Below are 142,479 nucleotides of genomic sequence, written 5' to 3'. Positions count from 1 at the left end.
AGCAGCTATTGCAAATTTAAATAATGACCAAGCTAAACAAAGCCAGCAAGAGGGGGGAGGGCTAGTGGCAGTGTGAAAACCTCTATTAAAAAGTAATAAAAAAGGTTAAGCATTTGAAGAGCTAAGAAGAAAAACGAAGACTGATCTAAACCAGAAAAAGTACAAGCAGTTTTTCAGATGTAAAGTTTTAAAAGAGTTGCAAGTCTGTAAATGTTAAGATAGAGGTTCAGGGTTGTTCTATATGAATCTCTAGAGAGACCCCCATGTCTGGAAGAGCTATTAAAACTCTTCTGACTTTCACCTTTTTTAACATTTCCTGAATACTTTCTCCTCTTCGCAGTCCAGTTAGAGGATCAAGTGTGTCTCGCTGCATTTTTTCAGCATTTACGTAGCCACTTTCCCTTCAAAGTTTTAGCATGAAACATAATTTTACTGGGATAAATCTGTCACTTACGTGAAAGAATAGAGTTGAATATGTTAAGCTTTTTTTTTTTTTTTTTAAAAAAAGTCAACCCCAACAACTGTTATTTAAAAATCCCCTTTAAGAAAAATTTAAAAATGAAAAGCATTTGGATTATATTTTTCGGATGGGAATAAAAGGGTTGATTTATTTCCACAACTGACCGCTTTCCCCGCTGTGACGTTTTTACTGCTGACTTAATGTCGTGTACTGTTCACGGTTATTTGTCTTAATTGTCAATATTTGACCGACTTTTTAATTATGGGCAAAGTGGGATGGATCATAAAGCCCTCCTCATCCTTCCTGAGCTGCATCTTTGGCAAAAAACAACCCCGAGCGGCTTTAATCCGGATTACAATGTCCGCAGGCCAAGTGACTCAGAAATGGTGCTGGATCCCCCAGCAACGATCCCAAAGTGCTCTGATTTCTGTATGATTTATTCCAGGCTGCATCTTTTGGGGCTGGGGAATTTGGTTCTGGAAGGGCGCAGGTTGCCCGAATCCAGCGTACAGCCCTGGGATCTGCGTGTCCCTGGGACGGGCTGGGATTCGTCTTTTCTTTTGCACCCCTATTGTTTCTATCGAGCTGCTCTCTGGAGCTGAGTGCTTACAGGGCCCTCGGCGTGAGCAGCTGCCCGGCATCAGAGCGGCTCCCCGGCCAGGCTGGTGCGGGGAAGCAAAAGCAACCAACAGGGCTATAAATCAGGGGAGGAGGCGGAGAGGAAAGAGATGTGCATCTTTAAAGCTGTGGGTTTGTGCCGCTTTTCCTCAGGCTTTCCTCCACTCCCTCCTCTCCCCCCCCCCCCCGATCTGTCGATCGATTAGCAAAGGGAAAGAAAATCAATGCTCTTTAAACCTTTTACTGCCTCTCCGATCAATTTCGCTCCCCTGGCCCCCTCCAGAGGCAGATCACTAAGGGGTCCCCGCTGCAGGGACTCTGTTCCAGGGAGCCTTGGCTCAAGTTGTATTTTTGGAGATGTTTGGATGGTGCTGGTGCATTCTGGGAGGTGCCGATCCAAGGAGAGGAGGTGGAGGGGGTGTGACGGGGGCGAGGGGAGGAGGATAGGCATCATAGCTCATCAATTCAAAGTTCAGCTTGCCCATGTGGGAGAGACCCAGTCCAAGCGGGTTTGGTACCAGTGGGCTTTGAAGGCCAGATCCACAGCAGGGCATCAGGCTCAGTCTGGACCGTTTTGGGGTGGGAGGCTGTGCTGGCATTGTGAGGCTGGGGGTCTTGGACAAGTGTTCCCGCTTGTTCAGTGGACCTTGCTTCGCTGAAGCCTTCCCATCTGTCTAGCTGACCTGCAGGAACGGAGGAGTTGGCCCCCTGGCTGAGGCTTCCCTCTGTGTCGAAGTCCCTCTTTTAGCGGGGGTCTGGCTCCTGGTGATGATTTGCAACGGGCTTTCTTAACTGCGGCTGCAGGGTGAGCTGGTGTGCCAGGCTGGCAGCTCAGACTCTGACTTGTCCTGTCGTGACTGAATAGCGTAGGATTCTGAGGGCAGGGCCTGGCTGGCGGGCAGCATGCGGGTGCTAGCTAGCCTGGAGAGGTTAAAGGGCAGGACCTGCCCAGAGACCCATCACTTCCCTTTGCTTCAGTGACCTCGGGGGCAGTGGTGGCATTCTGGTAGTGCCCAGGGACTCCAATGCCCTGTGCAAGGCGCTGTACAGATTAATCACAAGGAAGGCAGTCCCTGTCCCAGACTGGTCCCAGTCTGGCTGCCATTCCAGGGGGGTGTTAATAATAGCGTGGACTCTTTGTGCAATTCTTCCCTGGGGTTTTCAAAGGTAGTTTTGTATCCTCTCTAAAAAGCCCCAGCCCCTCGCATCAATCCAGTGCCTGCAACCCCAAGGATCCCAGAGCACCACCAGAACCGGTCCAAACCACAGAGCTGATCGCTTCGCTCGCCCCCTGAAGTGGAGCTGCCTCTGGGGCAGAACACAGGAGCTGTCGGACTGCAAGCAACGCAAGGCCAAAACAAAAGAGAGAGCAGTTCTTGCATGGGAGGCGTCTGCAAAAGGACAGAGTCCTGTGGAGGGGAGAGAGGCTCTTCTAGTGATTGGAGCCCAGGTGTTCCTGGCTTCAACTCCTGGCCACACCAATGACTTGGGCACGTCATTACGTCCCTCTGTGCGTTGTAAGACGGGGGTGATTGTTGCTGATTCAGCTAATTAATGTAGCTCAATGAAGCAATATTTGCAAGGGGCTTTGAGAGCCTTGGTTTGAAGGTGTGGCGGGAGATCCATTGCGCTGAGCTGACAATGCCAGATCGTGGCAACTGGTCCGCCTGTCCCGGGCCAATACAAGCCTGCCCGTTCGCTTGTCGCAGGTGAGCGTAGGTTGCGTGACACCTAGCGCTCGCTCAGTGATCCCAGAGGCCCTTGTGGGTGCTCAAACCTCAAGGCCATGAAGTGCAAACGTCAGCAACAGCTCTTGTGGGAAGCGCTAGTCACCAGCTCCCCAGATTACTACAGTGTCACGAGGGCCCGATCCTGCCAGCCTCACCCGGGGGCTGTGACGGGGGCAGCTGCTCAGCTGATTCAGGAGAGTAGACCTGCTCCTGTTTCATGTCAGTTGCATCCTATAGTTATAGGCTTAACTCCTCCCATTCACCCCGGGCAGCGTCATTGACCTTGAGAGACTTACTCCCCCTTTGCAGGAGGGTGAGATCGGATCAGGCCAGTGGATATTTAAGAGCAGGTCCCTGCTGGGCTTTCCTGTAGCTCCCACTGCAAGAAGCTTTCTCTGCTGGCAGCATCAACAAGACTGAAGTACTGGGGGGAGCTCCCTGCTCTGGGCGGCTGGGCTCCGGCCCTCGCGCTCCCAGGGAGGAGGCAGGGACGAGATGGTGACAGGTCTATTTATAGGCGTGCCATCGATCGGCGATTTGCATCGCTCCTTCGGCCGCCGATCGATGGCTCCATTAAAACATGGAGCCCGAATCAATATGCCCCCTCAACTCGCGCAAAGGTGAAACACATTAGCAGGGTGGCCGTGCCCGTTGGTGTCTCCCCTGCCAGCCACAAAGTCACCGCAGAGAGAGGCCCCCTCCGCCCACTCGGGCCTGCCGCGCTGAGTGACGGAGCGAGGGCCTGAACCGCAAGGGGAGGAGATGCAAGGAGGGTTAAGCAGCTCCCCCTTCCTTCCCCTTGGCTTGGATTCAGTTCCCAGATCTGCCTCCCTGCCTGTCCTTTTGGTGCTGAGTTAGCATCCAGGGTGACTTTGCTCTCTCCAGCTATCTAGATTGCAGCTCCCAACTAAAGTCTAGATGCCTGGGGTACTGACACGGCCCCTGTGCTCTCAGTATCACAGCATCACGATCTTATTGATCTTCCCAGCCTCCCTGTGAGGCAGGGAAGTGCCATCATCTCCTTCTCACAGAGGGGAAACTGAGGCATGGAATCACTAAGGGATTGTACCATGGTCAGCCAGGGAATCTGTGGTCTTCTTAGTCCCAGGCAGTGCCCTTCCTGTGAGATTGACAGTGAGGCACCTCTCTCTGTCCAATACGGGCCCTTCGGCATAGCCTGGCCTAGCAAGAGGTGCATTCTGGGGCTTGTGCAGCGTCCTCCAAAGCATCTAGTGTTGGCCAGAGGTGGGACGCCTGGCTAGCTGGGCCGTCGCTCTGTGCTGGTTCTGGTGCGGCTGGATTGCTGATCTAGCCCGGGCGTAACAGGAAGCCGACGGTGGTCCTGGTGTGCTCAGAGTCAGGTGCGGGTACCGGCGGTGTGGGGGCCGTGGATCGGTGCATTCCCTCCATGTGGGGAGCGGTGTGGAGGGTGCCTGCTGGAGCCCGTCGCTATGACCTGGCCTTTCTCCTTCCTGCCAGCCAAGCTCATCGTTGAGACGGACACCTTCGGGAGCCGCGTGCGCATCAAAGGGGCTGAGACCGGGTTCTACATCTGCATGAACAAGAAGGGGAAGCTGATTGGCAAGGTAAGGGGTGGCAGGCCTGGGAACTCAGTGCCCCACAGGGAAGAGGGGGATGGACAGAGGGAGGTGTTGATCCAGAGGCCCCTGAGGGGTAGGGGAAGGGGAGAACCTGGCTGTGGGGATCAAGGAGGCGATGGGGCTGTCAAGCTGGGCGTCACGGGGGCGAATTCCATGATTCTCCTCACAAATAGCTGGCCTGCTCTGATGATCTGGGACCAGCACCCAGAGCGTTCAGCTGCTCCGTGGGGCTGGCCCATCCTGTGCATGGCCCCTGAACCCCCAACGCTTCCTTCCCCATGGGGGAGCTGCTCTTCGGGGCAGCGGGAGGGTAAACTCCACTTTCGGGCCAGGATCGGTGGGAAGGTTTTGTGTTACTCTCCTTCCCTGGCACTCATCTGGGGGGGACCGAGGGGGATCAGGCAATGCACAGACCTGCACCGGTAGCTGCTTCCTGCACTCTCGTCCCCAGGCCCTCTGAACAGCTGCTGGCAGGAGCGAGTGATGCCAGCTCAACCAGCTACCCCCTGTTCTGCCCCTGCCCCCACTTGCATGTACCTAGACTGGCATTTCTTGGGCTCTCATCCCTGTGGGCCCATTATCTCCTCTTCCCTCTCTCCATAGCTTCACACACGTTTATTTCACTGCTCTTCGGGCAGACCCTGGTTTAGGAGCCTAGTTTAGACACAAGAAACCCGGCGGCTGGTGCAAATCGGTGGCGTGCCGTTGCGATCTGTAGACTCTGATTTGCACCAGCAGAGGATCTGGCTCGTGAGGAATTCCTGCGCCGGCCCCTGATTGCAGCGCTCTGGGGCACCAGAGTTGGTTCTGCACATGCAGGAATCCCAGCGCTGGGGAACCCTGGCCTGGCGTGAAGAAGTTCCTGTGGGAGGAGGTAACGCTGGGCCTAGAGCTACTGCGGCAGTTCCTCCTCTCAACTCGCCAGCGCAGCCATGGGGTAGCCAGGAGGGGACGGTGTCCTGTTATATATTCCCATGGCTCACGTCAGCTAGCCAGGGAGAGTGGCAGTTCTGCAGAGATTTGCGCCTGCCTGGCTTAGCCCTGCAGGTGTGCGCCAGGTGTCTCGCTCGCAGGCTTACTCCGCCAGGGGCTTGGCTGGCCACAGGCTCGTTAGCTGCCTGCGTGAATGGCGAGTACACGCGCGATCGCATGCGCCAAACTGCGCCTCCTGGCCCACATTCCCAGCCCCGTCCATCCTTCCCCAGATCCTGGTCTGGAGCAGGAAGGCTTAGTGCAACTGCTTAAATCTGATTTCTCTCTCCACCTTGCAGTGATGCCGCCCTGTCCCCTTTCCCCTCCTCCCTGACTCTGAGCTGGCCTGGCTCTGCTGCCGGACATTATGAGCTGGCCTGGCTCTGCTGCCGGACATTAAGTGCCTGCCCTGCCCACCCGCTTCTCTTCCCCGCGGCCATTTCTTTCCGGATGTTGCAAGTGTGATCTGGCTGTGAGGGATGATGAGCTCCCTGCGCTGTCCAGATCCTGCCACCAGCTTGGGTGCCTGATCTCACTGCTCACATGCGGCTGCCGTCAGCAACACAGCGCAGGGGCGCAGATCAGGGTGTGGGGCCCCTGAAAGGAGCCAAACGTTGTCTAACCAGCTAGTGCGCCGGGAGCTCAAGCAGTGCCCAGCCCCCCAGGGAGCCCAGGGGTTTGGAGAGGGAGGCTTCACCTCGAGTCTGAGGACTCTCCCCGTTTCTGGCACATGGCGTCAGGTGTATATATGATGCTGCCTGCCCCTTGCTGCAAGAGCTCGGACTGGCCAACAGCTTGCTCAGGCCGCTCCTGCTCACTGGGGATCCCAGGGCATTCGTCTCAGGACCCAGACTATAAACGCTGGGGTCCAGCTTGGGAAATGACACTCTGCCTTCCGAGAGCTCTGGTGCCATCTGGGCCCCGCACTCTGTGCATCCTGTCCTAACTTGTTATGTAGTGTTGCTGTGTGTGGCTAACCAGCTCCATGCTTCACCCCAGAGCCAGTTTCCCTTCTGCAGTTGGTGAAGCGATCCCCGCATGTCCTCCAGCACTGTCCATGAGCATCTTAGTGGCTGCTCCAGAAATGCCAGGCGCTGCTGTTGTCAGGCCAGATGCTGGCTCCTTACTCCCCTTTTACTCTGTCCTTACTCCAGCGGGAAGGATTCAGCCTATTACAATAAAACCTGTGGGTGAACCCCTCCCCCGCTTTGGGGGCAAAACTCCCCCGGACTTCACTTGGGCCAGGATTTCGCCCTCTTTCTAATGCCTCTTTTGCCGCTTTCCAGCCTCCGATTTGCAGCCCTTTTAATCTGGGCTTCAGAATCAGAGCAGCTCCAGCGCGGGAGATCTGGACTGGTCGCCGGTTTACGCCAGGGCTGCCCCAGATCCCATTCAGCTCCATGTCTCAGGAGCCTGTTTCATCCCAGCCAGGAGGGCTAGAGACTCCAGCTCGTTTCTAGTCCTGGCGGGTTGAGTTTTACACCTCTATCAGTTCCGGTCTCTTTCTCTCCCTCTGCCTGCCCAGCTGGCCCGCGGTCACGACGCCTCTGTCTACACGACACAGCCGCGTCGCTAAACGTCGGGCAGTGTAGCCGCTCTTTGTCGGCAAATCCTTCCACCCCAAGGAGCAGCGTTTGCATTGTACAACGCGCTGTTCACATTGGCACTTGCCACGGCAAAACTTTTGTCTTTCAGGGTGTGTGTGGGGGGGGGGTTTAACACCTCTGAACCACAAATGTTTTGTTGCTCAATTGCCAGTGTAGACCTAGCCTAAGGCTCACGCCGGGAGGGATATGGAAGACAGTACAGACCCTTGTGATGGAGTATGTTGCACCAGCACCTACAGAGCCCTCTCCAGGATCAGGGCCCCACTGGCCTAGGAGCTGTACGGACAAGTGAGGACAGCTCCTACCCCATGGGGCTGTTTGTGTGGGTATCACTGTGCATGAGTGTAACTGTTTGTACTGTCAGGGCAGTTGAGTCTAGGTCTGGATTGGTAGCCAAACTCCCCTCCAGGTTCGAGGGGTTTGTAGCTGGAGCCCAACCCCTAGGGCCCACTGGAAATCTGGGATCAGGATGCTGTGTTTGGAGCTGTTTGGGTGCAGCCCCATCTCCCGTGACGACGCTCCTTCCATGCTCCAGGCGATGACACACGCTAGGGGCTGGAGGGTGCCTGGCAGGACGTGTGTATATGGGTGTGTCACACGGGCATGAGCTTTCACAGGCGCTGAGCTCCCAGCCTACCAGCTGCAGTCAGGGGAAGCTGCAGATGCTCAGCCCCTGGGAGCTGCCGAGAGTTGCATTTCAGAGCGAGAGAGACTATTCCCTGCTCATTGGAAATGTGCTGCCATGCCCTGGCCTTGGCCTCAGGCACTAGGCGTTACAGCAGGGCCAGAGGAATCACCCTAGCCTGGGGCCAGGGTTGTCCCATCTGCAGCGCAGCATCCGGTCCTGTCCGTCACACTCCTCCCGAGTGTGTTTTAAATAGCGGAAGTGAGACCTTCCTCCTAACCGGGACTGCGGCCACCCGGGGACTGGGAAGTGCGCCGTGCGGGCCTCCTCAGCGTGCGCTGTACTTCTCGGTTGCAAATTAAGTGGTCATGTGATGCTATTTGAGCCAATCAAAGGAGAGGATAGAGGACTAAAGCACCAGTTAGAACAGAGGTAGCCAATAGGCGGACCGCCAGCCAAATCTGGACCGCTAGCCAAATCCGGACCGCCAGCTTTTGGATGGACCCCAAAATCTTTTACTTCCTATTGTTATTATTATTTTTTTATTATTTTCTCTGAAGTCTGGACCTTGACTATAACTTGACCAAGAAATTTGGATCTTGACAAAAACCAGTTGACTACCCCTGAGTTAGAGCATTAAAATACAGACCTGAGTGATGGGGGGGTGTTTCCAAGGGCGAGAGCAACAAGGAGATGGGACTCGTGAGTTCTAGTTCCATCTCTGCCAGGGGTGGTGTTGGGCAAGTCAGCTAATCTCTTCATGCCTCAGTTTCTCACTTGGTGAAACAGTTATAAAAATGCTTTTTTGCAACACAAATTACAATTACATCAATTCAGATTTGTGAAGCACGTAGGGAACCTGAAATAAAGACATCAGGCCAGCGTTACTTGCTATTGTTTGTTCTGCTTCCCAGAGCAGAGAGCTGTAGGAACCATGAGGGAGGGAAAATGACGAAGGTAGCAGAACTAGGAACCTGGCTCCCAGTGTCCTGGGATGTGTCTGGCCTAGGTGGAAGCAGGAAATACCACCAACTCCTGCAAAGAGGTTCTGGTTGACTTCTGAGCGGACGGCCACGTCCTTTGGTTCCGGGCAGCACAAACCGCAGCACTGCCAAATCGTGTGACTCGACTGTGAGTTTCCTGATACTGGCTGTTTTGCTTAAAGCCCAGCTCCTGGGGCTGGGGGATCACAGGAGAATCCCAGCTTTCATTTTTAAACAGGGAAGTTTTTAGTCTCTCTCTCCCTGGTGGTTGTAGAGACGAGACAAGCTTGGGAACGTGACCCCTCTAGGCTCAGAAGGAGACTCCCGCATTTATTATTTTTAAAGTTCTTTTTTGAAGCCAGTCTCATGATTTTGGGGGCCTGGTTCCTGCTTTGTGAGCAGCTGGGGCTGGCCACAGTGAAGTCCAACCATTGCTGACTGTATCTGTGTCCCCGTTCTTCCCCTCCACAGAGCAACGGCAAAGGCAAAGACTGCGTCTTCACGGAGATCGTCCTGGAGAACAACTACACGGCGCTGCAGAACGCCAAGTACGAGGGCTGGTACATGGCCTTCACCCGCAAGGGCCGGCCCCGCAAGGGCTCCAAGACACGGCAGCACCAGCGCGAGGTACACTTCATGAAGAGGCTCCCCAAGGGCCACCAGACCACTGAGCCCCACAGACGCTTTGAGTTCCTCAATTACCCCTTCAACCGGAGAAGTAAAAGGACTCGAAACTCCAGCCCTCGGCTGGGCCCCTGACTTGCCCCGCCCCCTGCCTCCTGAGCCCCGCCCCCTTTTCCTCTGCCTAGGGATGTGCTGGACTGTGACTAGAGACTTTTTTTTATATGGTTATTAAAAAAAGGAAAAAAAAGGAGGAAAAAAATGACCGGGTCTAGTTGTTTTGTTTTGTTTTTCACAAGAAGAGAAAAGAAAGAGGCTCTATTTTTGTATTCCAACGTTAAAAAAGCAATGACATGTTCAAGGACTCATGATCGGGGAAAGCCCCTTCCTGTAGACTCACTCTAGCCGGTTGGAGGTTGTGTTTTATTTCTGTAGCTCTAGGGGAAAGGGGGCGAAAAAATCGGTTTAAAACAAACAAGCCACAACAAAACCCCACCCCAGTCTGGGACCAAAGTACGACTTAACATAAAGAACTGGAGGCTGATTTGAAAAGAAAAAAGATGGGAAATAAAAGAGGTGGGGGAGGGATTTGAAGACTAGGAACCAGGACTCCTGGGTTCTTTCCCCAGCTCTACTCAGGTGCCTGTTGGGTTTCTGGTGGTAACTGGGCTGCCTGTGGCTTCCCACTATTGATATAGCTATTTCTTTAGCTGGACAAGGGGTGGTTTGATACTATTCTGATCCCACAACGCTGCTGCTTTCCCAGCTCCCCATCTTTCCGCAAGAGGCTGGAGCGGATGCGGGGATAGAGATGCCCCCAGGCAAAATCCTGGGTGGAGATGGCACCTCTGTTAACAAAAGGAACCTGGGAATTTTCTAAAGCTGCGATGGCAGGGCAGGGGGCGGTGACTGAACGAGAGAGGTTTGTCCCCACGAACTATTGTGACTCTTCATTGAAAACTGCCCTTTTTTTTTTGTGGCTAAAACAAAAATTCCAAAAACCAAAACACTTTCAGCAGTTTTTGGCTGAATTTAAAAAAAATGGTTTTTTCCATTCTGAGGCCAAATTTCCCAGCCACCACAGACGGGTTTGCTCTGAGGAGAGTAGCCATTTTTAACGGCAAACTTCAGTTTGTCAAATGCCCAGTTTCCCTGTGGGGGGAAAATATTGATGGGAAATTTTCCAGCCATCCTGGCTCTGAACCAAGCCCTGGGAGGACTCTGCAAAGGGTTAAAAATAATATTAAAAAGATTATTAATGGGGAGAAAGAACAGAGACACCGTATCAAAGCCGGAACCCGGGTGGCTTCTTATCCGGTCTTTGTGATTGCTTGTTTTTGTTTCCTTGAGGATTTTTTTTTTTTGTCGTGTACAAATTTAATATGAAATGATTGAAATATTTATTTAATATGTGCATTAAAATTTGTATTAGTACGAACGAGCTTGTCTGCTTTCCGGGCTCAAGGGCAGGGTAGGGGGAGGACGTCTTTTAGAGAGGAACAGGGTGAGGCCTGAAAATGCGGGACCTGGTTGGAACTGGTGGGACCAGGGGGGTTTAGTGATCTGCCGCTGAGTTCAGCCTTTTAGGGCCAGAGTCCCAAGGGCTCAGCATACGCGATTGGGAGCAGATTTTCTGAAGAATTCAGCCCCCACTTAAAGTCGTAGATTTTAAGGCCAGAAGGAACCAGCCGATCATAATCTGACCTCCTGTGTAGCACAGGTTTCATCCTGGCTCAAGCGTCTTCCAGAGAGGCAGCCAGTCTTGATTAGAAGGTTCAAGAGAGGGAGAACCCATCGCTACCCTTGACAGGTTGTTTCAGTGGTTAATCACCCTCCCTGTTCAGGATCTGCGCCTCGTTTCTAATTGGAATTTGTTGGGCTTTAGCTTCCAGCCACTGATCCTTGTTGTACTTGGCTCTGCTAGATTAAAGAGTCCTTTAGCACCTGGTGTTTTCTCCCCTGTGAAGATACTTTTCCACTGTGATCAAGTCACCAAAGTAAGCGAGCCCTGTACTGAGGTCAGCAAGGACTTGAGAGTTTGTCGGGAGAAAAGGGGCTTTTTCGCTTTCGGAGCAGGCTGAGTCCTGGCCGAGATCACAGTTGGTCTGGGGCGGAGGAGGAGATTTGGCCAAGTGGGATGTGGCGTTGGCTTCCTGGCTATGGAGACCAAGGAATTCATGTATATACAAAAGAGCTGCAAGCTTCCCACCCCCACCTGGCTTCGGGGGTGTGCGTGCGTGTGTGTGACTGCCTTTGGGGGGATATTCGGACTCAGTGGCCCATGTGATCTATGGTGTGTTTGCTGGGGGAAGGGGGGAGAATGGGGGCTAGCTAAGGCAGTGAGGGCAGAGGCTTGCTGGCCAGGACCTGGCACGAGGCCGCCCCTGCTCACTGAGGTCATGGGCCAGGCTCTCCACGGTAGAGCCTGCTGGTTCTAATGGCAGCCGGTTGGTGATTTGGTGGGTGAAATCCATTCCTGTGGGGCAGGCCCCAGGCATCTCGCAGCAGGCAGGCCTGGCTTCCGTCCCGCTGGGCCTCAGGATGGGCAAAGATCCCGCGCCCTAGACAAGGCAACACTTTGCTCTCCAGACTCATGCCCGGCAGGTTTCTTCCCACCTTCATATTTTGACAGTGATTTTAGAGGAGGGGCTGGTCCCCTGTGCAGGGCAGTGGGGTGAGAGGAGTCTGGCTGGTCGACCCCGGAGGCGTTCTCGTGGGGTCCCCTCAGCGGGGCGCTACCCAGGCACTTCAGGGCGAGGTTTGTCCCCCATCCGCTAATGATCCGCAGCCCCGGCCTGAGCAGGGCTCCGTGGGGCTGAGCCCATAGCTTGCGTTCCTTGCCTCGGTCATTCCTCTGTGGCAGTGGCCGAGGAGGGGCTGACAAGAGCCAAAGCTGGGGGTGTTTGGGGGGCGCTGCTGGGTTTGGAGCGAGAGACACAAAGGCCAGATGGGACCGACGCGCGGCTGGTCTGACCGGCCACAGAACGTCGGCCACACATGGGCCTCACCGTTCCTGGCCCCGGTCGCCTGTCAGCCCCCCTGACTCCCCCCCCGCAGCAAGTACCTGCTGCGAAATGGGGAGGAGACGGAGACGGGGCTGCTTGGTTGTTTCTCTGGGGCTCTTTTGGCTCTAATCTGGGAATCGCTTCCTGCCCCATACTCAGCGCTTGGCATCTGCCGCACGTGGGCTGGCCCTGGGTCGCCTGAGGCCAACCGGGACCATTCGGCTCCCCCCAGCTGACCTCCTGCAGAGCACAGGCCTCTCCCAGGGGTGCCTGCAGCCTGATTGTCACGTCTGGGGGAGCTGGAGCGGCTGGGTTACAAGACACTCGAGCCTGACGCCAGGCGATGGAGAAACCGCCACAGTTCTAGGTAAGTTGTTCCCATGGTTAATGAGCCCAACATCCCTCCCCCAGATTCTGCATTTACTTCCTGTCTAGTTTGAATGGATCCAGCTTCCACTTCCAGCCACTGAATGTTGTTCTGCCTTCCTCGGGTAAAGGAAGGAGTCCTCTACTACTGCCTGCCTGAATAAATTAACGAATGACTCCGCCTTACCCCCTCCCATTGAGCCCATTTTGCAGATGGGGAAGCTGAGGCACAGAGCTCGGCGTCACTAGCCATGAAAACCCAGGCCCAGATTAAAAAAGCCAAACCTACACTGAATAAGAAGCAGCTCAGGGCCCTTCCTCATGCAATCTTCATTCATTGACTTTGGGGGCATTAGCTGGGTGAGCCAGGCTCCTGAGGGGAAGGCGCCGAAGGCTCACCCCTTTGGTGGACCCTGCAGGCCAGCTTGGGCCCAAGCTGCCATTGCCTTGTGGAGTCATTTGCACTGGTGCAAAGTGGGGCTGAGCTGGTAGCGTTTTGCACCCGTGGTGCACGGGCGTGAAGCACAGCCCAGGGGAGACTGGCTCCTGGTTACTACCTGCTGGTCTCTACATCCTCCGGTTTCAAAGGGAAGGATCGGGGGAAAATCCTCATGGCTGATCAAAGCAGAGCTGCACTGGCAAAGGAAACTAATGAGGTTTCCCCCTTCTGGTTTCAAGGATATGGCATTGAAGTGTCTCAAATATACTTACAGATAATAATTAACCAGAGGCCATGAAGCCCGTGAGACAGGGGAGGGCTGAGACATTGGGGTCTGGGTACTAGAAAGCATAGGGCCCTTTGAAGGTTGGTTCATGCAGGAGACGATCCTGCTTCAAGCACTGAAGTTTCTGGGCTCACGCGCCGCTGGGGGCTGGTGGGAGCTTTTTGATGCAGCCTGGGTTTGGGTGGGTTTTTCTAAGGTTCATTTAACAGGGAATTTCTTCTAGGGCCACCTGGATTCCAGGTGCTCCGAAGTGGGCGCCCCTCACGTCCGTGCTGCAGCACAAGAGGGACGCTGTTGCAGGGATGGCTCAGTGCAACGGCAGCGCCTGGCCCGTGAGACGCCAACCCCGTTCGCTGAGCACGAGGGGTGAGTGCTACCTCTGACTCCAACAGGGAGAAGACTCCTGGGGTTCTTGTCCCCGAGAGAATAGTGCGCTCGGCCGTTTTAGCGAGGACACAGCGTGAGCCCCCTCTGCGCCTTGCTAGGGCTTGCTAACCACAGCATTTGCAAACATTAATGAAGCCTGGGGGGATTATTGTTCCCTTCCAGATGCGGAAACTGAGGCACGGGGAAGTGATTTAAGCACCACAGAGAGACGGTGGCCGACCTGGGACTAGAGTGCTATGTGTGACAGGAAGCAGAGGAGTGTAGCCAGAGGGTGTGTTTACACCAGTGTAATGTTCACCTCCATTACAGTTGTGCCCTAATAGTCCGAGCGCCAGGCTACGAGGCAGGTGCTTCTGAGAGCTAAACCCTGCTCTGACAACGCCTCACTAGGGGAATCTCTTCCCCTCCCTGTGCCTCGGTTTCCCCATCTGTGAAATGGGGATGGTTCCAGAGAGGCACGTGAGGCGAGGTGAAGATGGGTGAAGTGCCGCGTGTGATTATTAAGCAGTAGGCAGCGAGAGAGCGAAGAGGAGGGACTGTGTGAACGGCACTGCTGATGGGCTGGAGGAGACGAGCGTCCCCTCCCTGTGATCGGGTTAGTACCTTCTAACCTGGAAGGGCTGAAGCAGCCTGGTGGGAAATTGCCACCCGACAGCCACTGTGCTCCTGACCCGTGGGCCTCCCCTTTCCCCGACAAAAAGGAGTGAAAATTGGGCAAATAGGGCCTCTAAGAATGCCAGGGGCTGGGCTGGGCCGAGATCCAGCAGCTGACCCGTCCCCTGGCACGCCTGGGAGGTTGTTGCCTGATGCTTAGCGTGTGCACAATGGGCTGGAGGTGGCATATGGCCAGGAGTCATCACTGAATTTGCTCCCCGGGTTGGATCATTCGCTTCCCTGGCCCAGGCTGGGGACTGCCGGGGAACGCGACGTGAGCGCTGAGCCATGCCCCTCGCTGCAGGGAGGGAGCAGACGTCTCCTGCTCAGGGCGGGACGCTCCACAGGAGAGATTTGTCGCCAGGTTGGTCCTTGGTACTACGGTGACGGGGCCACATCGGACCCGAGCTAGGTCGGATGAGCCAGGTGACAGTGATGTCATTTCGCTGAGCTGGCCAATCAGACTTCACCAGACAAATTCACCCCTGCTTTAACCAGGTGCAGCGTTCACTGGTATCCCACCCAGGGAGACACTCTGGGAGCTCTTCGCCGCTCAGCAAAGGTAGCCGTCCCGGGGCGAGTCGCACCGGGTGGTTCCTGGCTCTCACGGTGCTGGCTGGATGCTGAGGCCACCCTGAGCAATCTCCCCGCTTGGCTCCATGCTGTGGTCATGCCACATGGAGATGTTGTTTGTGAGGCCTAATTAATGGCCGTTTGCAAGGTGCTCCGTGCACTCATTCCTGTCATTATTCACCCCTAGCGTATTCTGCACCTGAAATCCTGGCTGCAAAGCTCACCTGTGACAAAGGCCTGCTTGGGGTCCCATTATGTCCCTGGTCCTCAGGACAGCTTGTAGCTTCCACCCCGAATGGCTCTTCTCCTTAGCCGGCCCTGGCGTAAGTGGCTCCCACGTCCTGTTGCGCCCGTTTTCTCCAGGGTTTCATCCGCCCAGGGGTCTTTCGAGCCCATGGCAGAGACTCCTCTCTGAACTCCCCAGAGCTTGGGACCCAGACTTCGTGGCTGGCCCCGATCTCTGGGGGAATTTGTGGCCCAGCTCCCAGCACTGCAGCTGGAAGCTCGTCTCTGATTGTTACCCAACTTCTCACTGGTCTCTGCCAAGCAGCTAACTGGTAAAATATTTGTGCTCCTGCCCCGGCCCCCGGAGAGCGGGGCTGGCTCCAGGGCACTGTACCCCGCAGACGGGAGCCTGTTTGGGCCATCTTGGCTCAGGAAGGAGAGGCCGGAGTGTTTTGTTTATTGCATTGGGCTCAGCTTTCAAGCATCTCTCTTGCCATTCCCCCTCCCCCTCCTTTAATTAATTCTGGTTAAGAACTCCAGGCTTTATTGTGCCAAGGAGCTGAGGGCTCCCTGTGGGAAAAGTCACACCTTCTGAACAGCTTCTGATGCCATGCAAATGAAGGACAAGTCCAGGAAATGCTTTCATCTAAGACCTGTCCAGCCCCCTAGCCCATTAATTACACACATTTCATTTGTTGGAGAGCAATTCCTCTCCGGGGTTTGCTGATCGCACCCGCTGCACTTTCTAAACCCCCCTCCTTTTAAAGGGGGTTTATAGCCAGAAAAGGGACTCTCAAAACATCTCAGCAGGGGTGTCCCATATTGATTCACTCTCTGTTATTCTAGATCAACCTGGCTTGGTTCACAAGGCAACAGGGGCTGGGGACGCTCAGCGCACAGCAGGATCAAGCTCCCAAACTCAACCTGCTAGGACAACACATTCCCCGCGGGTGCTGGTTCTGAAACCCCAGCAAGCTGCTTTGTGCCTCTGACACCCCTGCAGGTCGCGAAGATCCTGCAGTCTGAGCCAACGGGTGACCTGCGTGTCCAAAGAGAATCCAGCTCACCCTCCCAGGGCGGTTTCCACTCCAACGGGGCTAACAGGAGTAACGCTGGGGAGGGGTCTGTGATTTAGGGAACCTCATGAAGCTATTTTCAAGAGGGGCTCACAAATGAGTCTGAGTTTTTTAAACATTTCTTGTTCCCTGTAATTAGGAACATAAGAACGGCCAGACTAGGTCAGACCAAAGGTCCATCGAGCCCAGTATCCTGTCTGCCGACAGTGACCAGTGCCAGGTGCCCCAGAGGGAATGAACAGAATAGGGAATCATCAAGTGATCCATCCCCTGTCATCCAGTCCCTGTTTTGGCAATCAGAGGCTTAGTTAGAGACACTCAGAGCATTGGGTTGTGGCCCTGACCATCTTGGCTAACAGTCATTGACAGACCTAGCTTCCATTAACTTATTTAGTTGTTTTTTGAACCCAGTTATATTTTTGGCCTTCACAACATCCCCTGGCAATGAGTTCCACAGGTTAACTGTGTGTTTTGAGTGAAGAAGGACTTCCTTGTGTTTGTTTTAAACCTGCTGCCTATTAATGTAATTGGGTGACCCCTGGTACTTGTGTTATGGGAAGGGGTAAATAACACTTTCCTATTCACTTGCTCCACACCAGTCACGATTTTATAGCCCTCCCTCATCTCCCCCCGGAGTCGTCTCCAGTCTAATCTGAAAAGTCCAAGTCTTTTTAATCTCCCCTCATAGCCCTCATGAGGTCCATCCCCCTCATCATTTTTGTTGTCCTTCTCTGTGCCTTTCCCAATTCCAATGTATCTTTTTTGAGATGGGGCGACCACATCTGCACCCCGTGTTCAAGGTGTGGACGTACCAGGGATCTCTATAGTGGCACGGGCAGCCGGTTTTGAAGGCCGGGGAAGGCTGGCCCTCCCCAACCGCCTTGCATGGCCCTTTCCTGCTTCCTGGTGCTGTGCTGTGTGGGGGCTCTTCCCTGCGTGGCCGGGGCTCCAGGCTGGGAGTAATGGGGACTGGCCTGTGCTCTGGGGCTGGGGGGATGTTTTCTGCCCACCTGCCTGGCGCTCTGAGGTTGTGGGGGGAGACTGGTGGCCATATGGGGGGGCTTTGGTAGGACGGGGGGGCCTCGGGCAGAAGGGATGGGACAGGGACTAGCCTCCCCAAGCCCGGGCTTCACCAGCTGCCCGTGTATAGTGGCATCATGATATCGTCTGTCTCATTATCTAACCCTTTCCTAATGGTTTCTGGTCGCTTTTTTGACGGCCGCTGCACATTGAGTGGATGTTTTCAGAGAACTACCCACAATGACTCCCACTTTTTTGGGTGGGAATGGCTAATCGAGACCCCATCATTTTGTACGTAGAGTTGGGATTATTTTTTCCAGTGTACCATACTCTGCGCTTATCAGCCTTGAATTTCATTCGCCCCGTTGCTGCTCAGTCACCGGGTTCTGTGAGGCTACTGGTGTGCGAGAGCGTTTACAGGGGCGGCAGCTGCCCGGCTGGACCGTCTCTCATGCCCACGGACGGGTGAGAGCTCTCCTGCTGGCTCAGCTACCCCAGAGCTGTGCGTGGCAGTAGCTATGGCTCCTGCCGACAGTGCAGTCCACACCCACGCTTAGCTCGGTGGGATTTACATCGCTCAGGAGGGGGGCTTTTTCACACCCCTGCGCGACATCAATGACATCGCAGTCAGTGCCAGTGTGGACGTAGCCTAGATCTTTGCAGGCTGCTTTGGATTTAACTAGCGTAGGTCATTTAGGATTGTCAGCAAACTTTGAAACTTGTGATTTTTTTCGTGAGTGATTCTTGTGTTTGTGTGAGAGAGACAGACAGTGTTTAAGTGGGTAAGGGGAAGGCAGCCTGTTCTCTGGGTTCCAGATCAACTGCCCCCACCTCCTTACCAGTTCTTGGAGTGCAGGGCCCTATACAGTCTGTATCTAATTCTCCACTGGACCCTTTCTCTCCCTTGTGGGTTTGTTCATCGCCCTGCTAGCTTTCTTCTTCATTTTTTCTCTTTCCTCCATCACATTTCTTTTCTCCCCCTGCCCCCACCGTCCTTTATTCACAGTCCCCCCCTCTGCCCCCACACAGTCCAACCTGCCCCGTAGGACATTCCAGCCGGAGGTGAATTTCCGAACTGGCAGGGTTTGCCCAGCCCTGGTGAAAGGGTGGCTGTCACTGGGGCCAGCGGAAGGCGCGGGGTGTGGGGATGTGGAATAAGCTGGCATTTTCACAGCCACTTTCCTGGCCATAATAATAACACTTAGCACTTCTGTAGCACTTTGCATATTCAAAACACCTACATGGGTAGCTAATTAATGACCCTGCATCCCACTTACAATATCCATCTTGCACCTCTCCCAGATACACACGGCCTGCATTCCCCCCTGGGGGTGAAGGATAGTGGGAGCAATAGCTCACCAGATCTAAGGTGTGATCCCTCCCCAAATACACTTAAACTAGGGGCGGGAAAGGGCCTGTTCTGGGGAACACAGGGTAGACTGTGGATCATCTGACCTCATGGTTCTGCAGCAGCTGCCCCCATCTCTAGGGCACCGGGGTAACCTGTGGAGATGCCAGCTCTATCCCGAGCCTGGTCATGTCACGTGCTGGGACCCACAGTCTGCAGGGGATGTCATCCCTGCGGAGTTAACTCCAGTGATCAGCACCCAGGTCTGAGCCCCAGGTCAGCCTACCCTGGGTGCGAGCAGCCCACGGCCCAGCCCCGCCCGAGTTATTGCATCCTCACCGGTGCAGCGCTCCTGGGCGTGTTGCTGGAACTCCTGGGGGCACCGCCCGGGGCTCTTGGTGCTGCAGTGAGCTGAGCCGCTCTACGATTCTTTCCCAGTGAATCGCGGGAGAACGTGTCTGTCCCGGGCACAGGGGGATGGTGGGAAGGCCTTGGAGGACTAGTAGCACTCGTGTGGTTTTTGCCTGCATCTGCACTGCAAAGCAGGAGGTTACCAGCCCGAGGGAAAGTGGAACCCGGACTCTAAGCCATCTCCAGCCAGGCCAGCTAGCTCAGGGTGAAAGAACCAAACTCAGGTGAGAGGGTTTGTGTGGGATGGGGATGCAGAAAAACGGTCACTGTCCCCTGCCCTCGCTGCCTGACCCTTCTCAGGTGCCACCCCTCCTACCATCCTGCCTGCTCCCCACCCATGAGCCCCCAAACTCACCCCTCCCAGGAGGCTCCTGCTTCAACCACCCTGGTCCCCTCTCTGCTGGCGAGACTCAGATTCACCCATCCCATGTCTTGTAGAGAAGGAGCCTGAGCTGCCACAGTCTTGGCACTTTGAGGGCCTGCCCCACAGAGTGGGACCCAAGCACCATGCTGGCAGCGCTCCCAGCCCTGGGACCTGCGCCTGGTACTTACAAGATTGATGCACGGCAGCTTCCCAGGGGAAGAAACCCTGGCCCGTTTTCACTGGCAACGGACACTGGGGAAGGCAGTAGAAAAACTGGCCAGGTGGCAGGCCTGGCAGCACCTGGCAACGGACACTGGGGAAGGCAGTAGAAAAACTGGCCAGGTGGCAGGCCTGGCAGCACCTGGGTAAGGGCCCAAGCTAACACTGCAGTGCAGACAGACACACCCTGGGAGCTGTATTGGGGTGCAGTCATAGATTATAAAGCCAGATGGGATGATGATTCCCTGCTCACAATGACATTTGAAAACCCATCAGTTAGCCAGTTTTTAATCCATGTAATGTGTTGCCATGTTGTATTTGTATAATGCTAGTTTCTTAATCAAAATGTCACATGGTACCTCGGTGAATGCCTTACAAAAGTCTAAGTATGTTGCATCAACCCAATTACCTTTATCAAATTTGTAATCACATCAAAAAAAGGTATTTTAGTTTGACGAGCTCTATTTTCAATAAATCCATATTTATTGAATTATATTACCCTAATTTCATTCTTTATTAATCCAGTTCTGTATCAACTGTTCCATTATTTTGCCTAGGATCGAAGTCAGGCTAACAGGTCAATAATTACCCAGGTCATTCTGTTTACTCTTCTTAAATGTTGGCACAACATTTGGTTTCTTCCAGTTCTCTGAAACTTCGTCAGTGTTCCAAGACTTAATGAAAAAATCAAAATTATTGGTCCAGAGAGCTCCTTGGCCAGCTCTTTAAAAACTCTTGGATGCAAATTTTCTGGACTTGCTGATTTAAAAAGTCTGACCTTAGTAGCTGATGTTTAACATCCTCCTGAGATACTGTTGGAATTAAAAGTATTTCACCGTCGTCATAAACCATGCCTACATCATCGGACTTTTCCCCAAACACAGAACAGAAATATTTATTGAACACTTCTGACTTTTCTGCATTATTTATTCACAATTCTACCATTTCCAGCTAGTAATGGAATAATACCATTGCTATGATTTTTGCCCCTCCCTCCCTCCCTCCCAGAAGAGCTTGCTTTGTACAGGACCAGATGGAACAGGTGGCTGAAACAAACAAGTGGCTGAAGGTCAGGAAGCAGGCTGACAGGCTGCGTAGCACAGACTAGCTGGATGTACGTTTCATAGCCATTCAGCAGCAGCACTCACAATGATCATAACTCGGGGTCCAGGGGTGGCAGTTAGGAAACACCACATATTTCTCCTGTAAAACATGTTTGAGCCGAAAGACCCAGAGAGACAGCAAACTGGGACGCCATCCTGCCATTTCTACATCCACTTTTCAGGGTGCAGCCTACATCGTTGTAATAAGATAGGCTCGTCTCTAATTAAAACCTATAAACAATTCAGCTGCAAGCCCCCATGACACTGGGTTTTAAGGCTTGTCAACAGGCAGGGCTGAGCTGATGTAACTGAAGGGTGCTTTTAAATTGATTTAGTTAAACTGGTACAACAGGCTGGGCGGGAGTGCTGATTTCCATTGCAGCCAGGCAGGGCTATTTGAACTCAAGCTGGTTAGGAAGCAGTTGAAGAAGGCCTTGTCCTACCCGCACAAGTTGTGCTGGTTTAAATTAAAACTAGGCTTGGCAGAGTTTGATTTTTTTAAAAAAATAATTTTGGCGGATAATATTGAGGTTTATATTCAAACCTTTAAAAAATCATTGATCCGTATGTAACTTTTCACAGTGGTGGGACATGATGGGAGTGCCAGGCAATGGGGAGAGGGGTCCAACAATAATTAATGGCAGTAGCCCCGGAGATTCAAAAAGCGAAAGCTTCATAAACCACAAACTGTCAACCTCACCCGGCAAAATGTACAAAGTGATGAGCCTTAAATCAGACTTGAGTGCTTCCTGAAGCAGCATGTTTCTCACTGTGCCTGCCTGTATGTTTGGATGATTAGCACTGGAAACATTTTTGGTTGGTTTGTGTGTGGGTGAGACAGCGAAATCAATGTTTACCAACATTCATGCATAAAAACTGAATCTTTCCAACCTCTTTAAAAGCTGATCTAGTTAAACTGTTGCACCCCTGTATTGACACACACCTGGTGATTTAGATTGGGTCAGCTTGTGACAGGTGGCGAAGGAAGGCTGGTCCAGTGGTTAGGGTGTTATCATGGGACTCAACTCAACACACCATGGCTTCCCAGTGTGACCTGGGGCAAATGGGTTTTAGCCCGCGAAAGTTTATGCCAAATACATTTGTTAGTCTCTAAAGTGCCACAAGGCTTCCTTCTTGTTTTTGCTGATACTGACTAACATGGCTACCACTCTGAAATTAGTCTCTTTGTGTCTTAGTTCCACTTCTGTAAAATGGGAGTAGCTTGAGTTGCTCAGATACTATGGGGATGGCGGCTATCGTCATGTGCTTATGGTATCTAGGTTCACGTTGCTAACCTGATATCAGCCAGGTTTCCATGAACTGACGAGCGTCCATGCATGAAGTTGCACCAGTTTAAAATCACCCCGTTAGTTAAAGTGGTGCAGTTTTGTGGGCAGAGCCGGCTGATGCTGCTCTTCCACTGAAAGCAGCGTGTGCACAGAAAGATTTGCTACGGGTTAACAGAACCAGTGCAGAGCTGCGTTTAGACAGCTCCTTAGAAACAAAACTCAAAGGCTTTACAGCAATGGAACCATCTCTGTCCCTGGGAAGGGGGAGGGTTGTTCTGTGTGCGCCTTCGTCATGTGCTGGACTGATCAGGAGTGATACCCACCAGGACCAAGAGATCTGTGGGAGCCACAGGTCACTGCAACTCTGAGGCCATCCTGGAGTTCTGCAAAGAGCAATGTCTGCCATGGAGCAGCTCAGGACAGATTCCCCAGCTTGCTGAAGGGAAGGGCCCTCTTTGGCTTCTCTGGCAGAACCTCTGCCTACGGGGCCCTTGAGTTTTGGCTGTGGTGACTTGCAGGATGTGTTCACGCACTGGGCCACATTCATCCTGGTGAGCTCTGTGGAATTACACAAGGAGATATTTGGCCAAAGGAGTCTGGCCATTGGATGGGAGACCCAGTTAGCTGGATAAGACCATCTTTACTGCCTGGTGGTTGATGGTTCTGTGCAATACATAAGATGTGACCTAGAGATCCAGTTTCATTGGTGTGCTATGGTTCAGCAAGCTGGCTGCAGTCCACTTTCCGCAGAATGAGAAACTGATGTCCAGCCGGGGGAGAGAGCCCTTTGCTAATGGCTTGTGAACTTCTCTTGATTTTCCTTATTGCTTGCTAATATCAACTCAAAGTAAAGTGCTGAGCGTGTTGGTTGCAGGGAAACAACCCCTTGAAATCAGTTGTTATTGCAATTAACAACCAGTTTGGCTTCAGTTCAGGCTGTTAACCATCTAACAGCTAAGTGCTGGTAATGATTGATTCCTCAGCTATTGTGGCTGGGCTGGAGGAGCCAACCTGTGCTGTAAAATCCCATCAGCCAGGGCTTTGTGAAGGCAGCTAGCTCAAAAATAAACACTGCAGCCTGGATCTCATGCACTAACATCATAGTAGGACCCTGAGAGGTCAAGAAGGTCACCCCCCACCCACGTAAAGAAAAATCAGCTGGGTGCTAGGGAAGGTTTTTACTCTTCCACTGAATCAGCAGCCACTGGTTGGGCCCTTTCACTGTATTGGGTATCAGGCACTGCAGGAGGACTACGCATTCTGTGCCCGTATGGCCCTTTCTTTGTACCAGTGGGACATCACTGCATTCCATCTGGGAGAGGTTGATGGAGATAGCTCCGACCTGGGGCTTTCACTCATGGCAGGAGAACCTGCAAGGTTTCATTTGTCCAATTCGGGTGGGTGTCCAGAAGTTCAGATGCTTCTCCAAGAACATCTGCCCCACTTGGATCTGCAAGGCTGGCTGGGAACTCTTATGAGAAGAGGTTCTCTCGTGAGATTCCATCACTTCCCACAGGCCTGGAAATGCTGCAACAACAGCCTTGATGCTGGTATCGTGGTATTTCCACTTCGGGTCTTGTCTGGATCAAGGCAGTGCAGAAGCATCAGCAGAAATGAAAACAAAACGCTGTCTAAACCTAACGAAATGTTCGTCAAATCTCAGACAAGGTTCAGGGTTTGGGGCTCAGGTGGAGTTTAGTTTAGTTTGAGGCTTATGGTCAGTTCTTACTTTTGTTCAGACTTGTTTGCCGGCCCCCCTCGCCCTCCCACACTCAGTGGCTGTCGTGTCTGGTGCTGCATCGTGCACTGCAGACTGGCTGGTCGGGTCTAACACCACAGTGCTGCTACTTCAAGGGCTTTGCTTGGATGTTTTTCTTACGATCAAAGTCACCGATTCAAGCTGTAGCATGTCCAGGGTCTGGGAGGAGGAAGACAGCCACCTGTTTGGAAATACTTTGTAAATACAGAGGACACATGCTCTAGAGGCAGAATAGTCTTGACCTTGTGAAATACATGCCCAGAAATGCTCAGTGACCACACGGGAGCACAGCCATGGCTAAGGGACTCGTGGAAACCGTTCAAAATGCCCAACTGACTTAGGCCCAGGTCATTCCAAGAACTAGATCTATTTTTTTATTGACAAGGTGCCCTCGTGTCATCACCCTCTCGTGGACGTTGTGGTCCTCTCAGATTCATGGCAGTAACAGCCTTGTAGCAGTCCAGCCCCCACGCCTTCGCTGCGGGTTAGACATTCCCTACAGACAATATAAATAAGGAAGGGGGTTTTATTATACGTATCTAATAAAAATAACACTGTCCTCTTCCATCCAAGGATCTCCAAACATTAAGCTTCCCCATCCCCATGTGCCGGTGTTAGGTAGGTCAGTATTATTCACCCCGTTTTATAGATCGGGAAACTGAAGCACAGCTAGGGGAAGTGACTTTAGCCAAGGTCACCGGACGAGCCAAGAATTAGAACCCAGCTATACAGACTTCCAGTCCTAGGAGCAAAGCTGTTGTATACCCAGCTCAGGAATTTAGCTACTTGCATTAAATGCCCGAGATGTGATAATGTTGCGCTGGAAATGGCCCAACTTGATTATCATACACATGGTAAGGAGAGTGATCACTTTAGATCAGCTGTTACCAGCAGGAGGGTGGGGTGGGAGGAGGTATCGGTTCATGGTCTCTGTGTATATAATGTCTTCTGCAGTTTCCACAGTATGCATCCGATGAAGTGAGCTGTAGCTCATGAAAGCTCATGCTCAGATAAATGGGTTAGTCTCTAAGATGCCACAAGTCCTCCTGTTCTTTTTGCACATTTTCAGTGTCGCTCTTCCTCTTTCCAGCTGTCAGTCAAACGCATCCAGGCAGGAGGTGGCGAGGGATACTTTTTGCTTGCTGTAGTTGGCTCCTAGCTGGATGGTATTGGCCTGCTCAGACTCTGTCTGGAAGAATGGAAAAGGTCAGTTATAAACAGACCAGGTTGATTTTGCTGTTGGTTTCAGGGTTGTTGTTTTTTAAAAGACATTTAAAACGTTCCCTCACTAGGCGCCTGGCTTTCAGCAGCCATGACAACTGAGCAAAAACCTTAGCAGGGAGTTCAGCACAAGAAACAGATACAAACTTTCCAGAGTATTTTCCCTGGATCCTTCACATGATTACGAGTACTTATTATTTGTATTACGGTAATAACCAGGACTCTGCTGTGCACGGCACGAGCTCACAGTCTAAATGGACATGTGAGGGAAAAGAAAGTAGTATTACCTCCCATTTTCCATATGGGGAAACTGAGGCACAGAATGATTAAGTGACTTGCCCAAGGTCACCCAGGGAGTCTTGGAAGGGCTGGGAATTTGAACCCAGATCTTTTGAGTCCTATTTCAGTGCCCTTACCACAATGCCATCCTTATTTCTGCATCCTCCAAGCCCACATGTGGTGCGAACTCAAGACAGCTGGACATGGCTTCTCCGGCGCGCTCTCAATTCTGTGGGCCGGCCAGGGCGGGCATTTGAAAGCTGTTTGAGATGCTCTTCCCTGCTCCCCATAGGGCTTGAGTAGGCTGCCAGCAGGTGGTGAGAGGGGCTGAGTTCATGGGTGTGATATAAGCACTGACGTAGGCGAATGGAGGGATTTTTTTAACGTGCATTTCTGCCACTCACAGTCTTTGTGCCACTTGGCAGTTGCCCACTGGTCTTAGGTGTGACACGGTCAAGAAGTAGGGGGTGGGGGGGGGGGAAATGACAGGGCCTGCCCCCACGGGACAATTATATCCGTGTAAGGGAAGATGGGAATTTAAACTGCTGTAGTTATGCAGGTGTAACTCGCCACGTGAATACTCTTCTTCTGGCAGGTTAAGCTAAGCTTAAAAAAAGGCCCTCTTACACCTAAGTGTCCTCCCAGGAAGTTGTAGCAGTATAATGACCGCAGTCTAACGACTGGTGTAATCATACTGGTCTAACTCCAAACAGTAGCCTGTGTAGACAAGCCCCAGCTGGAGGCACAAAGGGGGCAGGAGCAGGAGGGTGCAAATGCGCATTTTATTTCGTGTCAAAATTAAAACAAACAACAAGAAACTTGCTTGGAGTCAGTTAAAAAAATTGGCTGGTACTGAAGTGCTGAAATCTGATTTAAAAACCAGGTGGCCTCAACGGTGAGCCGGGCCTTTCTGGTGGGCTTAGCAAAAACTCTCCTCCGAGCTATACAGGCGGCAAAGAGCAGAACTTTCAACCCTGACCCCCTTCGAATGTTGAGGGAAGCCCTAGACCTGAACCCATCCTTCTAGTTTTGATTCTGGCTCAGACCCCAAACCAAAAGGAACCCGTTTTCATAGACTCTTGGATGTTAAGGTCAGATAAGTCGCAGGGGGTAGCTGTGTTAGCCTGTACCCACAAAAACAACAAGGAGTCCGGTGGCACCTTAAAGACTAACAGATTTATTTGGACATAAGCTTAGGTCAGAGAAGATCATCAGATCATCTAGTCTCATCTTCAGCAAAACACAAGCTAGATAATCTCACCCAATAATTTCTCCATTGAGCCGATAACTTCTGTTTGAGCTACAGCATCTTTGTTAGCAAGACATCTAGTCTGGATTTAAAGTCTTATGATGGGGACTCCACCATGCAGCTGTTGTTCCAATGGTTAATTACCCGCACTGTTAAAAATCTGCATCTTTTTTTGGTCTGAATTTGTCCAGCTATTGGATCTTGTTATGCCTTTTTCTGCTAGATTAAAGAGCCATCTAAATAGACTGAGCTTCCGCGTCTCTCACTCTGCGGCAGGGTTTCCAGAACTCCAATTGCTCTTGTAGCTCTTTTCTAAACCCTTTGTAATTTGTCTACATTGGTTTTGAAGTGAGGACACCAGAACTGGACCCAGCATCCGGTACTGGACGCCGGGGCTGGTTCAGGGAGTGGGTCACAAGTCTGAATGCGAGGCTGTAGTTCTAAGTCAGCAGGGCTTGTTGCAAAAGATTAATTCTGAGGGACAAAGGCATGGTTGAGGCCCAGGGGATCTGCATCTGAGACAGAGCTTCCTCCTGTTTCTTTGCCTGTTGAGACTATTACCTGGAAAATCTGAAACATGACTGTAAAACAAAGGGAAATTACCTGTCTAATGACATTGGACCTCACTGTGAAACGCACACGGGTCTAGATTCTAGAAGGAGCTGATATCTGGCCATTAAAATATTTGGTTTATAAAGACTGGGGCCAGGTTTTGCTCTCAGTTACAGTGGTGTAAATCCATAGAAACTTCTTTGGCTTCAACGGAATCAGTCTGAATTTACACCAGTTTAAGTGAGAGCAGAATGTGGCCCGGTGTATAAAAGACCAGCTTAAATTGAGTTGCAAGCAATATTTGCAAGGTTCCCCCATCCAAAATAATCACAGTAAGAGCAGGACTCATCCATGCCGTAGAGTCAAAGGATTCAGCAGCATCGGTCCTCTGTAGAGCTGAACTCGATCTTCTACGGCATGCTGAGCTAGCAGGGACCGGGAGTGCCGTGGAGAAGGCGGGGAGAGAGGGGAAGCTTTCTGAGGCAGTGCCTCAGAAATGTATATGTTTGTACAGCACCCGGCACACTGTGGACTGACCTGATTCCAGGTTTTTGGTGCCACCAGGATAGAAATGTTAAATAATAAAAGAATCCCTTTCATGGTAACCCCTACTGCCTGATGCAGAGAAACACTGACTAGGCCCAAAGTGGGCGGCCCCTGGAGGAAGCTGGTAGCTGACACACCATGAGGCACAGAGAAGTGTCCTCACTTCACTCCCACTCAGACAGATCATTACTGGGCGCTGACAAATTCACCACCTCTCTCCCCCAACAGAGCCACGATTTCACCTTGCACTTGACACCAGCGCAGAGGGATTACTTACTGGTGCTTGATGACTGTATCCGGAAGGATGGCCTCTTGTGTTCCAGCCAAGTTCCTCTCAGCCAACGGTAAGAACAGAGAGTTTTACCTTCCGAAGCCTGAAGGCCAACCAATGTAGATGGCTCCTTCATGGTCATGGTAGGAACATGGGATGCCTTGGGTTCTCGAACACCAGCAGCAGGTACAGTGGCATTAATATAATACCATTTACAGTACTGCCAATCCTCCCATTCAAAAGTCATGAGTCAGGCCCCCCCCACCCCCCGCCACTCCGAATCACAAGGTTGGCTCAAAAATCATGAGATTTTAGAAATAATGAATCCTGGGATTATTTGATTTGATTTCTGGTTTTTAACTCCTCAGTTTTCACATCTATAAGCTTTTCTCAGCAACTATGAAGGTGAGAAACTTACTAAAAAAAAACCACCTGGGATTTTCAGCTAATCACATGACTCCAGGAGCTGAAGTTTTCAGAAAAACACCAGCGATCATGAAACTCTCAATGAAATTGCGATATTTGGCACCACTGCATTTCTTTTGCATGTGCCATGGTAATGGTTGATTTGAAAGCATCCTGGAAGTCTCCTGTTTTGATGACAGGTGAGCAAACACAGGCAATCAGGGAAGGTGACAGAGCTACCAATGGGCAAACGGCGAACTTCATTGGGTTCTAGCTGGAATCAGATAAGCAGCCGAAAGATTCCTTACCTGCTATCGCAGCTTACTTGGGCTGGGAGGGGAAAGGTCTGACCATAAGGGTCTTTGGTAGAGCACATTCCACTTAGAATGAGCAGCTGTGGGGGGAGAGAGAAAACCTAGCACTAAAAATTCACAGGGAAGCACATGGGGGATTTAAAATCTCCTGACACCTCAGGTTTCTAGAGGTGACAAACTGCAGCCTTTGCTGTTGACTCTTCAGAGGAGTCTCACTCAGGTAAATGACTGGTGAAGCCAAAACGCTTTGACATGGGCAAGCTATTAGATAAGCTATTACCAGCAGGACAGTGGGGTGGGAGGAGGTATTTTTTCATATTCTCTGTGTATATATAAAGTCTGCTACAGTTTCCACGGCATGCATCCGATGAAGTGAGCTGTAGCTCACGAAAGCTCATGCTCAAATAAATGGGTTAGTCTCTAAGGTGCCACAAGTACTCCTTTTCTTTTTGCGAATACAGACTAACACGGCTGTTACTCTGAAACCAGCTATTCCAGGGTTATTCTGTTGTGTAGTGCTGGCTGCCTCCTGCCTGTTAACTGCCAACCCATTCCATCTCAGAGATGCTGAGTGAAGGGATCTCTGTATAGATCCAGATCCAGCTATTCTGGCATAAATACAGAGTTGCTTTGCTGAGTAGAGAGGAGTTACTCTGGGTTACACTGATGTGATTGAGATCAGAATCTGTCCCATGGTCTGTAAGGAGCTCTGGGGGCCTTCAAGCTGGGAGATGCTAAATACCTCTAAGGCGTTATCATCATTACTTGTCTTTCACTGTGAAAATCTCTGCTTGCAGTAGTTTATTCTGGAGGAGTCAGTCCTCAGGAACTGTCACTTTGCAACAGTAAAACCAGTTGGCTAATATCAAAGAAGGGAGGGCCCAATCCATTGAAGTCAATGGTAATTGGTGTGGATCCTAACTGAACACGCTATTCGAAAGGACTAGCCAGAGTGGGACTCTTTAATATAGCTGAGCCTTAGTCTACAAGATTGGAGCTGGCAGGGAAGAAGCTTGGAAAAGAGACGACTAAGGGGGGATATGATAGAGGTCTATAAAATCATGACAGGCATGGAGAAAGTAAATAAGGAAGTGTTATTTACTCCTTCTCATAACACAAGAACTAGGAGTCACCCAATGAAATTAACAGGCAGCAGGTTTAAAACAAACAAAAGGAAGTATTTCTTCACACAACACACAGTCAACCTGTGGAACAACTTGCCAGAAGATGTTGTGAAGGCCAAGACTATAACAGGGTTCAGAGAAGAACTAGATACGTTCCTAGAGGATAGGTCCATTAATGGCTATGAGCCAGGATGGGAAGGGATGGTGTCCCTAGCCTTTGTTTGCCAGAAGCTGGGAATGGGCAATGGGATGGATCACTTGATGATTCCCTGTTCTGTTCATTCCCTCTGGGGCACCTGGCATTGGCCACTGTCGGAAGATAGGATACTGGGCTAGGTGGATCTTTGGTGTGACCCAGTATGGCCGTTCTGATATTCTTAATGGGCTGATATTACAGGATCAGAACGCTGGGCTCTGCTGGAATCCAGAATTAGAGGTGAACCACATTCCCATCACAGAAGAGAAGAGGTCTCCTTCCTGAGCTACTTGAGTGCAGGTCCGAATTCCAAATGCTGCTGAGAAAGAGTATGACCTTCCCAGAAACCAACTCACCCTGTTTAAACCCCAGATTGCTCACTGCTGCAGGAAACACTGAAATGACCAATAACAACAGTAAATCTGCTGAGGAAATGCTTTTAATTTACTCTTCACCATGGTCTTTTGTTTGAGAAACCATTGGTGCAATAACATCTCCACATGCGTGGATTAAATGTCAGGAAGAAGTTGCAGCATGATAAAATCACAGAAAGTTGACATAGGAAGTCCCTAGTCAGTACATGATTATTCCTTGAAGTATCTTCTCCTGGGCTTTGTCTGGTCTACTCAAGTATTAGATCTTGCAGCTGTTCTCTAGTAGTCACTAACTGCTCCCTAATATTTAGCCTACATTTTCCTTTGCTCAGTTTCATCTGATCATTTCTAGTTATATACACCCTTCTACACCCTCATCAATTCTGCTCCTTCCTTGAGGCTGACACATCTGAAATGTATATTGACCTCCTCTCTCCCCACCAGAATCAGCACTTGTCAGCGTTCATGTTTGGGTCTTCCCATCTTTCCTCGTAAGTCAGCTGATCATAGGCTAGTCTGGTCGTTGGGTGGCAGGATTGTCTCTCGGTGCTAGGAGAGGTTGTGAAGAAATTGCGACGTGGCAACTTACTTCCAACCCAAGCAACTTTCTTTGGGGTCTCTTATCTATGCAAGCGGGTGACTCTCATCGAGGGGTACATGCCTGCATGAAGAGAAAAATGGACTTCTTCATGTTGCTGAGTTCTTTGAGGATTTATACTCCTCATTCATAAAGACACCAGGGAGGGAGAACTAGCATTTTAAAGGGACGTTGCTATATAGCTTAGGCTCAACATGGAATTTAAACCTTAAAATGGTGAGGACCAATGGGAGTGGTGTATTCTAGGGAATTGGAGCAGAGGATTTGGGAATAATTCTCTGGCTCTGGCACTGGTTTGCAGCGTGACCATGGGCAAATCCACGACCATGTCTGTGCCTCCGGTTTCCCGTCTGTAAGATTAGGATAATGATGCTGAACCCACTACTCAGGGAGGCATTATGAGGCTTAATTAACATACATTTCCAATGACCTTTGAAAACTTCAGTTGAAAAGGTGCTATCAAACAAAGTATTCTTATTCTTATTTCTCACCCGGTGGAGAACAACCTTGGGGTTATAAATATTTTTTAAAAAATTCCGTCAATGCCTCTGAGAAAACGAGAAAACCAAAAAAGGAAATAGCCGCAGTTTGCTGACGGACTCACCAGTATTTTGTGCTCTGCACCAGCAGAGGGAGCACAAGCTCATTAGCAATCCCTAACCCCAGAGATGTGCTGATATCAAGCTGGTGACAAACCAAGAAGCAAAGGATCCAGAGCCAAGCTGAGGCCACCTTAGAAGCTGGGAACCTTGTTACTGAGCCGCCCACTCACAAGTGATGGGGTAAGTCCAATCATGATATTGAAACTATGACTGTACTGCAAACCAGAGAGCGCTCAGGAATGAAATCTGATACATCACTAGGAGGTCCTACATGTAACTGAAGTGACCAGCTGCCTCGAGACTCTGAGAAGCCATGAAATCTAAAGAACAATGGCTGGAGAGAGTGGCGATCCACCAGAGGATGTATTTATCTCTTAGTGAATGAGTTCTGCAATGAAAAATGTAGCAAAGTCATGACATACCAGATAAAATGAAACTTCATGTACTTTCTTCAAGCAGCAATTGGTCACCTGTGCACCTGCATTCATGGAACATTTGTCATTTTCATCCTCCCTTTGGGAATGTTTACACAATACTCAACATCAAAAAATTACCTGAATACCAAGTCTTTGTCCTTTTCCCTTTTGCACTAGCCCTTCACTTTGAAGCATAAGTGACAGTTGAAATTGGACTAAGCCCCCGATCTCACCTCACATGGACCACAGGACAGTGGTCAGGTGGCAATGCTTTGTAGTTGCTACGGATGGAGCACTGTGGGTCTGATCCAAAGCCCCTAAAGCCAATGGGGATCTTCCTCTGATTTCAATGGGCTTTAGATCAGGTCCCATCAGGTCCCATCTGAATGTCAGCTAGAATGGAGGAGCAGGAATTTCACTAAATAGACTATCTCAGAGGTCACTGTCATTAAGCTTTTCTTGCTAAGAACAAGACAGGAAGCATGGCAGAAACTTCTCCAAAGGCCAAACTGGAGGCTCAGCCCTGCAGCTTTCACCTTGCAAGTAGTCCCATTGCAACCAAGGGCTACTCACATGAATAAGGACTACTTGTGCAAGCCAGGGTTGTAGGATCGGGTGATTGGGTGTTTAACTGTTTACTTAGGGCCTGATCCAAAGACCAGTGAAGTCAACGGAAAGGCACCCAGTGACTCGTATGGGCGTCAACTCAGGCCCATACAGAGCCTACTCATTTAAAAATGTGCATAACAAAATGGGCAGCTAGGAATCAAGGACATGAAACTCGGGCCATGCTCTGTGCAAAGCAGCAGACGGGTAATTTCCAAACCTACTTTTGAAGGGAAGGTTAAATTTCTCCAAGATAAGGAGAGCTAGAGTGAGCTGGAATGCATCACTGACCCCCCCGCCCACCTCCCAAGCTCATCCCCATGATAACAGCTGCTGTGCTGGAAACCTAATGCTGATGAAAGAGTTAAAGGCTAGCTGATGGGCGATATCGGTGACATACCTCTGAATTGAGCATGCTCCTGGAGTGAGACCGCGGACTGGTGTTACTCAATGAATAGAGGCCACTCCAAGGGAGTTTTTCCTTGAATAGAATGGGGTCAGGGAGCCGCTTTGGGGAACAATGGTTGCCACCGGCTAGCTGAATTTCTTACAATCACACACCATACCCCCTGATCAAATAGCTCCTTTGTCAGCCTGATATAAAAACATGTCATACAATGATGATCTGGAAGAATGACATGAGCTTGCCTTTCAAAGAGATCAGAAGGGCTTGTTGTGCACAAAAAGAGCCCCCATCAGAGTCAAGAAAGGGAAAAATGGAGAATGCAGGGGGTGAATGGAAACAAACAGCAATAACAACAACAACAGAAAAGGCGGCGAGTCGGAAACCCGGGTCTGGTTTGTTTCACAGCGTCCCATGGACGCAGCAGCACAGCACGATCTCATTGAATCTCGTTCGGTATTAACGGGGATGTCATATTGTGCTGCCATTGGGATTCCATTGTCAATCTGCACTGGGACAGAAGAAATTGCTGGATGGGAAAAGGTCACTTGGCCCAACGAACCTGCCCCCTCCCCAAAGTGTCTCAACGCCATCTCCCTGCTTTCTCACTGTATCCCTCTCTCCTCTGTCTTCCTAACAATGTCTAGCTGCTGCCTTTATGTTATGTTCATAGTTCTGTGCGCTGGTGTGGTCATTCTTGCCTATCTGCTTGTTATGACTTTGAGAACAAATCCTTCCTGCCCAAATCCCTTTTTATCTTTCATGTTTTATTTCTTAGATTGTCTCCTGGTTTCAACCTTCTCTCACCAGCATTTGTAGGGCATTATCTAGATTTTTTGCAGGAGAAGGGGCTTAGAATCATAGAATTATAGAAGATTAGACCTCCCTCAGGAGGTCATCTAGTCCAACCCCCTGCTCAAAGTAGGACCAACACCAACTAAAATTGTCGGTCTTCTCCCCAGACAATCTCCCAAGATGTACAGGAAAGGAGCTCCTTCTCACAGACCTCGTAAGGCAGAGCATTCCAGTAGTGTCTAGCCCAACAGTCCCACACTATGGCATTTACACACATTATGGACAATATTTTGCAAGCTAGCAGAGCTCTGAAGGCCTGAAGAGAGAGGTTGGAATTTCCAGCTGGGCTCAGCACCCTCAGTCAGGGTCAGACTTTCAGACCAGCTCCAGCTGCCAAGTTCTTGGGAAAATCTGCTGCACACTTGAAAAATTGGCCCCAGGTCAGTTTAAACCTTAGTCCCGTCTCTCTTTTTATGATTTTTCTATTTTCTGCCATTTTAAAAAACAACCTAGGAAATTCCACACAAATGCTGTGTTAAAAGATCATTAAGTATGTTCGGGTAAGCCCTGCAGTCAGGAAATGCACTCTGCTCTCTTGTGTGTATGCATTAGGTTAGATTTCTATGATCACATGCTATTTCTCCTTCTATACTATATAGTCTCAGACCATTTTTCTACAACCTTAGATAACATCTTGCAGTATTCTGCACTACTCTGTATACACACAGTACAGCCTCATGAACTCATTTATCAGAAAAGTACACAGCAAACTGTGTTGACAGACTATACTGTATATCAAATACAAACAACAAGAACAAATACTTGCTGGCATATATAAGCCATCTAAAATTGCTGCTAAATTATCTTAGTAGTTCAAGGCCTCAGCCTTTTCCTTCCACCTGGAAGTCTGCACTGCTGTGCTGTCATAGGGCAATTGTCCCTTTAAGGGGAGTCAGGACCTTGCCTGCCCATGACAGCTCTCTGAAGACCCACCTGGCAGTAACAGGTTGCCCCAGGTGCTTGTTCTGTAGAAGAGCAACTGCACCCTATAAAACGGGTGCCTAAGCTCGGTGAGGGGCGGTACTGCCAACAGGAGGGTGTCTCTGAGGAGAAGATGCTTGGAGGGGGACGGCAACCCCAGAGGGAGAGTGTTCCACGGGAAGGAACTGGGAGGGCTCCCGAGAGAGAGAGAGACTGTTCCCACGGTGGAGAGAGCAGAAGTTTCCTGAAGAGAAGGAACTGGAGGCTGTTCTCCAATGGAAGGGAGCAGGAGCAGCCTAGAAGCCCTGGCTTCAGACGAGGGTCTTGGGATGGGTGCCCCAAGGACCAAGCAGTTAGTTGGACTGACCCTGAGAGACTGGATTTCCCAAGAGGGGCCTGAACAATTGGTTTTGCTTATGCGTATGTTACTCTTCGTTGTTAATAAATGAGCCCCTCTGAGGGGGATGCTTGTTAATGCCCAGAAGGTCTGTTCTGGACTTGTCTATACCGGGGTGAGGGAACGCCCAAGGCAGGGCTTGCCCACAGCGCCATGCCTGAGTGCAAGGAGGGCCACAGCCAGAGGTGGAGTGGCCAGATGTGCAAAACTAGCTTCATAATTAACCACCTCCACTCCTGAAATGTCTCAGCAAGCCTGTGCTGCTGGTTGGGAACAAACAGCTAATGTCCAGGGCACTGGCAGAATTAGTCAAACATGCAAGAGAACTTAGTTAAAATGTGTAAGTGGTTAAAGTTTTGACAAGAAAACTGTTGTCAGTAAGAAAGAGTGTGTTTGAAGTGGTATAAAAAACTGGGTTCTGTCTTATTTGTGAAATCCAATGGGACGATATAGCCAGAGAGTCTATCACAGTGAATAAGCACAAGGGGCCGAGTTACAGTTGCACGTGCAACCTGAAGGGCCGAAAGTTAGACTGCAATCCAGGCCCAGTTTCCAGAAGTGCTCCGTACTCACTAGCACTCCCCATCTTCAGCGGGGTGCTCAGCGATTTAAAACATCAGACTGTCTCTTTGAATAGAAATGATACTTCAACATTAGACAATGTGCTGTATTTGGGGCTGTACTTAACATGCACCTGGACACCAAAGCTGGAGCAGCGGGTGGCTAGCCCCTCGGTAAGCAGTGTAGCCCTCTGTGACCATGTGACACTAGTCCGTGATTTGCACTTGCGTCCTTTTCAGCTCTAGGAGGGTTTCTTGGTGGTGGGTTTTGGCCTATCAAGCTCTAAAAGGCTTGGGACCTGCTTGCCTGGGAGACACCTTTCTCCCTGGGCCGTACTGCCACAGCTGTGGTCAGTGGAGGAGCTGGAGCTACCGGGATTTACAAAAGAGGAAGCTGTTGGAATGACATCAGCTGGGAGGGCCTGAACGTTGCAACTCTGCCCACACCTTGGTTGGAGAAGCTGCTTTCATCTTGGGACCAGGGCTTTTTTTGTGGGGGGATGGGAACTATCTGGGGACGGTGCAGCATTTTCATCTTTCAAGCTGTAAGTGTTCTGTGAGTTTAGCTGGTCATTTATGTTACATGGTTAGGCATGGCTGCTGGATTTATCTTCTTAAAGAAGCGGTAGAGATACGCAAGGCTGGGGTTAAGCACTTTTAATATTTTCTTCTAAATTAAAAGAAATAATTATATATAAAACAAAATCCACTATTATTATTATTGTTAAAATCCACTGTTATTAGGGCTAGAACAGCATTTCAGTGCTGCGGGCGTCGCACACATCTCATCTCTGGCTCAGATCCTCAGCGGGTGTCAAGTGGCTTGGTTCTGTTAACTGCAATGGAGTTGTGCCAATTGACACCCGCTGAGGATCTCTGCCTGTAAATCTATATTCCATTGTAAAAGAAAAAAGAAAATCTACGCTGAGAAACCACAAAGTTTGCCCAGTTAAGCACTCAAAAGAATCCGGAGACGACAAAGTTAAGGTTGCACATGCCCTTAATGCTGTTCCATTGTGAGTATGCAATATGATATAACCCTTAATTCTATGATCACATATAATTATTTCCACAGGACCGTGCCTCATTTAGTGCAGCAGGTGGACTGTGCTTAACCTTGCTTGTTCAAACTTCCAAAAACCTTATTTTATGCTATTCTTGTTCTTATATTGCACGCATAACTGTGGTACTGGATCAAGACTGGAAAAATTCATATTGAAAACTTTAGGAAGTTAGAAGGAATTGCAAAAAGGATCTTAGAATGGAAACATTTGGACTTCAACAATAATAAGTGTATTTCTCAGGATATATAGCTACACAGATCAGACACAGATGTTTGCATGTACTTCTGTTCAGTCTGGCCTCAGTGACAGTAATATAATGGGTGGTTGATACAATGTTTTAATATTAGTCCAAAAGCACATATTTCTCTGGGTGATGTGACCATTAGAAATATTTAAAATGAATACATGAGAATTGATCAAAGATTCTGCAGATTGTTGCCCTTGCTCAATGCGGGTTTCAAACTGAGGAGGAACCTGAATCCCATGAAAAGGACACTGTGTTTTTACAAAAAACAGAAACTACTGGTCACTTGATTGCTATGGGGATGTAACTAAACTGGGCTTTCTTAAGGCAAAGGGCACAATCTAAGAGAAACAAAAAAAAGACATGAGGGAGGGAGAGCGCGAGAGAGCTGAATTGATTTCAGTCTGTTCAGGTCTAGCTGGAAAACACAATGCAACGAAATGGCCCCTTAGTCAGCAAGCTGCTTTTCCTAGGTTTTTCCCATGGTTTGAAGTGGAGAGGGAGGGATAGTGTTAGAAAAAGCAAGAGAGACAAGGCAGTAGGAATGGCGGGGAGATGAGAAACATAGCTTGGAAGGGTGCAGAATAGCCTGTTTCTTCTGGTGAGTGGAAAACTTTGATGTCAGTGTCTCTGATTTTAAAGGGGGAGTGTCAGGTTAAGGCTCAAAGGCCCTGCTGTTTGAATCCTGGCTCTGCTTGTGCTCATGCAACTCTGCCTGTGTACACACCTGCATGTACACTTTACATGCGCAAACACCCGGGGGCAAGTCCATTGGACAAATGGGTCTAGCACATTCGGGTTCTATAACTTGCTTGCTCAGGTATTTGAATAAACCAAGTACAGGTGCTGGTGTTCGTACTGGAAAGTCCTGGTTACAATCACATGTGCACCAGCAGAGGCTGGGTTGTGGCCCTATTGAAAAGCAGGGTTATTTTTTCCTTTTAAAAGTACTTTCATCCCTATGGTACTAAAACAACCTCAAGACTCTCAACCTCTCTGTGAAGTGGTAAATCTTGTTATATTCGATAGCTGGGGAAAGTGAGACAGTGAAAGGCAATGTGACTTGCCCAAGGGCATGCAATACTCACACCAGTATCAGGGTTCAGAACAGAACCTGGGAGACTAGACTCCCGTTCTCCTGCAGTAACCATTAGGCAATGTGTGCTCTGGATTATGAGGCATTCTGCACTGGATGTTTGTTTTGAATTTCTAACTGCATTTTTATGTAACTCAAATAATTCAGAGAAACTATCAACAGTGAGTCCATCGCAATCACAGAGCAAAGCTAAAAACACAGGGCCAAATTTATCACTGATGTCACCCGACTGATTTCATTAGAGTTGTTCCAGGGGGAAATTGGTCTAAAGTTTTTTCCTCTAGTTCCACATTCCAAAGACCAGAAAGACTTTTGCACTCAAGGTGGAGCTCTGAGAGCTCTAGCGCTGCTGGGTGGCACAGCTGATCTCGCTGGAGTTCTCATCCAAATATTGCATCAAGCACTCTAACGTGCAGGCAAAAGAGAAAACATATCTAAGGGTTATGTGGGGCTTAAGATCAACTTAGTGACAGATACAAATGTTACTTGAACGATTCCTGAGCCATATAACCTTATGTTTTGGCTGAACCACAAGCATTCTCACACAGGGTAGTGCACACATCCTGGAGAAAGATAGACAGTGAATCAGTTTGCTTGCAGCGGACAGAACTTCTTTATCAGATGGAGAGGTTTTGACTTGAGACTTTGGGATGTTGGCGTTTTCCTTCCCAGTTCTTGTTTCTATTTAAATAGATCAATTCAAAGTGAAAGGCCTTTTTTCGTGGCAGGTGGGCTGGAAAAGGGGGTTTAATTGCTCTTTATTCCTGGATTTATAATCCGACACGCTGTACACACGTTTGTCACAGAACTGTGTGAGCTGCCTGCCTCTCATCCATACATTGTCCAGCAGATGTTAAAGCTATCAAGGATGTTTGCAGTTCCAAAGGAAAACATTCTTTATTTTGGGATGTGGGATTTTTTTACTGATCTAAACAAATAAACCAAAAGTAGTCCTTCTACAGGAGAGGTGGGACTTGCATGATCCTAAGAAACCTGTGTAAGTGGGGATCTAAGTCCCCTCCTCTGGCCCATAAACTATGTTTGCAATTATTTGTTCCTGCAGTTTATTGTTATCACAAAATTAGAGGCTAGGTTAGTCCCATTTAAAAATCAAGTGCATTGGCTTTATATTTTCATCTACATATATTTATTGTAAGGATTAAGCACTAGTTAGTATTTATTTGCATTACAGTAACACCGAAGGGCCCTGAAGAGAATAGGGGTCCCATTGTACTAGATACTGCAGAGACACATCGAAAGACGCTGTCCCTGCCCCAAGACGTTTACAGTCTAAGGCTCCAATCTTGCAACTAGATCTGCTAGCATGGACCAATGCACTCATGCAGGATTGGGGCCTAACAAAACAATTGGCACGGGAAGGGATACAATTCATTCTATACTATTTTTATATATGCATTATTATTAGATATTTTTGTTTACTTAGAAATACAAGACAACACAGTTCTCCCTAGCTGCCTCTCAAACAATCCTTTTGAATGGTTTTCATGGAAGAGGTTGGTCTTTCGGAGAGTTTTGGAGGAGAGGATAGTGCCTTTAGGAATCAGCATGGGATAAATTGAGAATTGCATCAAAATGTTGGTTTCCAGGCCTGAATAAGCTCCTATTGCTTTATATAGGAATCTGTGTCACATTCAACCTACAAACCAAATCGCTGCTGAGTGTATGGCCGAATAATAAGAACTAGCCAAAATAAGAACTAGCAGCAGAAGAGCTGCAGCCTCCTGGTGAAAAAGGTCCAGTCTACAAGAAAGGAATGTCTCTGAAGTGTTCCTTTGACTCTTACCATCTTCTACAATAAGGAGAAGCAAGCCTAGAAACTCTAGCAACCCTGGTTCTGTGAATTTCTAATTGCTGAAGACTAAAGCTTTGGACTCCCTGTGAAATAAGTGAAGAGTGGGGTGACAACCCCTAGAAAGAACATCTCACTGAACTCAGCCCTGTATATGCTCCCAAAGAAGCCAATGGGAGTTTTATCATTGACTCCAACAGGCTCCAAGTGGGAAAGAAAAAACCCTAAAATATGTTTGTAGATAGCCCCTAGAAGACACAAGACTCAAAACCATTCCTTCTGGACACCAAGGGTGACCAGCCTTTGAAGCCTGGAGGGTTGGGGAGTTTCTCAGTCTGTGTGCAGCAATCATACTGCCCCAGCAGAAATCTAGCATTTGGAATTGAAAAGCATTTTAAATTGAATCATTCAGAATCCCACAGCTGTACGGTGAGTGACAATCTTATGTGGCCGAGGGGGGTAGCGGGAGGGAGTTACTGCTGGGAAAACTGTTAAAATGACCTTTTTTCTAAATAGATACTTCAGATAATTCTTTGAAAAACAAGGTTAATAAATAAATAAAATCTGCTGATTGACTTCAAGAAGGTAGCAAATTAACAAAACAAACCAATAACAAAATCAGAATCCAAAGTAAAGGAATGACTGCAGTTTTAGCACTTAATGAATAATAATCATTCAAAATAAATTAGTAATAAATGAACTGTCAAGGCCAAATCTGAAAAAAAGGAGACGATGCAGTTTTATGACTGTAGCTGAAGATATACTTTTATTACACTGCAGCTTTGCCAAGACAGAGCTTTTGGAAGCTTTGCTGTTAGGTTTCATTGACCTATATATATATATATATGTCTTTTTTAAACTATTCAACCAGCTCTGTTGCTGAGGCCAATATATAAGTATTGCCCTTGTATGGCAAGTGGAAAATGAAATTGACCATCCGCCTAATATCACTACAAGCTGAGTGTAGCGCAAAAAGTAACCAAACAACATCCAGAATGACAGAAAAGTTAGATTTATAAAATTATTTCTCTTTTGATAATCTTAGTTATTAGTCATAAAGGGCCCCATCCTGGAAATGTGTAATAGCTTGTGAGATGTGATAATTCCCCTCAGTTCCCACTGAGGGCTCTCAGTTCCTTGCAGAAGATGTTGAGTACCTCACAGGATAGGGAACAATAGATGTATATAGTTTTATATGAGATTTTTGCCCCTTTAATGGCACCTTGTACAAAGCAGCTTTTAATTCTGATTTGTTCTGGTTTATTTTTATGGAGACTAAACCAAATCCATGAAGCATGATTTGGAGAAAACCAGCAGAAGATTTCACCTCTTATTCAACATAACCTTCTTTTTATCCTCTTTAATCCCTCAATAATTTTTTGTGCTCCTCTTGCAGAAAAGCAATTTTGCTAATCACCTTTGCGCCAATCCCTGCATTCCTGACAATAGTGTGAACAGCTTCCATCAAAGTCTTTGATGTGGGAAAGACACACACACACACATGTAATCTGAAAACAATTCAGCTCCTTGCTGCTCAATGGAGAGCACTCTGCTTTAATAGAGTGCAAGTTCTGTGGAGGTTTCTAATCCTTTCTGCCAAAGAAGAGGAGACTCAGTCAGGTAGCACACCTTATTCAGAAGTTAAAATAACATGTTACCGCTCTCAGAGAAAATCAAAACAACTCAAGATCAAAAACAGATTCCGCCATCCCTAACAGGGTAGACTCTCTACTCAGATAACGCTTGATCTAAGTGTGTAACAAGTAACCTGCTTTAATCCCTCAAAGCGATGGTGTTACAGATAAGTACTGTGGTAGTATATGCAGTGTCTTAAGTTTCAGAAATATACAAAAGCGTTGGGTGAAAAGAAAAACAAAACAAAAACCTGTCCACTTGACTGTGTCTTTAGCTGGAAAGGTATATTGGAGGGCAGTACAGAGATGAATAAAAGCCCGTGAGAAGGAGATAGCAAGCAAATGATGGGCAGGTATTGACATGGTATTTCTTACATGCTGCAGTTGATTGACTTTTACCATTACGTTAGAAGCTTTCAGATTGTAACTGCTCATTTAGGCCCTGCTCCTGCTCTGCCAACCCAGAGCCCTGCTAACTTCAATGAGGCTCTTTGCAGTCATTGCCCATGACAGGATTGGGGCCTTAGCTTGTTAGCTTTTTGAAGCAGGAAATGTAATTTGCTATATGTTTATCCAGTGCCTAGCACAATGGGGCCTCAGGTGAGTGCAATATAAACAATAAAACAAAAGTGATAATGATAGATGTATGTTTATTAGTCACAGGCAAGATCCTCAAGTGCCTCCTTACATCTTGATCCTGCAAACACTTTTACATGCTTGCTTTTACACACAAGTAGAGTAGTTCCAGTGGGTTCTTAGGGTCTGATGCTGCAAACACTCACTACCTCTAGTCCCTACTATTATGAGCAGTCTGTAGGTAATAAATGTTTAGATACTTTGTGGTTGTATGTCATATGGGTAGATAACTCTAATATAGACAGTCCCACTGAAGTCATAGTAGTATGACCTATGCCTGGGAATACATGCTTCCAGCACTGGACCCATTCAGCTTCTTTCTTTCTTTCTTTCTTTCTTTCTTTCTTTCTTTCTTTCTTTCTTTCTTTCTTTCTTTCTTTCTTTCTTAAAATAATAGAATGGTGATAGCATCTTTCTGACAAGATTTAGGCTATGCCTACACTACGGCTTATGTCAGCATAATTTATGTCACTCAGGGGGGTGAATGCCACTCAGGGGTTGCTTACACCAACATAAGCACTGGTCTGGACAGCGCTATGTCCCGCTGACAGAGCTACCGCCTCTCATGGAGGTGGTTTTATTAAGTCAATGGGAGAGCTCTCTCTCATGGGCATAGAGCGTCTTCACCAGACACAATGTAGCTACTCTGCTGAAGCACTGTATGTGTAGACGAGCCCTTAGTCTTTGCGATTATGTTGAAGGGTAAAAATCTATAATAGTACACAAAGCTTATTTTTAGGGCTGTCGATTAATCGCAGTTAACTCATGCGATTAACTCAAAAAAATTAATCACGATTAAAAAAATTAATCACGATTAATCACAGTTTAATCACACTGTTAAACAATAGAATACCAGTTGAAATTTATTAAATATTTTGGATGTTTTTCTACACTTTCATATATATTGTATTCTGCACTGTAATTGAAATCAAAGTGTGTACTATTTTTTATTACAAATATTTGCACTGTAAAAATGATAAAATAAATAGTATTTTTCAATTCACCTCATACAAGTACTGTAGTACAATCTCTTTGTTGTGAAAGTGCAATTTACAAATGTAGTTTTTTTTGTTACATAACTGCACTCCAAAACAAAACAATGTAAAACTTCAGAGCCTACAAGTCCACTCAGTCCTACTTCTTATTCAGGCAATTGCTAAGTTTGTTTACATTTACAGGAGATAATGCTGCCCCTTTCTTATTTACAATGTCATCAGAAAGTGAGAACAGGCATTTGCATGGCTCTTTTGCAGCTAGCACTGCAAGGTATTTACGTGCCAGATATGCTAAACATTTGTATGCCCCTTCATGCTTCATGTTTCAACCACCATTCCAGAGGACATGCTTCCATGCTGATGATGCTCATTTAAAACAAAAAATGCATTAACTAAATTCGTGACTGAACTCCTTGGGGGAGCATTGTATGTCCCCTGTTCTGTTTTACCCGCATTCTGCCATATATTTCATGTTCATAGCAGTCTCGAATGATGACCCAGCACATGTTGTTTGTTTTAAGAACACTTTCACTGCAGATTTGACAAAATGCAAAGAAGGTACCAATGTGAGATTTCGAAAGATAGTTACAGCACTCAACCCAAGGTTTAAGAATCTGAAGTGCCTTCCAAAATCTGAGAGGGACGAGGTGTGGAGCATGCTTTCAGAAGTCTTAAAAGAGCAACATTCCGATGTGGAAATTACAGAACCCGAACCACCAAAAAAGAAAATCAACCTTCTGCTGGTGGCATCTGACTCAGTTAATGAAAATGAACATGCATTGGTCTGCACTGCTTTGGATTGTTATTGAGCAGAACCTGTGATCAGTATGGACACCTGTCCCCTGGAATGTGGTTGAAACATGAAGGGACACATGAATCTTTAGCACATCTGGCATGTAAATATTTTGCGACGCCAGCTACAACAGTGCCATGTGAAAGCCTGTTCTCACTTTCAGGTAACATTGTAAACAAGAAGCGGGCAGCATAATCTCCTGAAAACGTAAACAAACTTGTTTGTCTGAGCAATTGGCTGAACAAGAAGTAGGACTGAATGGACTTGCAGGCTCTAAAATTTTACATTGTTTTATTTTTGAATGCAGGTTTTTTCGTACATAATTCTACATTTGTAAGTTCAACTTTCATGAAAAAGAGATTGCACTACAGTACTTGTATTAGGTGAATTGAAAAATACTATTTCTTTTGTTTTTTTACAGTGCAATGTGTTGTAATGGAAATCAATACATTTGAAAATGTAGCAAACATCAAAAATATTTAAATAATGGTATTCTATTATTGTTTAACAGTGCAATTAATCACGATTAATTTTTTTAATCGCGTGATTAACTGTGATTAATTTTTTTAATAGCTTGACAGCCCTACTTATTTTTAAGGTGCATACCCCACAATGTTTTATTCAGAGTACTGTGTTCGTCCTATATCTGATCCTTTGCATAATTACTGCTTGCAAACAGACCTTTAGCTGATGCAAATATTTCTTAGTTCTGTACCTCTTTATTGGACTGCAAGTCACAGGACATTAAGGCCCCAGAGTTGCAAACACCTACACATACATGTTTAACTTCATAGATTCCAAAGCTGGAAGGGACCATTGTGATCATCTGGTCTGACCTCCTGCATACACAGGCCCTAGGCCTTTCTTGAATTAATTCTTGCTTCATGTCCAATAGCTAGAGCATATCTTTTAGAAAAACATCCAATTTTGATTTAAAACAGTGATGGTGAATCTCGTGCAGCCCTTGGTAAATTGTTCCAATGGCTAATTACTATCATTGTTAAAAAATTGTGCCTTATATCTAGTCTGAATTTGTCTAGCTTCAACTTCCAGCCACTTGACTATGTTAAACCTTTGTCTGCTAAACAGAAAAGCCTTCCATTAGCAAATTTCTGTTTCCTATGTAGATACTGATAGACTATTTAACCTTCTCTTTGATAAGCTAAATAAATTTAGCTCCTTGAGTCTGTCATGAAAGGCAGGTTTTCCAATCCTTTAATCATTCTCAAGGCTCTTCTCTGAACCCTCTCCAATTTATCAAGATCCCTCTTGAAGTGTGGACACCAGAACTGGACAAGTGTTCCAGCAGCAGTCACACCAGTGCCAAATACAGAGGTCATATAACCTCATTACTCCTATTCAATATCCCCCTGTTTATGCATCCAAGGATCGCATTAGCCCGGTTAGCTACAGTACTGCACTGTGAACCCATGTTCAGCTGATTTGCAACTAAGACCCCGTAGTCTTTTTCAGTGTTACTGCCTCCCAGGAAAGTCTACCATGCTGTAAATATGGCCTAGATTCTTTGTTCCTACATGTAGGTCTTTACCTTTGGCTGTATTGAAACACATATTGTTTGCTTGTGCCCAGTGTACAGAGAGATCCAGATCGCTCTGTATCAGTGACGTGTCCTCTTCGTTACCTACCACTCTACCAATTTTTGTGTCATCTGCAAACTTTATCAGTAATGATTTTATGTTTTGTGGCAGGTCATTGATAAGAATCAAACACCATAGGGCCAAGAATCAACCCCTCTGAGATCCTACTAGAAATACACCTGCTCTATGATGAGTCCTCATTTATACTTATATTTTGAAACATATCAGTTAGCTAGTTTTTAATCCATTTAATATGTCACGTTGATTTTGCATCATTCTAATTTCTTAATCAAAATGTCATGCAAATTTTACCAAGTCAAATTCCTTATGGAAGTCTAAGAATATTACATCAGCCTTATTTCTTTTATCAATCAAACTTGTAACCTCATTAAAAAATCAAGTTAGTTTGATAAGATCTATTTTCCATAAAAACCATGTTGCTAGGCATTAATTATATTACTTTATTTTAATTCTTTATTGAGTCCTGTAGCAGTCACTCTATTATTTTGCTTGGGATCAAAGGTAGGCTGACAGGCCTATATTAATGGGGCTATCCTGTTTACCCTTTTAAATTTTTGGCACAATATTTGCTTTCTTCCATTCTTCTGGAACTTTCTCAGTGTTTCAAGACCTATGAAGAAGCAACATCCATGCTCCAAAGAGCTCCTTGGCCAGCTCTTTTAAAACTATTGAATGCAAGTTATCCAGACATGCTAATTTAGTCAATAAGACTACTTGAGTGCTTAAGGTTAAGCACGTACTTCACTGCTTTTCTGGATCAAGACCTAAGTATTGAATAAAGGCCTTCTCTTGCGGTCATCCTATTATATTCTGAGGTGATCATATGATACTAGTTAATAACTATTTGCCTTTCTAACTGTGGGGCATGTCTGGAGTTCTGTGATTGGTAAGCAATCTCTGTATATGGCACTCTGGGCAGGTGGAAAGTGCTATGGGCTTGTATGATATTGTTAAGAGTATTATTTGCCTATCCCAGTGGGGCGAGTGGGGCTGCATGTCTGTTTTGGGTTAGGAGCCTTCCCTGTATGAAACGCTCCAGACTGGGTGGAAGACGCTATGAAAACGTATCACACTAGTAAATTAATAATAATAAATAATATAACGTGTGCCTGCCCCAGTGCGTGCGGGGCTGCGTTTCCGCATTGGGTCAGGAGCGATCCACGTCTCTCTCCATCAGTCCAGGCTCCTGCAGGATGGCACTAATCACACAGTTATTCATTACCATTCATTATTCTTTTCCCGGCCCAGTAAGCGCGTGCCACGTTGGCGTTCGGGGCCCCGCATGAGAGTGTTAAAAGTATTGTTAATTCACGTGAATGAGTCTTTCCTTGCCCGGGCATACGGGGTGGGGGGGAGGCCCCGCATTTCCTCCGGGGGCGGGAGGCGACCCCTCGCCCTCTGCGCCCTGGCGGCGTTGGCCAGCCACTGAGGCGCACGAGTCCGTTATTGGCGACCATGGGGCTGGCCCGTGGGCGGCCGCCTTGCCCCGGTGGGTGGCGAGCCCGGGCCGGGGCCCCCCGGATGTTCTGAGCCCCCGGGGCCCAAGGAGTGGGGCAAGGAGCCAGGGGGCCAGGCCCTGCCTGCCCGGGCAGTGACAGGCCGCTGCTCCTGCCCCATGTGACTGGGGAGGGGCTGCCCCCGGCCATGGCTCGGCCTCCCCCCGGCGGCGGCGGCGGCTCCGGCGGAGGAGGGGCAGGGGCTGCTCCATGGGGCGGAAGGGCAGCCCGCGGGCCCCCCAGGCGGAGGGGGGATGCGGGGCCGCCCGCCCCTCCCTCCTGTGGGCCCTGCCCGAGGAGCTGCTGCTGCTCATCTGCTCCTACCTGGACGCGCGGGCCCTGGGCCGGCTGGGCCAGGTCTGCCGGCGGCTGCGCGCCTTCGCCGGCCGGGACCCGCTCTGGCGGCGCATAGCCCGCGGCTGCCTCAACGCCGGCTTCACGCGGCTCGGCGCCGACCTGTAAGCGCTCCCCGGGCCCGCCTCGCGGGGCGCCCCGGGCCGGCCGCGGCGGGGGGGAGAGGCCGGGGCGGCCGCGGCCTAGCTGGTTGCCAGGGGCCGGCGCGGTCGCTAGGGCGCAGCGGGGGGGGAGGGGGGGCTCTTCCCGCAGCGCGGCGGCGCCTGCCCGCGCCCGAGGGCCCGATCCGGCCCCAGGGGGCTCCAGGCCCCTCATCTCCTGCCCAGTCGGAGGGGATGGAGCCGCTTACCCCCGCCTGTGCAGGCTGAGCGTGGCCCGACGGGGGGGGGCCTGGCCAAGCTGGGACAGCGGCCCCCCCCCCCCGCCGCCGTGGCTAACTGGGGTTAAAGAGCCATGGTGGGGGGGAGGGGCGATGTCAGTGCAGCCCCACCCGGTGCTAGGCGCTGTACAGTAGGGAGACCCCATCCCTGCCCTGAAATATCTATGTGTGCCCGTGCATATATATACATACCCCCCCCCCCGCCCGAGTCATCAAATCCCTGTCCGCTCCCCCGAAACACGGTGATCATGAAAACCAGACCCTTCCTTTGCCGCTCCAAAAGGGGGCGGGACAGAGAGAAAGAAAAAGCAGCATGTAGGCCAGGTAAGTAGGTTATCACGCTTGACACAGAGGTGAGCGCACACCTGCACACAAAACATCCACGCTGTTCTCAGGCAGATATTAGCCTCGCTCCCTGTGTGTAACGGCCGGTGACGCCCCATGCTGCCAGTGTTTTTGATTTTACACTCCCCTTTGCCTCATAACAGAACAAACAATTCTCTTTTCCTTGGTGCTCTGTGGAAGGTCCGTTCGGCAGTGAGATTGACCATGCAGAATGCTGTCCAGGTAAACTTGCTCCGCACTGTTGTGGAAACAAGCTTTGTCCAAACGGAAGGCCGCATTAAAATAATCGGTTCAGAGTAGCAGCCGTGTTAGTCTGTATCCACAAAAAGAACAGGAGGACTTGTGGCACCTTAGAGACTAACCAATTTATTAGAGCATAAACTTTTGTGGGCTACAGCCCACTTCATCTATGCCTCCGATGAAGTGGGCTGTAGCCCACGAAAGCTTATGCTGTAATAAATTTGTTAGTCTCTAAGGTGCCACAAGTCCTCCTTTTTATTAAAATAATAATGCAGATAGCTCTTGGGGGTTGTTTATAAGCTCTTTGAGGTATGGCCTGTCTTTTTTTTTTTTTCTCTGTCTTTGTACAGTGCCTTGCACAGTGGGGCTTGTGTCTTGGTTGGAGCCTCTAGCACTACTGTAATACAAATAGATAATGATAAAACAAAATATTCCACAGAAATGTTTGAAACCCCAGCATTACAGCACATCATTATATGTGAGCAAAAATTAAACTGACTATATATGAAGCAGAAAATAATTTTTTTTGTCTCAACTGAAAGAAATGCAAAAAGTAAACAAAGTGCATTCATAGTAAATTGGGCTTTTTTGAATTCTCTTGCTTTTAATAACCCAGGTGTAATTAGTAGCCAGTAAAGGCTGTTGTTTGTTTACAACATACAAATCTTTGTGTCTCACATGCTGCTCATTTAATCTCCTCTCCTATTCTCTGCCCACAAATTGTCCGTAAAGGCTCAATCGAGCTAACCTTTTACTTGTGCAAATGTTCCTTTGTAGTAAATGGGATTACTCATGTGCGTGAAGTTACTTACGTGTATTTTTGGCTGGATAAGGCATGTAAGGATACGGAAGACAGGATCTACTGAGAAACCCACAAGAGAGATCTGAGTTTTTGTTTTTATTATTAACTAGCCACTTGTGGCCATCACAGAAGAAATGACTCTTCAGGACTCATGTATTGTAGGACCCATTGCGGTTTATGGGTTATAAACTCTTCAGGGCAGGAACCTCATTTTCTTTCTTGGATGTAAAGCTTGTAGCATATTTTAGGATTTGTCAACCTTTTCTGCGTGGAGCCCTATTCAGTGTGGCATTGCGTGGACACAGATATCTGCCTACATGAAACCGCTTGCAGGATTGGGGCTTGGGGTGCTGCGTGCTTCTCTTTAAAATCTATTACGCTCCTTATACAATGTATGAAATGCTGTCTTAAGCAGCCACATGACATTTATTTTCTTGTATGCAGTGTTGTTGTAGCCATGTCAGTCCCAGGATATTAGAGAAACAAGGTTGGGGAGGTAATATTTTTTTATCAGACTAGTGTCTGTTGGTGAGAGAAAAGGAGTACTTGTGGCACCATAGAGACTAACCAATTTATTTGAGCATGAGCTTTCATGAGCTACAGCATCCGATGAAGTGAGCTGTAGCTCACGAAAGCTTATGCTCAAATAAATTGGTTAGTCGCTAAGGTGCCACAAGTCCTCCTTTTCTTTTTGCGAATACAGACTAACACGGCTGTTACTCTGAAACCTGTTGGTGAGAGAGAGACAAGCTTTCGAGTGTACACACACCTGAAGAAGAGCTCTGTGTAAGCTCGAAAGCTTGTCTCTCTCTCGCCAACAGAAGCTGGTCCAATAAAATATGTTACCTCTCTCACCTCGTCCCTCTAATTTACTTTCCTTATTACTTTTGGGACAACAAGAGGTAGATAATAAACTTCTTTAAAAATTAGCATGCTTCTTTAAAAAACATTTCCTACTGATCTGTATAAAAATGTTCCTGAACAAAAATATATCCAAGCACCAACAGCTCAAACAAGAGCTTAGATTGTGGGAGGGGGCTAATGGGGGATGTGGGAAGTTCCCACATCTAGATTTTAAGATCAGAAGATATGGTTGGGTCATCTAGCCTGACCTCCTGTATAATTCTATGGTCTGTGTTAAAGTCTCAGCCACTCTGAGTGCGATACAAACCTATGTAGGAAAACCCAATTGGTGTTCAAGTTTAATACCTAAACCACTTAGCCATCACAGCCCAGGACTACACTCTTTGCTCAGGCAATGCTCCCTTTGAAGTCAGCGGGAGTAAGGGCTGTGGGACAGCTGTGCGTTGTGGCTTCTGGAGTCTGTCTGCTCTGATATATTATTTTGTCTTCTGAGGAAATGAAGTTCTGTATTTTTTCATTAAGAATAAGGTGGTGCAGTGCCGCTCCGGCTGCAGGAGGGATCAGGTATACAGCAGAGCAGGTGCAGCACAGCGGAATGTAGGCCAATAAACAGCTACAAAAAGATTCAGTAAGTTTGGGGGGCAGGGGCGGGATGTGAGTGGAGGATGTTTGTAAGTAGGGGCAAGGGCGCTTGAACCTATGTAAACTTCCAGGGTTTTGGTGTTCTCTTAGGTGCATTTTGGACAATTTATTTGATATTCTGGGGCATCCTTTTAAAAAGTCTCTTTAAATACCTCTGCATGATGAGTACTATTTGAATGCTGACAGTATGGTCAGTGCTGTATAAATGGATGCATAGTCCTGGGCCCAGGGAATTTACAGTCAGACACGGACAATACACCAGATCAGTGGTTTTCAACCTGTGGTCCCTGGACCCAGGGCGGTCTGCAGACTATGTCTAAGATTTCCAAAAGGTCTTCCCCTGCATTTGAAATTTTTTAGGGGTCTACAAATGAAGAAAGGTTGGAACCACTGCACCAGATGACACTAGAAGCTGCTTATGCAGCAACCTCAAGGAGTATCAGATAGCTAACCAGCAGGCTTGAAAAACATGGAACCTCAAGGAGGGCGATAGGGGATGGGTCACTTGATGATTCCCTGTTCTGTTCATTCCCTCTGGGGCATCTGGCATTGGCCACTGTCAGAAGACAGGATACTGGGCTAGATGGACCTTTGGTGTGACCCAGTATGGCTGCTCTTATGTTCTTTACTCTTTGTTGAGGTAGATAAACTGAAAAAGGAAAAGGAGTACTTTTGGCACCTTAGAGACTAACACATTTCTTTGAGCATAAGCTTTCGTGAGCTACACTCACTTCATCGGATGCAAACTGAGTATCACGGCATCTGCTGTGTGCTGATCTTCTGGATGAGAGCTAAAAGCCAGGATCCTGCTGGCTCTGCATGGAGATTAAAGATCTCATAACACATCTTGGGTGAGGATTATCCCAGTGTTCTTTGTCAAAATCTCCACACCTCTGTACACCAGCTTGTTGCCTCCCTTCTCCCCAGTGATGGTGTGTCAGTGCAGATCTATCTCTTGAAGAGCTGTGGAACGAAAGGGGTGATATATATCTTCCGTATAGCACTGCGGCACACAGTTGCCAAACTTGCACCCATACTTTACTGATATTGGATTAACAGACCTTCCATGCTTTAAGTTTACTAGCTTTTTCCTCACTGTCTATCCCCTGGTCTTTGTGTGTGTCTGGAAGCCAGAGACTTGGGATGTAGGGATAAGTGTCTATAAATAAGGAGTGGTGGTGGTGGTTTGGTAATTCTAGCCAGAAGTCTGGTAGGTGGCTCACTGGTTGCAAACTTAACTATTAGAGTAGGTGCTTAAACTAAACCATTACAGGGTGAATGGAGTGGTGATAGAGACCAAAGATAGTTGGGCCATCTTGTCTACTCCTCCCACTCTGGCTAATGCAAGATTACTCTCTGGAGATTTGCCAGTTTTGTTTTATATTACCTAAGTAATGGGGCTTCCGTCACTTTCTTTAGAGAAGTAATGGAAACATTGCCTAAAATTAAGGTTTTTGTTTTCAAGGAGTTTGCACAACTACGTTCACTAGGGAAAAAGAAAATGAGGACTTGTGGCACCTTAGAGACTAACAAATTTATTTGAGCATAAGCTTTCGTGAGTTACAGCTCACTTAATCGGACGCATTCAGTGGGGAAAGAGAGCAAAGGATGGTGGTGCCCTTTCCAATAAATGTGTTGAACTGCACAGTTCTAGCAGAGATCTCAAACTGTTGCCCCCTGAAAGGTTAGCACAAGATAAATGCTAGTGTGGAAGGTGTACAATTCTGTGCAATTTTTCTTTTTATGGTACAGAAGTTCCATTTTCTATAGCTTTATGAGTTATTACTTCTGCTGTTAAATAACTTGTTCATAACAGACATTTGATAACACTGTGTGTGGAATAGAGATAAATTTGGGTCTGAAATATGGGATGTCCTCAGTAATTTACTGGTTGTTTTTTCTCTTCATTTTCTTAAAGGAACACAAATTTGAAAATGACACGTCTCTCAAAATTGTGTACCTTTACGTATAACTGAAGATTACTATAACTGAAATATCAGAGAAACAAAGCTATTTTTGTGTTAGTTTGTATGTTTGACTGTGTTGACAGTTTCACTATTGTATGAACCTTTCATAGAGCAATGGGAAAGAGAGACCCTGCCCCCCTCCCCTTTTTTAAATGTGATTGTAAAACCATAAACATTGGCAGCAGGGTGAGGCAGTAACTGAAACGCCTTTGAATTCATTCTTTGAAACTGCCTAGATTTCAGGTTGACTGTGCCCATCATATTTGTGTCTGGACACATATTCAGGCCAATAAAATAAAATAAAATAAATAAAAAAACCCTGCTAAAGTGGTTGTCACATAGATTAAAAGAAATTGACTCAATTTCAGACTTTAGTTGTTTCACACGATCAGCTGCAGGTGCTGAGTGGTGGTGTTAAAATGTAACGCAACATTAACAACCCCGCACCCACGCCACCTCGGGTAAACACAGCTAATTAGGAGATGTGTGTTTAAGTGATGTTTCATATTCAGTGTGTTGATTCAAACAAACACACACACACACACACACACACACACAAAAATAAATTAGTTTCTCTTGAACAATGTTCTTAATAAAATTATCCCTGGGAAAAATAGGAAAGAACTTCACGAATTCACACCCATTGTGTATTAAGGACTCTGGGGCCTGATTCAGGAAAACACTTAAGAATGTGCATGAGTGCTTTGCTGGATCAGGCCCTTGGTCAATCAGCATGCAAACAAACATTTTAAAATTTTTGCATCACAGTGTATTTTGTTTTTTGACCTGTGTGGTTCTGGAATGTGACCCTGCAAACTCCGTAGGCAAAATTCCCATTGACCCACCGGGCAGGTTCTTTGTGGAGCAGCTGCGGGATGAGACCCCAAATTTAGGATTGTATTTATATGTATTTATATTACAGAAGTACCTAGAGATCTCAGGCTCAAGTGAAAATAGCAGCCCCATTGTGGTAGCTGCTGTACAAACCCAGTAAAAATACAGTCTAAAGAGCTTGCACCCTAAGGGTCCAGGCTCCATGCACATACCAGGGTCTGCCCTGGCACAATGCGTTGCAGGATCGGGGCCTAGGTTAATGACAAGATGCAATAGCTGGATGCAGGACACTTCCTGGTTAAAAGTGTACGGTAGTGTGTCATGTAAAAGTCCTGTCTTAATAACTGTCTGCAGCTGAACCTTAACTGAGAAGTGGTATGAAACCATTGTTTTGGATGAGAACAATTACTGTGTATTATGGCAGGTTTCAGAGTAGCAGCCGTGTTAGTCTGTATCCGCAAAAAGAACAGGAGGACTTGTGGCACCTTAGAGACTAGCAAATTTATTTGAGCATAAGCTTTCGTGAGCTACGTCCGATGAAGTGAGCTGTAGCTCACGAAAGCTTATGCTCAAATAAATTTGTTAGTCTTGAAGGTGCCATAAGTACTCCCGTTCTTTTTATCTATTATGGCAGTGCCTAGAGATCCCAACCTCAGTTGTGCCTGGTGCTGCACAGCACACAGAGACCCTGCCCTGAAGCGCTTACAGTCTAAATAGATAAGGTTTGTTTGCGTCCTCTGTTTAGGCTGCAAGCTCTTCAGGGTAGTAAGGGCAATGGAGTTGAAGCCACTTGCCCTCGGTACCACAGCTGGTCAGTGTCAAAGCCTGGTCTAGAACCCGGGTCTCCACACCCCCATCCAGTGCCTCGCTACTGGACCTTATTTTCCCTCAGACTTGTTTATACGCAAAGAACCAATTCTGAGGACCTACTATTATATTTAAAGAAAGGAAAAAAAAAAAGCAAAGTAACCAGTGGCATAAACTTCTTTCCTCCTTGTTATGAAGGAATTTTAAAAGGAAAGTGAAAGATGGCCTACACAACTTCACAGTGTGTACTTCGTGATGTATAATTGTCAAAAATACTAGAAATGTTCTGCTACATATTTACCTCTTCCCCGCTCCTCATTCCTGCATTACCCATTAAGAGACTTCACTTTTTCTCCAGTTTAGCATAATAGATTCTTTCATGGACATATTTATTGTCTTCAGCCATTTGCAAATATTGTGTTTAATAGTTTCTGTGAGTTAATAAAAAGTAGAGTTCACTTTACATGTTTTTTTTTTAAAAGCAAACACCTGCAAGAGCAGGAAATGGCTGATCTGCGCAAGTGTAGAAATGCAAACTGCATTAATGACAGGAGGCGTCTTCCTGAGGCATTGGGGGGTGGAGGTGCAAAGCTGCTTTATCTCCCTTCAGACCCTGTAAAGTAGAAGTTTTAGAGTTCTTCTGGCTTTTAAGTCCAGTAAGGAAGCAGGCAGTGAAGTGAGACAGAAGCTACAGAGAGGCTTACTCCAGGGAGCGTACAGCAGAGTCTCTGCCACTCCTGTGAAGCCCAGAGGCATGGCATGCAGTTACCGTGCCATGGTGGGCAGACAATGCTTCTTGTCATCTTCTCCCCCCTCCCTCTCAACACCTTTTAAGCTTAGTAATGAACGATACACGGATCAGTCAGGATAGCTCTCAGGTCTGTAAATTACTCCCACTAGTCTGGGCACATACTGAGATTGTTTCTTGTAAGATCTTGAGGCTGAAGCGGAAGAGGAGCTTTTGCATAGATCAGGGCTTAAAAAATGTATCCAGCATCTACTGTGCTAGCCCAGGACTAAGCCTGTTGAGCAGAGTGAAAAGACTTGTCGCTATGCCCCGGCAGTTTAAAGACCCTGTTTGTTCACTCTATCTAACTGTAACATATTGCAACTCAACTTTTTAAAATAAATTTTTAAGAGAATGTACTTTACTACTAGGGCTGGTTGACTAGTGGAAAATACCTTCACACGCTCACAGTAATACTGTTACGGCAGCTTCTCAAGAGGTTTTAAGCTCCTGTCAAAAGCAAAATCCTGCTGCAGCTTTAACTGTGAAGCCACGCTTTATGCCTCCATAATAGGGAACAGTTCTGCACGTGAAGGGCGATGGATCAGAGGAATGGACATGTCTCTCCATATCCAGATTCAGTGATGCTTATTAAATAGCTGGCAGCTTTGAGTGAGGGTCTGTGTCAACCTTTAGGTATGTACGGAACCTAGCACAAGGCCCTGATCCTGATCAAGGCCTCTGGATACTACCCTAATACCCATTTAATAATAATGATAATAAATGATGGACATGGACATAGATGCAGGAACTAGGGTGCTGGGGGGCTGCTGCACCCCTTGGGCTTTAAGTGGTTTCCATTATATACGGGGTTTACAGGTTGGTTCAATGGCTCTCAGCATCCTCACTATAAAAATTGTTCCAGCCCCCTCGGACATGCAGTGTAGTGATGATAATATAATATATGGTGGCATCTGTCATCATGTGCCCTCTGTTCTGTTGCTCTTTGCTTGCCTTTTCTGCTGTGTTCAAGTTATCTCTAGGGCTTTCTTCCATTTCAGAATTGTCACCTTTCTTAGCTATTTGAACCCATGTCAAATAGAAAAAAAGAAAACATTGTCCCAACCATAAGCTAAATGTGGGTCACGCACTAAAGGGGAATTTCTCTACTGCAGCAGTTCTCAAACTGTGGGTCGGGACCCCAACGTGGGTTGCGCCCATTTTTAATGGGGTCACCAGGGCTGGCTTAGACTTGCTAGGGCCTGGGGCCGAAGCCCGAGCCCCACCGTCTGGAGCCGAAACGTGAGGGCTTTAGCCCTAGGCAGCAGGGTGCAGGTTACAGGCCCCCAAGCCCTTGGGCTTTGGCCTTGGCCTCCACACGTGGGGCAGTGGAGCTCAGGTGGGTCAGGTTTTGGTCCCCCCTCCTGGGATTGTGTAGTAATTTTTGTTCTCGGAAAGGGATCGCAGAGCAATGAAGTTTGAGAATCCCTGCTCTGCGGGAAGAGCTGTTTATATAGCAAGTCAGTTTGTTGAGGATAGCAATAGGGGCATCTAGGATAAATAGTTCTCCTCTCTTGGCTGTTTGTGACCTATGAGTTGGTGGGTCTCAGTTCAGTTCCTAGTGGACTGGAGTTCAGATCTCACAAGCAACAAACACAGTTGGCCCCCTTGTTAGCAGTCTGAGCTGAGAGGTGAAGGACTGACTGGGTCATAAAAAGTAAACCTCCCTCTCCTTCCTATATGTGGTTCCTCCAAATTAGGTTTGAGGCTGATTGGTGATGGCCAGTGTAGGGAAACCTTCTGTTTATCCTCAGAATAGATACAGCATAGACAGGATTTCCCTCAGTTGTGGCACCTTTTGTCAGCGCTAAAAGAAAGAGAAATGTAGTGAACCTGTGTGTGCATATTTGCATATGGCACAAATGCAGAGTGAAGTTGGTGATTAAAAATGGCCAGCGCCTTTGGGAGTGTGCATTGTTATTGGGAGGGATAGTCCATGCTCCTGGAAAAATAAAGCAAGAGGCCATCACATCTTATGTATGACAGTATCTGTTCTTACACGCACCATTGTTTCAGCTCATGCTGAAATTACACAAAGCAAGTATCAGAGTAGCAGCTGTGTTAGTCTGTATCCACAAAAAGAAAAGGAGGACTTGTGGCACCTCAGAGACTAACACATTTATTTGAGCATAAGCTTTCGTGAGCTACAGCCCACTTCTGAATGCATCTGATGAAGTGCGCTGTAGCTCACGAAAGCTTATGCTCAAATAAATTTGTTAGTCTCTGAGGTGCCACAAGTCCTCCTTTTCTTTTTACAAAGCAAGTAGGAATCTCCCAATAAAAGGCTGGAAGAACTTGCAGTTGCAGAAATATCTTTCATGACTGCGGGAGACTGTGGTTATTGGGGATCACCAAACACTGCTAGAGGGGAAGCATTCGGAGGAAACTTATTCACTCTTGGCTGAGTGATATTTTTTTTTTTTGAGGGGGCCCAGGGCAGTCACTGCAGAGGAGTGGCCTGGGATCACCTGGGGCAGTGGTACTGAAGGGACTGACCCACTCCTTCACTTCAGCAGCTGGGAAGTATGGCCCGTAAGGAATATTATATTTCTTCTGGTAACTCTGCCAAGAAAGAGAGGAAATCCATAACTTGAGCAGAATATTTAAACTTTTTGTGGGGTGGGGGGTGAGGTCAGAAGGGGGAAATTAAAATCTTTTATAGTGGGTTTGTCGAGATTGTTTTATCCTGGAAAGCTAGTGGATGATAAGAAATTTTCTTTTTCTTACAACCCAGCAACAAGCTCTTCTCTTTACACGGGACTTCCAGTTCTGTGCACACCTGATAGAGGAAAGATCCTGCTGTGGTCAAATACTATAGAGCAAACTTCAGGATTTTGAGAGTGGGTTTGTTAGTCTAGGTAGCTGCTGGTAAAGACACCCAGGTATCTTTTGATGTGCGGTGTTTTATAAGTTGTAGTTGGTTCCCATGGTTATAAAGCATTGTAGCCATTGCATCTTGGGCTGTAATTTCTTTAGAATTTACAAGTTAAAGTCTTGATTCTGCTCGTCTGATTTCACTGGCCCAGTCTTGTGTACCCTTTTTATGTGTGTAGTCCCATTGTTGCAGCTGGAAGTACTTGTGCAGTCGAAGGACACAGGATCGGGCACGTAATTAATCTGACAATACAGTGTAGGTGCATGAGACTTGGTGAAGGTCCAAAGTCGTCACAGAACAAATCTTTCTGAAATCATTGCCCTATGGAGGGTTGGTTGATTATTCTTGAAGGGCTTCATAGCAGAAGGATGCTCTTAGAAAGTGTGCTAAATAAGGTATCTTAATTTTTTTAAATTATGAAGAAATATCATCCTTCAAACTTGTGTGTTTTTAAAAAGAATTGAGAACTTTGTTTAGGGAATTGTCCTGCTGCTCGCCTTAAACTATCCTTTGATTTATAGACTCATGCCTGCCAGCATTTGAAAGCTATCACTATCTAATCTTTGTTGTACAGGTGTTTGCAAAGATGATAGGTATATAAGAATGGCCAGACTGGATCAGACCAACGGTTCTTTTAGACCAGTATCCTGTCTTCTGACAGTGGCCAATGCCAGGTGCCCCAGAGGAAAGGAACAGAACAGGGAATCATTGAGTGATTCATCCCCTGTGGTTCACTTCCAGCTTCTGGCTGTCAAAGGCTTAAGGATACCCAGAGCATAGGGTTGCATCCCTGACCATCTTGGCTAATAACCATTGATGGACCTATCCTCCATGAACATATCTAAATCTTTTTTGAACCCAGTTATAGTCTTGGCCTTCACAACATCCCCTAGCAACAGGTTGACTGTGTGTTGTGTGAAGTAGTACTTCCTTTTGTTTATTGTCAACCAGATGCCTATTAATGTCTTGGATGACCCTGGTTCTGGTGTTCTGGGAAGGAGTAAATAACAGGAGTACCTTGGTATCTAAGTGATGGCCTCCAATTCTGCCTCCCCCTTCTAATTCTGCCCCTGCCTTCGGCCCTCTGTGCTGCCTCTGTGCTTTGTGTAAATACAAATGTTTCAGAAGTCAAATAGATGGTCACTTTCCAGCTCCATTGATATGCACTGGATCGAGGAGAGCTGTCTGGAGGGACAGTGGGACTAAATGGCAGATATTTTACTGTTTAAAAAACAAAGTACGCTGTCCTTTCTCCATAGGGAATGTTGGCAAGCATGACAGGAGCAGAGGACGGCTTGCTAGCAGGAATCACTGAAGTAGCTAGCACGTAGCGTGGGTTAAGCAGAGGCCAGCTGTGGCAGGCACTAATTGCACCTGACTCTTTCTTGCACAATCCCCTTCCCATCTCAAGGTGATCTGGACTGATGTCCCTCTGCTAAGTGGGTGACCAGCCACATAAAGCGGAAGATCCTTTTTGAGCCGTAATTGACCTTTTTGGAACCTTGCAAGCTATATTTAGTTGGGGATTGGTCCTGCTCTGGGCAGGGGGTTGGACTAGATGGCCTCCAGAGGTCCCTTCCCACCCTGATATTCTATGATTCTATGATTTGGGCTTAGTGCGTGCCAGTGTGTCAGGCTGGGGCCCTCTGCGTGTGCGGGAGGTGTCTGCTGGAGGCAGCACATGGGGGAAGTGTGGGTGTTAAATCGTTGGCTGAGCGAGTGATTTGGGATCAGTATCTGGGAGCAATTTTACCTGTGTGGAAGGAGGCGTTTCAGAATCGTGAATGGAAATGAATCTGGGCACGGAGCCCAAAATCTGTCTGGGAGAGTCTGAAGTGATGATGTGGCTATTGTGCCGGACCTGACTTCTCAGCCTCTTAGATCAGAATGCAGAGCGCTATCTGGCCCTGCAAGCTCTGGTGAGAGCTCTTTTAAAAATGGAATTCCTCCTTGCACAGGCTGGTTTTACTTTTTTGGCGCTGGGAAAATGAAAGGGGAACTGGGGAAGCTCTACATTTCTTCTCTGGCCTGGTTTTACTGATCATAAACTTACTCGCTGCAGAAGGTTTCCTGGGGACAAAAAGCTGCATGTGGGTGGTGGTGGGGGTGTTTAAAATGGGTCACATGCCCAGGAATGCATCGAATTTTAGTGGTGGCTAAGTGCCGGAAAGCAAAGACAAGGGGAGGGGGAGAGAGGAGAGAAAAATGAGCCCCAGGCTATGGAAGGAAGGCTGGGAAAAAGAGAATCTGGCCAGGCCCCAGGGCCAGGTTAGAGATTCCTACACGCATTAACAGCCACAGGAGATGTTTATTTACAGGGGGCTAATCTTTTCTGGGTGCTCTGTCATTTTAAAAACAATATCAGTTCTTGGGAACAGGACTGGAGGGCACCTTGGAGATAGGTGAGAGGGGTTACAGAAATCTGGGGGCACCTATTCTTGTCTGTTAAGATTCCTTCCTTCCTCTTGCATCCCATGTTGCTGGTAACTGTCCGCCACTGAGAAATGCAAATGCCATTTTACTTAAAAGGAAAACTCCACCGTGTTCTGATCGCTACCTGCAGAGAGGCTTTAAAAGTTTTGTCTTCATTCTTCCATTTTCTTAATGCTTCCCACAAGGAGCTCCAGGACACAGGGAAAGTGACTTAGCATTTAAACATATGAGAGAGATGGGATTTTAAAGTTGGCATGAAGCCAGATCTGTTGGTAGATCCAAATATGGATCATAAAATCAAATGGTAGCAAAGTCTCACAAAAGTGACTAGTGTGTTGTGGGTTTTTTGGGGGGATGCCCGATTTGAGACCCACTCAAAGGGGCCAGGTTTTCAGAAAGATCCTAGCACCCTATCTCTGATAATCAGTCCCTTTTAAGGTGTCTCAATTTGGGCATACGGGAACTTTGAGGCATCCGAAGTCCCTTGCCACTTGTGAAAATCCTGCCACGTTGCTTGGTGCCTCCACTGGCTTCCTCATCCATTTAACTGCGGAGTGCTGTCACTGTCAGGATGGCGGCTTCTTCGTAGCTAGTCTTTAATACATTTGGCACCTTGTTTCAGTTCTCTGCAGCTTGCTGTAGGGATTGGAATCTTTTCTTTTTTTCTTAAGATTCTGCTAGAGTTTCCTTAGTGGTGTAATTACCAGCAAGATGGGGTGCAAGGGGACAATAAAGAACAAAAGAAGGCCACAATCTTAGAAGAAGAGTCGCTGTCCCTTGGCATTCTGTAATGCCCTGAGTCTAGGCCAGCAATGTGTACAAATGCATCATGGCTGTGCCATCAACAGTGGCATTCAGGGTAATATTCCTGCAGTACCGTGTGTTCTGTTACTGTCCGTTATTGTCAGAGAAGTGACTATCTAAAAATGACACCTCTGCTCCCAATGTCTTCTGATTTCTCTCTGCTGGCTTCCATGGCAGGAGCGGGAGAGGTGAGTTGTTCAGAGTGATTCTGGTTAAGGTGTTCTTTTCTGCCTTGCGCATAGTCAGGAGGATTTTAGCTAGATTCCAGTTGCTAAATCTTTCTTGTTGGTGACACCGGTGGCAGAGTTTGTTTTGCGTTTGTGCTGCTGGTAGAGGGATCATCTCATAGGCTAACCATTTAGATCTTCTAAACTCATGGCGAGGGAGGAAATTTGGTATTCCAGGAGGTGCTACTTATGCCTCTGCAGAATATTAGGTAACTTTAAAGATGTCAGTGCTATCTTAATAAATCCATCCTTGGGTTCTAACTTGACCTTTTTCCCCTTTGGACGGAAACTTTGCGTGAGAGGTGGTTTTGCCTCCCCTTGAGGGGCATGTACCCAATTGCTGTTTGCTTAGTATTACTAATAGTACATTAGTTCTCACTTCAAAGGGGAAACGGGGCAAAAGGCTGTGGTTGAGAGCTGTTTTTCCCCCCCTATATCTTTAGTAACCTTGTTTTTGTAAGGGACACCTGGGAGTCTGTGAGCCCCTGAAATTGCCTCACCTCAATATGATGAAGTCTGGAAAGTCCCACCTTAAGGACACTGAAGGCATCCATGTTGTTTTTAAAATCCACTTTGTAGACTCCTAGATTCTAAGGTCAGGAAGGACCATTGTGATCATCTGGTCTGACCTCCTGTATAGTACAGGCCAGAGACCTGCCCCAAAGTAATTCTTAGAGCAGAGCTTTTAGAAAAAAACATCCAATCTTGTTTTAAAAAAATGTCTGTGATGGAGAATCCACCACGACCCTTGGGAAGTCGTTCCAGTTGTTAATTACCCTCAGTGTTGAAAACATTTGCACCTTACTTCTAGCTTGAATGTATCTAGCTTCAACCTCCAGGCATTAGATTGTGTTCTTCTTTTCTCTGCTAGGTTGAAGAGCCCTCTCTCAAATTACTGTTCCCCATGTAGATACTTGTAGACCGTGATCATGTCACCCCTCAACCTTCTCTTTGTTAAGCTAAATAGATCCTTGAGCCTCTCACTATAGGACATGTTTTCCAATCCTTTAATCTTACTTGTGGCTTTTCTCTGAGCGCTCTCCAGTTTTTCAAGATCCTCTTGAAGTGTGGACACAGTATTCCAGCAGCAATCTCCCCACTGCCACATACAGCGGCAAAATAACTCTCTTCTACTACTGAAGATTTTCCTGTTTATGCATCCAAGCGCATATTAGCCCCTTTGACCACAGCATTGCCCTGGGAACTGGTGGGCAGCTGATTATCCATCGTAGCCCCTAAGCTTTTTTTCAGAGACACTGCTTCTCAGGATAGAGTCCGCCATGCTGGAAGTATGACCTGTATTCTTTCTTCCTAGATGTATGACTTTACATTTGGTTATATTAAAATGTGTACTGTTTGCTTGTGCCCAGTTTACCAAGCAATCTAGGTTTCTCTTTATCAGTAACCGGTCCTCTTCATTATTAACCACTCCTTCAATCTTTGTCATCTACAAATTTTAGCAATAATGATTTTGTTTTCTTCCAGGCCACTGATAAAAGTGTTAAACGGTGTAGGGCCAAGAACCGATCACTGCAAGACCCCACTAGAAACACAACTACTTGATGATTTCTTGTTTGCAAAATGGCAGAAGAAATTGAATATTGATAAATATAAAATAATGCACATTGGAAAGCATAATCCCAACTATACATATAAGATGATGGGGTCTAAATTAGCTGTTACCACTCAAAAAAGAGATCTTGGAGTCATTGTGGATAGTTCTCTGAAAACATCCACTCAATGTGCAGCGACAGTCAAAAAAGCGAACAGAATGTTGGGCATCATTAAGAAAGGGATAGATACTAAGACAGAAAATATCATATTGCCTCTATAAATCCAGGATACATGCACATTTTGAATACTGTGTGCAGATGGGGTCACCCCATCTCGAAAAAGATATACTGAAATTGGAAAAGGTACAGAAAAGGGCAACAAAAATTATTAGGAGTATGGAACATCCTCCAGAGGAGGAGAGATTAATAAGACTGGGACTTTTCAGCTTAGAAAAGAGACCACTAAGGGGGGGATATGATTGAGGTCTATAAAATCATGACTGGTGAGGAGAAAGTAAAGAAGGAAGTGTTATTTACGCCTTCTCATAACACAAGAACTAGGGGCCACCAAATGAAATTAACAGGCAGCAGGTTTAAAACAAACAAAAGGAAGTATTTCTTCTCACAACATACAGTCAACCTGTGGAACTCCTTGCCAGAGGATGTTGTGAAGGCCAAGACTATAACAGGGCTCAAAAAAGAACTAGATAAATTCATGAAGGATAGGTCCATTAATGTGCCCATTCCATAGTGTTTGCTCGTGATGTCTCAGCTCCCCTGCCCTGTTTTTCATGGGAACTAAAAACAAATTACCCCCCTCCCCCCCCCCCGCCGAATTCACCTAAATAAATAACTGCCATATAACAGTGCTGTAACCTCTCTCATGTTTGGAGTGTCCTTGCACATGAATCCAGGTCTGGAATGCACAGAGCAGGGGAGAGAGCATTCCTACACCTCTGTTTCTCATGGCCTTGCACATACCTGGTTAAACAACTCCTTTTTTTCTGCAGGACAAAAGCTAGAAGAAGCTATGCAAAGTTTACGTGCTGCCTGTGCTGGTTTTCCCTGGAGAGGGTGAAGGGCAGGGCTAATTGGATCCCCCCCCCTGCTTTCTCTCTAGGAGGCTGCAAAGTTTCTCCTTCTTCTCCTTATCAGTCCAGCAGACACTAAATTTAGATCCAAGGCACTCTGTTGATGATGGTAGTTAAAATAAATCCTCCTCCGTATTCTGGGCAAACGTCTTTCCTCCCTTCAGATGGCTTGCTGGTCTCACTCCACATGCTGCTCTTGGAAGCGAAACTTCTTGCCATCTTAGCTCATTTTGGTGGGATGGCTGTAAATGTTGAGAACTAGTGCTCATCTCTGTGTGTGGATTAGCCTAGGTAAATCATGCCTGGAGCTGGGAATAAAGCCCTGACTGTGACAGCATCACAGAAAGTAGAGATAGCAAAGACCTGTCAGGTCCCATCTGGCCTGAACTGCAGGAGACAGTGCAAGATCGTTCTTGAGAGAGTGTTTTCTCATGCTTTGAGAATACAGAATTGGACCCTTTCTCTCATCTCTGTGTGTGCTTCTTGGAGTAGAGAGAAGGGGGATATTTTCCCATCCAGTGTTTGGAGAAGACATTGGAAAAGGTTCCTGTGGCCGTTTGGCAGCTTGCGGATCTATTGCAGTTGTCATGAGTGAGATGGGGACCGCTCAAATTAATTGCGGCTATTAAACTAAATATTAGCCAAACTTTGCCCTTCTTCAGGCTATGTCTACGCTTCAAATGCGACCTGGCACAGTTGCAGGGCTGCCGCTTATGTGTCGATGCTCACTACAGAGATAGGAGTGTTTCTCCCATTGCTGTAGTTAATCCACCTCCCTGAAAGGTGGTAGCTAGGTCAATGGAAGAATTCTTCCATCAGCCTAGCACTGTCTCCACCGGGGGTTAGGTGGACATACCTCAGGCTCTCAGGCAGGTGGATTTTTCACATTTGTGAGAGATGTAGCTATGCTAATGTAAGTTTCCAGTATAGACCAGCCCTCAGTGCCAAGATGGCCGTTAGGAAGGACATGTAAGTAAGGGCAGGAGAGCAGAGGTGTAGACAGGGCGTAGTTGTGCAGGACCTGGAAGGTGTGGACAAGAAATCCACCCTTGCTGTGAAAGTTAAGGGGAAGTCAGTGAAAAGAGTCAAAAAGGGGAGTGACCACGTCTGAGCAGAGGGCACAGAAGATAACTCTTTTAGCAGGAGCAGTTTTGGCTAGAGTGGAAGCAGCTGAGGTGCCGGGAGGCTGGAGAAGAGTTGACCAAGTCATGGTCAAGGAGGAGATGTTGGCAATGTAAGAGTGGAAGGAGAGACCAGGCTAGAATGAGTGAGCAGCTGTGACCGTGGGGCCAAAGGAGGTCATCTAGGAATAGCGTTAGAGAGAACAGGGGAATCTGCTAATTATGGAACAGCAACTCACTGAGTCTATCAGAATATTGTTGGGGATAAGCTATGTATAGGGTTGCCAGTCATGGTTTGGGGCTCTGTTTAGTCACTAGTTCAAAAGTTTAGATTACCGTGTTTAATATCCTATCCTATAGGGAGTGTTAGCTGTGTTGGTCTCACCAAATTCCATTTTGAGTAATTCGATTCCGTCTCCTGTAAAATTCTCACTGTAGTTTCTGTGGAATGCTGGATACTTCTTGTTCTAAACAGTTGCATAGCCTTGCTGGGCACTGTTGAATAGCTACTTTATTCCACCCCAGACACAGCCGCAGTTCAGCAGTGGATGCATGTGTTTATGTATTCCAGTGGGTGTTATGGATCAGGCTGCAGAATGGTTTCTTTCTTTTATGAGCTGGTTTTCACCTGCTCGTAACCGGATTCCTGTGCATGATGAAGCCATGGAATCTGCTGCAGAATGTAGGTTGTTTGCCTCGGAGTATGTGGGGTCATGATCGTAACTTTGATTGCAGTCTAAAAAGTATGTACATGAGAAGAGATTTTTTGATGACAGTTGGCTCTTAATCTAGTAGAAAAAGACATAACGAGATCTAATGGGTGTAAACTGAAGCTAGACAATGGAGGCTCGAAATAAGGTGCAATTTATAATAATTAATCATTAGAAGAACTTCTTCCTAGGAAGGTAGTGTGTTCTCCATCACTTGCAGTCTTTCAATCAAGCCCCTCTAAGAAATGCTCAGAAAGAACAGGAGGACTTGTGGCACCTTAGAGACTAACAGATTTATTTGAGCATAAGCTTTCGTGAGCTACAGCTCACTTCATTGGGTGCATGCAGTGGAACATACAGTAGGATGATTTTATATACACAGAGAACATGAAACAGTGGGTGTTACCAGGCACAATGTAACAAGAGTGATCAGGTAAGGTGAGCTATTACCAGCAGGAGAGGATAAAAAACCTTTTGTAGTGATAATCAAGGTGGGCCATTTCCAGCAAGAACACGTGTGAGGAACAGTGGGGGGGAAAATAAACATGGGGAAATAGTTTTACGTTTTGTAATGACACATCCACTCCCAGTCTCTGTTCAAGCCTAATGTAATGGTATCCAGTTTGCAAATTAATTCCAATTCAGCAGTCTTTCGTTGGAGTCTGTTTTTGAAGTTTTTTTGTTGTAATATTGCAACTTTTAGGTCTGTAATCGAGTGATCAGAGAGATTGAAGTGTTCTCCGACTGGTTTATGAATGTTATAATTCTTGACATCTGATTTGTGTCCATTTAGTCTTTTCTGCAGAGACTGTCCGGTTTGGCCAATGTACACGGCAGAGGGGCATTGCTGGCACATGGTGGCATATATCAAATGCTGTAGCTCAAACAGAAGTTGTGGGCTTTCTTCAGAGATTGCTGGATGGGGTTCTCTGGCCCATGCTTTGCAGGAAGTCAGACTAGAGGATCATAATGATCCCTTCTGGCCTTGTAATCCATGAACTTTTCAAAACACTCACTCTTTAGGCTGAACTCTTCTGTGCTTGAGCTCTGCCTGAAGAGCGAAATCTTCAGCAAGTGGGAGTGGAATCCCTTTGAGCCCCCTTCAACTGAGGAGTGAGTGGGGGAGAAATAATCTCTTCCCACTGTTAAAATAAAATTCTTGACATGTTTTTAAGATAAGGCTACAAACTGAAATGGCTGTAATGGGGAACTTGGCATGAATTTAGCCTTCAGTGTGGAGTGGGACCTTTGCTTAAGTTGGGGTTAAAAACTGGCTTTGATTTACTGAGGACAGGAGCTTTTGTAACTTCCAGATGGTAGAAAATTCCCAGCCTGCAGGTGCGCATTGGACGGTTGCTGCACCAAAGATGCATGCACAGCTAGTGAAGGGCTGGGTTATGCCTTCCACTGGATGAATGCCCCAGGACGTGCGGGGAGGATGGTGGAAGGTCTTCCCAGCCTCACCCCATGTCCCTTGCCCAAGAGGCAGTCCTTGTGCCCCTACCAGCACTCCCCTTGGGCCTAGTCAGCGCTGCACATCGGTGTTTCTGGGTGGCGGAGGTGTGAGCAGGGCTATGTTGTGTCTGCCTTCCCTCCCCCCTGCATCGTGACACTTGTCCTGGCGGGAACATTGGCTACACCTGAAACGTAAAGGCAGGCTTGTTCGCACTGCACTCTCCCCCTGCAGTGCCTCGCATGGCTCCAGACAGTACTACGGAGCCCGTGCTCCTCTCTGCCTTGCCCAGCGTGGTTCAGGTCCCGAGTGTGCAGCTAGTCCGGTGTGTGCTAGTTGGTTGCTTATGGAACTGGAGCAAGAACGTGACCAGGGCTGGATCATGTGAGTACCAGTGCTCGGGGCTCACTGTGTCTGTCTTCCTTTCTCTGCAGAGCGGCTGGCATTCCAGTGAAGGAAAGGGTGAAGGTCTCTCAGAACTGGAGGCGCGGGCGCTGCCGGAGGGAAACGCTCCTGAAATGGAAACGCAAGCAAGTGGCTCCTTTTTCTTTTACCCTGTACCGTGGCAGCCAATAGGGGACACTGGGTTTGCCTCTGTCCTTTGATTTCAGACTGTTCCAGGCCACCCCTACCCCTCTGGTCTTTAGGGTTTTACCAGTGACACAGACAAGGCTGCTTTGTCTTTTGACGTAGCTGATGAAACTGCAGTGGGATAACTGGAGGTGCTGCCTAGCCCACTAGACACCAAACCCGAGAACCCAGTCTCACCTGTCAATAAGGAGCCTATGGTGCTTCTCTCAACAATAGGGGTTGGGTCATATTCCAGCCCTGGTAAATGCATTCTGCTTCCCCATGCAGTTCTAGTTGGATACAGTGTTCTTCATTTCGGATCCTAAACTGTTGAGTGATTTGTCTTCAGAGTCTGTCTGCATCTTGTCTCATACCACTGCCGAGCTCCTAATCTGTGCTCTGACAATAGAAGGTGCTTTGCTGCTCCCTTGCTGCACCTTAAGCCTGGACTAATCCCTTGAGCTAATACAGTCCATGAGCTTCTCTCCTTCACATCCCTCCTCAAGATTCACTTCTTTTGTTCATTGCCTTCCATTGCTGGGCCCCCACCTGGCCTTTGGTCTGGACGCAGTCCACAAATCTTAAAATATTAACTTAGTTCCTTCCCGGGAGAATGAGATGTGTGCATAGCAGTAAGGCGAGGTGATTGCGATTAACAACTCATTGTGGGCGCTGCGTCCAAAGCTGTGCTGTGTGCTTTGCAAAATATCTAGGAAGACTAGGTCCCTTGCTTGAGAACCAGGCCTCCTGTAAGTGCAGCCATCACATCAGCCAGGCTGAGGACAAGTGAGAAGGGCCATACCAAATTCATGGACCATTTTGATTAATTTCATGGCGGTGGGTTTTAAAACTAGTCAATTTCACAATTTCAGATGTTTACATCTGAAATTTCAGGCTGTTGTAACCCTGGGTGTCCCCACCCCAAATGGGATCATGAGGAGGGGTGTCAAAAAGTTGTCCTGGGGGGCCCGGGGTCACAGGATTGCCACCCTCATTTCTGTGCTGCCTTCAGAGCTGGGCTCTGACAGTTCATTAGCTAATTTAATAAAGCCACCATCCAAACTACTTTGTCTTCCCGATTGTTCTCTTATCCTGAATTAAAACTTGTTGCTTTTTCTTATAAAAAAAGTTACAGAAAAAGATAGAGATTTAGTTAAATTGCACCAGAGAGAGAACCACTGAGACAGGCTAGAGGAGTCTGTGGGGAAGCTGGATGTTCACTTGGACTAGACGGTTGCATGGGTGTGGAGGAAGGAAGAGGAACTCAAAGGCCATCTCAGAACAAAAGCTACCACTGCAAAGATGCCATGGCTGCAGGGAGTCCTAAGTATTTTGTATCTAAGCCTCTAGATTCCTTAGCCAGCCCCTCTTCCAAAGACTCCACTCTTGGCCTCTTCCTCAGGTCTGGAATCTTTGTCAGAAAGAAGCCAGTGATGTGCTCTGGCATGTTTTGAGAAGTGTACTTGTTTCCTGGCTGTGATGCTATAATCGGGTCTGTCTGCCTGGGAATATGTCCCAGGGTGGCCAGCAGCTGTCTGATTTGTCTCCCTTGTCATTGTCTCTGCAGCCTGATGCCCTGGATGCATTTAGATGGCGAGTATCTCTACCTGTCCCAGGCAGAAGACATCCGGGCCTATCGGTTTCGTCCAGACAGTGCTGGCCTACAACGCCATCCTCAAGCCATCTTCTCCGGCCACCAGGAAGATGTGTGTCGATTTGTTCTTGCCAGCTCCCACATCGTCAGTGGAGGAGGGTAAGCTCAGTGCTGTGGAGGGGAGAAGCTTTGGTTGTGGGGCCAGGGCTCTTCAGCTGCACTGGAAAAGGAATTAATTTTCTAAGCGCACTGGATGCAGAAAAGTGTGTTTGTCATCCAGTGCTCCATGTTCCACCATATGTAACTTACTTGCACTGCTCCTTTCCTGCCCGTTTGATTTGCTTCTTCCCAAAAGAGACCTCTCCAGAGGTAGGAGATGAGCACAGTCTCATGCTAATGACCCGTTCAAGCCTTGATCTCCTTTCGGATGCTGCCGATCAGGGGGCTAAGCAGTGCCGATTTTGCCAGGGATTTTAATATATATTTTTTCCTTTGCAATAATGGTCACTGTAAGGACAATGCATCTCGACCGTCGAGGGGCATGGTATTCAGAACTGGGCATTCACTAGCTACAGTTGTGCACACAAACAACTTGCATCTACCTGGTCTTTAGCAAATGAAAAGATTTAGTTTATAAGATGCTCATCTTTTGGTACCTAAGTGTGGTAGTAGAAAGCACATGTAGTCGTGGTAAATGCCTGTATAAGTGAAGTGCGCACACAGTCCTGGGACTCTCCCTTATGAAATGTAACCTGAAAGCAAGTTGCAGAGGTTGAAAAACACATAGACATGTTCCAGTTTCTATAATTTTATTGGCATAACAGGGTAGCAAATTCTTTGCCGAGTTAATACCATTCATTCAGTCTCTGGGTCAAATCTTGCTCCTGTGCTTCTGGCTGCCCTGGCATGAGTGGGAGGGGGGGGTGTCTGTGTGTGTGTGTAACGAATCATCCATTCCCCTGGGATTGCAGGTGTTCTAGTCCTCATGTGGTGATGCTTTACCTGCCTTGCAAAGACGATGACTTCCCGCTCTGGGTTTTATTTTACAGTGATGGAAATATCGTCCTCTCTAAAGTCCACAGCTCCTTCAGCATAAAGTTCTCTGCACACGAACAGGAGGTGAACTGTGTGGATTGTCAAGGGGGCATCATTGTGAGCGGCTCCCGGGACAGAACAGCAAAGGTGAGCAAGAGTCATGTCCATCACTGCACGTGCTGTAGCAGAGAGGTGAGCTCTGCGCGTGTTTAAAGGCGGGTTGAATGGAACCTTGAGCCCTGCACTTGCCTCTCTGTGTTGGGAGCACAATGAACCTTGCTTAGGTTTCTGGAGAGCCACTTGCGATGTCAGCCCACCAGGAAAGGGGTACAGCTGGAGCTGGGGAAACTAGCCACTGGCTTGAAAGGTGAGATGGGATAGAAACAGAGGGTCAGACCAGATGGACTTACCGGGGGGGTTTAGGCTTGGCCTTATAATGCTGTTGTAGCATGTATTTCCCTTTGTGTTAGTCTCTCTCAAATTTCATCCCAAGCGTCTGGGACGGTCTCTCTTTTGTGGGCTCTAATTTACGGTGTTATTCCAAGCTATAAAAAGCTGTTTCCTAGGATATGTTTTTTGTAAAAAGACATGAAGTGTGCAAGGGACAGCCAGGAAAGTGACTGTAAAAATGACTTTGCAGACCCCATTTTTTTTGTCTTTCAGTGAAGCCATTTAGATAGCATGTGCTATGCCTAGGCTCCTTGAGGCCGGGTCTTGTTATTTGCTTAGCACTCTGCCCTGATCGTGCAGTGCTGTGTTGATGGATGGAGCCAGAGAAGAATTCCCCAGAGTGGTGGTCAGCTGAGTTTTAAATGTCTCAAGTGATGGTGCTCCCGGCACTTCCCTTGGGAAACTGTTCCATGGTTTTAAAAGATCTCGCTCTCTAGACGTTTCTCCTGATGTGTAGGTGATCATATGAGCAGGATATATAAAGATTATTCAACAAAAAGAACAGGAGAACTTGTGGCACCTTAGAGACTAACAAATTTATTTGAGCACAAGCTTTCGTGAGCTACAGCTCACTTCATCGGTTGCTGTATTTTCCACTGAATGCATCCGATGAAGTGAGCTGTAGCTCACGAAAGCTCATGCTCAAATAAATTGGTTAGTCTCTAAGGTGCCACAAGTCCTCCTTTTCTTTTTGCGAATACAGACTAACACGGCTGCTACTCTGAAACCAAAGATTATTCAGTTCTTCTTTTTTATGATTGGGCATTTGCCCCCATCACTATCTTGTGCATCTGGTCTAGATCTAAGGCACTTATGCAACCTCCATTACCTTAGTATGTGAGCATCTCCTAACACCCCTGCAGGATAGGGCAGTGCTGTTATCCCCATTTTACAGACTAGGAACTGAGGCTGTGAGAGACCAGGTGACTTTTTCAAGGTCACACAGGAAGCCTGTGTTAGAACACGGAATTGAACTTGGGTCTCTCGAGTCCCAGGCTAGCGCCCTGACCATTGAACCATCCTGTCCTGCTTGGCTTGGCGTGGCTGGCCACTCTGGATAGTTCTAACCCAGTGTTACCCTATGTTCCAAAGCTATGTTTTTGTCAAACACAATTTCTGGGCACAGTTTGCCTTGGCTCGAATGAGTTTGAAGCTGGCTTGGCACCAAACTGTGCTCAAGTAGGATCCCGGGGCCTGTGTTTTGGGGCAGCACAGTCTCACAGCTCCCAGGGGCAGGAGCAGACAAACCTCTTATGACCTTGGGAAGAAACTCCTGAAGGTCAAAGGGAACTTAACTTTTTGTATTTTGCTCAGTTCTGCAGCCGGAATGAGCTTGCCCGCCTGACCCTCCCATGTGGCCATAATGGACAGAGTCACTTTGATTTTTAGAGTGATTTTTCTCATGCGCGTTGTAATTTCTGGTGGCTGGAAGGGAATCCGCAGCAGTACTTTAAGGGAGCTCTAAGTGCAGTGGATGCTATTGAGGGCTCTCCGAGTGTTGATTAGAGCTAAGCTCCGAGTAGCTGCTAATGTACATTCCTCACTGATAGGCACCAGATAGCATGCTCTGAACAATATTTTTAACCTGTAGGAGATAGGGACGCCTTAAAAGAGTTAAGCTTTTCTGCTCCTTTTGCTGACACTAGGTGCTAAATTCCCTGCTGACGGGAATAGCCTGCAATTCTGGGCATTATCAACAAACAAACAAACATGACACCCCCAGCTTTGAAGTCTTTAAGTGAAACGTTGGGCATGGGGAGAAAAAGGGAGCTATGGACTAGAGTCTGGAGATCCATCCAAGCTGAGGAGGGGGATGGGGCTTAGGGATCAGGGTGGGCTCTGGCAGAACCCCACACTTTGCTCCAACTGGTTCATCTGTAGGGAAGGCAAGGGGTGCGGTGGTCTGAAAGCCCGATGGCAAGGGTGAGTCAGTGTAAGGGGAGCGTGTGTTGGCAGTGCTGGGGGAGGGGATGGGATTCTTCCAGGCTGCTGGAGGTCAAGGGCCTTGCCCTCTCTGCATGTCTATTGTTTGAAGATACCTAGGGGGTGGCCTTAAAAAGCCGGGCGTACGGAGATGGGTCTATCCGGGAGCACAAGTGAAACAAGCTTGCAGTTAATTTCCAAGCTAGTACAAATGGAAATCCTCAATTATGTTTCAGAAGCAGGGGACGTGCCCACCCCACCGCTCCCCAGGAAAACAAAGGGGTATTTGAACATACCCTGATCTGGTTGCTCTGGAAGCTCTGCACTGCACGCTCTGTAGTAACAGGTCCCTGCCCTGAGGAGCTTGCAGCCTAACTTCGGCTGTTCCGTGGAGTGGAGCTGATGCTCGGCTGGACTGGGGCTGTGAGAGGATCAGAGTCTGGCAATAAAGTCGTCTGGGGACATAGTTTAGGCCTGTGCTTTTCCTGCTGGTGCAATTGTATTATTGAGAGTTCATTCAGAATGATCGGGGGGGAGGGGGAGGGGGTCTCTTCACACACAGGCTTGGACACCTGAACCCTTCCCTGCTTGATTCTGGGTGCCCTGACGTAGCACCTCTCTGTCTCTCTAGGTTTGGTCCCTGTCCTCTGGCAGAGCTGGGCATTGTTTACACACTGTGCAGACTGAGGACCGGGTCTGGTCCATCGCCATTAGTCCATTATTAAGGTAATCAAGACCTTTATTAGTCATTTGAACAGATTCTGCTTAACTTCTCTCCCCTCCACCCCTTCCCCCCCGACTCCCCATCCCCTGGTACTCTGGATTTGCAAATATATCCAAGATAGCGGTGCAGTTGTCTAGGAATTTGATGGGGTGGAGGCAGATGGGGAGGGAGTAGGCTGCGTTCGAATCACTGTAGCCCTCCACGGGGGCAGAAGTCTTAGGGGAGTGTGCTCAGGTCACCTCCCACCAGAGCCATGTGGTCCCAGTCTTGAAAGTGACCGTGTAGAAATGGCCTCTTTGTGTTCCATCCCCGTCTGCTCCCTTTGTTCACTTGCTGAGTGACGGCTGCTCAGCTATACACGCAGGGCTTGCGTTTTACTCCTCTCAGCCCAGCTGGAACTGTGTAGAAACAAGACAGATCCTATTTTGTGTCCTGCACTGCTGAGGCTGCCCGCTCAGCTCTGACTCCAGCCTCTTGTCTGCTGATGAGCGAAGCAGAAAGGGGTCCTCCTGACTCCTGAGGTCAGGCTGCGCCTGTGGGGCCAGTGGTTAGGGTGGGCTCAGTTGGCTTGGGAATGGAGCAAATTGGAGAGGGAAGGTCGTTAATGGAAAGGAAATGGAATGCGAAGATGCTGTTTTCCAGCTACTCTTCTGAACTTAACCCCGCTCCTGAGCATGCAGTTGAGGACTTAGGATTGTCACTGTTCAGCAGAGGATGTCAAGGTGTTGCGTACAGCAACGAGTGTAGAAGCTGCAGCCTCTTCCAATCTACTGATCAAAGACTCTGCGCCTCCCATTTCAGAGAAGGTGAAATGATGATAGACTCAGAGAAACTGAACCTGTGTCCCATGAATCTTCATACTGGACTGGCAGTGAACTGCCACGTGTATGTGCTGTTGAGTTGGCCTTGATGTCGTCCCTACTGCAGGAAACCTGCCTCCTTTTCTGGCCCCAGGAGGGACCGGATAGAGCTGCTAATAATGCCCGGATGGTGTCTATAGACCTAAATCATCTCAAATTACTCTGCAGACTATGGACCATGTTGTGCACTGAGCTCTATCCCATGTGTTCCCGGTGTCCCCATCGCAATGGACACTGCACCCTACGATGCTCCGTTGGGCTCTGCCATCCCTGAGTTTCAATGGGATGAATTTTAAGCCAGCCCAATGCCAGGAATTTCCTATGAGAACTTGTCCTCATTAGGTTTCCAAGCCAGTTTTGCAGCTCCCCATCCATTTTACACGTGGTGTGTCTTGCGGGGTGATGGAGCTGAACCTCCAGCCCAAGTGAGCTTCGCCTGTGCCTAGTTCCATGACGCTTTGAGTGCGTGTGTGTGCAGGCCGCTCTCTGAGCCATCCACTGTCGTATCAGTGGTGACCAAGGTCCCCGTGTTGGCCTCCAGTCTCTTGGCTGGGGCCTGGGTGGGTTTTCCCTTCAGCCGGCATCTGTTGGTCCTTCTGCCGTGGCTGGGAAGAGCTCTGCAGCGTGCTAAGTGATGACCTGTGGAGCTGGCCTCTAGTCAGGACACTGTCTCCTCTCTCCGGTGCGCACACACTCGTGCACACTCTCTGTCACAATATTTACCTAGCGTCTTTCTCCCCCCGCTGGGTGACAAATGGGCGGCTGCAGAGCAGCTACCCCGCAAACGAGTGGGCTCGGATCACTCGCTCGTTTCATGAGACCGCGAATCCCGCCCACCTCCCCTCTCGCTGCCCCTCCATTTTTTTTTTTTTTTAAGAATTAGAGCCGATTAGCCACGTCATTAATTCTTCAATTTGACGGCTGATATAGCAGGGCCCGAAACACACTGCTGACCCCGCATAATGGAAACCCCGCTCCTTAACACATTGACGATGGGAGAAGTTAATTAAAATTCCACAGAGTGAAGGTGTCGGCTAACCTATAAACCTGTCGCTTTTAAGAACAAATCGCTGCCATCCTAGAAGAGAGGGGATCAGAGCAGGGGCAGGCAGGAGGGTACGGGAGTGGGGGAGCAGGAGCAGGGGGCAAGGGGCAGGGGAGATGGATTTTCACTAATAAACTTATTGTTTGCTGTTTAACGAGCATGTATCCAAAATCGTCTCTGATCTCTAGCCAGGCCAGCTATTTGGGGGGCTTGTTGTCCCTGCCTGAGCTGTTGGGATCCTGCACTTCCCTGCTTTACATGCCCAGCACACCTGGTCTAAAAAGTCTGCATTGTTGGGCTGAAGAGGGTAGGAGAACTCAGGATAGAACTCGGGTAGTGCCGTTCATCAGCCAGAGGAGTCGTTGGTTTAAGCATAATATCACTGGCACCTTCCACTTCATCCCAGATTCTACACATTCTTTGCCCAGTTCTCCCCTCTCCCAGGCTGAGTGAAATCAGGAGCTCCTCCACAGAAGTCAGCAGCTACCCCGGTGTTCAACCGATGCAAGATCAGAATCTGGCCCTCTGTGTTGGACAGCAGGCATTGAAGTGCAGCCAGGCCTCTCTCTGTGGTGAAACACAGAAGCTTTTTAACCACGTGAAGCAAGCGTGCACAACAGCTAGGACAGGAAGCGAAGAATGCCACCAAATCAACTTGAAACTGCAAGGGCATTCAGACAGAATCCAATTTCTTAAATTGGAAGTTGGCCAGGACACATGAGTTAAAACCCCAACCGTTTGGAAAAGCACCATGGATTCTTTAATAACCACCATCAGTCAGCACTTCAGTTTCCCATCTTGCTTTTCTGTAGCCTAGTTCTTTTGGTCTCCTTCCTCTGAAGCATCAAAGATGGATGGTCACAGCTGGCAACAGGCTGCTGGACAGGGTGGCCCCGAGCGTTCTCTTGTCCATGTGCTTTCCTGGCTGGTTGTTACTCACATGCTCAGGGTCTAGCTGATCACCCTATGTGGGATCAGGAAGGAATTTCCCCCTGGTCTGATTGTCAGTGACCTCAAGGGTTTTTCATCTTCTTCTGCAGCATGGGATGTGGGTCAATTGCTGGGATTATCTGTATATAGCTCACGTAATCATTTCCCCGCCATTGCAATTCGTAAGTGCACCCACTCTTTTTTTGTATTTAAAAAATAAAAATCTAAACTTTGGGCCCTGTCTACTCGACAGTGCAGCCCACTTGAAATAAGGAAAGCTTGAGTTACAAGGTGGATGCGCAGTGTATAAAAGTTTCAGAGTAACAGCCGTGTTAGTCTGTATTCGCAAAAAGAAAGGGAGTACGTGTGGCACCTTAGAGACTAACCAATTTATTTGGTCAGCGGCGACCCTAGATTGGGAACCACTGAGGACAGACCCAAGCTAACAGTATGCATCTGATGAAGTGAGCTGAAGCTCACGAAAGCTTATGCTCAATTAAATTGGTTAGTCTCTAAGGTGCCACAAGTCCTCCTTTTCTTTTAGTGTATAAAAGTGTTTCTTTACGTCTAAGTTCTCTGCAGCAATGAGTTTTCTTTGCTCCCTAGGAGAACTGCACGTGGTCTGATAAAGGGCATTCAAGGGTTCTACGTCCTCTCCTGAGATGCTAGTTTGGAACCTCCTAGAAACATAAACCGAGATCCCTCCCTGTACGGTAGCTTCATGGTGTGCTTTCCATAGTGGTGCTGTACTGGGGAGGTGGAGTTAGCTGTGTGAACGGCTACTGATGAGCTCTATAGGAAAAGTGGTGTCCTTAAGTGGAACTGGATCGGGCAGGAAGTTAGTCCCATCTGTGGGGAGCAAAGGAATGTTACAGGTCCTGCTGGTGCTGCTCACACGAATTGTCCCGGGGAGCTGGATTAGGCCCTCGATTTGGAATGTGCTAGCACCCTGGAGCTGGGGAAATGGCCTCAAAAGCACCATTCGTAGAGTAAATAGGAAGCGGCAAAGAAAAGCAGATTCTCGAGGCGATGGTGTGAATGGCCTCTGCGTCTCACTGCTGCACTTTGCTCCCCATAACTTCTTCCCTGTGTCATTGAGCGTGAGGTGAAAAGGCTCCCTCATTATACTGAACTCCCTTGGAGGACAGCAATTCAAATCCATCCTCAGCAGGTAGCAATTCGAAGTTCTAGCTTTCTGGTGGCAAGCGGGTGGCCTGCCTGAAGAGCGGGTGGGGTGGGCTTCTAGGCAACTTGCCAGCGAATGGAGGTCCACACCCCAAACCCCACTATCACAGCTGGCACCTCCTGGCTCCCTTGTTGGCAACTTTAGCGGGAAGATTAAATGGGCTATGGAGGTTTCCTCGCCTTCCTAGGCCTGGAGAGGGTCCTCCCAGAACTGGGCGGAGGCACGCTTGCTGCACATTGTGGGTTACATTATGCTCGTGCTGCCTGGGCTAGCTCTGCTCGGTGGGCGAAGAGGACTGCTCGGAGGGCGAAGAGGGATATCAATTAAGCACCTTTTAAGAAGGAAAAAAAAAAGGTGTATTTATTTAGGAAGTCTGAACAAGTTCCCAAATCCTTGCTATGTAAATAGCAGAAACAAAACAATCATTCCAGCAATTAGTTTTTGTTTAAAGAGACTTTATAGGGGAATATAGTCATGCTATGTTTAACAGGTTGTCCCCGTATTCTCGAGTGAGCATCGTACAACACCTACAATATGTCATTTCTGGTGATTTTATTAAATCATGCACCTGTTAACTGCATGCAGTTTACTGTGACTCCTCCCCATGCAAGTTTTGCACCTGTTCTGTCAGGGGTGTGGGTGTCAAAACTTTGATCTATTTGGGTAACCCTCTTCTTTTTGATGCACGTGGAACCATATGTTCAGCTGCGTGACTTCTTCGTTGTCATTCAGTACACACACATTCTAGTGGTAAGACCAGCTTCACAATTATGGAGCTCCCTAACAAAGTTATATGGGGTAAAAGAATTGCATCCCATCACCTTTGGTCTCCTCTCCCTCACTTTCTCTGCATAATCTCTCCTCTTGCATTCAGTACAGCCAGTATCTCTGCTGATCAGTGCCCTGAGAGCAGTAGATCACACAGTAATGTGGCACCTTTGGGACTTTGGGGAAGAATTTGAGGGTGTCCCATAAGGTGGGAGCCCCACTGGTCTGCAGCTTTGAGGGCTCCCAAAAGCTGGCTCTCCGCTATGATAGCTAACACTGCAGTTAAGGTTGCAAAGGTGCTTCCACTCTAAACCCCTCTCCCTAGCTGCTCATAACTTACTGCAAATTCATTTGCCTTTTGAACTCTGTAATGTGCGTGTTACTTTTTTCGTTTAACGCTGATTACTGTGGTGACTGATTTGTGTTTGGGGACCAGTCCCAGTCTGCATGAAATGGACCGATTCAAATTTGCAAAGTGAATCCAAGCCTCTAGGGTTTCCAGTGGAATAGCTGCACCTTCATGCTTCACGTCTCCCCGAGGTGAGGGAAGCCAGAAAAGAGAAGCGATCTCTGTGCACCGTTCGATTTGGGGCTAAGTTTATGGAGAAACTGGAGTGTCAGTGCCTGGTGTTTATGGCTTCGGACACACAGGGTTTGCACTAGTGTCATGCTGTCTCCGTGCACCTTTTTGAGGAGACTCTCACGGCAGCTCAGTCCTTTTTATACGATGGAGAGGCTTGTAAACTGGGAAAGGAGGGAGTGGACTCTGAAAAGAATTCAACTTTATTTTCAGTGATTCAGAAATCCTTTGGCACTTACTTCCTAAGAAGTACCAGGTTTCAAATCCCCTTTTATCCAAACCAACTCCTTCCTTTCCTTCAGTGTTTGCCTTCTAGATTTTAAACAGTTTGGGCCAGGGAGAATTGTCCTCTGTTGTCACCTCCAAGCATGCTGGCACTTAACAAACACACGAATGATTACACAGGTACAGCCGAATTTTCAAAAATGCCTCCAACGCGTCAGGTGCAGTTCTGTGCTTGCAGGCTAAGGCAGGTGCAAAACTTTGGGTGGAACTGATCCACCCTTGTTTAAAATTCTGGCTGTCTGATAGTACCTATCCTCATGCTGCGCTGGGGTAAATATACATCCCAAAGAGAAGTCAGGAATATATCTAAGGCTTCAGCACTGGTTCTGGAGTGTGAAACATTTTCTTGCAAATTTTTTTATTTAAACTTCACATTACTTGGAATAATTATGTATGATTTGTAATGGGTGCCTGGCAGAATTTCTGTGGAGTAAAATAGCCTGATCCCGTAGACTGCAATCAGGCTGAACAACCCACTGGAGGTAGGAATTTGCCAACGTTTGGATATCACAGTCAGGGTCATAATGTGTAGCTTATTAATCTTGTAAGGAAAAATCTGGCTGACAAGTTTTTTTTCTCCTTTTAAAACGCCATCTCTTTCTCTCCACAAAATATATATGTATGGAATGACAGGAAAAGCTTCCCTGAATATAAAGGGAAACTGAAAAGCTTTGCATAACATTAAAAACTGTTCAGATGATTTGTATGGCATATGACTCTAATTAATCAGTGAGATCAGAGAGCTCTGGAACCATGGCAAAGCCTAGCAAGACATGAATGACTGTCTAAATTTAAAGACAAAACAGCTGGATGTTTGTTCTTCTTTTAATTTACCTGCCAAGACCTATGTTCTGGATCCTGTGTTTCTCCTGCAAGGGTTGATGGTCTAAAGCAGGACAGGAAACCAGAGGGAAAAGGGCAGAAGTTTGGGCTGAGCTGATAAGTGGAGGAATTGTGTAATGTACATGTATTGGAAATTTGTAGCCGGCATGTGTGCATGTTTTTTACTGAGGTGAGCTCTGACCTCAGGTAAGGGTAGATGCAGCAGTAGGCCCTTTGTGACTTGAATGATTTGACAGCTCTGCCATCTCTGTCTGATACACTGTTAAGTTTGTGTCAGGGTTGGATGGATGGATACGCACGTGCGCCCCAGAGCCAAACGTGTGCAGTGATGCTCTCTCCTGACTTCCCAAAGGCCATTCAACTAAGCCAAGTTCTTCTAAAGTTTACTCCTTGTATTGGCATATTTATATGGTGCTGTTCCCTGTTTGTGTTTGGGCACCTGGCTAATAGCTCCTTAATTTATTCATCATTTAATTTTTGCTTGGATCTATTAATCCCACTTGACTCCACCTCAGCTGGAAGCTTGTCTGAAGTGATCTATTCTTTTGGTATCCCAAAGCTTCTCAATTAACCTGGTGTAAATCAATGGAGCTATTCTGACGATTCCCAACAGCTGAGGAACTGCTCTTAAGGTGCATTCTCCTGTGACTAGAAAAGGAGGACTTGTGGCACCTTAGAGACTAACCAATTTATTTGAGCATAAGCTTTCGTGAGCTACAGCTCACTTCATCGGATGCATACTGTGGAAACTGCAGAAGACATTATATACACAGAGACCATGAAACGATACCTCCTCCCACCCCACTGTCCTGCTGGTAATAGCTTATCTAAAGTGACAGGTTTCAGAGTAACAGCCGTGTTAGTCTGTATTCGCAAAAAGAAAAGGAGGACTTGTGGCACCTTAGAGACTAACCAATTTATTTGAGCATAAGCTTTCGTGAGCTTATGAGCTGTAGCTCACGAAAGCTTATGCTCAAATAAATTGGTTAGTCTCTAAGGTGCCACAAGTCCTCCTTTTCTTTCATCTAAAGTGATCACTCTCCTTACAATGTGTATGATAATCAAGTTGGGCCATTTCCAGGACAAATCCAGGTTTTCTCACCCTTGATTATCATACACATTGTAAGGAGAGTGATCACTTTAGATAAGCTATTACCAGCAGGACAGTGGGGTGGGAGGAGGTATTGTTTCATGGTCTCTGTGTATATAACGTCTTCTGCAGTTTCCACAGTATGCATCCGATGAAGTGAGCTGTCGCTCACGAAAGCTTATGCTCAAATAAATTGGTTAGTCTCTAAGGTGCCACAAGTACTCCTTTTCTTTTTGCGAATACAGACTAACACGGCTGTTACTCTGAAACCTGTCTCCTGTGACTAGTGACTCTGGAAAAATGGCACCACCTTCCTCAGCAGATTTCTCTCTCCGTGTATCAGAATCAGATCTGCTGACTTTGGTAATATTTTTTGGTCACTGTTTCCTACTGCTCACTCAGCAGAGCCAAACCGGTGGTGGGAGAGGGGCCTGGGATTTCATGCTGGCTCGTGCACCACCGTTAGAATAGTGAGCAGAGTCAGGGACTGTAGGAATAGGTGCTCTTGGCTGCCCATGCGTCACCTGGCAGGATGCCGTGGAGTTGCATAGATGGAACTGTGAGGAGAATGTAGCCTGCAGGAAGAACCCCGTCTGACTGTCCGACCCTAAACTGGGAGGAGTGGTAGATACGCTGGAGGGCAGGGATAGGATACAGAGGGACCTAGACAAATTGGAGGATTGGGCCAAAAGAAATCTGATGAGGTTCAATAAGGATAAGTGCAGGGTCCTGCACTTAGGACGGAAGAACCCAATGCACAGCTACAGACTAGGGACCGAATGGCTAGGCAGCAGTTCTGCGGAAAAGGACCTAGGGGTGACAGTGGACGAGAAGCTGGATATGAGTCAGCAGTGTGCCCTTGTTTCCAAGAAGGCCAATGGCATTTTGGGATGTATAAGTAGGGGCATAGCGAGCAGGTCGAGGGACGTGATCGTCCCCCTCTATTCGACATTGGTGAGGCCTCATCTGGAGTACTGTGTCCAGTTTTGGGCCCCACACTACAAGAAGGATGTGGATAAATTGGAGAGAGTCCAGTGAAGGGCAACAAAAATGATTAGGGGTCTGGAACACATGACTTATGAGGAGAGGCTGAGGGAACTGGGATTGTTTAGTCTGCAGGAGAGAAGAATGAGGGGGGATTTGATAGCTGCTTTCAACTACCCGAGAGGTGGTTCCAGAGAGGATGGTTCTAGACTATTCTCAGTGGTAGAAGAGGACAGGACAAGGAGTAATGGTCTCAAGTTGCAGTGGGGGAGGTTTAGGTTGGATATTAGGAAAATCTTTTTCACTAGGAGGGTGGTGAAACACTGGAATGCATTACCTGGAGAGGTGGTAGAATCTCCTTCCTTAGAAGTTTTTAAGGTCAGGCTTGACAAAGCCCTGGCTGGGATGATTTAATTGGGGATTGGTCCTGCTTTGAGCAGGGGGTTGGACTAGATGACCTCCTGAGGTCCCTTCCAACCCTGATATTCTATGACCCCTGGGTGGGTTTGCAGAGTCGGCAGGTCGTAAAACATCGAATGAATGGTGCTGATTTGCGCTGGAGCCCGTGAGGCAGTGACCGTGGAGCGCCCCGATGCGCGTTTGAAAGCCTTGTGATGAAGAAGAACCTTGCTCAACGCTCTTCTTTCCCTAGGAATAAAATGCAGGAGGTCTCTCAGCTAGTTTTCTTTCTCTGCTTCTCCCTCCAGGGGCTAAAATGGTGCTCTCCAGCCCTCGTCTGCGTGCTCTGACCCTGCTCACCTTTTGTTGGAAGGAATAGTTCAGGGTTTGGTGAGATCGAGTCTTCTTCCATTTTCTTAATTAGTGTGTGATATTGATTCCCTATTTTGTTTTCTCCACTTGAGTGAACACACATACATATGAGTTCCCTCTCCCCCTTCCCCTACACACGCACACACCTACAGATGCCAGTTTGTGCATTTTGCTACCTTCCTTCCCTTTATAATTCATAGCCTCCATTCTGCCATCTTTCCTGTAGCAGCCGAGGTTTTACCAGTTGCAGCCGTTGGGTGCTACTATAATATTTACTACTACAAGTGTTGCAAAAATTAGTACATCACGTGTCTGTTTTGGTTAGGTTTCACTGTATCAAGCAGGTAGCTGAATTTATTCAATGCGTCCATTTCTAATTCAGTGCAGTTGCGTGTTATATTGAGGGTATTTTTGTTTCTTCCTTGGTGCTTAAGGGGGGGGAAGTCTGTTTCTGAGAGCTTGAAGGGAAGTCTCTTTGCTGTATAACGTACAAAGTAGTACAAGAAAGGAGAAAATGCGACTGTCTCATATTTTCGTGCCACACTGATTACAGTCCAGGGCTCTGGCAGTCCTACGTCTTCCAGTTTCTGTTTCCAATTTGTGATCTTTGTCTTCTCTGCTCGCACTTCCAGGGGGAGAGAAGGTAATTTTCCTGGACCTTGGCTGCTATTTACTTTTGCTTGGGTGTACAGCGCGCCTTTGTTTTTCCACCTTTGATCAGGGTCCTGCCGACAGATAATTTAGCAGTTGCATCCCAGGGTGGAAGTGTGGAGTTAATGTTAAAATTAGTTGTTTTTTTTCCCCCCCTAACTTCTCTGGCTGATGGAGCAGAAAAGGAGGTGAGGGGGGCCATAAATTCTAGTACGGGCGATTCTGCTTCTTGCAGAGAAACGCGAGCCTCTGATGTCTCTACAGCACTTTCATTAACATTTAAATTAAGGGTTTGTTTTTCGGGCGGCTTCAGAGTCACAGCTCTTTCATGGCCTGACACATGCAAGGCTGCTATCTCTCTTGCTTGCAAGCTGAGTGTACAATCGTAATCATTGCTGTATTTTCTGATCTTCCTCTGGGGAGGGCAGCGACCTGACAAGCTGCGCCAGAGGTTCAAAGAGAATCGGAGACAGACCTGCAAAGGTAGATGTGCAGCAGGATGCGGGTTTCACTCCTACAATTAAAGAGTGTGTTGTCTGTTCCCCTCCCCTCTTTTTCAAAGAGTTGGTTTAGGTCTCTGCCGCTGTGTGAGAGCCCCAGGTGCAAATGCCTGTACCCAGGTTCAACTCCCAGCGCTTTCCTCCCCAGCAAGGCCTGGGGAGCTGTGTGGAGGATGTGAGCTCTTGCCGCAAGGTGGGAAGTCAAGCCGCAATGCCCGTAATTAGCAACTTGGTCTCCTTTGTAAAAAATCAAAATCTAGGGGAGCTGGCGGCTGGTCTGTGTTCTGCTGGCAGTGGTAGCCATGCAGGGTATTGTGGTAGGGGCAGGCTGTTAAGGGAAGAAATATCTGGGACTCCACCAAAGGGACCTTTAAAAGGGAAGAAGCTTTCCTTTGTGTTCTGTGCTGTTACGGAGTGCGGGTGTGTGCTGCGAGGCTGTACAACGTGGCGGTGGCACATGAGTTGATTGTCACTGAAGCAGGCGCAGGGCTCTGCAGGCAATTTGGCTGGTTTAAAAGCACAAAAGCAGTAAGGCCTGCCCAGTCAATGACTTTCCAACGCAGTAACAGGTCCTCTCTGTGTGTCTAAAATGCTGATCTTTAGGAGGGTCTGGGTGACCATCAGACCTATCTCTCCCCAGGGTTGTCTCTGCCACACCACATGCCATCTGTAAGTGGGCCGTGTTGACCTGGCAGGATGGCTAGGGAAACCCATGTACTGTGGGTTCTCAGCCTGCGTTCCAGGTCACCTGATCGGATGCTCTTGCATACAGCACTGTGGCTTACAGTAAAAGGAGGTGAAAGTTGCCAGCTTGCTCTGTGCATGTGCTTGGGAGATGGAGTTGGAGGACCATCACTAATACTCCCCTGGTCTGTGATTCATCTGGGGCAGGGAGCGTGCAGAGCTGGAGTTTTTGGCCGTTCGGGTACAGCTCTGTGAAGACCTGGATCAAGTGCTGAATTGATCTCTACTGCAAGGGCTCCTCCCACCTCTGTCACAGTGTGGGCCATGTCTCATGGATGCCACCCTGCTCATTCGCTGCCCTGTGTGTGAGCGTGCAGCTTCCCTGCAGCAGCTTCAGCAATTGCTGAGTGATACCAGGGAAGTGTTGCATCCTTTCTGGAAAACACCAATCACCCTGTCTGCTTTTGCTCTTCCTTCCCCCTTCCTTTCCCAGCAGTTCTGGTCTCTCGCCCTGCCCTGCACGTGCTTCCCTGCAGTCTGGTCCTCTTCTCCTTGTCACCCCAGCACATGCAGCATGGTTCGCCTCTCTCGCTGGTAGCTCCTGGTGGGTGGGTAGCAGCTGCTGGTTCCAGTCCCTGTTTGTGATTCCTGTTTCCTCTCTCCTCCTCTTTGTGTGCTGGTGGCCACTTAATGAGAGGCAGCTAGGCCGACTTCTGCTCGTTTCCCGCTCCGAGGAGACTTGTTGAAGCAGCTGGGAACGGGGACAGTGCCAGCTCTCCATAGATCTCAGCTTCAGAACTATATGGCTTAGAATTTGATAGTAATTACTTGTAATAGGGTAGAACCAAAGACGTGCAAGGTGGTGTACAAATGCATAAGAAGGTACCGTCGGTGCCCTAAGATCTTATATAACAACCCGTTCTCTTCTTCCCCCCTCCCTCCCCACCCCATTAGCTGGTAGCAGTAGTAGACTGTCATCCTCTGGACTGCCCACTGAAGACTAGTTCAGTCTAAAAGCAGACACGGGGTGGGGGAAAGTGATCCAGTGTAATAGCAAAAAGATTCAGGGTGGTGGGAGGCTCATGGCTGTATTGCTATGAATTTTTGAAAATAGATATTTGACTGATTTCTTGTAGCTGTTGTGACAGAAGAGGGTCTTGAGGTGGGACCTGAATGTGGGAAGAGTGGTGGCTTGGGATAGCGTTCCATGCATGGGGGGGCAGAGGGAGGGAAGGGTTGGGTGGCACAAAGGAAAAAAATGCAATGTGAAAGCAAGATCTTCAAGGGTGGAGAGTCTCACTTGCTAGCACGATGGATTTCATTCAACACCGTGATTTGCAGCACAAAACCCGTTTGAGGCATGTTGTCAAGATACAAAATCACCTACTCAAAGAAGCTTTCCCCTGAAGCCAGGAAATGCTGTAATTGTCCATTCTGGGTTTGTTTTTTAACCTTTGTCTTACCCCTGCTCTGATCTGGGCTGGCAATTCCTGTGTACATTTCAAGCACGCGGAGTGGATTGGATTGAAGTTTCCTGTAATACCTGGTTACTTGTATGACTAGCAATGGCACAGCCTAGTGTTCAGAGCATGTGGTATATTGCCCAGTACTGTCTGAGTAACACAGCTCTTAAGTGTAGATGATTTTATTGCCATCGAGTCTAAGCACCATCGAGCTGAGGGCTGGAACAGACCTGTTAGTCTGTGCATCCAAGCCCGGAATTCACTTTCTGCCAGTTTGTGATTGTTTCCTGCTGCATACTCAGATGCTTCAGTCAGTCTAATAGATGACTCCAGTGACGGGGCTTCCGCCGCATCCCTTGGGCGACAGTTCTACCGAATTGATAGCTCTCGTCATTCAGAAAGGTTTCCGGATATTTATCTTAAGCAGAACTTCATCCCATTGCTGCATGTACCACCATAAACCTGTCCTCGCCTTCCTTGAGGCCTCCAGCCTCGTAGGCTTAGAGAGAATTGTTGTTATACTTATTCAGGGCTCCATTTCGCATGGTGCTGAGTGCCCCTGCAAAGTGCTAGGTCAGTGAAAGGCAATCAGGTCCTTGGGCACGGGGGATGCCCAGCGCCTTGCAGGATTTGGGCCTTCAGTGCTTGGAATCTAGACGCCTGCGTCCATCCTTACACTGGTCTGTTGGCACTCTGGTTTAACCCTTGTGGGCCCTGATTCTGTTCTTGTTTATGCCAGCATAAGTCCTTTGACTTCAGCAGAGCCACTCCTGACCCACACCAGCGCAAGTGCAGTGGGGGTGGAACTCCTGCTAGAATATATGGATAGATAGATAGATAGTGACAAAGTTTCTGCTCTACCTTGGTGGTTCTTGCGCTTATTGGCAGATTTGCTCGCCTTGGAGCTTCACGGCAGCCCTCAGCTTGGCTGTTTTTCTGAATTCACAGTCCAGGTCGACTCCTCCTGTGTCTGACCAGGAATTGGGAGGATTTGGGGGGAACCCGGGTCCACCCGCTACTCCGGGTTCCAGCCCAGGGCCCTGTGGCATGCAGCTGTCTAGAGTGCCTCCTGGAACAGCTGTGCGACAGCTACAACTCCCTGGGCTACTTCCCCACGGCCTCCTCCCAACACCTTCTTTACCCTCACCACAGGACCTTCCTCCTGGTGTCTGATAACGCTTGTACACCTCAGTCCTCCAACAGTCCACGTTCTCACTCTCAGCGCCTAGTGCCTCTTGCTCCCAGCTCCTCACACGCACACCACAAACTGAAGTGAGCTTCTTTTTAAAACCCAGGTGCCCTGATTAGCCTGCCTTAATTGATTCTAGCAGCTTCTCGATTGGCTGCAGGTGTTCTAATCAGCCTATCTTAATTGTCTCCAGAAGGTTCCTGATTGTTCTGGAACCTTCCCTGTTACCTTAGCCTGGGGCTTATATATCTGCCTTCTATTACTCTCCTATAGCCATCTGGCCTGACCCTGTCACAATATATATATATATATATATATATATATATATTTTTGAAAGATCCGCTGTATTTACAGGAGCAGAGGGAGGAAAATGCCTGCCCCTGTTCCCTGTCCCCCAATGCTTCCACCTCCCCCCACATTGTTTCGAAAGGCTTGGTGCATCTTTGATTAGGTGTAGGTCAAAAGAATTTCCACATCGTGACCTTAATAACTGGGGTTGATTGGCAGGCGGTCTGTGGAGAGGGAGCAGCCAGCCCCTTTCATCTCCCTTAGTGCCGCGCGGGGACAATGGGCCAGCATATTTTCCTTGTTGTTCCTCATTTGAAAGGGTCTGGTATCTCTACTAGGTACCTGTGACATGGGGGTCTTGATTGGGGTCTCATAAAGGACCCTGTCAGTGTGTCCAAAGGCCAAGAATACAAAGGCAATCAGTGGGTGGGGGTCTCAGCTGACCACTGAAGAAGGGAGGGGAGGGTCCTGGAGGCAGTGGAGGGAGAAGCAACCCCCGATGGGAGACCTTAAAGGAGGGCGAGGGGGGGGAGAGGCCCATTTTTGTCCCGAACTCATCAAGCACATCTGCAGAATTGTCCCAGCCCCTGCCCCCCAGTTTCAAAAGAAGATGATCGTTTGATAAACCGGCCTGATTCACCACTTTCTCACAAGGGAGGGAGACCCACCTTTGACCTCTGTGATTTCACATTGGGCCCAGCTTTTCTTCCCCCCCCCCACTCCAATTGCTGGAGAAACTTTGAAATGCATCCCTTTCTTTCCCTCTCTTTCTCTCTCTCTCCCTCTTTCCCTTTAGGTTTTTCCCCTTTCCCCTCCCCCCTTCCCCGCTCTCTCGCTTTGTAAAAAGCAGGCGCGCTGCTTTGGAGTTTCGGCGAGTAATTAGTAAAATCTTTCGGCAGCACAATAAAACGGCAGCGCTTGGCCTGCATATTCCCACCATTTACATACTAGCGGGCATGCGAGAAAACAGGTGGCCTTCCCAGTGCATCGGCGCCTGTGAAAATCATGTGGAAGGCAGGGAGGGGAGCTGTGCCGGGACCCACTCGCTCCGGCTAGCTATCGGAATGTGCATGAATATATTAAAATATTTTCACACAATGCTTGTATTTTCCAACGGGAAGAGGCATCTTCTCGATGAAAGGCGGCTGGCCCAGACGGCAGGCCCCTTCAGAAGGCTGTTTCCCACTCGGGGCTTGTTCGCATGGACCAGATAGGAAGGGGGGGAAAAGGGGGAATGGGCTGCGTCTCCAAAGAGCACAGCTTTGCGTCTCTTGCCCACTCCCCGTTTTCCAGCGAGCGACTGCAGAGCTGAGTTGTGGGGATTCATGTCACCAGCGGGGGCTCTTAGGAAAAGTCTTCGTAGGCGCAGGGGGTATAAAGAGGAAATAGTTTGTAATGTAGCATATAGCTGATACATGAAATTCACTTTCTGCGGCAGGAAATGGCTGAGATGGCTCTGTCCATCATGGGCAGCATTAGCAAAGTGCCCATTCATAACAGTGAACGTTCTTACAGCGCTTGTTGGCTGTCGTTCTCCTTGCTGTACAGAGCTTACTAACCCACTTGGCCAAAGCAGGTAAGTCACAGCGCTGGCATTAGAACCGAGGAGTTGCTGCCTCCCAGTCCTGGATTCATTAGACCTCGTTGCCCCGTGGTAGTTTGTAACAGGAGTTTGTTAGTGGGTGTTTGGGTTTAGCTGCACAGTTGAACCTACCGATGGAGCAGCTGGGTCGGGTGGAACTCCCTTTCTCGGGCAGCAGGATGAATGTCCTCACGTGGCTTCCATAGGTTGCAGAGTGCAAGTTCGAATCCCTGGGCTAGTCGAACTGTTCTGCAAAGGAACGACCTCACTGTATGGCTTTGGTGCCCTCATAAGCCCCAATCAGTTGGAGGGAATTCGGGGAAGAACACTAGTAAAAGGGCAAGTGCTGGTAGGGACTGAACACTTAAAGAACCAGTGGTCGCTCCCTTGGCCAAAGTCGGAGTCTCTGTGTGTCTCGAACACTGAGCCCTGGTTTACACTGGGTGGGGGTGATCGATCTAAGTTACGCAACTTCAGGTACGTGAATAACGTAGCTGAAGTCGATGTACTTAGACGTACTCACCGTGGTGTCTTCATTGCGGTGAGTCGACTGCTGCCGCTTCCCCGTCGACTCTGCCTGCGCCTCTCGCAGCGCTGGAGTACAGGAGTCGACGGGAGAGCGCTCGGGGGTCGATTGCTGCCCACCGATCCGGCGGGTAGTGTAGGCATACCCTGAGTCTCGCTCTAGGGAGTCTTCTGGAGTAGCAGCCGTGTTAGTCTGTATCCGCAAAAAGAAAAGGAGGACTTGTGGCGCCTTAGAGACTAACCAATGTATTTGAGACTAGGGAGTCTGTTGCCCTGGTCAGAGATAAGATTGCCTCAGCTTATACCAGTTATAGGAGTATCATGGTAGCCTCATTCAGAGCTCTCCGAGGGTGAGGATACACTCCAGTGCAACCACAATTCACAGATCTCAAAAAGAACCACCCCAGGCTCCCAAACAAACTCCCCTGCCCCAGTCAAATCCACCCCGACTTCCCTCCAGAAAGCCTGGGAAAGGAGGAGTCTTGCAGAGGACCCGGAAGGTCCCTAAATTGTCTCTGGCAGACGAAATGGGAGCAGCAAGCAAGCTCTGAATCAGATGCCTCCCCGCGTTGGCTCTGCACCCCAGTGCCTTCCCTTTTTAGAGCAGGGGCTGGTGCTGGAGGCCTGAATTGACCCCGACTCAGAGAGCCAGCACCTGAGCCATTCCATACAGCGAAACCCTTTGCAGAGGGGCTTGTCACGTTGCCAGCCTCACTGTAATACATGGAGCAATCTAAGGTAGGAAAGACCTATGGGAATAGGGCCCTTCAATGCTGACTCTCCCAGCCAGTTCAACATCGTCCCTTGTGATAGATTTCACAGTGCAGAGATCTTAACCTTGCCAGAAAAATTACCAGCATCCAAACTGGCAGGAGGTTTTACTTTTAAATGATTTTATTCAGACTTCCCTCTTCCCGCATCCACCTCCCCCTCCCCTCTCGGCACTTCTTAAAGAGGCAGTGAAAAAAAAGAGCTTTGGTTTTTGTTCAGGATGGGGGTTAGAAAGGTTGCAGGGGGCATGTAGCCCTCTCATAGGGGTGTCTTGTCAGGGCGCGGCATGAAGGGCACAAACAGATCATAACCTTTAAATGAAAACGCAGTGGAGGGGAGAGATGAAAGCATTGAAACAAATTAGATACATCTATAGGGGGTGCTCAACTGGAGAAAATTAGCATTTCTTCCTAATTGGAGTGCAGGGCATTCCATTACAGGGTTTCATTACAAGGAAGGAGAGGGCCCTGGGCCTCTTAAGGGAATTTCATTCCCCTTGTTTGTTCTTCTAAAAGTAAAACTATATTTGGGAGAGACTCAGGGAGTGGTGGCAGGAGTGAGTTTGTCTGAGTTAGGGCTTTAAAAGTACATCAGGAATGGAGGTGGTAAGTGTTAGATCCCAGTTCTTGGTGCATGGGGAGCAGTGCGCAGAAGACAAGTGGAGACAGATCTTAAAGTCCCTGCCTGTTATGGGCAAAACTTGAAAAATAACCTGTTAGAGACTTAGGCCGGTGTTAAAAAAAAAAAAAAAAAAAAAGCAGCTTTTCATATCAAATAGTTAGTCTCTGCCCCAAAGAGTTTACAGTCAAAGGCCTTGTCTGTATTCAAAGTGCACTGGTTTGACTAAAGGTGTGATTTTTTTTTTTTTTTTTAAAAAAACAGAGTTCATCGTAAATTGACAAAAGCCTGGCTTAAATCAAACTCCGTTCCCCTGCTGCTTTTCACTTGTTCAGGTAATGGTTTAAATCATCCCTTTTGTTAAACCACTGCAAATTTGACTAGAGACAAATTCTGTTGGATGCGACGTGACCAGGAGGGGCAGGTGCAGGGTTACAGCCTGGAGATCACATAGGTGGCACAGTTTACTGGTTCAGATAAGCCATGTACAAGTAAAAAAAAGAAAAGGGTGGGGGAGGGGGGAGTTAAAGCCATATGTGACTATTATTGACTGTGGGCATCATAGAAGAAGGGATGTAAATGAGGAGAGGGCAGTGGCTTGGCCTCCCAAAAGAGGGAGTGTGTTCTGTGCATGGGGGCAGTAGGAAATCTTGTCACTAAGAATTGGACTGTTTAGTGATTCGCACAGTTATTGTCACTGGCCCTTTTCCAAACCTGGTGTTTGTTTTGGATAAGCACCATTTAAACTGTCTTTTTAAAAAGGAACACAGACTAATATCAAAGAGAAGACATGCATGTGTAGGTAGCACACACCACCTAGCCAGCGCTGTAAACCATAAACTCTAAGTCCCAGGTTCAGGAGGTTAAATGCCAGTACGTTGGAGGATCATGGGACTGCAGGAAGCTAGTGATGGAAACACTGTGTTTGCTCGTCAAGTATGGCCTCGAGGAGAAGGCATAGGATGTTTAAACTGATAAGAACAGATTTAAAATTTTTATTAAAGCTAATGTTGTTTAAAATCAAATTTACACAAGTTAAGAGGGAAGGTACTGTACACCTGGGGTCAGGCTTGAGTTATGAAGGATTACAAGTATTGGTTACAAGGTTTACAAGATACATACATAGCACATAACCAGTATAGACCCAGATTGGGGTGTGGGAGTTTTTTAAAGTGTCAGTGAATAAGTGATGAGGGGTACGCCACTCAGCGTGTATTTAGAGTCCAAGTCAGTATTGGTGTAGCGAATAAGTGTATGGGTGGGGTGCGTCTCTTGGTTCATCAGGGAAGGAAGTAGGCTATTTCCCTGACCGGCAGTCTCGATTACTCGATACTACACTTGATCTTGACTAAAAAGCCCAGTCTTTGAGCACACAGGGCTGGCGTTTCAGACTGGTGCAAGGTTACAAAAGTAACAGATTTTAGTCTGACGTAATTTTGGTCATTTTATTCTTACATCTCTCTCAAACTGGGAACTAAAGCAACGCAGGCTCTACTCACATAAACAAAGGTTTGTAGGGTTGGACCGTTAGAGCTTTAGGAAGTTTTATATAAAGACCTGTCCATTGTATGGCACTGGTTATACAAACGTGTAACTTTATTTCATTGAAGTACTTCTGTTGACTTCAGTGTGCTGCTTGCATGACTACAGTTAAATGCTTGCAAAGCGATGGTAGGATTGGAAGCTACCCTAGACAGGTGGAAGTTAAACCATGTTCAGTAGAACCTGTATTCCAGGCTAATCTTCCTCTTTCTCCCGCTATATGTCACAGCAGAGTACAGATGGGGGTTCGGTAGCAGGGGTGTGGATGTAAACCACAATAAGCATTTTGAAACGTGTTTATCTGCAGGGTGGATTGACTTATATCAGAGTGACTTAAATCACTGGTTTTCATCATGATTTAAATCAGCAAGCTGGGAATTTGGATTTAAATCATCGCTTTGAGTCTTGTTTTTCATTCGTACCTTTTAGTTATTTTCCTAAAGAAAAGTTTATTCCCATTAGTTGGTATAATTTGGTACTACTTTTTGCTAACCAGAAGGATACACTATATCTGTACACATTAGTTTAGGCCGTTATATAGCTTAATATACACTTATTCAGATTGTTAATGTTTAAACATTTTTTTATGTTAGGAATTAGTGAAGGATGCACTTCTTTTCTCGATTTCTAATTTTTTACTCATGACTTGTGTCAAACTGCTTTTGAATGGAAATTGGAATTCAATTGAAAATGCACAAAAACAGCATTTTCAAATTGTTTTTTTTAGTTAAATAAAACAACCTTAAATATGCTGGATACATGAGAGAGGAAAAATGTAAGTTTGCCAAATCATGGTTTGCATTTAAAACTGACTGATTTATTAAACAAAGGAAGTATTATCTGTAGTTAGTGAATTGAATTGATTGTTTTTTGGTCACTCTGTTCTTCAAGATTTTAGAAGTAGTAGATCTCATCCTCTCGCACTGAGTATTTATTTATCGTTTGGAAGAAGAAAACAAGTTTCCTTCCTTTTTCAACTCCCAATTGGTTTCTCAACTTTGAATTAGTCCCTGAACTGAACTAGTTGAATAAACTGAAATGAAGAAAATATTCTCTGTGCGCCTGCAGAAGAGGCTGCAGCTGTCAAAAGCTGGTTTAGCCCTTCAGCAAACTCTGGCTCCTGGTGCTTAGCCAGTGATTTCCACCATTGTGCAGTGCAGAAAGCACTGTTGCCCCCGCAGGCTTCTCTGTGCAGGAGGAAGCACAGCCAGACAATCACTTCAAAGCATGGTTCAGACACAGCTTTCTCCCTTGCGCCCAGCAGCTAGTTTAGAACTTGGACCAAGTGTGGCTCGAGAAAAAGTTGTGAATGTCCTTTGGTCCTGGACACATCAGAGACCTGATCTGGTTTAGAACTGAATCTAGTGTCTAATTAGCAAACTGTGCTTTGAAATCCTGGTGTAGATGGGGGCAGGAAGTGGAGAGACCGAAGGAGGGGGGAATGGCTGAGGGGCTGGGACAGGAGGGAGACCCGGAGTGAGAGCTGTGGGGTGGTAAGTTTTTTTGGGGGGGGGCGGAGCAAGGTGTATCAAAAAGGACCTGTTTCTCTCAAGAGTTAGAGCTTTCCATAAAGTCGTCTTCCCACATGCTATTAAATGCCTAGTGCAGGTTGGCGTTAAAATGTGGCATCACCAAACCCCCAACCCCTGCCATAGCTCCCGCCTTGGCACAGAGCCAAGCTAATTGACCTCCGTCGTTCAATGGTAGCAGGGGTCTCTTGATACCTGGAATGCCCAAACAACGCGGCACATGCTGCTTCATCGGTACCCTTGTTGCGTTGGTGTCTCCCTCAAAGCTTTGCATGACCCAGGCACACCAAATAGGGGTTGGGAAGCAAGGTACCCGACTGTCCTGCAACTATACAATACAAAACAAGCTCTGTCTAGTATGCCTGGCAGTGGCAGGTAAGCTAGAGAAGACAGACCATTACAATATTCATATTGCAAAGAGATGCTGGGTCTTAAAGATGCTACCCTGATGAGCTCTGTGCACAGTCACACAGGGGGTGTGTACACCTACCTTTTAAGCATGTTGACCCTTTTTCAGATGATTTTGATTAATATTTTGGGGCCAGGTATTAATTCTTTCTAACTTTTGCTGTTTGTTGCCCTGTCTAATTAGTAGATCCTTGCTCTCTCTCCTCCTACCGCCCTCTCTTGAGATGGCGCTATGTGCTCTTCTAAGCCTCCCCGTCCATCAGAGGGGGTTTGAAATGAGTCCGTGCTATGGTTGGTAGACACAGCTGCTAATGAAGAGAGAGAGCCCATTTCCTCTCAGGAGAGAAGTCTGTGCCAAGGTGACGGATGGTCCTGGAGATTTATTAGTGCGGGGGTGAGATGGGGGCTTAAAAACGAGAGCCGACAGCTTGTTTCCATCAAAAAATGAAACCAAAGAAAAATCCAGTGACTGTCTTTGTGTCCTCCCCCTCCCTCTCTCCTGCCCAAAAATCAGAGGCAAAAGAAAGAAATGGGATGATCAGAGGAAGCAATTAGCAGATCATGAAACCTAGCAGAGCTGTGGCCCCTACTGCTGCTTTGCTGGGACTCTCCCTCCCGATTTCAAAGTGAAGTGCAGCTGTTTGGTAGCTCACACCTGCGCTTTGTATTGCAGCCTGTCTCTCCCATCCTAGCATGTTTGAGGGCTGGGCACATGGCAGGATAGACCAACAAAATCTGTTTCCTTTGGTTTTTGTTTCCTTTCATGTTTGTTTTCTGTATTGATCAGCAGGAGTGTACACCCCAAACACTCCCTTAACGGTCTGCATCTCTAGCCTCTCCACTGGGGTTCCTGCTCCAGGGATGCATTGGGTTAGAACAATGAAAAACTAGGATATCCAAATCCAAAATTAGGAAGGCAATAAGACCTCTGTTCCCTTCGTTGAAGGTCTCAAAGTGCTTTGAAAATGCTAGCTAATGTGGGTGACATCTTGTAATTTGAACTCAGGACATGGAGCCAAGAACTCCTAGATTTTGGTCCCAGCTCTGACACTGATTTCCTCTGTGATGTTGGGCAGGTCACTTTGTCTGACTCATTTTCCCCATCTGTAAAAGGGGAATAATATATACTTCATGGAGTTTGAGTGGATTTTTTGGATATTGGGTCAAATTGTGCTATGGCAACATTGCAAATCTGGAGTATCTCCATTGTTTGGTGTATCTGAAGCAGTAGAAACATGAAAACTTCCATATAAGCACTAGGTAGTATTAGTATTTTTCAGATGGTGAAACTGAGGCCCAGAATGTTTAAGCTAGTTGGCCCAAGTATCTGGTCATACAACCCAGGAGTCCTGACTCTGGTCCATTTCTAACCTTTCTATATCGTTACCTTTCAATAAGTAGAGAACCTGAGCAGAACAGCAGGACTTAAGATGGATGATATCCCTTTGATATAATTTACTGGGAAAGGTGATAGAAGCATGTGGAGAATGACGTCAGGAACCCTTTTACCAGTTACTAATTCAGGGAGATATTTGGCTGCCTGCAGTGGGTATGTGTCTGTGTATTCTCCAGGGCATTCCCTCATTTGACAGCACTGATGGCCTCTTGCCAAGTGACCAGCAACAGACTGATTCAGAATGCTCTGCTATTGGCCAGTTGTGTTTTGAAGTGAATTGGTCACAGCAAGGTATACATACCAGTGGCACACAAAGATTGGAGATTGTATTTGTGTTCTTCCAACATTGTCCTGAGACTGCAGGATCCACAGGGAAGCAGTCTAGCCTTGGTTTCATGGGACCATCCTTGGATCAGTCTACATTAAAAGAACATTGTTAAGGTTACAAAGTCAAGCTCTCAGGTTGGGAAATGTCAGAATTGAGGCTGCGTGTTTAACCTTAATTTGACCCCTTGTGCATATGCATTATGATAGTCCACAATTGCATGATCACATACTAGTTTTTTCCACAGGACTCTTCCCTCATTCAGTGCACAGGATGGATGGTGTTCACTTAATGAGCACCTATTCAATATTTTGTTTTTATTCAGTGTTTGGTCCCTTGCCTTATGCCTTACTACACACTAGTCAAACCTTGCTCTGAAGACAGAATTAATTTCCTCATGGGCTTTTCACTAAAGGATCTCCATGTTTCACATATAGTAATGAACGCCCCTGTGAGGTGAGGGGGGTGGGTAGCAAATCCCATTGTGATTATGGGAAATTGAGGCATAGAAAGATTAAGGTCAAAAGTGTCCACTTATTTTGGGTGCTCTACTTGAGATTACATAGCACTGCATATGTTCAAAGCACAGCTCGTGTTGACTTCAGTTCCAGCTGTGAGTGCTCAGCACTTCTGGGGTCTGATCTGCATGGTCTCAAATCAGGGACCCAGAAAATAGGGTACACACAACTGGTGATCATCTGTGAGAAGTCTGGTTTAAGTGACTTGCCTGGCATCACACAGGAACTCTGTGGCAGAGGTAAGGACAGAATCCATTTTTCCAGGGCAGCATTCGACTGCCTGAACCATGAGAATTTCCTTTTTCTTCCTGTAATTCCCTGCCTCATTCGCTGCAAACCTTCCAGCCTCTGCAACAAATGAACGGGGACTCCTACAAACAACAACCTACTGCCCAGCCAGGATTCATCCCCAGAGCAGGTCCAGCCTGTGCACTGAATGAGACAGGGGTCCTGTGGAAAAAGTATGTGATCATGAAATGAAAGACTGTGATAATGTATACACACAAGGAGACCCAATTAAAGTTACACAGGCAACCTTAATTCGGCATATCCTAACGTTTGAATGCTGGACTTTGAAACCCTAATATTCTTTTAGAATAGTTTTTTGTGTGTTTATTTCCTAGGTACTTTAAAGCAAACTGGAAAAACAAATTCCATCACATAGCATCATATTAACACCTACACGGTTCATTAGCAAGGCTGGAACCTTTCGATCCACCCTACAACTTCTGCCACTTGAGCTAACAGAGTAACTGAGAGCAGCAGTAGGTTGTCATCCTCTGTGTGGGCCAGCCCTAGAGGGGAATGCTCTCTGTTAGGTGCCTGGATTTGGCATGGCCCACAGCAGAGCTCCAGTTGCAGGGGAAGTCCTGCTCAACCCCAGAGTGATCTTTTTTTTTTTTTCTTCCCAAAATATTGGTCAAAATTGGGTGAATTTTCTCTGAGATGGCAAAAGGCACATCCCTGACACACAGGCCACCGCCTGACAAAGTTCTAGTCCCAACTCCAAAGTATGGGGGTTTTGGGGCTTTTCAAAGAAAAGGTTGCAAGAATTTGTAATATGGTCAAAACAACGTGTTTTTCCCTTTTCTCATTTGTGGAACCGGCTGGCCTGTTCTGGCTTAAATTTCCAGAAATACTGACTCTGAGGCAGATACCCAACATGGACAACTTCAGCCCAAACGGTTAAAGTTTGCCAGACTTCAAGCAACCTGAAAACAGGGTCTTACAATGGGAAGAGTCAGACGACCTTAAGTGGTGCTGCCAGCCCTGCCTATAACATTCCCAGATTTAATTTTTGTCTTGGGCAAATTGCTTATTTGCTTCACAAGGCATCATCATCGTGATGGGGTGACCCTGTCAGGGTGTCTGTGCTACTCCAAGGTGGCAGACTTTAGATTCGGGGGAAAAAAATTCTGGATTTTGACCTCTTCTGCGCTCCTCCTTCCCACCCAAAATGTGCCACCTTTATGTATTGATTTGACCAGTAACTGACCTCTTGCTGGGGTGTAGAAGCCGCTGCCTCCTGAGCATCTGTCCCAAACCATTTCTCGTGGAAGGCACACCTTTATCTGAGGGATGTGCAAGCTAAGAAGCCACTTACATTTTATAATGACTTACTCCACGACATTGAACATTACAGAAATAATCACCTATTTTACTTTGCGTTGGGATCGCTTATGCCACCCAGACTTGATTTCAGTGGGACTGTGTGTAGTGAAGGCACTGCTCAGCATAAAGGCAGCAGAATTAACCCTCTGGTTATACCCTGACATTGTTTGTTTATGTCCATGACAGCCTGGGGTGGGGGATGCTTTTTAGAAATAAGAAGTCAGTTCTGCCTTGAAGTTCACCTGCAGTAGAGCTGAAGGGCTTTGTAACCTGTGGGAGTAGAGCATAGACCACATCATTCAGGATCGTGGCTCTGAAAGCTGCTGGCTGCAGCATGTGGGGTTGTGGTTATCAAAGCTGTTGGCCCCTTGAGGTCCCCAACTTTGATCAAGATTTGGTAGCAATACAGAAGCCACTGGGAAGTCCCCATTTTCCATACGCTGAAACCAGGTGAAAGCACTTTGTGACCCCGAGTACGTGACTGCAGATGCAGCTACTGAGGCATTCTGAACCGGGCCCATGCTGCTAATCTGCAGTAGTTCACATACCGCTCAACTTGTATCACTGACGGTTGTTAGAGGTAAAGGGCCTGATCCTAGCTTCACTGACGCCCACTGCAAAACTTCCATTGACTTCAGCAGGAGCCGTGTCGGACCCAAACATTTCCCAGGCAGAGTTGTTTAATATGTATGCTGGTGCCTCGATTGTTTGTTAGCTCAGTGGACCATCTTTGGATGTGGGGCATGGTTCTTCTCTGCAACCGCTGCTGCAGGTCTCCCTTGCATATTCTGCGCTCTTCTTACATGCAGAACTTGCACCCATGTCAGGAGGAATTCCACAGGTGGAGTGAGCATGGAGAGCAAGCCCTGGAGCCTGCGAGGCAGTTGGAGAAGAGGATTCTGCCTCTAGCTTAGCAACTGGGGAAAGGAGAAAAAGTTCACAAACTATAAACACCGTTAGACAATCCCTTCCAGAGGCTGGGGAGCTGGTGGGAGGAGGCTCTCCTGAATGTGTCTGTGTTAAGCTCTAAAGCACAGATGGAAGAGGGAAGCCAGGGCCGCTAGCAGGAAGGCTTTAGCAGTCATTTTGTGGCTGAGCTGAACACAGATGAGGCTTTGCTCTTGTCTACAGGATCACCTGTTTCCCCATGCTTCGTTGTCCTGGGATGTGTGTGTATGTTTACACACACACACACACACACACACACACACACACACACACACACACACACACACACACACACACACACACACACACACACACTTATTATCTTTAACCTGTCTAGTCATTTTGCTTCTTAAGACCTTCTTTGAGCCCAATTTGCTTATCCAGCGGGGGGGGGGGGGATTCTTTTAATCTTCCTCTGGGAATAACGTGAGTATCATGGAGTGGGGGGTGAAATGTGGAATCGATGATCAATGATCGAATATTTCTGTGTAGACCTGGAGCTAGTACAGTCTCCTGCCTCTGTCCCCATTATGTATAGTAAAAATGACTGCCCAGTGGTTCTGTTTGCTGGCTGGCTGATGATTGCTTGAGCTGGTTGGAAAATTGTTGAAAAGTTTCATCAAATTAATTTTTTTGGTCGAAACTTCACTTCCCCTTAAATTTTTTGGGTTTTGTTTGAAAAAAATAAAGTGGTTTTTGCAACTGAAAAACTATTTTAAATTTTTTAAACTGAACGTTTTGGGGTTATTAGGTGTTCTTATAAACATGAAAACAAGGACTTTCCAGTTGTTGGGTTTTTTTTGATTGAAAAGCCATTTTCTGTCAAACATGTTTTAATGGAAAACTTTTGACCAGTTGTCATAGCATAGTTAAAATAAAACAAAAAAATCCCAAACAAACTTTTACTAGTAACACTGGACCAGCTTCTGTTGGTGAGTGAGACAAACTTTGTACCTCGAAAGCGTCTCTCTCACTAACAGAAGTTGGTCCAATAAAAGATATTACCTCACCCACCTTGTCTCTCTCATATCCTGGGACCGACATGGCTACACCAACACTGCATACTCGTAACACTGTCACTTACTAAACCTTAGAGAATGTTAAACAATCAGCATCACCCTCCCCAAGCACTCAAAAATCATGCCAGTTTTCACAAAATCATGAGATTTTTTTTAAAAATGATACACTCTGGGAGTTTGCTTTGTGTTATGGTTTCTGACTCCTTCAGTTAGGCTTAAAAACATGACACAAGTGTATCTCCACAACCATAAGGTATGGAAACTTAAATTTTATTTAATTAAAGCTTAGAGTTTCATTTAATCCCTCGAGTCCAAGCATTTAAGGAAAACACCAGATACTGCAAGATTTGTGATAAGATCACAAGAGTAGGCAAGGCTGCATAATTCACTGTACCCTGTTGATGGCGGGTTTGCTTTCGGCTCTTTGCTTGGCCTGGGTAGTGAAACGAGGCTGGTCAGTTTCACTCTCTGCTTATAGTAACTTTCACTTCCTGAGTCTCTGTCCCTAGCACAAGACTGGGTGTTCGGTCATTTAATGTCATGGCAGATTATTTTTTTTTAAAACCCTGCTTTCATTGACATTTTTGAAGAACAACAATCCTGGGAATGTAGTTTTCAGGAAGAGCTGGGGGCCCACGGAACCTAGCAGAATCCACCCGGCTGGTATTAGGTTCTGTAACAAAAGAGTTTTTTGTAAAACTTTTATGTTCGATGCTTTGTGTGCCCTGGAGCCAATGGTTGGCTTGCTGGTGGGATTCCACTGCTAATCATCGTGTTTGTGTGCAGGGCATAGTACCAGTGCTACCTAACCCTGTTATTGGGAGCTGCTGGGGCCAGCCAAACCAAAACACAGTGCCTAAGATGTTCAATCTGCCTGCCTGCCTGGCTACTAAATGTTTTGATTTCTGGGGACCTCCTCTGAAGACCTCTCTCCTTCCCCCTACATGCCCAGCCCACCGCCGTGCAGATGAGTCATAGCTATCTGGAGCTCTCTTCTGGATGTCCCTCTTCACCACTGGGTAAGCCACTGAGCATTGCAGTGAAACGTGAGGAGCCCCATTTCACCTAGAGACTGAGTATGTGGTCCTCATTGCATGACAGGGAGTGAGCATTCAAATGGGGACATCTTTTGCTTGCTAGTGGAAGACATGAACCACAAGGGCTGCTAGATTAGATCCTTAGAACTTCATAATATAGCAAGATTGTGCTGCTTCTTCTCTTGGGCTGCTCAGAAAAGGCAGCAAAATCCCAGAGAAACAGACAGGTTTTGCGAATCCGTTAGGATCACCAGCTCTGAGGTGGTGTTTTTTTTTTTTAACTTTCCTATAACTACAGGTCTACAAAATGCTGAGTGAGGAGCTTAGGTAACCACAGTGGTGCCTAAATACCATGGTGATGGGTACATTTTAAATACATGTCAATCTAAGTTTTGACATATCGCGGACCAGAGGTGGGAAGGAATGCATCTGAAAGCCGTGTGATTTGTCTTGTCTACGTTTGTTTTGCAGCGTGTTGGTTTCAAATAGTTTTTGATGAGTTATAATTCTAGGAATATCTAGATCCCACAGGACAGGAAGCCAACAGCGGAACGAAGGCCAGATAATTGAGGTGCCACTCTGAAAAGTGACTCAGTAAAAAAGCCCCACCACAGACCCTGATGACATACTAAGATGTGGAGAACCGGAAGAATTGTTCCACGGACTTTGCCTCAAAGAATCCTGTCATAACAATGACCACGCACAATAGCCAGTCCCCAGCGATAGCCATGAGAAGAAGGAATCATCTGACTGGATACCCCACAATGGAAAAAACAACATTCTTTATTATGTCAGTTACTTCAGGAAATAAATTGACTGCGAAATCCTTAACAAACATCACATCCACCACAACCTCTCCACAGCCGCGAGGGCAGCTAGAAATCTGAAATCCAATCAGCAGATGGTGATCAAACCAGCAGACGAAAGGGGCACCATCATAGTGATTACTACATTAATGAGGCCAACGGAGAGCTCTCTGACACCACCTATTATGAAGAATGCAAAGAAGACTCCATGCCACAGTTTATTCAGGAATTTAAGGATATCATCAAATCCTTCCCCAAACAACACTGAAAGAAACGCTACAATCTCATCCCCCATGAGCCCACCACAGGAACCTTCTACGTGCTCCCCAAGCGACACGGACAAGGGAACCCAGCAGACCCATCATATCTGGCCACAGCACTCTGACTGAAGGAATACCGGGACTCATAGAAACCAGCCGCTCAAACCACTTACTGCACAAAGGGCCAGCTTCCTCCAGGACAGCTGACTTCCTCCAGAAACTCTGCACCATTAACAACCGCCTTCAGAACACCATCCTTGCCACCATGGGTGTCACCTCTCTATACACCAACATCCCTCACCGTGACAGCATAGCTGCCTGTCTCTAATATTTACAAGACAATGAACAACCTTCAGCTCTCCGCCCCAAACTCCTCCATTTCATCCTCACCCATGATAATTTTACATTCAACAACCAATCGTGTGTCCAAGCCATGGGTACTAGGACGGCTCCCCAATATGCGAACCTCTTCATGGGCCACCTTGAGCAAGAATTTCTGGACAGATGCATCATGAAGCCAACGATACACCTGAGAAAAATCGATGGTATTTTCATCCTGTGGACAGACGACCTAAACTGCGTCACAGATTTCCCCCACAACTTCAGCCACCCATACATTAAACTCTGTCTAGAACACACACACACACACACACACACACCAGCATCAGCTTCCTGGACACCACAATCTGCTTCAGCAATGGAACCCTACGGACACCTATATACAAGAAGCCCATGGATCGCCACACCTACCTTCACAGGTCCAGTAACTACTCCAAACACACCAAGAAATCGGTTGTCTTCAGCTAGGCACTCAGACGCCACAGAACATGGTCTGAGGAGAAAGTCCTGGATACACACGTAAACTGCCTTCACCAGAAAAGGACACCACCAGAGAAGTAGATCACATCATGAAATGGGCTACCCAAATACCCTGAGAGAACCTGCTTCAATAACAGAAATAAAGCCACCTCTGACCGCACACCCCTAATTCTCACCTACCACCCCACACTGCAACCCACATGGGATATCAAACAGTTACAACCCATACTCGATGGGGACGACATCCTGAAAGACATTATCCTGAACTCCCCCATCCGACCTTCAAAAAGCCCCTCAATCTCTTCAAGCTCAGAAGTAAGCTTACTACATCAGAAGTAAGCTCCTCAGAGACCAGGAGACACTGACTCAAAGCGGCACCAGACCCTGCCAGAACAGCAGATGCAAACCCTGTTGACGTATCTCTACTGCTATGATGATCAACACCCCAACTACACACCTTTCAAGATATGCCTATGGTTGTACCTCATCCAGTGCACTAAATGCCCCAATAGCAACTATGTGGGTGAAACCAGACTATCACTATGCTCTCAGATGAGCTCTCACAGAAAAATGATAAAAAAACAAAAACACCCTGTCACCTGTGGGCGAACACTTTCACAAGGCGATCACTCTATCTCTGACCTCTCAGTCCTTATTCTCTGAGGAGACCTGCACAACACAGCAAAGAAAGACCTGTGGCGGGCGGCGGGGCTCTTTCGTTGCTGGGTGGACTTCCAGGCTAGTTCTGAAGCCCGAGCTCTGGGACCTTGCAAGGGTGGAAAGTCTCAAGCCTGAATGTCTACGCAGCAATTTTTAGCCCCACAGCCTGAGCCTGGTGAGCCTGAGTCCCATAACCCGAGCCAGCTGCAGCTCTGCCACCAGGCTTTTATCTCTGGTAGACGAACCTTCAGAGTGCATTTCCCAGCCCTGAAGAAGAGCTCTTCGGAGGTTGAAAGCTTGTGTCTCTCTCTCACCACCAGAAGCTGGTCCAAAAAAAGACATTACCTCACCGCCTTGTCTCAGTAAAAACAAGGCAGTAGGATTCCATGTTTAGTATCTCCCTGAGTTCCATCTCCATACCAAGCGAAAAGCTGGAGTGGAGATGGGAACCAAGGATCCTGGGGCAGAAGTTGGAGGATGCAAGCAGCCTGCCACCCGGTCCCTTGGTACTCTTTGGTTGAGAGTTGTCACTAATTCCCAGACTGTGTATCATCACTGTCCTATATGGGACCCGTGTTCTCCTCCATCCCTCAGAGGCCTGGCTCCTCTGCAGTCCAGTCAGCTACTGAAACGCTGCCCCTTGGAAGTGAGGGTACGCACAACAGGGCTCTCTGTAGGACTGTTAACCCCCATGCCTTCCCAGTGGGCTCTTCTCAGGAGTTCTTCCTTTGTCCCTGTTGTGGGGATCTCTGCTTCTGCCTATGCTAAAGGCCAGGGAAGGGGTACGTGTGTGTGTGGGGGGGTTCAGTATGGCCTTGGCTGAGTAAACTCCATGGTTTGAGGGGTCACTGCTCTGACAGCCTGCCCACCCACTCCCACCCCCTCCTCCAGTATGGACCAGACTGGATCCCCCAAAATGCTTTTGTCTGCCTATTGAGCGCAGCCCCCAGCCCACCATTCCCACAGGGCGCACCCTCCCCGGCGGACCCTGCCATTCAGCAGCCATGGCTGAAAGGACCGTGGCTAATTATGCCGGGCTGGAAATTACCACTTTGCTTCGTTCTCCCGCTGCTGGGGCCATTTGTTTGGGGCCTGCAGTTAGATGGAACAAAACCCTCCCTGCCGAGCGAGTCCGGGGCTAAGTGTGAAGCTACAGGTATGAGTGCGAAGTGAAGGGAATAATTACCAGCTTCTCCAGGTGAAAGCCCTGTTAAACTTCAATAAACCAATTAGGGGTGGAGGGAGAACCCCCCCCCACCCAAATAAGTCATTCCCACCAGGCAATTAATGGAAATCATTTCAGGGGAGGGGATGGGGGTGTTAGAAACGGCTTTTTAGAATTTGTCCCCCTCCCCCCCCCTTTTTTTTCCTTTTCTCATGAGGGGGACCTCGGCTGCAAGCTCTGGTTCTGTCTCTCAATGCATACCCCAATCTCTCAGCTCATTGTGTGGCCTGAACGGGCCTGGGGGGGCAGGCAGGGAGGAGAGGGAAAATGACAAGTAAATAAAGAAAAAGGAATCACTGGAGCTTTACACCTGGGCAGGCTTGGGAAACTCAAATGATGTAATTCAGAGCCTCTTTGTACGGCTGTGTGTGTGGGCACCGGGCGCTGAGCCCTGGGATCCATCGGGGGCGGAGGGGGGCTCAGGGTGCTGTCGGAGATGCAGTGTGTGAGGAGAGGGCAACAGTGCTTAGCCAGTGGGGAGCCACTGGAGACTGTGGGTGCGTGATGGGCGTCAAGGGTTGAGCCGTGGGGGAGGGGGTGTGTGTTTGTGCGCGCGGTGGGCATTGGGGGCTGAGCTCCAATGGGGGGAGGAGAGCGGATGGCCATGGTGGGTATTGGGGTCTGAGCCCAGGGGAAGCAGGTGAGTGTGTTTGTGTTGGGTGTCAGGGGCTGAGCCCCAAGGGGGCAGGAGAGCGGGTGGGTGTGGTGGGCGTGGGGGGCTGAGCCCCAAGGAAAGTGGGTGAGTGTGTTTGTGGTGGGTGTCGGGGCAGGAGAGTGGGTGGGTGTGGTGGGTGTCGGGGGTTGAGCCCCAGAGGAGGAGGAGAGCGGGTGGGTGCGGTGGGCATTGGGAGCTGAGCCCCGGGCGGAAGGGGCGAGGGGGGTGTTGGGGGCTGAGCCCCGGAGGAGGAGGGGAGTGGGTGGCTGTGGTGGGCGTCAGGGGCTAAGCGCTTTGGGATCTGTAGGAGATATGCAGTGGTCTGGAGGAACCCTGCCTCACCCCATGCAATGCTGGGCAGTGCATATGGAACAAGTAATTTCTGCGCACCTTGGCTAGGGTGCTCGTTCTGCTGCCGTTCAGCACATAGTGTTGCGTGATGGAATTTGGCTACTGTTAGTTTTATCTTTTAAAAATACCACCCTTAGGAAATTTGCTAGAACTGCACTGAAATAATTTAATTCAGGTTGCCTGCTCACTTGGGGCTGAGGTTTCTGTCTGGATGTGGGTCCACTAACCCTGCCTTTACCGATGCCTGTGTGTCTGGTGACACGTGGCACCATGCTGACGACTGGAGAGTGGCCTTCAGTGCGGGATTTACCTACTGGGAGGTTATTCAAATGACTCTGTGGACAGTGCACACAGGTGGAGAGGATGGAGCACTCTAGTGGATGCAGGGAAGCTGTTATACCTCTGTTGCTTTGTTTTTCCACTGCCTTGTTACAGAGCAGAGTTAAGGTTATTTGCATGCCATCCCTGGCCCTTCATTTCCCTACTTCCATATGTTTAGGTTTCTTTTCAGTTTAATGTTAACTCTAGGAACCCAAGAAATTCAGTCTTGTAGGTTATCTGAGAACGACAGCCGTCTTGTAAGGTGGCTTTAACACATCAGATACTGATACGTCATCAGTCGTAACTCCAATGACATGGCATTTGCGTGGAGATATATTAAGTGTTGGCAAAATCTTGAAAATGGGCTGACCTTTTTCATAAGAACGGCTAGACTGGGTCAGATCAAAGGTCCATCCAGCCCAGCATCCTGTCTACCGACAGTGGCCAATGCCAGGTGCCCCAGGGGGAATGAACCTAACAGGTAACCAGAGGGTTACCTTTTGTATTAATATTTTATAATAATTTTGTATTAATATAGTTGGAATATATGGACCAAAGGTGTTAACATAACCAAGTCACCGTCCAACATTAAACAGCTTTAAACCAGGTTCAGGCTTTGGTGCACAGAAACCTCAGTCTGCGTAGGACCATGGCAAACACAGCATTACAAATCCCTTTTAAATCTTTTGTTAAATATGTAGAAAAGAAGAGGAAAAAAAGTTAAAGCATTTGAAATTCTAATGAAGGCTTTTATTTCAACATCCCCTTCCCCTTTGGCTGGAGAGAATTTTTAGAAGGAAAACCCCCCTTCATAGAATCATAGAATATCCGTGTTGGAAGGGACCTCAGGAGGTCATCTAGTCCAACCCCCTGCTCAAAGCAGGACCAATCCCCAATTTTTGCCCCAGATCCCTAAATGGCCCCCTCAAGGATTGAACTCACAACCCTGGGTTTAGCAGGCCAGTGCTCAAACCACTGAGCCCCTTGTTTGACAGTCTCGCAGGTGGTATCAAAGATGGTAATTGTCCTTTTTGGGGAAAAGAGAAGAAGTTAGTTGCATTCAGCTGGAGCTGTTGTGGCAGCTGTTAGTCTGATTCAGTTTCCTAGAAGACAGACAGACAGACAGACATGCGTGCGCACACACAGAAAAGAACAGCAAAGGTGGAAAATGCAGCTTCTGGCTCTAGTGTTGACCCTCACTTGCAACCTCACTGCTGGAGAAACACTGGCCTAGTCTGATCAGCTACTCCGAGACCTGGCAACTCGTACCAGCATTGGGCTGTTTAGGGCATTGGTTTTAGTTGCCTTTCTGATCACAGGCTCACAGCAGTGTTGCAAAATAAGCGGTCTTGGTTGGCTAAGCCAGACACTTATGACACAGAACGCAAAAGGAGAGGGATGGGAAAGAGAAGAAATAAGGTAGGGAAGGAAAAGGACTCTCGTCAGAGGGAAGGTGCAGGGTGGTGGTGGGAAGAGACACAGTCTCACATCCCCCATTGTGTTTGGGATTCAGCTGGAATGAATCAGTAGAGGTAGTGATGTCATCTGGGTCCCTCTACCTGGCCTGCTTTGGTTAGAATGTCTCTCGGGATCAGGATGATGCAGGTCTTGGGTGCCAGGGGACAGTGGGGATGGCAGCCATCATGGTGGAGCTTCTTTCAGCAGCCCATTGTTCTCTAAGGCCAAGAAGATGGAGAGGAAGGAGGTGGGTGTGGGATGAAGTGGAATTGGATATCCTGCCTAGTGGATATTTGCCACTTCTTAAAACTATGAGAGAAAGGGCTTAAATTAGGACTGGAGAAGACTTTGTGGGATTGTGGCTGAGGATGGGATGCTGGAGATGCCATAGGAGTACATATATTCTGTACAAAACAGCCATTAACTATCAGGCGAGGCTGTGCAAGATCTTCAAGCCACATATGAAAAGTTGCATCCGATGAAGTGAGCTGTAGATCACGAAAGTTTATGCTCAAATAAATTTGTTAGTCTCTAAGGTGCCACAAGTACTCCTTTTCTTTTTATATGAAAAGTAGTTATGTCAGACTTTGTATACACTTATGATAAACTTTCCCTTTAATATAGTTCTGATGTATGAATTTAAGTAACTGTTGCTGGCTAGAAGCAGGATTAGTGTGGGCAGATCCCACTAATGGAGTTCTTGTAGACATTCTAAATCGTGGAGATAGCAGAGTGAAGAGCACTGTCTAGATATTCATTTGAAAGAGCTCCCAGATGAATAGGTCCGGTCCCCATTGTCTGGGTGCTGTCCAAATGTGGTCCTTCCCTGAACTTTACTATCTAAAAAGTCACATGCCGTCCGGGAGTGTGAGGGGGAAAGGAATACAATAAATGCAAACAACTGAAGTTTGCCCTTGCGAAAAATAAAATCAAGTGGCCACCTGTCGTTGGACTCCTACTCTAGTCCTCATACATGGATTGATCCCTTCTTGGGGAGAGGAGATTGCTGGGGAGAGACCTCCAGGAAGTAAGGGTAGTGGCTTTATGGCTCAGTAGCCACATGTAAGGGGCTTCCATATTGTGGAGAGAGACCTTGAGTAGCACCTGGTGGCTGCTGTGGTCCAATAGGAATTACTCTGGCTGACTTGCTTCTTGCAGGCTACAGAGCCAAACGTCTGTTTTCTCCCTGTGAATGGTGCTCCCAGATACAGCGAGCCATGCAGGAACAGGCTTAGCATGGTGGATGGTGAATTAAAGAGCTGTGGCCTGAAGCCAGAAGTTGGGAGCATTCAGGCACAGACTGAAGGAAAATGGAGCAGTAGGAAAATGATGCAGCACAGGGATGAATTATTGCTGGAGACAGTTGAGGCTCTGAGGCTGGAGGTATTTGGGGTTCTGTGAATCGGCACATAGGAATAGCATTAGGATCCTGTCCTTCGCAGTGCTGGGGGCCAGAGCAAATGGGCTATGTGGAGATTCTTCTGGCCCTCCTGTCCATAGCTCTCTGAAAATTTGATGAGGAATGGAGACCCGGAGAGGGACAAAATGGTGGGAGCTAGTGACCAAGAGAGCGACTCAGACAGTGAAAGAGAAGAAAAGGAGGCATGGAAAGGTCAAGACGACAAACTCCGTCTGCATTAAACAATGAAGCAAGGGTTTCATTTCTTGAATGGACTTGAGTTCAACCTTGAATGTGAGGCTTCTCTGTTCCAGCTCAGACCTCCAGGTTATGGCTTTTCCAGCATCTCCACAATGTACTTCTCAGTGCGAAATGCAAATGCCCGCATCCTGGGGACCAGCTTTCCAGCCTGGCGCGTGGGGCAGAACGCAGCATGAATTATTAGCCCGTCTCTCCATGCCTGTGTCTTCAGTGCTCTCTGCCAGAGTGCAGCATTTCCCCGTGTGGGGAGAAGAGGCTGTAAATTTTGAGAGCTCACTGGGTATCCTCGCACACGCTTTGGTTCTTCTTTACACTGAGAGTCCTGGACTGCGACTGGGCAGTGCTCTTCTGTAGCTTCTCTGTGTGCAATTTATGATGCATGTCGGGGAGCGCGATTCAACCCCAAGCTGGCTGGCTGGCTGTGGAAATACTGTGACGTTTGCGTAGGGCTTAAGGGAGCAACTTCTAACATGCCCAGCGTCCACCGTTCCATTCATGGGACCAGTCGGGCCGTTCATCTTGAGCTGCCACCACCCTTTGGTGATAAATAACGTAGAAGTATGTTGCCAAAGAAATTAAAACGAAAGAAGAGAATTGGGCTGTCCTGGAGGCCCAGTACTGGAATACCAAGGGGGGGCTAGCAGGCTGAGTTTGAGGTGGGTGGGTGGAGCTGAGCTTGGGGCCCCAGCACTGGAATGAGTGAGTGATGTGGACCCCGACTGAGGTGCGCTGGTCGCACATTGTGGGGAACCCAACTCTGTGAAGCAGGGGCTGCTGTTGTTGAAACCGGAGGTGCATTGGCAGAGCAGTGAGGGAAGTTGTGCAGGCAGGCAGGTGCTGTCCTATTCCAAGTTCTGGCCAGTTCTGTCATGTGCCGTTAACTCATCCAGCATTTTCATTCCTGTTTTTCTTGTCCTAAACAAGCTTCTGTTCCATTTCCTTCCATAGAGGGGTAACTGGGCCCACTAACTGCTGCCAAGCTTTCAGTACAGCTTCCCATTGTTGGACCTTCGTGAGAGTTCCCAATGCTAATGATTCTCTGGTCCACTAAGACCACCTGGGCTAGTTACGCCGCACAAAGTGGCCTTAACATGGCCAGAGATGGCTGGTGGAGGCTCCCTCCTGTGCAGGGAAACTCGCTGTGTCTGAGCATAGCACAGCGGGTGCGGAGAATCAAGGCCAAAGGATGAACATGTTCTTTTCATTTGCTGCTGCACCTTTCCACGCTTCCCGTGAGGTCATCTTGTTGGAAGCAGGAGGACTGCTCAGGGCCTGTTCACCTGCTGTCCTGCTTCTGTATTTAATGGGAAAAAAACACTCATTGACTTGAGCGGGCACCAGAGGAGAGCCTGAAGGATACATTTCCTTTCATAGGTTTCAGAGTAACAGCCGTGTTAGTCTGTATTCGCAAAAAGAAAAGGAGGACTTGTAGCTGTAGCTCACGAAAGCTCATGCTCAAATAAACTGGTTAGTCTCTAAGGTGCCACAAGTCCTCCTTTTCTTTTTCCTTTCATAGTGAATGATAAGGGAAGTACCCACTTGTCTCAATGCCGTCACCTTTGGCTTAGTAACTTGGCCATTCTCTATGCTAGAGGATTTCATTAAATTTTGCCTTTATTTCTCTGTTGAATATATTTCAGTTAGTTCCTTACTGATTAAGGGGACTTTGTAGACTTTGAGACCCAGAGCGTAAGGTGATGGGCATGTTAGCAGTGCTATAGAGAGAGATTTGTGGGCTTGATGGCCATCAGAAGGGCTCAGGATTGACTTTAATTTAGTCTTTCAGTTTATTTTTCTGAAAACTGTGTTTTTTCTTCCCAAAGCACATGCTTGTCTCTTTTCTCTGAACAGTTTGTATCTAGTACATATTCTCTATTGTCATTTTGGGCGCCTTCTGTGTTGGTTAGACTGGCAATAGCAAATGTTGTGTTTTTCAAACTTTTTGTGTTGGTGACCCCATTTGGATTAAAAAAAAAAATCGTGACCCCCCCCCCCCCCCCCCCGAAAAAATTGTGATGCTCTACCTTCAGCCCTGCTGGGCTTGGGGCTCAGGCCTTCAGCCCTGCTCAGGGGCCTCTGGGCTTGGGCCTTTCAGCCGGGCTGGGGCTTTCTGCCCTGGTGACCTCATCAAAATGGAGTCATGACCCACAGTTTGAGAACCGCTGCTCTAGTGCCCTTTTAGGACTCTCTGGCGACTTTAGAAAGCTCTGGTTGGAGTAGGTTGGGCTTTGGAGAAGTTGGGGAGTGTTGGTTGTGAATGTTGCCCTGGTCATGGAGGAAAAGCGTCATCAAAGTGGAAGACTTTACAGTGGTTGGGCCCTGGACTTGTGCAGTGTCCTATGGAAGCTCTCCACAGCTGGATGCTTGGCTTGGCTTGGCTTGTCGTCTATTCTTACACCCTTCATTTGGGGTTTTATGATCTGCATTGTCCTAGAGGACCACAAGTGTCCTAAGACCTGCAGTTCATCGCTAGGGATGCAGTCTGCACTGTAGCTGAGACCTGATGTATCATTGGCTTAGAAGATTAGACCAAGGCCTTAAACTGACAGTGGAAGGGGACTGGGAGCCACTGGAGGGACTAGAGCATGTGCTGGATTATGCAAAGTGTGCCCTAAACCGGGGAGAAGATGGGAAGCTGTGTTCTGCAAGAGCCACTGAGTCACAGCGTTTAGGACCAGAAGGGACCACCAGATCATGTAGTCTGACCTCTTGTATATCACTGCAGGTTAAATAAATTGGTGTCAGGCGACCAGCAACTCTACAGTAATGCACGATGTGCAGCCCAGCTCTCCTGAGTAGTCCGACCACATGACACTAGCGTGCAGAACCCTGCCTTCAAAATCAACCCTGCCGTAACACACGCGATGCACCAGTGTTACTGTAGGGTGGATCACGAGGGCTAAGCTGCAAGCCTGCAATGAGATCTGCATCGAGAACGCACGAGTGCTAAGCACTTAGCACTTGCAGCTCAGCACTCGAGACCCACCCTACAGTAACACACCAGTGCTGCGCGGCGCACGGGGATGACCTTTTAATAACAGTCCAGTCTGGACATGCAAATGTCCGGATTGAATTCAGCTGTAGATTTCTAAATGGGTGCTGCGGCCTACAACCAGTGCAATGCTTACTGTTGGGTGAGAAATCGAGAGCCCCCGCCATGGTGTCCATCTGACACAGTCGCCGCTGTCGGACTCCTGCTGCACGCCCTTCCACATGGAGCGGGAAAGCCAGAGTTAATCAATAAAATTAAAGGCTGCTGTGTCGGTGAGTGACATTGAGAGAAAGCAGCCTCCTCTCTCCCGGGCCAGTCTGCATGTCTCCCTTTTGTGTGCGTCCGTCCTGTTGGAAAAGCCTCATGCTTCAAGGTGCTGGAATCTCCTATGCAGATTTCCCCCCCTCCTCTTTCCTCGCCTCCCATCTTTCACAATGTTGTTACTGTTGCAGCTGCTTCTCCCAACCTCCCCCCCCTTCTTCGCCCTCCCCAGCTCTTCAGCAGGGGCTGCACTGAGTTTGTGTGACCTTAGCACTATATTCATGCTTTAGGAGTTGCCTTCCATAATGATGTCAACTGATTAGGTTAGTCGGCTAGTGGCAGCAGCAGCGATCAGACATGACATGTTCTAATGATTCGCTAAGGCTTAGCAGGCTGTGCGGAGGGGGGAGCGTCGAGTGGTTTGGGGGAAGGGGGTGGGAAGGCAGGGGCCCCACAGGTGCCGACAAAGACTTTGACCTTTGGTGCTATAATATCAGTGTTTCACAGGCAGGGCGGTTCGGTAACCCACTTTCAGCCCATCAAAAATTGATTTAATTGCAATTTTTTCCCCCAATTAGGAGCACTGGAGCTTGACTAATTGGAGTAATAGAGAGTAATAAGGCTCTGATAAAAAGCCTTCCTCTGCCTCCTTTGTATCTTGTGTCATTGCCTGTCAGAGGTCAGAGAGCTTGCATATTCTATTAGGCAAAGTTGCCTTCATTTGTACAAATTAGTTTACCCAACAGTAATTAAAATGCCAGTGCCGGTCGGGGAGAGCTGAATACAATTGATGGGCACATTGGTGAAGGATTTGACAGCTCCGGTGGCCTCCCTTGCCAAAGCGTGGCAGTGCTGATCCAAAGGCTACAACCCGCAGACCTGTGCGGTTAGCATTGCAACACCGAGAGCCTCTCCCGCGTTCTCTCCTCTTCTCTGAGACTCTCACTCCCCTTCTCTCTGGACTCTCTTCCTCCCCATATGCCTCTTATTCACCTTTCGTTTGTCCCATCCCCGCCCCCTGTCTCCGTGTCGCAATCTGCCTACATCTCCCTGCCTGACCCTCCCCGTTCCCAGCTGCCGGGCTCTGGGGAGCAATAACTCCTTTGTTTCCCGGTTTGATGGTTCTCCGTATACAATCCTCTCCAAAATGGAACAACGAGGTCCAATTCCAGAGGGAGGGGGAGAAGAAAAGAAAAGGAGCTTGCACGCGTCAACTGGATTCTGGAATCCAGATACCTCCAGAGTAGATTGGGGCTGGGGAAGCAATCTGTGTACAGTACAGGGGAAGGGCATAAGCCCGGGGCACGATGGAGTGTTAGAAAAGAAGGATCAATATGCTGTCAGGTTGGATGCTAAAAAGGGGGTTTTCACCTGAGGCTGTTGAAGGTCTTCATGTAGCCTGCGTATCCAGCTCAACTGGAGTTGATCCTGCAAGCCTTTACTTTGCCAGGGGAGAAGGTATGGATCAGCAAAGGGGTCTTCCGCCTTTGTATCCATGACTGATCCCAAGAGCTTTGCAAACTGTCTGTGCTGGAATCGCTTCCCCTACCTTTGAAATGTAGCCATCTCTGGCCAGTCAACACAGCAGGTTAGGAGAGGAAGTAAAGACAGAGAGACTGTGATTATTTGAAACTGCAGGGGGAGTTTAAAGAGGCAGAATGGATTTGCCCCCACTGGAATTTAGCCAAGATACTCCAACTATTGCCAAAAATGCTATTGGATCTTTAATGACCACAAATCCGTGAGATGTTTTGCATCTCCTCCAGAGGTAGCATCAGAATACTCTCCCTTTTGTGGAGTGGGTGATCTCCCATGAAATGCGAACTCTGTGGTAGGTAGGGTTTGTAGCTGGAGATGGACTGGGCTTTTGAGGGGACCTGAATTTTCTTTCCATCCAGAGTGTTCCGTGTTAAATACAAAAATCTTCATAAGTCTAAAGAAGCTCCTTGCTTTAGCCATTGGAAAGCAGGTGGGGTGTGCAGCTTGTGAAATAATTGGGAACAAATGCCAAGTGAAGTCCCCAACTCTCCCATCCAGAAATGGCATTTGCAGAAATGGAAATGCAGTCAGCTGGCCCGTGGGCCCTACTAGGCGGTTACGACGTGAACACGAGTGCCCGACAGCATCACTCATCTCGCAGTTCTGGAGGGAGCACTTTGGATGGGACTGAAGAGTCTTCCCCATTGACACTTCCACAGTCCTGTGAAAGAGGAACATCCTGAGAGGCACCATCTCTGTTGGAAAGCCCGTCTGAATGTCTGGGTTTGTGTTTAAGTAGAATGTAGGAATTGCCAGACTGGATCAGATCCCAGGTTCATCTAGTCCAGTGTCATGCCTTTGATAGGGGCCAGATCTAGGTGCTCCAAGAGAAGATGTAAGCCTCCTGCAACAGCCGATGTGGGGTAATCTGCCCCCATGTTAAGTCTCACCTCTTTTCTGTAGGTAGAGATGGGCTTAAGCCCTGAAACATGAAGGCTTTAGCTCCCTTGCAAAATTCTTATAAATATAACTCTGGATATTCTTGATTATTCACATAAATGTCCATCGCTACTGAATCTTGTTCAGGCCTTGTCCTCAACAGCTCCCTGGGGCAGTGAATGCCACAGTCTAATTATGTGTTGTGTAGAAAAAGATATTTCCTTTGATCAGTTTAGAATTTCCCCTCTTTTTAATATCATTGAATGCCCCCTTTGCCTTGTTCTTATGTTGTGTGACAGGGAGAACACAAGTTCCCCATGTATTTTCTCTAGACACGGCATTTCTAGAGAGGATATCATGTCTTCTCTTAATATCTCCTCTCTAATCTAACAATCCCCATCTTTTCAGACTTTTTCCAGCCCTTGGTCATTTTTGTCTCTCTTCAGTGACCCTCGGGTCCCTTTCCTGAACTGATAGTTAATTTAGAACCCTGTTAGATATCTGAGTAGCTTAAATTTTTCCTCCCAATATCCATTGCTTTGTATTTATCAAATTATTGAACTTCATTGGCTGCAATGTTGCACTTTCACCTGGAGCACAGTTAGTTTTGATGAAGGGAGCCGGACTAACAAGCTTGAAGGCCTCTATCTATAGACCGGGTTCAGCGGGGCAAGGGCAGTGGTTTGCCCGACATCACTGAAGATCTGCATGAGCTCCATTCACTCTTTGGCCTCTAGCAGTCATTTACAGGGTCTGCTTCCTCCACTGGTCCCATTGACACCATATCGATCCTTCTCTTTAATCTTTGCAATGACAGTCCCCCAACCACACTGCCGCCCATGGGGGAAATCTCATCCCCCTGCTGTTTGCAGTTGAGACTTTTCTGCAACGGTTGTTAATCTGGTTGTGTCCTTCTAGGCTGGCGGGTATTGAAGTCTCTCTGAACATTGGAAGCCCCTGCAAGGGTAGGGGAGCCTCTGGCTGCAATCCAGTATGAGAGCACTAGAGTGGAACGGCCCAGGAGAGTGGGAAAGCTGCAGGTTTCGGGCAGGGGAGCAACAGTGTGCAGCTCTCTTTAGATGATGCTTTAGAGAGTTGGGACAACTTGGAGTAAGGAGAAGAGGACCAGTGAGAGCTCCCTAATCCCTACCACAGGCTGGTTGGCGGTCAGAATGGCAGGGATTAGAGCTTGCGGTTCCTCCCACCTTTCCCTTCCTATTGATTTACCTCCATGCTAATTTAGACCTGTGGCCATGGTCAAAGGGGCTTGTTGCATACCTTCTGTGTCTGCAAAGCAAGGGGCTTCTCTTGTTTGTGTTTTTTTTTTTTTTTTAAAGGAAAAAATCTCAAGAACCCAATTGCCCGCTTGACTGGTTCCCGAGCTGCTATTATGTTTCTAACCACAGTAATTGGCTTTAGTAGTTATTAATGGATTACGTTAAAGGGGGGAAAAAAGACAAAACCCAACACCTAGCTTTGTAGTTCTAGGCTTCATTGACCAAAATGCTGCCTACGAAATTGGCGGTCAATTGCAGAGTTGTTGAAGTGACTCTTTTGTGCCGCTCTGTACTTAACAGAGTATTTCAGTATTTCCATTCTAACATTCTAACATAGTATTTCCATTCTAATCCTGGCTATTCTGTAAGAAACTGGCGGTGAGGGTTGGCATGGGGCAGGGAACCTGGGCCTTGAGTGTATCAGTCCAAGAGCATGTGATATTGGATCACGTCTGAAAAACAAATGCAGTGCTGATTTTTCTACGTTAAAGTGACATGGTGGCCACCATCAGTTACTTTAAAGAGGCGTTCCCCGACCTCCTGTAACGGCTGGAGTGTGTGCCGGGTCCCCACCCCTTCCTGGTAATATATTTGGTGGGTGCTAGTTTATGGCCAGGGAAAGGCTGGTCTTTCAGCTGAAACAGAGAGCGAGAAGATAGAGAATCCTGGGTTCCAATCCAGCTCTACCCCAGACTTGCTTGGTGACTTGGGCGAGTCATTTTCCCTTCTCCGTGCCTCCATTTCCCTTTCTCTAACATGGGGATAATAACGCTTGCCTACCTCACAGAAGGCTGAAGATGAACTAATTAGTTTGTTAAAGTAGCCCGAGACCCTCTCCCAGGTGGAAACTGTGATTAAATCCAAGGGATTTCTTAAAAAATTATTCTGGCTATTTAAACAGCTTTGCTGTTCACAAACACCTGGTTCCTTATTCCAGTTTGTCCTTTCAGCTGCCATGCATCCTGTGCCAGCCCAGAGTACATTAAAGCTCAGCTTGATACCAGTCTGGATTTAAAGGTGTGACTCCATTCCCTGCATTTGAGCTATGCCCATCATTGTGATTTTGGTAGTTTGTAACAGATGAGACCTTCTGAAAGATAACTTGTAGCAAGTCTTGTTGTAAGTTGATGATTTTCCGGTTCAGGATGGAGGCTGGCACACAATGAGCAATATGGAGACTTGACATATGACTGGGTTTCTGCAATTAGAGGTCTGGGATTGGGTCCTGCCTTATCGAATTGGTTCAAGACCAGGGATTGTAGAGTGACTTCTGGAGCCCAGAAGTACATCAGCGGGTCTGTATTCATCACATGAGATTTTTGAACTGACATTGTAGGAGAGTGTGAATGAAGCCAAGTTATATGGCAGGAGAGTCCAATCCGGTCTAGTGGTGGGTGTTTCTAACAGGCATCTGGCCTGTAGCTGCTGCGAAAGCGCTGCACGTTCTTTTTGCTGGCTGATTCCTGGCATGACGAGAAAATAACCGGGGGGATGGGGAGGGGGGGTGTTAATGCAGTGTTTATACACAGTTACGGTGAATATTGTGCTGAGTGGCACTGTTGAGGATGCACTTTCCCACGTATGTTATAACTTACAGCACTCCAGCTCTTCCAGTCCGCGGTCCCCATGCAGCTCTGCCAACGTTCCTAAGTCCTGACCTGCAGCATTCTCTGCTGTTCCAGTCCTGGGTTCCTCCGCAGTGCTGTGTGTCTTGGCCAACTCGTGGGGATCTGGGGTAGACATCCTCAGCACCAGCCATTCTTCTCCTTCAGATCCTTCCTCCCAACACTCCTTGGCCATGATGCTTCTAAAAAACGTGACAATGGTTAGGCTCCTGGTGTGCTGAGACCACTACCTGTCATGCTGACCAATGTTTTCTCATTTGTTCCTTGTATTCCCGTCAGTGTCTCTGAGTCCATCTGTTCTCTCTTGTCTTACGCTTAGATTGCAAGCTCCTGTGTTTGTACATGCACCTAGCACACGGCTGGGGCTCCTAGGCACTGTGATAATACAAACCGAATCACAACGTTCTGGGTGTCTCTGCTGTTTCTTGCCCTGAATGAAATGTTTTCCACGTAGCACCGCTCTTCTTCACACTCCAAAGGGAGATGGCTGATGCTGTTTTGTTTTTTGACAGTTCCTTCGTGACTGGGACAGCTTGCTGTGGACACACATCTCCTCTGAGAATCTGGGACTTAGAGAGGTAAGCATGCGGCCAGACCTTACTGTACATGTTTAATTTTTTGTGGGGAGGAGGAGAAATGCACAGCTGAGGCTGCCGGTAACCTGACTGTTCTCTGCGGTTTGCCAACTTGGTCATTTGTCAGCCATGGGGCAAAGGAAGGTGTGGAGGTGAGATCTCAAGAAAAGTGACTTTCAGTCCCTCAGAATAAGGGGTGAGGGTGAGAGTTTCAGGGTAGACATGAGGCAACTCAGCTTGAAAGAAGGACCCCATGCCAAATGTGGAGCCAAGAGGGAGTGTGCAGAGAAGAGGCCAAGATTGGGAGCATGGTGATAATCGGGGTGCGGGAGAAGGGAGGGAGGGGAACTGATGTCAGAGACAAGGAGTGGGGGAATGACACAAACTTAAGATGGACATATAAAGAACTTCCCCATGGAAAGTATTCCACATCCTAAGATCTCAGTCAGGAACTGAGACATGGGACTCTTAAAATGACTGGACAAAGCACTAGAAAACCGGTAATTGTGGATAATTCTGTATCAGCAAAGATGGGTTGGGTGATCTAAAAGGGCTTCTTCCACCTTTGTCCCCTATGAATCATAGAATATCAGGGTTGGAAGGGACCCCAGAAGGTCATCTAGTCCAACCCCCAAAGCCTGTGAGCTTCAAACCTTATGCCTACTTAACCATGTCCAGTAACCTTTTTCCTAGCCATATCCTAGAGGGCAGGGTGTTTAGTAAATTGAACATTTCAGAAGCCCCTAGCTCTCATACAACTCCTGTATATTCTTCCAGCTTCTGAAGATAAAGAGAAAGACATGGATATCATACAGAGAGTAGGAAATACTCTCAGATTTTGTTCCACAGAATACAGTTCAGCAGAGATGGTGTGAAACTCTTTTTTCTGTACTTGAATTCAGGTGCTAATATGCAACTTCTTTGGTCCTGGAAGTCCCCTTCTTCCCCGGTGCTAGGGATTCAGCATGTATGTGGTCCAACGTTCCAGTGAAAGGGATTGCCTATCCTGTCCTGTTTTAGTACAAAGAACAGACTGGCTGCAATTTTTTTCTTGAGCAGATAAAGGAGAACCAGTTGATGTAGTTTATTTAGCTTTTTCAAGAACAAAGGGGGATATTCAATGAAATTAAAAAGGTGGGAAATTCAAAACCCATAAAAGGAAATACTTAGTAGGCATGCAATTAGCCTGTGGAACTCATTGCCACAGGAAATAATTGAGGCCAAGAATGTAACAAGATTCAAGAAAGGATTGGACATTTATATGAATATCAAGACTATCCAGTTATAATTCATTATAACACATTTAGGAAGGGGTATTAAAGCCTATTTTAAGGGCTTAAGTCAACCTCTAACTGTTAGAGAGCAGGATGAGATTTGGGGGGCAGATTATTCCACATTTGCTACTGTGGTTTTCTTCCCCAGGAACATCTGGTGGTGGCCACTGTCAGAGACAGGATACTGGCCTGGGTGGACCTGGGGTACGATCCAGTTTGTCAATTCCCACGTTTGGAATAGCCCATAGCTGACAGAGATGGAAATGGTCACCGCGGCCAGCATCCCTGCCATGCTGAGTGTTTCCTACTGCCTATTCTCCAGCACTTTGCCTCGTCCCATTTAAACACCCCAAGAAATGGGACTTCTACCCTTGCCTCTGGGAGATTGTCTCCCAGACAAATAGATCTCATTGGTGGGAACTGTTCCTTGATATCCAGCCGACATCTTCCTTTGCTCAGTTTCGTCCCAGCAGTCCTTGTTGTACCAGCTTGTGCCACAGGAACCAGTTCCCCCTCAGCGATGTCCATACTGTCTCCTGAACGTATGTGTAGATCTCGTATCATCCCTGCTTTCTGGTTGCTTTTTGGTCAAGATACACGTTCTGCCCTGTCTCTCTCCAGCTACTGTGCCCTTTCAAGCAGTTGAGTTGTTTAGTTACATTTATCTGAATTCCTTCCAGTTTGCCAACATTTCTCTGCTGTTGAGATGCCGGGGCTGAGCACAGGGAAATGCGGAGCTCTCGTTCTGCGTAACACTTTCTGCTTGTAGTTCACCATGACAACGGGTTGAATAGTGATTTAGTAATTTTATGTGATCACCTAAATGTGTCTTTTCCTTCAGTCTTAATAAGCGGCAGAGGCTAATGGTCTGGGTCTCTGCACGTAGGTTGTTGGGGTGTAGTGCAGCCTGGTAAGGCTCTGGCCTTAGGGCTCTGGACAGGCTGGGTTCCAAGCCTGCAACCGAACGCCACTGAAGGGAAGTTTGAGGTTGACAGCCTGGGGGGTCTCTGTGTACTGAGGAGTGAACAGCACACGTATGACAAGATCATAATAGCACAGCACAGCTGTACGTGATGGGTCTGGACTAGCAGGGAGGAAGGTCTTGCACATCAGGATTGAGGGGTGCTGGCTGAGCTGAGGGTGGGGGCACAGCCGTCCAGGACTGAAATGTCAGGTGGGCTGTGGATTAGGATTGAGGGGCATGAGCAGAGCTGGGTATGTGGGGACCCCAGGGCTGCGGAGATGGGTGGGGTGTGTGTCAGGACTGAGGTGCACTGTCAGAGCTGGGGGTTAGGTTTGGGGGCCGAGAGAGAAGCAATTCTGCCCTTTTATTTACAGACACTGTCTGGACGCTGCTATTCTATAGTTGTAGTTGATCATTTAAGTTTTCAGTTTTATTATATCTTTAAAGAAAAACAAAGGACCTGTCATAATTGATGCTGTCCAGAAATTAACCCTGGCATGTGATCTTTGGTGAACCGGGTGGTGAGCTGTTCAATTCCAGACTGAGGCTTAGATGCTGAGGGGATGGGGGCCCTTTGAGATACCGAAGGTGCGTGGACAGGCTCTGAGACCCTAGCTGGTGCTGTGGCCTCTTGTGCTCATGAACTTCTCCTGGCTGCTCTCGAATGGAAGCATCTGCCAGGAGTGAAGGGACAGGCTCCAGGGGTAAGGGTGTAGTCAATCCAACAGCCTGTCCTAGAGAAGCCCAAACAGATAATAAAACTGTGCAGAAAATAGGATTAAGGTAACGAACAGGCATGAAGGAGTTTGATCTTTCAATAAGGCCAAAGCCTGACTGACAGGCATATCAAAAAGCTGGGACAGCCTAGCCAATGGGCCTAGTGCATCGGGCCGATTCTTCCCTCTTCACCCATCCCAGCTGGAGTGCGACCGTGGGCCCTGTCTGTGGAGCATGCGGGAGATCCCCGGGGTGGATCTGAGAGCAGGTCTTCACCTGCCTCTGCCTCTCACAGTGACACCCCCAGGAACTCAGAGCATGGATCAGCCCCCAGTTGTCGTGTCAATGCTCCTGTTGTCCAACACTAAGCTGTGGTGGTCTCCTGAGAATTCCTGTTCCCTTGGGGTGGGTGGTTTCTTGAATTCTCCACAGCTGAGAGTTGGAACTTGCTACAAAAGATTTAAAGCTAAATAACCGGAGAATCCTCATCTTCTTAGTTCCAGACTGGATAAATCCTTGTCTGATACTTGTAGCTGTTGTTCTTGGCATGATGGTGTTTGGCCCTTTTCTGTTCTCTGGGGTGTCCTGTTGTGTCGCACTGAGGGATGGGGACTAGGACAATGTCTTCACCTGGAAACTCCTTCTGAGCCTTGCACAGGGTGGGCTGGAGTTTGGGGTGAAGATCTCTGTGGGGGAAGGAGGGGCCCTTCCTTCCTTCCCCACTAACTATCTTTACTTCCGAACAGGGTCAGCAGGTGGCATCGGACCAGAGCAGGAGAGGCAATTTGCAGAACCGAGTGGAAGGCAGGGGAATGACCCTTTAATGCCCCGTCACTGGCTTCTGGCTGACACTCCAGCTGCAGGCACACACCTGGTCCTTTCACCTGGCGTGACTAAGAGCCGTTGCTGTCCCTTAGACTCTGTCCTTCGGGACAAAGACACGACATCACGGCATCTTAACGCCTTGTTCTGTAGTGGCTGGAAGTCGCCCTATTGCTTGACGCTGTTGCCACTCTGGTCCCAAAGGTGTTTGGGGAGGCTCTTAGTGCCCTGCAAGCTCACCTTCACAGATGTGGGACGATGGGAATTACCCAACGAAATTCTTGGATGGAAATCCTGGCGGGTCGCTCCACTCAGCCTGGTCTGGGTGCACTGGGGATGCTACAGCGCCGTCCTAATGAGAAATGCTGTTACGGTACCTCCTGGTTTGTGGCCAAACTGAGGGCAAAGAATGTATGGGGAACAGGCCTGCCTCCGCCAGGACTAGGTGCTCCGTAGCATCGGTAATTCTGAAGTTCTGCCTCGGGAGGCGGGCTAGGGCTGGTATCCAGGTCGCCCTGACTTCTAACCCCAGCTGTCCCACTGATTCCCTCTGACTTCCCTTTAGCAAGGCACTTGACCTTTTTCTGCCCATTATGGGGTATGACCCTTCTGGCCTGTTTCCATGTGGCGTTCCCTCTCTGTTCCAGCCCTCCAGCTTCCCGTGCCCGCTTCGTGTTAAACCCTGCCCGAAAACTTGCTTTTTCGACAGGTGCTAACATGGCTCATAAAACTATTGCTGCCAGCCCATTTGAAGGGCAAGGTGCTGTGGGATGGAACCTTCCTCGGAGTCTCCCAGCACACTTGGTGTAGATTCTGAACTCCTTGGGATGTGGCCCAGGACTGCTTGTCTGTCTGGAACAGCACTGAGTTCAGTATCGCTGCTCAGCAAGTAAGGAGACCCTGGGTCATGACTGGCCCAATCACACCTACTCCCTCTGGGATTGTGAGGCATGATCTGTTCCACAGCTTTTTAGAACAGAAACCCTGTCTGCCTCCAGCCATCGCCATCAGCTAACCCCTTGGGCAGGTTATCCAAGATCTGTCCTTTCTGGGGTTCTCTGCACCGGCCTAGGGAGCAGCGGGTTCCGGAGGGACCATTGTTCTGATCCAGTATGGCTGTCCCTGTGTCCTGAACACTTGGAATATGCAAAGCACCACGCTGTCCTTTTGTAAACCTGCAGCGTGCTACTCCCCCAGAGGCACATGGGCCCTGAAACTCAGGAGAAGGCATGTTAACTGAGCCTAAGGTTAAACAGCCGCTGCTTCTCTCTTCCTTTTTAAATATCCCAACGCTTTCCTTTGAAAGCATTTGTGGCAGCTTGTTTTCTTTTCTTTTCTTTTCTTTTTTAAAGAACCCTCTAATTTCTCTTTTGGGTCCCTCCGTCTCGCAAGCCCTTTGAAATCGGCTTTACGCCGTCTCTGACACCAAACTGACACTTTGCGTTTCCCCACTTCTTATCCCTTTATGGCAACAGATGTTGAAATTTTGTATCCCTTTTATCTGTCCCTCTTCGCCCTCTTCCTGTAATTAGGTTTCCCTTGTTAGCAGTACAAAGTGGGCTGGTGCTGCCTGGCCTTTTGAGCCATTGTGTATGAGCACATGTGGGTTTTTTTTTTTTTTTTTTTTTTTTCGGAAAGGTCCCTTCCCCCTTAAGTGGTAGGGGTGGTGTGGACGAAGGCTGCAGCTTTTTTGTTCTCCATTTATCTCTGCCACCTTTTCAAAGTGATGAAAAAGAGCGAGAGAGAGGGCGCACCGAGGGGAAGATGCAGAGTTGCATTTCTTGACCCAGTCAGGCCTCCTGTGCCCTGCCTCCTCTTCAGGTGTTCCAGGCAGAGCCCCTTTGATGTCAGTGGGAAGCTAGCGCCGTGCACAAAGCCAGGTGAAAGTGCAGGGCTTCACAAAAGCTGCTGGGAGTAGAGGAGAGGGGAGTTCCAGGTGTGTGCGCCGTGCACGCTGCTGAGAGGGTGGGGGAAGGTTTCTGCAGGTCAGGCAGCTTCAGTAAAACACCTCTGTGTGTGTGTCCAGGATCAGGTCCCAGAGCAGGAGCAGCCATGCGGGTTGTGCCACCCGAAGGAGCTGTACCAGCAGCTTGCTTAATTTGCTGCTAATTGGCATGTTGACTGATCCAGTTTAGTCTGTTCAGTTAACGTGAGCCAGGTCCCCCTCAGCTCTTGCAGGGGAGTGGAGTTGATGCACTAACAGGTCTCTTCCGTCTCAAACCATATTAATCCTGTCTACATTTGTAGCTTTTCACATAAAGACCAAAGCCACCAGAGCAGCTGTCAGCAGGGATGGGGCGTCTTTATGTTTGTGTCTTCACCTTTCTGGATATTATGATTAAGGACGGACGCTTTAGTCATTTTAGGAATAGTGAGAGAAATTGACCATTACTGAGGGTTCCCAATTTTAAATCTAGTCTTTCTAAGCCTGGTGTCCAATCCTGCAAGACTGTACTCGGTGTAGCCCCACTAATTCACTGGCACCAGTTGGGTGTGTAGGGGTACTCAGGAGAATAAGGGTTTGCAGAATCAGATCCGAGTTATAAGCTGTATTTCTAACTCTTCATAGAGAGAGTTCTAATGTCGAGGGATAGGTTTTGGTACACCATGGAAGTTTTAGATCTGTGTCTTCTGGTAAATTCCACCAAAGTCCTGCAGAAAGCGAAATCTTACAGCTTGGAGAGTTTAAACAAGCCCTCGGGGATCCTCCAGGATTTTAGGATTGGGGGAGAGGGGATCAAACCAATGAAGTAATTTTGATGTGATACATCCAAAACAGGGAGAGAGCTCGCTGGTAGAAACTCCCACCAGAGTAAGCCACTTACGTCGTCTCCCTCTAGATAGTCAAAAATGGATAGAGGTTGCCAAGAGGCGGGAATGATATTGTAGGATGGTAAACATCCTGGCATGGATGCCACCTTTTAGGGCTCTGGAGACAGGGACTCAAAAATGTCTGTAGACCCAGAATTCACCCAACCTCCTACAGTACATTGATTTTGCTGATTAGTTATTGCCTGGGGTTATGCCATGCTGGCGTGGAGCATGTTTGTTTTTCCATATAGCTGGGTATTTCGATAAAGTCTCAGTTTCTAATGCTGCATTGTATGTCCTTTGGATTATTTGTGGAGCTGAAGTCCCGTATTGTCCCCAAAACTCTAAATAAAAGATAATATGGTCTAGTGGAGTGGGGGTTTTTTCTCCCAGCTGTCCCTGCTCTGTGACCTTGTGTAGGTCATGTCACCTCTGTTCCCTTCCCTTCCCTTCCCTGTGTCTTGTCTGTTCAGATTGTACGTTGTTGGCGGCAGGGCCTCTGTCTGGATGCTTTGTACAGCACTCAGTGCGGTGGGCCCTCGTCTTGGTTTGGACCTTCCAACGTTACCGCAATACAAATAGTCCTAATAAAAAGGATGCATTATGCAGCTGGATGGAGAGATCGGATCTAGGTTTTAGTTCTAGTTAAAAGAAAAATAGACGGATACTTTTAGGAATGAAGATGGATCTTCTGCCTTCAGGCACGAACTGATTGCCTGAGAGATCAGGAAGGAATTTCAGGAAGGAAGGAACCTCTCCAGTTCCCCAGGTGACCCAAAGGCATTAACTGAGTTTTTCTTGCCTTCCTCTGAGGCATCAGGCATTGGTCATTGTCAGAGGCAGGATGCTGGGTATGATGGGCCAGCTGTCAGATCCCATGTCTTTTGGACAGCAGCTTCTTGTGCAGCCCCTCTTGCGATCTGTCGGTTAGCTGTATCCAAAGGTATGAGTCTTGTCTGAACATGTGATTTTCCTGGGGTCTGTATAAAAGCTCCCAAACCAGTTCTGGGCTCCTTTGTTCTCTGTTGATGGTGATTTTAACATCACCTCTCTGGGCCCTGGTTGCAGTTTTATAGGCTCCTCCCTTACCAGTGCTGTCCTGTGGCTCTCCATGCATCTTCCCCACTAGCACAATTTAAAGTTCTTTAGGCTGAACCACCTATAGTCCTCGGTTCTCACTGCAGCTTCAGCCACGTCTTATCCCAGACAAACATGGGGCCAACTTCTGCCCTTGGATTTGTGTGTGTCCTGGAGCACAGACTGGCCCTTTCACTCCATTCAGATGTATTTATGACAACTTGACAACACCTGAAACAAGCAAAAAGTGTGTGTGGGGGGGGGGGGGGTGAAAGTGCCTAGTGCATTGATCAATTTCATCCCCAGGAGCCCAAGCAATCTTTATTTTTCCCTGGGTTGAGAGAGAATCAACAGAAGCCAGGGAGAAGAATGGAAAGGAGTGAATGAGGAACCCCCTCTGCCGCTGGTTAGCACTCGCTCATTTCAACAGATGGCTTTGTTTTGATTGGGATTCTCCATCTTTTTTGTCTCACCACTAAAGAAGACCTCCAGAGCTCTGTCCAGAAAGGAGCCATACAGTTGCTTATTCCCACACAAGTGGTGCAAGAGGCTCTGAGAATTCCCTGCCTCTCTTTTCCTCCCCTGGCTTTTTTTCTCTTTGCCCAGAAATCACAGTTTGAGAGAATTCCCCCCCACTCCTCCCGTTGGAAAGAAAGACAGAGAGACATTCTTGACATTCTTTGCAGAGAAAAGGGGTTAAATGTCTGAATTTGGGGGTCACCGTGTTATACAAATTGCAATCTAATAGTTTTTACAAGAACACACGTGTGCTAAGAAAAGGAGCCAGGGACAAGAAAGACAAGGGGACAGACAGCTTTTTTTGTCCTTTTCCCCCCAAGGTTTCAGGCTATTGTCATGTCCCCGTCTCTCTCCCCTCCTCACCCCCGAGAGGGAGACCATTGGTTTTATAGTTAAATTGGTCCGTAAAGCAGAAGGGCTTGGTGCCACTTCTGTTTGTTTTCCCAAATAAAAGCCCCAGCAGGGTCCCTTTTGCACCATCGTGGCTTTATTTGAAGAAACTGGCTTTTTCCCATAGCCCAGCGTGTCAGTTTATCCTCTGAACTTAACCTTACGGGAACCCGGATAACAAAAACTCACAGGGTCCCAGAGCAGGCAAGGTAAAGAAATTGTATCTTTTTATTGGACCATTTAAAGTGTGTGTGGGCCAATTCAGAGAAAGCAGAAGAAAAGAGGGCAACACTCTTTCCCCATCCCCTCCACCTCTGGTGTCACTGCCCCCTGTATCCAAAAGCTTGCCTCCCTCCAGCTGGCTCTGGGAACTTTGCTAACAGGGCACCGTGGAGATGAAAACCGTCTCTGGAAACTCAGTGTGTTCCTTCCCTTTGTTAGTCTCCGCACCTTGGAACACTTCTCCCTACTGTGGCCCATTTAAGATGGAGACACTTCCATAGACTCCTAATCCCATGTGTTCCCTGCTGGGCCTACAGGCCTCGGGTACATGAAAAAAGTAACATCAGGATAACGCTGCAAAGATACAGTGAAAATAATCTGAGTGCAGGATGGGTGTGGCTCCTGGGTGTATATCCCTTCGTTGTATGTCTAGGCCTTGCCTCTCCTGGGCATTTATTCTGCTTCTATTTCCCTTACTTGTCTGCAGTCCCCACTGGTCTCCTCTGCAGGTCACCTGGCAGTTTTAGTGCTCTCTCCAAGTGTGCTAGCTAGAATGGGGCAAACGCTACATTGTGCATAATTTTATTAGGTCAATTTTGCTTCCTTCCCCTGTTGGCCGTTATTGGAGGGCAGGTTTATGACTTTCTTGAATTGATGTGTTCAAACACCCAGATCCCTTGCACTGAATAATTTGTTTATTCTGTAGATCATTCACAATTGGTTGGTTACAAGTATTTTGCTATTTGAAATCCACATTCCAGCTTTCTTGGTTAGTTGATTGGACGCAGGTTACATGGAATCACTTTTCATCCTTGGTTGGTGGATGAGCATAATTCATAGAATCTGATTTCTCAAGTGAATATTTGGTTTATAAATTCAAATGTTTGGTTTGGCCACACTCTCTGGTTTGCATACAATTAATTGTTTCCTTGAACCCTCCTAGAAACAAATTTGGTATGCTGAATATTTGTAGAAAGTGACCACATAGGGGCTGTGGAGGCCGACGAATCCAACTAATGTAAAAAGCGGAACCAGTGAGTGGAATATTGTTTGTAGCATTAAGACCAAGAGCCTGGGCTAAATTTGTCCCAAAGAAACACTGGTAAAGACCTAAAGCAGCTGAACAGAGTGCAGAGAGGTAGATGCTTGCTTGTTTTCGGTTATAGTTGGTTAGAAGATCTTCTGGAAATCCAAACATTACAGTTACAGAAAATAATGATCATTCCTTGGAAGAGTGAAGGAAGCTTTTGCTTCATGATGAATTAACTCTGCCTTTGGGCCCAATCTGACTCCTCTTGATTTTAACAGGGGTGGATTGTATCCTTAGGTATGTCCAATCTTTCATTTTCAGTTCTCTAGTTAACTTTTCGGCCTTGCTACTGTTTGCTTTTCTGTACTTCACCCAACTGGGAGAGTGAAACCCACCTGGCCACTTTCAGTTGCTGGTTCTCATGACCTAGTAATGCTGTTGTGTTCAGTGTTCCAACACCGCAAGGGAAGAGTTAAAAACAAAACAAAACCCCACGGGAATATTTTAAAAATAACATAATAAAAATGTTTGTTTGTCCAAAGGATTCTAAACCAATGGAAATGTGTCAAGGGTTATCTGTCATCAATGTCTGAACAAAATGTTGGTCCTGTCTTAGATGCATTCCCCAAGCCCCAGAGCCCTAGCACCGTGTTCCCATTAGATGTCTCAAAGACCCGTTCCAGAAGCAGAGGAGTCAGAATATTCTTATGTGACAACATCCACTAAATCAGGAAAGTGTGAGCTGATTGGATCTCACCTAGTCCATTTCTCCTAGGACCAGCTCAGGGTTGTTCCTGAAAGTATCTTGTCCAGGCCCAGGACTTTAAATTGCCCAAGCGCTAGGCTTTCCAGCACTTTCCTCGGGAGACCATTCTGCAGGGTGCTGTCATGAACTGGGCTGAGGTTCACAGCACCCCTGCCTTCTTAAGCACTTAGGCCAGATTTGTAAAGGTGTCCAGGGCCCAAAGATGGAAATAGGTGCGTATGGGGATTTTTCAGACGTCTTTACCTGCATTTTTAGGCTCTGAATTCCTTTGAAAATCTGTCCTTTAGAAAGTACAGTAATGGGCACTATAGAGAGCTGCAAGTTAGATAAACTGCAGGAGTTGTGTAGTGAATGAGACAGATGCACAGGAAGAGATGGCCTTGGGACTAAGGCACTGGGCTGGGACCTAGGAGAGATGGGTTCAAGTCCTGTCTCTGCTCTAGACTGCCTGTTGGCCCTTAAGTCATGTAGTGTGTGTCTGCCTCAGTTCTACACCTACAAAATAAGGACAGGGCTTCCTGACCTCCCAGGAGTGTTGCAAAGAGAAATGCCTTATTGTCTGGGATGTGCTCAGGTGCTATGGTGGCCTATAACAAAAGGAAAAGGGTCCTTGTGTAGTGCTGGGTTTGGGTGATGTGCAGGATGAGATCGCTCCCTGAACATCACACTGGCTGCAGCCTCGTTCACTGAGCAATGCCCATCCAGTGCCCTGAACAAAGCAGGAGTCCTGTAGGGGGGAGAGAGCGGGCGGTGATGTAATTACTGACTGTATCATACTGCACATGCACAAGGGGGCAGAGTTAAGGCACCACAGGCAGCTTTAACTCTGCCATTTCCTCACTTGTGAGTGCTTGGCTTCACAACCTTAACTTTCTCTTTCATTTTGTTTTTTTAATTGAACTGACTCTCTGTAGAAAAGTTTGTCTGAAAGATGTACAGAGCAGGTGTATTGTAGAGCGGCTCTGGTAGACTGGTTGAACCGTTGCAGCAATCTGTTTATCTGATGAACGTGGCACATGCATCTTGTTTGTGAATTTTTCGTTAACTGAGTTTTTCTTGAACTTGTTCCTGCTGCTCAAACAGTGTCTGCAGACGAGCTGTTGGCAAACCGTGGGCGCCATATGAACTTGCTGCTATTCATTTCTACTGCCGTTTGATTGGCCACCGTGGCCAACTGGTATGGTTTCTGCTCCCTGGTTGAGTGTAAGGGAAGAGGAGAATGGCTTGTGAAAGTCTCCGGGGCCACTTCAGTGTAGACATAAGCGATGGGAGGGGTTCTCCCGTCACTGTCGGTAATCCAGCTCCCCGCCAGGCACTAGGTTGATGGAAGAATTTGTCTGTTGACCTAGCGCTGTCACCATGGGGGTTAGGCTGGCATAGCCATAACTCTCGGGTGGGGTAATTGCACCAATGTAAATTGCCAGTGTAGACCAGCCCTGGGAGAAAGCAGGAACAGTTTGTGCAAGAGCTAAAGCAGGGGGATTGAAAATTAGAGGGAATTTTAACCTTTTACGACTTGAGTCAGGCCAGGAGACGGGCACGTCTGCTAGAGGAACAAGAGGCTTCTGATTTTGTAGGCTGGGCTCAGATTCCACATTACCTTTCCTTTCTCGCGGTCGCACAGCACAATCAGGCGTGCATTCGTGCGTGCTCTCATCTGCAGAGGCCTTGTCTGTCTTACTGGATTGCCCCAGGCCAGGAGCTTCCTGAAGCCTCTTCACTCTGCTGAACAGGGCGGGTGAAATGTTACACTGGATTAGGTACAGGCCTTGCTGTACCCTGGCTTCAGGGAGGGAACGGTTTCCTTTGAGCTCTGGTGCACCATACAATAGTAAATGTACCAGTTCCATAAACGGGCTAGGTACCAGTTCTGGATAGGGAAGTTTGGTGTCTGAATTTAAATTGCACTTCTTAGAATGCAGGAAACTATATCGTCGATTCCTCCTTCCTGGGCACATGGGCCCTGGACCTCTCGCTCATTAACCTGCAGAACCACATACAGCAAAACTCATCGCTGCAACTTTGCGTTTCCTTAACACATGGACCAGGGGTCACCCAATGACATCAAGAGGCAGCAGGTTTAAAACTAATGGGAGGAAGTATTTCTTCACGCAACGCACAGTCCACCTGTGGAACTTCTTGCCAGGGGATGTTGTGAAGGACAAACGTATGACTGGGCTCAAAAAAGAACTAGATAAGTTCCTGGAGGACAGGTCCATCAATGGCTATTAGCCAAGATGGCCATGGGCTGGGTGTCCCTAAACCTCCAACTCCTGGAAGCTGGGAATGGGTGACGGGATGGGTCACTCGATAATCGCCTGTTCTGTTCATTCCCTGTGAAGTGCCCGGCACTGGCAGCTGTCAGAGACAGGATCCTGGGCTAGACAAACCGTTGGTCTGACCCAGTCTGGACATTCTTAGTGACTTCTACACGCTCGCATTCCTTTCCTACTGGCCTCCTGAAGCTGTAATTAACTGAGGGATTTCCCCACCGGGCAGGGAAGAAAGAGAGAGGGGAACGTCCTAGCTCTGCTTTTGGGTACTGCAGTAATGGGGCGATGTAGAAATACCCACCTTGGAGGCAGCCTTCTCTCGGGAAGCTGCTACAGAGACTGTCCAAAAGCAGGTGAGTGGCCTGGCTGGTCTCTAATGCCCTGGAGTGAGGGTTGGAGCAAGGCTTGGGATGACAGTAGCATCACCACTTCAGATCAGTGCCCGAGCTAGGGGCTGACTCGTGGCTGGGGCCAGGGAAAGGAAGGCCGCTCACTGGTCCCTTTGCCCAGACAGAGCCGTCCCCAGCGCTCTGTCTGGCTAGACCAGGCCGGGGTTCACTGGGGGCGGGATGCTGTTCCCCAGCACCAGGGGCTGGGGCCCAGCTTGTGCAGTGACGTTGCTGCAGGGACCACGTTCTTATGCTGGCCAGGACCGGGCAGTGGGCTCCCAATACGCACCTGAAGGAGCGAGCAGGGCCTCGAGTCGGATCCGAGGTCTATCCCTGGCGGTGCGACAGACCTGCAGGTGACCTTCCCCCTGGAGTAAATCCCAGTGGAGTGGGTCTCAGGCCCCCTCCTGCTCTGCTGGCTGCTTCTCCTATCAGTGCAGCTCCATTGGCTCCTTCCCCCTGTCCCCCCCAGCCTTTCATCTCCTATTTTTAACAAACAAACAAACATAAATGAAACCTCTACAGAGGAGCCCAGACAAGCGCCCCCGAGAGCACGCCCGGCCGCCCGCACATTAAAGGCTCATTAGTGGGGGAAAGAAAAAGCAAACGAGCGGCCCCAGACATGCGCGGGCCGGGTAGCACGGGGGCCCGGTGGCAGATGTTCACCTAATGAATGCGGCTGCACAATAACAAGTGTGTGCAGGCCGGCCGGCCGGGCCAGGGTAATGAATCTACCACTTGAAAGTGGGCTGAGTGCTAGCAGAGGCACCAGGGCCCCACTTTGCACAAGCCCTTCGGCAAACGACCATTTGCCGCGTGGAGAAGGGAGCTCTGACGGCCGCTGAGCCCTCAGATTGGGGGGCGCTTGGCGTGGGAAAGATGCTGAGGGGGTGAACGTCTCGGGATCGCAGCTCGGGGGGAGCGTACTGAGCAGTGAGGCTCATCAGAACATTGATTCCCGCTCCCCCCCAGTTCCAGCCTCCTCAGACCAAGATGGAGGGGTTATGGTCAGCATTCTGGGGCAGAAGGGGGGGGCCTAGGCTTCGCCCGGGCCCCCCAATCTGGTGAGCGCCAGTAAAGGACTGGATGGAGGAAGGGGAGGTCGAGGGACAGCAAGGTGGAGAGGAGAGCGCCGGTCAGATAAAACGCTCCCAGGCCTGAAAGGGTTCCAGGGATTGGCCTTTGGGGGTGGCACTGGGGGGTGCTGCCCCCCACCTCCCGCATATGCTCTGCCCGGAGCAGAGGCCTGTGCTGTGCTCAGAAGCAAGAGGGTGGTGTGAGCTGTGCTAGCTGGAGGCAGGCAGGCAGGTAGCACTCCGGGGGGGGGTGGAGGTGGGTGTGGCGGGGGGCCGGGGGGGGTGTACTCTCCTTGGTCCAGCACAGACACAGCTTGCAATTGTTCCTTCCTGTTCTTGCAGGGTCAGTCGGGGCGGGGGTTGGGGGAGGGGAGAAGGTCTCCCCAACAGTTGGTTGTGGGACAGCGGACGCGCAAGCACCCATGCTAAGCAGTCCCAAGAGCCGGCGAGGGATTACTCGAGCAGCTGGGGGCGCTCAGAGCCTCAGGGATGGGGGCTGCGGCCCAGATATAGCAGCCCCGATGAGCGGTCGGTGTGCTCCCTTTTCCCAGCCGGCTGCCTGCTTCTCCACCGCCCAGGAGCCCTCTGCACAGGAAGAAGCCTGGGTGTCTGGCGCTGGAGTGTGGGGCTCCCGGCCTGTCCCTGGAGGTGTCGCTGAGCCCTTAAGTGATAGTCGCCTTCGCACCTCGGAGTTGGGAGGGCTCGGGTTCAAGTCTGAGCGGAGAAGCCTGAGTGGGCTCCGTCTGCCAACACCTTTCCCCTCCCTGGCCCGGTCTGGCGGGGAAGCGAGGTGCTGACGGAGGGGCAGGCGTCCAGGCGCGACAGAGAGCTCCAGAGCCGCAGGTACTGAAGAGCCAGGGGCAGGAGTAGGCCGAGGATGGCCCTGGCCGGGTAGCTCTCCCTCCCTGCACACCACCCCTGCTCACAGCTGCGCGGGTTCCCACCTGCCAGGTGCGGCACTGCGTGTGGCATGGCTGCTGGCTCGCTTACAGACCGCCCGAGGGCTGGTGCTGAGGGGCACTCGCGGCTGCTAATTCGGGCTTCCTGCAGCTGGAAACACTCTTTGGCTCCTCCTGACGCAGCAGGTCCATGCCAGGAAATGCCCACGCCCCCTCCCGGGGCTCTGCAGGTCAGGCTGGATGATACAACGCTCCCTTCTGGCCTGGGGATCGATGTCTCCACCTGCCCCCTAGTGTGTATGTGCCAGGAGATCACCCCCCTGCATTGCAAACCTGGGCCCTCCCCAGCCAGGTGCCCGGTCCTGCTCTGGCTTCCCCCAGCCTTCCTGCAGCCCGGGGCCAGGCTGCGCGCCTTCATCCAGCCCCCCTTGCACCTGCCGGACCGCTCATCTGCCGGGAGGGGGAGAGCAGCCTGTGGAAGGCGCCACCGGCCAACTCTCCTTAGTAACACACCAAGCGCCAGGAGCGGGAAGGAACAGAGCAGAGCTCTGCCCTATAGGAGCCAGCCCCTGGGCTGTGACCCCAAAATACCCCAGGGACTCGTCAAAGGGTGACACTTAGTGCTGAATACTTTTCTCCCTCAGTGACTAAGTTAATTGCTGCCGTGCTGAAGGTGTGAAGTGGAATATCAGGGCCAAGTATCCTCACTAGAGATGCTGTCTTTCTACATCAAATCAACCTGCCAGCCAGGCTGCGCTGGGCCTGCCGCGTCCCAGGGGCTCTCGCTGCAGGCCGGGGCTGGCTGCGTGGTTGAAGATGCGCAGTGCAGACGAGGTTGCCGCATGGTTTCGCTCGGCTGTATCCTCTCAGCTGGGCCGAGGGGATGACAAGCTCGCCTTGGCCAGCAGACTGAACTGTGTCTGACTCGAAGGGGGCCTAGACAGCGTAGACAGTGGCAATTTCTGAGCTAATCAGAACCTCATGGCTCCCAGTTCCAGACTCTTAGGAAGCTCTGAAATATTGACTTCCTTCCCTCCCTCCCTCCAGTAAATTTCACAGGGGGAGATGTGTTCCTGCTGGTTCTCTGGGTATGTGGGGGCTACGGGGTCTAGTGGACAAGGCATATTATTTAGAAATGGGGCTCTTGCTTTCTGCCCTGGCTCGCTGTGTGGCCTTGGACACCTCCCTGGTGTGCCGAGGAGGGCTGTTTATTTCCAGCCCTTTTAGAAGCAGGGAAGGCCTGCGATCTCAGGGCAGAGTATCTCCTCTTGAGATGTTGGCCCTCTTCCGCGCACGTGAGTGGCTGGGCTGGAGCTAATAGGAGCAGATACGCCCACATAGAAGTCCCATATTTGTGCCCCATATCTGTCACCTCCATCCTCCAGTGCGTCAACTGGAGACCAGGGCCCAGGATTGCGTCTTTCCTCTAACCTCCCTCCGCCCCGCCCTCTCTGAGCTGGTGTCACTGCTTCCAGAAATATCTGGGCTCAAGCTGCTGCCCGGGGCAGCTGGGACAGGCAGGAAAGGGATCTCCGTCTGTCTTTCCTCTCTGCGGTCCCTGCACCGCAGTGTCTGAGCACCTGCCAAGTGCTTCGCAGACACTCTGGGGAGGCAGGGAAGTATCGCCCCCATTTTACAGATGGGGAAACCAAGGCACAGATTACATAATTTGTCCGAGGTCTTTCAGGAGTCTGTGGCAAAGCTAGGACTGGAGCCAAGATCTCCCCCAAGCACCTTCAAGCATCCTCCCTCTCTCTCCTGTGCCCATTGAGCTAACGCGCAGCGGTCTGGGATTGTGTGGGGACCAGCGCTGCAGCTGGGAGGTGGATCGAGACACGCTGCCCTTGGGAAGGGAGCAGAACGCCGAAGCTCTGTGGTGTTGGAGCCACACCGCCAGGCCAGAGCACAGCTCCTGCTTCTCCCCGGCCCGGAGTCTGCAAACGCTCCCGACCTGCCCACAGGTGCAGGGCTGCTGAGGGGCAGATTGAAACCCTTCTTGTAAAGGGTTAATTTATTGCGAGAGGCTGTGAGGACTGAAGGCTGGATTCCCCAGATCCCTCGCCTGGAGAAACACAAAGTCCAATAACCCAGCACCCCTGGATTCATGTCGGGGGGGATTAATTCATGCACTTGATGTTAAAGCTTGTCCGAGAGGTTTGCATGGGGGGGCCATCACTAGGGCTGGCTGGCCTCTTTAAATGGTTGCTAGGGGCCTGGCATCAAGGGCCGGTGTAGTTGCCCACAGTCACGGTCACGGAGGGAATTACACAGCCACAAAGAAATTGTTATTCTCCATAATCTGCTCTTTGGAGAGCGACTGGGGGAAACAGGCCGGCCCCAGCATGCAGCCAGCGCTGTGATCATAGAAGCGTGCTGGCTGCAAAGATCGGGGCAGGGCTCGCCTTCTGATCTGGGGGACACCACTGCTCCAGCCGCTAATCTGCTTTATCAGCTAGTTCTCTCCCGGGACACAAAGGTGTTTGCTTGTTTTAACATCTCCCAGGACTCTATTTCTCCTTTTGTGTGGTCTTTATCCCCCCGACGAGGCTTTAGCCCAGATTACAGACGGAATTAAGGCATTTGGCTAGGATGCCTCAGAACTGTGTGACACTGGATCAAGGAGCAGAAAGTAACAAAATAACTGGGGGGGCTGCCAGTGACCCCACTGGCGGGGCCCATTCTCTCGGCTTTCAAGAGCCCTCCATTGTCCTGGGAACCAAGAGGCTGTTTCAGGCGGTCGCCGTGCGGCGGGGTTTCAAAAGCAGGTGCTCTAAGGTTTATTGTGTCCAGTTTGGATTAGGCCACTAGAAAGAAAAGGAGGGTTTGGCCCCTCCGAGCAGCTGGCCAGGGTCTCCCCAGCGTGGCCGAGAAGCTGCAGTTGGCTGGTGTCTTTGGCCTGTGGGGTGGGCGAAGGAAGGCCGGAGGGTCGAGCTTGAGATGAGCTAGTCCTCGTCTGGGATGTGCCAGGAGCCGCTCGGAGCTTCCGTGCGCTTGATGCAGCAGGTGGTCACTGCCGTTAGGAAAGGGATTCCCAAGTCACCGTACTCAGCAACCCCGGGTGTCTCCCTGTTCGCAGCCTGTTCACAGCCGTTCCATGTACTCCCCCCCGCTTTGGCCTATTGCTCTCGGTGGCTCTGCAGAGCTAGTGTAGCTGCTGAGCTATGGACTGGGGGTCAGGGGCCGAGAGAGGGTACAAACCAGCTGCTTTGTCGGGCTGGATTTGAGGGTGGGAAAGGCATCGTGGGGTTCCTGTTTTGCTCGTCGGGCCAGTGCAGTTTTGGGTTGCAGAGGGGCGTGGTGTGGCTGTTCCCCGCTGGATGGATCTGGGGTGACCCTCCGCCCCCCATGAATACTTGTGTTCAGTGCTGAGTGCTGTGGGGCAGGAAGGGTTCTGAGAGATTGGAGGGAGGGCAGAGAAGATCTGGGGGCTGGAGGGAATGTGCAGCTTGTCCAAGTGCTGAGTAAGGCAGGGGCTGCAAAGCAGGCTGCCATTGGCGGGGAAGTGTGAGGATCACACCTGGCCAGGAACGCGTCTGGGCAGCGCTAGGGCTGGCAGGATGGAAAGAAGACACGGAAAATGCGGGGTCAGTGTCCAGGAGCAGCTTCCTGTGACCGAGAGACCAAGGCTGGGGAAGAGTTTCCCAGCAGAGAACTAAACCATCCTAGTAGCCCTGCTGTAGGGACTGATCCGGCCCTGGTGTGGAGACGGGCTGCACAGTCCCGCTGGCCTTTCCCTCTCTGCAAGGCCTGTGATCCTTCTCCACCAGGGACCAACAGACCCAGTGGAGACACCTGAGTCCCCTGTGGCTCCCCTCCTGTCTGCTGTCTGGGGAGGCTACGCTGTGGCTTTGAGGGCTTCTGCACGCTGTTAACAGCCAGGCCTTGTCGCTGGGACAGCCCCGCTGGGTCTCATCTCCCCTCTGCCCTGACGAGGGCGAGCATGAATAGCTCCAGAGAAGGCAGGGCGGAGCCCGTGCCACCTCCGTCTCCACTCCCCCTCCGCAGAGGGGAATGGCATCGTGTTACCGGCATTGAGTCCAGGATACCTGGAGACCCTGGGACTTCAGGGGCTCTTGCTAGTCCCATGGCACTGGGGAGAGGCGCACGAATGCAGCGTGATACCACTCAGAGCCCTGGTGCTGTGCTGGGAGCAATCCCCCTCCTCTTTCTCTTTCCAGTGGGCAGCTGGCGACCTGCTTGGGGACTGATTTCCACCGAGGAGCCGGAGTCCTGGACGTCGTCTATGAAACGCCGTTCACTCTCCTGTCCTGCGGCTACGACACCTACATCCGGTCCTGGGATCTGCGCATGAGCACGAGGTAAACGCGCCCTGTGGTTGGACAGCCGGGCTGGGTGCAGCTCGTGGTTACAGCTGGGCATCCCGCAGGGACAAATCCTCCGAGGGAATCGGAGGCCAGCCCCAGTCCGGCTTCCCCTGACTTCCTCTGGCCGAGGCTGAGGAGCCGGCGCTCAGCCTGGTTTCTTGCTACCCGGTGCTAGGGAGCAACCTCTGCTTTTCTTTCCCACCCCCAGGAAGTGTGTCATGGAGTGGGAGGAGCCCCACGACAGTGCCCTGTACTGCGTGAGGAGTGACGGGAATCACATGATTGCAAGTGGCTCTGCCTATTACGGCGTGGTGCGGCTCTGGGACAAACGGCAGAGCAGGTGTTTGCAGGTGAGGCGTGATGGACGGTGACATGGGGCCCTGGCCTACGGGCCCAGGAGCCTCCCTTCTGTGCCGGTTTGGTATCTAACCCCTGCCTGCTGGCTTTTCAGTCTGCCTCGAGAGCAGCGCGATGACCAGAGAGCCCAGAGTCCGGAGGTTGGACTCGGGGTCTTTCCCCCCGGAGGTCACAGGTTCCATCTTGGCCTGAGTGGGGACCAGAAGTCGTTCCCATCCGATGGCCGTGCGCTGCCTGCGTGCGGTGAGCTACGGTCCCAAATTGCAGAAACAGTTGGCCCCGCGTGGCCTCCGAGACCAGGCCTCCGAGACCAGGCCCCCTCTCGCCCTAGTGTCTGCAGAGCAAGGCAGAGGGGCACCGGCACGTGGTGGCAGGCGGAAAGCCTCTGCTGCGACAGCCCAGCTGGGCCTCCCCTCCCAGCAGAGGATTTCGGGGCTGCTGAGAGGTGTCAGTTTGATAGCGCTAAATTTGAGTTTCTTTGAGGGGGACCCCCCATGGGAACACTCACCTCTGCAGAGTCCTGTCTCCATTGTGCCAATTCCCTTTGCTAGCCACGATGGCAGCTGGCTGCCGCCTCCCTGCCGGCTATCTGACTCAGAACAGGCTGCTCCAGGTACTTGTCGGAAAAGTGATTCTTGTCTCATTCTTTGCAGAGCTTCTCGCTGTCCTCCCCCACCAGCAGCCCCGTGTACTGCCTCCGCTTCACCACCACCTACCTTTACGCCGCCCTGGCGTCTGCCCTGCACGCCCTTGACTTCACCGCCCCCTGATGCCCTGGCCAAGGGCGAAGGGCCTTCCCACACCACAGCTGCCTCTGGCCGCTCCCAGTTTGGCCGATCTGATGCTCAGCTCAGGGATTGCAGGGCGGGAGAGAGGCAAACGGCCATGGAGACTTCTCAAAGAATTCCTTAGTGGCCAGAAAGCATCTCCCTTGAGCACTGGAGGAGCCAGATTGTCTCCGACTCACCTGCCTTTTAGTTTAAATAAAGGCAAATTGTCCTTCACTCCTTTTTATTTTGTACAGTTCAGGTTGGTTTGGTTTTCTTTCCTGCGGACGCAGTGTGTGTGATGGTAACGGGTCGGCCGGGAGAGCCGCGCAGACGTTCCCGTCAGCTGGGCAGCGCTGCTCCCGGGCGTCTGAGCAGTGCAGAGCGAATCTAGGACTGAGTGTGCAATGCATTTGATTTGGGAGCGGGGCAGAGCCTTGAACAACCAGGAGCAGCCAACCTTGCACCTGCCCCTGCTGTCCTGACTGCTCTTTATTACGGCCTCCGAAACAGAGAACGGGAATCGATCCGGGAGCTGAAACCTCGGCAGGCTCTGGCTGAATCCTGCCAAAGCTCGGCTCTGCCTGCCGGCTAACGGGACTGGCATGCGCGGTCGGTCGGGTTGGGGCAGTTTCAGTTTGCTAAATAAAATGTTAAAGGGAAATGGAAGAAGGGTTCCTGACTCTTGCTAGCGCTGGTTCGGGACGGTGCTAATGCTGATCACGGGGCAGGAAAGGGGCTCACAGAATCCTGCCCTTGGGCCTTCATGGGGAGATGAGGCAAAAACTGATGTTGGATGTTTTGTCAAACCCTTAATCTTCCCCTAACCTCTACAAGCCTGCTCCTGCAACCCGGAGTGGGGCAAGCAGTGCCATTGAAATGGCCAGCTCTGCTCTCTTGCACAGGGCGTGCAGAACCTGCCAGGCTGGGACATCTTCCTAAACAAAGCTTTGCCATTCACCTTCAAAGCTGGTCCCTGCCTGGAGCTGGATGGGGTACAGGAGAGACTTACCCTGTTACCTGCTCTGCCTTGAAGCTGTTTGGCCTCCCTGGCCTTGCGGGAACTACAGCAGCAAAGCCGATTTCTCCAAAGGTGGCCTCACGGGCAGCTTATCAGGAGCCCGGGGCCACACCTATGCGGCGTCAGATGGAGCAGATCACAGATGCCCTAACTGGGACTAAAGCTGCATCTTACAAAGACTACAGGTTCCAGCATGCATTGCTCTGTCTTTAAGTAGCTGGAGCACTGCATGCTGGGACCTGTCTCTGGGAGCGGCACCTCTGCATTCAAGTTGAGGGTGCTCTTGGGCTGCACTGGTCTGTACTTTTGGGGTATCCCTGACGTGAAGGAGGAGAAGCCTGCTAAGCTTCATGCTGTGATCAGCTGAGCCAAGCTCCTGTGCGAGACACCTCTCGTGGTCTCGCTGGTTTGTGATACTGTAGGTGAATAAAACTCCTCCCCTGCGGCTGCTGGTTTTCCTCATTTCTTTGATAGAAATAACGAATTCCCTGTGTACGCTTTTGTGATTGGCTACCAGGAGGACAGGGCTCCAGCGAGCGAGCTGAAAGGACACAACCCTTCCTGCATTTCCTGCCATGCTTCCAGGCCAACGAGGCACCGATCCTAACAGCACTAACTGATCGTTCTTTTCCTTACTCGCCTCGCAACATCCTCTGGGGAGGCGACCTCCTCTTTTCTCAGAGCATAAAGATGAGGCTCTGTCAGACGGTGAGGTCTTCTCTGCAAACGAGGGACCTGCTCAAACAAATTCTCTAAACTAAAAACTGTAGCTCCCCAGGAGTGGATGGGATAGAGCCCCCGATTCTGAAGGCACTTCAGGGTAAAGTGGCTGAGCTGCTAACACAGGAAATCTCATTAAAAAAACGCTCCTGTACCCAAAGGTTGGAGGCTACTAAATGGAGTTTTTCTTTTCATAACGGCACAGAGGGTGCTACTGTGAATTAAACTGGTGAGCCATACTTAGGCAAACTGGGTGAAACTGGGAGTAACGGAAGTACACAACTTCCGTGTGATCATGACTGGTACAAAGTAGCATCTCTAATCGGACAGAATTCAGTTAAATAGTGGAGAAAGAACTGGGGGATCTAATTCATTTGGTCTTTCAAAAAGCCTTGCCAAAGTCCCTTGCAAGAGGCTATTAAGGAGACCATAAGTAACCAGGGGATGAGAGGTAAAGTTTTGTCCTGGATCAGAAGCCTGCCAAGACACCACCAGCGGAGTAGGAAGGGGGGTCACATTTCAACATGGCGGAAAGTTAACAGTGAGGGTGCCCGCAAGCAGGCGGTGTTTCTCCTGTGGTGGCCTTCGCTTCTCTGTGCCATCATTGCCCATTTCTCATTGTCTTAGAATCTGGGTTGCCAGCTCTTGAGTGCACATCCCCTGCTGACTTGTCAGCCCAGTGAAGAGGAATTTTCCTGCATCGTGGCTGTGTGCCAGGGCCGAGAACGCAAACTGCCCTGTGCCACTAGCCAGCTGCAGTTGTAGGGCTGTAACTACAGCTGCCCATCCACAAACTGCTTTGCAGAGTGGGCCCTCCTCCTACCCCGGGGGACGCACAGGTGCAGCCTTGTCAGGGCTCGCACTGCTGCTCCGCGGTGGAGGCGGTGGTGACCACAGGTGACTTCTGAATGTTGACATTGTACCTAGGAAGCTCAACTGACCTCAAGCTGTATTTGTCAGTTCCCACATGCTAACAGCCACGGGCGTGGTCAGTGTCTGGATGGGGAGATGGCCAAGAAAACCCAGGCAGGAGGGGTTATAACTAATAATGCTGTCCCTGCTCTGTGTAGCTTATCACTGAAGTGGCAACAATCAGACATGCCCTGCTGGGAGAACCAGGGAGCGGCACCTTTAAGGGGGGAAGGGTCTG

The 142,479-nt window shown here is 48.5% G+C and overlaps 2 protein-coding genes across 3 annotated transcripts in view; both read left to right on the top strand.

Moving 5' to 3' along the window:
- FGF8 (fibroblast growth factor 8) overlaps positions 1-10,190 on the top strand; it is an 11,750-nt gene extending 1,560 nt beyond the window's left edge. Inside the window, exons 2-3 of the mRNA XM_073354986.1 lie at positions 4,288-4,394; positions 9,068-10,190. Of these exons, the coding sequence (XP_073211087.1) occupies positions 4,288-4,394; positions 9,068-9,355 (395 nt within the window). The 3' untranslated portion in view covers positions 9,356-10,190. The remainder of the gene's footprint in view (positions 1-4,287; positions 4,395-9,067) is intronic.
- Positions 10,191-47,195: 37,005 nt separating this feature from the next.
- Positions 47,196-139,847, top strand: FBXW4 (F-box and WD repeat domain containing 4). Of its 2 annotated transcripts, XM_073354570.1 has the most exons (10): positions 47,390-47,475; positions 48,239-48,317; positions 67,740-67,835; positions 69,443-69,628; positions 70,519-70,651; positions 73,509-73,603; positions 118,848-118,913; positions 138,318-138,458; positions 138,673-138,814; positions 139,475-139,847. In XM_073354570.1, the coding sequence occupies exons 2-10, from the start codon at positions 48,307-48,309 to the stop codon at positions 139,589-139,591; spliced, it is 987 nt and encodes a 328-aa protein (XP_073210671.1). In that variant the 5' UTR covers positions 47,390-47,475; positions 48,239-48,306; the 3' UTR covers positions 139,592-139,847. The 2 variants fall into 2 exon arrangements, with proteins under 2 accessions (XP_073210670.1, XP_073210671.1); XM_073354569.1 differs by lacking the exon at positions 48,239-48,317 and having other exon boundaries at positions 47,196-47,475.
- The last annotated feature ends 2,632 nt before the right edge of the window (positions 139,848-142,479 follow it).

Source organism: Lepidochelys kempii, chromosome 7 (genome assembly GCF_965140265.1).
Source record: "Lepidochelys kempii isolate rLepKem1 chromosome 7, rLepKem1.hap2, whole genome shotgun sequence".
NCBI lineage: Eukaryota > Metazoa > Chordata > Testudines > Cheloniidae > Lepidochelys > Lepidochelys kempii.
The sequence above is the reverse complement of the archived record's forward strand: the minus strand, read 5'-3'. Positions and strand labels throughout refer to the sequence as shown.

Bases quoted from the DNA above. Each gene is read 5' to 3' on its own strand.
- FBXW4 (XM_073354569.1), top strand. From the start codon at position 47,228: ATGGGGCGGAAGGGCAGCCCGCGGGCCCCCCAGGCGGAGGGGGGATGC. The intron at 70,652-73,508 runs GTGAGCAAGAGT...CTGTCTCTCTAG, and splicing joins CCCGGGACAGAACAGCAAAG to GTTTGGTCCCTGTCCTCTGG. The intron at 118,914-138,317 runs GTAAGCATGCGG...TTCTCTTTCCAG, and splicing joins AGAATCTGGGACTTAGAGAG to TGGGCAGCTGGCGACCTGCT.